This window comes from Engystomops pustulosus, chromosome 4 (assembly GCF_040894005.1).
Source record: "Engystomops pustulosus chromosome 4, aEngPut4.maternal, whole genome shotgun sequence".
Taxonomy (NCBI): domain Eukaryota; kingdom Metazoa; phylum Chordata; class Amphibia; order Anura; family Leptodactylidae; genus Engystomops; species Engystomops pustulosus.
Window position 1 is genome coordinate 21,140,764 of NC_092414.1, and position 144,179 is coordinate 21,284,942.

The window sequence follows — 144,179 nt, forward strand, 5'->3', positions numbered from 1 at the left end:
GCTGCAGGGCATTTCACCATTAGGGAGGCTGCAGGGCATTTCATCATTAGGGAGGCTGCAGGGCATTTCATCATTAGGGAGGCTGCAGGGCATTTCATCATTAGGGAGGCTGCAGGGCATTTCATCATTAGGGAGGCTGCAGGGCAATTCATCATTAGGGAGGCTGCAGGGCAATTCACCATCAGGGAGGCTGCAGGGCATTTCATCATTAGGGAGGCTGCAGGGCATTTCATCATTAGGGAGGCTGCAGGGCAATTCACCATCAGGGAGGCTGCAGGGCATTTCATCATTAGGGAGGCTGCAGGGCATTTCATCATTAGGGAGGCTGCAGGGCAATTCACCATCAGGGAGGCTGCAGGGCATTTCATCATTAGGGAGGCTGCATGGCATTTCATCATTAGGGAGGCTGCAGGGCATTTCATCATTAGGGAGGCTGCAGGGCATTTCATCATTAGGGAGGCTGCAGGGCATTTCATCATTAGGGAGGCTGCAGGGCAATTCACCATCAGGGAGGCTGCAGGGCATTTCATCATTAGGGAGGCTGCAGGGCATTTCATCATTAGGGAGGCTGCAGGGCAATTCACCATCAGGGAGGCTGCAGGGCATTTCATCATTAGGGAGGCTGCATGGCATTTCATCATTAGGGAGGCTGCAGGGCATTTCATCATTAGGGAGGCTGCAGGGCATTTCATCATTAGGGAGGCTGCAGGGCATTTCACCATTAGGGAGGCTGCAGGACATTTCATCATTAGGGAGGCTGCAGGGCATTTCATCATTAGGGAGGCTGCAGGGCATTTCACCATTAGGGAGGCTGCAGGACATTTCATCATTAGGGAGGCTGCAGGGCATTTCATCATTAGGGAGGCTGCAGGGCATTTCACCAGTGGGTGGGGTGGGGAGTTGGCTACAGGGCATTTCATCATTAGGGAGGCTGCAGGGCATTTCATCATTAGGGGGGCTGCAGGGCATTTCATCATTAGGGGGGCTGCAGGGCATTTCACCAGTGGGTGGGGAGTTGGCTACAGGGCATTTCATAAGGAGGGGAGCTGCAGAGCATTTCACCAGTGAGGGGGGGTGACTTCAGGGCATTCCGTCATTATGGGGGCTGCAGGGCATTTCATCAGTTGGGGGGCTGGCTGCAGGACATTTCATCAGTAATAGCATTGCATTAATAGGGAGGCTGCAGGACATTTCATAATTAGGGGGCTGCAGGGCATTTCACCAGTGAGGGGGGGGGGGGAGACTTCAGGGCATTTCATTACTAGGAGGGCTGCTGCTGGGCATTGTATTTCGGGTGGGGGCTGCATGAGGCATTTCTTTACAAGGGGGGAGGCATTTGGGCATTTCATTAACCAGAGAGGCTGTGACCAATGCATTTCCCACCATAGACTTATATGCCAGTCAATAAGTTTTCACAGTTATTTGTGGCAAAATTAGGGACCACAGCTTATACTAAAGATTTTCCATCAGGTCTCTGAAAACTCATTTCTGTAATTTCCTACGCTGAGGCGTTCTTGGACTGTATTGGCGCTGGCTTCTCCCACATTTATCGTCCGTAGAGCCATAAGGACAAGGTACTCATAGCATCAACATCTCATAAGCTAGAGCCGCTAGAGAGAAACGGAAGGTATTTCCGGAACCGGGAGCTCAAAAATATTCCGAATCAGGTGAAAAAAATGTTCATGTGTTCTCCAGTGTTATCATCCTTCTATACGCTTCTGTATGTGTCATCATGGCAATGGCTGCACTTCGGGGACATCGTGAATAGATCTTCGGCAGGATTACTTCTATTGTTCCTTGATTTACATTGAGCTGCTAAATAAAAAGACATTTTTTTTCCTGTATCCTTCAAAACGGTAACTGGTATAGATTTACAATGGATGGGATGAGATGTGACTTGCCCTTCAGTCGTCCATTGAATTACATCAGAAATCGCCTCCTACTCACTGTACGTGCGGCGGAGGGGGACAAGTTCTCACTTCTTGCCTCCTTTTCTTCCAACCATTTGTAAGGGAGAACAGAGAGAAATCACATCTAGGTTTTACTATTGTAGTACTGTGGACACATCGGGGGCTGTTAATGCTGATTCTAGCCAACAATTGGCCGTATTTTGTATGGTCTAGGTAGCCAAATCTTACCTACCGGCAGCCTGTGCAATGGTGACAGTGACACGACAACCCTTGCATGTGCACACTATATTATACCAGGACTATATTGTGTATGTATGAGTAGTTACTGATCTGCACAGGTAGATTCTCTATATACGGGGGCAATAGGTAGTTATTTCTGGGGGCCCCAAGAAAAGTTCTGCCTGAGGCTGCCTAATGTATGGCTGTACTCTGAATGGCATAACAAGGCGTCTACGGCTCCTTACTCTGCCATTGAGGTACCCAGGATATCAGTGTGGGGTACCCCTAATTACCAGGGTCAAACCAATTTTGACCACAGTGACGGGACTAAGGGGTGCAAGATGACGACGTCACCTCGTCCCACATAGCAAGAAGAAGAGGAAAAGCAGGAAGAAAAACAGGTGAGTAAAAGGGTTTATTATTTTTAATTATTTTATTTTAATTATACATTAAAGCAGTTTTCCCACGAAGAAAGTTAGGACCTTGCTTTGTGGAGGTAGGGCCTAACTTGGTGATCGTGGGGGTCTCAGTGATGAGAACTAAAGAGAATAGGGGTCCGATGTACCCCTGTCACACCCCTCATCAGCTTCCCGAGATGAGCGGAGCAGCTGGTCATGCATTCATGGCCCCGTCTATCTTATGCAGCTGACGGAGATAGCAGAACGCCGTACTTGGCAATCTGCTCATCTCGGGGAGCTGACAATAGGTGCAATGGGGGTACATCGGACACCAGTAGGGTTCCCATTACTAACACCCACACCAATTAGTAAATTCGCCCAATCCTGTGGATTAGACCTAATTTTCTTTGTGGGAAAACCAGTAAAGGGGATTTTTAGACACAGCCTCTACAAGATGTACAGAGATCTGATGGGTAAACAATGATTAAAAGGATCCAACAACCATGAGCGGACCCATTGAAATTCGGGTTTGGATGAGTTAGCTTGAACCTGAATTTAAAAATCCTACTAGAACCGCTTCAACCGATTGCGGGCATTAACTCTTTAAATGCCACTGGCAAAGTCAGAGGTAACTGTGTCGGGAAGTTGAGGTCATGAAGTTAGCGGTTGTGTTCAGGGGACCCAAAACCTGCAAAAGTTTGATATAAACCAGGTTCGGATTCGCTCAACAATACTCAACACTTCACCAACTGAGCAGTGGGGTTTCTGAGGATTGCCCCAATCTCATATTAATACCCATCAATACCAATTTATTTGACCATAATGAAGGGGCAGACATCAAGGGGCCTAATGTAAGGTTTGTGCCAAAAGATGATGTGATACTCTCTACACATTGACTTTCTTGACAGCAAAAATATTACAGACTATGGGAACAAAACAAATTGCTAATGTGATATTGATCTAGGAAATTACTATGAAGACCATTTTTGGTGACAGGAAGGTTTATCCCTACCATGGACCAATTGGCCGTTCCTTGGATCCTCCCTGTTGGATTGTATGTTGGACTTGAGTCTTTTTTTTTTACCTTATCTACCATGATACTATGATAAATGTCCCCCATTAGCTACTTCACATCCTTCCTAGAAAGTCTCCTCCGCACCTCTGATAGTCCCTCGTATGTGCGCTACTTGTACAACATCTGCCCATGTTGACATACGCCATAAGCTATAAGTGTTGTAGTCACATGACTGATGTAATCGGCGTTGGCGCCTATGTACAATGACCTGTTTTTTATTGCTGACCTGCTCTCACGGACAAGTGCCTGTCCCACATTTATCACCAAACTGCTGTTCACGGAATAATCTGCTTTAGAAAAAGAAACAACATCCATTAACGGCCCATCTAACAGGTCGGCCATAACTAATGGGAAGAAAGTCAATTCCGTGTATGAAAACAGACTTGTTTTGTTCCACCCTCTGTGCTTGTCCATCTGTTATCTCCATGGATATTTATCAGATCTAGACCTCTAGATGACAGCAGAAGAACCAACTCTCCAACCATCTGCCTGTACCCAGCTCTCCTGGGCTGCAGACAAAGGTGTAACTACAGGGGTAGCACCCATAGCAGCTGATATGGGGCCCACAATATCAGGGGGGCCCAGCATCTGTGCTATTGGGTTTGAATATGATGTATGCTGTGTATACGTTGCATGGGTGTATACAGTACTGTATGTATATATTTTTTAAAAGAGGTGAGTGGGGCCCCATTTATAAGTCTGCTATGGGGCCCTGCCTCTCCTAGTTATGCCCCTGGCTGCAGACATGGTGCTCCAGGCCTTACCTGCATCATGTACTGAACCTTTAAGAAGTTGTAAACCTTGGAGTCTGTCACCAACCAATTCTTAGCATCTATGTATTTGAGATAATTGCTTCCACTAGAAGATCCCTGAGAAATAGTTTTTTTCCCGTTTCATTTTCGGGTTACCTGTGTTTGACCTTAGCTCATTGCTTGACTCTGATCATGTTCTGCCCACTATGTCTTTCATCTTGATTACCTGTATGAATCAAATTTTGCTGCCCTGACCTCATCTGGATCCTGACCACTTCTTTGTCAGTCCCTTTGGTGCCACATGCCAACATCTCACCTGTCAGCTGAACAGGGACTTCTTCCACAGTAAGCCACCTAATGGTTTTCCTGCAGAGAAGTAAAAACTATGGGGGGAAGGGTAAATGAGAAGGGACCTCTTAGACAATAACCTTAGGAGTAGGCCCAAGTCAATCCTGTGCATTATCACAGTGGGTCCACTATGTTTTATCACATTGGGGCAGATTTACTTACCCGGTCCATTCGCGATCCAGCGCCGGGTTCTCCGACGCTGATTCGTGTCTTCCAGCGATTCACTAAGGTAGTGCGCCCGATGTCCACCAGGTGTCGCTGCTGCGCTGAAGTCTGCCGAGGTTTTTACGAATCCGCCGGGTTTTCCGACAGCCACGCCCCAATTTTCACCACGTGCATGCCGGCGCCGATGCGCCACAATCCAATCTCGTGCGCCAAAAACCCGGGGCAATTCGGCGCAAAACGGTAATTTTCAGCCAACCCGACGTAAAAACGCAATTCGTGCCCTTAGTAAATGACCCCCATTATATTATTGTTGCAACAACCCTTAGATTTTCGTGGGACTTACCAACCATTTCTCTATTAATGGCAGATCAAGATGGATATATGGATGGAACTTAAGTATTTTAACATGCCTCACCTTTTTTTGTTCTTAAGGGAGTTATGATCCTGTGAATGGTCTCTGGTAGCAGCCATGGTCATCATGAGATGGTCATCAGCAAATCAAGTTCTTGTTTAGAACAGATTTTGGCTTGCATGAAGCCTTAGCTAAGCTTGTACTCCAGAGTCAAGCCTGTACAGTGGTTGGTGATTGGATTGATACGTGGCTGTAAAAGGAAGATATTTTACAAGGAAGGTGAATTATCAACTACTCCACCAACTCAACTTCTTGGCATCCACTCGTAGCCTCCATTGATTCCAGGTCGTTGTTCTGTCTACCCCAACCTTTCTTGGGGCATTATTTTCATTATTTAGGTCAGATAGGTGGAGCCAGCCCAGGACCACCCACCTGGCAGAAAATAGTCTAAATAACATCCAGATGATTACTTAGGAATGATGGGAGCTAATTATTATTCCAGCCTCACCAGCATCAGGGGATGAAAGGTCCTCCTAAAACATGGCGTTGGCTCATGTAAGCCTTGATGCAAATGTGCACAAAGCTTTGAAATTCTGATTTCTATGTTCCTGATCTTACTGTTTTCTAGGTTAAACTGACTCATGTTATGCTAACCAGTCAATAGATGAGTGGCTTGTGAAGGAGGCCAATCAATGAACCTGTACTACTACCTAACCAACTACATCATCTAGGCCAAACACCGTAGCTACACTTTGCCTATTAGCACTCAAATCAGGTCAACGGCTTCTCTCTCTGAACTAGTCCAAGTGCAAAATGACCTACCCTTCATTTCGTAACCAAATTGAACGGGTAACTCATTGGTGACTCATTTAAGACGTTGACCACTTACAGTTACGACATGGGGGGTCCTGACTCTTAACCTAACAAAGTGATTCTAGGTTTCACCACACTGTCGTAGAAACACTTTGGAGGGACCAACTAGAAGATACCCCACCAATGGATCCTAAGCTTTGGCACCATAATGACCAACTAATAGCTAGCAGAAATGGACAACCCCATTGGATGATGACTTAGAAGCCAATCAATTTATGGACATGAACTTTTTGATGAATACAAGGTGGACCTATAAACTGGTTAATCTGGTGGACCCAGTGGCTCTGGCTAATGCTGGACATCCAAATTCTACTTGTCTCAAGAGTTTTTCCATGGTAATGGTCCATCCACTCTAACCTCCAACAAATCTCCTGATACCTTGCACCATCACTATAATCCTTTACACTGCTCCCATTCCGATTTAACTACTCTAACCCCAACTACTCTTCCAGGGCACTAACTTTCTCGTTGAATGGTCTCATCCAAAAAGGGGAGACCTACATTGACCTTCAGATCTGGTGTGGAGACCTACAAAACTCTCCTTTGTTTTGAGGATGAATCTGTTGAACTTCAAAAGGTCACACCCACCCCTTCTTACAAAAGTTGTAAGGGTGGCGAAACCCCCCCCCCCCAAAAGTAGCATTTTTTCTTCACGTGTCTGTGTCTATACAGAGGAATTGGAGCTGTTTATCCGGAGGAAAAGTGCTCTCTAAAAAACTCTATTACCAATTAGTACATATTTTTTTAATGGAATTTAGATCAAATAGATCGTACTATGATTAAATGTGGTTCTTAGTCTCGGTACACACTCTCCAGGACATCATTCATGTTTCCTGTCCCCCAAAAAAAAGCCTTGGACTATTTATGGGCTGCCTTTAATAAAATGTAATGATGGTCATAGAAATATCCCTGGCAATAGCCCATCATGGCAGCACTCTCGCTTATTTATCTCTACAAAAAGCAGTCATTTTGGTCAATTAAGTTCCGGATAACATCACATTATTGTAGGAATGAGTGCTACACAGTGCCGCTCCGTATCAGTCATTTCATGTACCCGGTATATGGGTTTCATTCATGTACAACTGATAAACAGGTAAAATTCAGTTTTTATTTTTTACAAGGATGATGCATTTTACCTACAGTGCCATATATTTATATATATATATATATATATATATATATATATCCAAAATCTTGGAGATCATCATTTAGGGCTCACGTACCAACTATACAGATTCCATCAGGGAAGTAACTAGAAATGATTGGCCACCACTCACTTTTGGCTATCCCAGCCCCCCCCCCATTACTTTACATATCATAGTATCATAGTATATAAGGCTGGAAAAAGATGCAAGTCCATCAAGTCCAACCTTTAAGAATTAAATAAATGTTTTATCTCTCCAGAAAGTCATCCAGGCCTCTCTTGAACATGTACATAGAGTCCACCATAACAACCTCCTGCGGCAGAGAGTTCCATAGTCTCACTGCTCTTACAGTAAAGAACCTTTGTCTATGGTGATGGTAGAATCGCCTCTCCTCTAGGCGTAAAGGATGCCCCCTTGTCCTGGTCACAGGCCTAGGTATAAAAAGATCTTTGGAGAGATCCTTGTACTGTCCGTTCAGGTATTTGTACATTGTAATGAGGTCTCCCCTCAGTCGTCTTTTTTCTAAACTGAATAATCCCAAATTTTGTAATCTGTCAGTGTATTCTAATCCCCCCATTCCCCTAATAATCCTGGTTGCTCTCCTCTGCACCCGTTCCAGCTCTACTATATCCTTTTTATACACTGGTGCCCAAAACTGTACACAATATTCTGTGTGGTCTGACCAGGGATTTGTATAAGGGCAAAACTATGTCTTTATCATGAGAATCTATTCCTCTCTTGATACATCCCATTATTTTATTTGCTTTAGCAGCAGCCGCCTGGCTCTGGTCCCTAAAATTAAGTTTACTATCCACCAATACCCACAAGTCCTTTTCAGCTCCAGTTTTACCAAGTAATTGACCGTTTAGAACATAATTATACTTTTTGTTTCCATGGCCCAAGTGCATAACTTTACATTTATCTACATTAAACCTCATCAACCATTTCTCTGCCCACTCCTCAAACTTCCACAAATCCCTCTGTAATGCTAAACTATCGACCTCAGTATTTATTACTTTACACAGCTTAGTATCATCTGCAAATATTGAAACTTGACTGTGTAAACCCACTACAAGGTCATTAATAAAAATATTAAAAAGTGGCCCCAATACTAACATCAACCCAATCTGAGAATGTGCCATTAATGACCACCCTCTGTTTTCACTAAACCAATTACTTACCCAAATACACAGATTTTCTCCTATTCCCAGCAGTCTCATTTTATATACCAACCTTTTATGCGGCACGGTGTCAAATGCCTTTGAAAAGTCCAGATATACAACATCCACAGCGTCCCCCAGATCCAGTCTTGAACTTACCTCCTCATAGAAACCAATCAGATTAGTCTGACAGGACCGATCTCTCATAAACCCATGCTGACGCTGGGTTATAAGGTTGTGCACAGTGAGATACTCCAGGATAGCATCTCTAACAAACCCCTCAAATATTTTCCCCACCACAGCAGTTAGACTCACGGGTCTGTAGTTTCCAGGATCGCTATTTGATCCTTTTTTGTGTATTGGTACCACATTTGCTATGAGCCAGTCCTGTGGAACATAACCAGTCCTCAGTGAATCTTCAAATATTAAAAATAACGGTTTGTCTATCACCGTACATAATTCATGCAGAACCCGGGGGTGTATGCCATCTGGCCCGGGTGATTTATCTATCTTAGTGGTTGCGAGGCGGCGCCGTACCTCTTCCTGGGTTAAACTGTTGAGATTCCAAAAAAAATTTACATTATTCCTCATTGTGTCTTCCACCAGGGGATTTTCCTGGGTAAAGACAGTTGAGAAGACGACATTCAGTAGATTGGCCTTTTCCTCATCTCCTTCCACCATGACCCCCATGTTATTTCTAAGGGGACCCACACGCTCTGATTTTAGTTTCTTGTCATTTATATACTTGAAAAATAATTTGGGATTATTTTTGCTCTCCCTGGCAATATTTTTCTCAGTCTCTATTTTTGCGGCCTTTATCTGCTTTTTACAGGATTTATTTTTCTCTCTATAATCCTGTAATGCCTCATCGCTACCTTCACGTTTTAAACGCTTTATATATCTCGCTTATTGCTTTCCTTACAAGACTAGTTGGCCACATTGGCTTTTTCTTGTTCCTCTTATGCTTTTTCCCATAAGGTATGTGTTTCTCACAGGACTTTTTCAGAATATATGAGAAAAAGTCCCATTTTTGGGGCGGGGCCTTTTGTCTTTGAGAACATTATCCCAGTCTATGCCTTTAAGGTCTTCCCTTAGATGCTGAAAATTTCCCTCCTGAAGTTTAGAGTGTTGGTTGCCCCTTCCCTAACGTTCTTAGTAAAGCGTAATACAAAATCAATGATATTATGATCACTATTCCCCAGGTTCCCCCCTTTATACCCCAACATAAAGTTACCCCTTTATTAACATTTATTTTGTTGCCTTAAACAAACCAAAATATAATGCCCTTGTCTCTGTTATGGGGGTCCGGTCAGTATCCTGCTGCCTAGCCCATGTCTCTGACTGTCTCTGTTATGGAGGTCCTGTCAGTATCCTGCTTCCTACCCCTTATCTCTGTTTATGTTATGGGGGTCCTGTCAGCACATCTGTGGCCACAGGACATCACTAGTCTCTCACACGATCTGCTGGGATCTGCTCCACTTCTCTTTCAGTTTCTTCCTCAGTTCTGTGACTGTTGTGGGTTTCTTGGCCATAACTTTGTCACCAAAGATTTTCCAGAAGTTTTCTATTGGGTTCAGATCAGGATTCAGGGCTATGGCCATTTCATTGTTTCTGTGTTTTATTATTAAAAGAATTGTTTTACCCATCTTGCTGTGTGACAGGGGGCATTGTCAGGCATGAAAATTTCAGGTTTAATGAGTGAAAAATCCAATTAAGGAACCACGTGTTGTTGAAGAAGGTTCTGATACTTTCATCCACCTTGTAGTTGTAAGAGACGTCCAACTCCTGCTGCACAAAACATTCCCCAAACCATGACACCTTCTCCACCACCTTTCACTGACTTCTTTCCACACTTTGGTATCAGTCTTTCCCTAGTTTGTTGATGAACATAATGGGGCTTTTTGGTTTTGCACGGCTGTGACAGGTATATAACAGGGGTCTGTGCTGGGATTGTGTCGCACACGCTCGGATTTCGGTGCAGCTGCACTGGTTTACAAGGTGAACTCCGTCGGACCTGAGCGGGGAAGCGACACATGCAGGATGTTGGGTGCACGATCTTACTGAATCTCATTGGACAATGCACTTTTGGGGAACTCCGTCAGACAGGTAAGTAAATGTGCCCCATAGTTTCCCATCAGATCAAAGTAACGAAACTTACTTTCATCACTAAAATTAACTGTGGGGCACTTGTTTGTCCACACAACATCCTAGATTCTTTTTGCTAATAAGAGCTTTGGTCACTGCAGAGTGGGCTTTCAGTCCAAATGCTCTTAAATCCTGAGACACTAGGGCTTATTTAGTAAGGGTCGGGGATCGCACTTTGGTCAGACTTTGCACCGTTTTCGGGATTTGCGAGGCTTTGACAGGTATTTAACAGGTGTCTGTGCAGTGTCACACGCAATTGCTTTTTGGCGCAATTGTGCTGGCTTCCATGTGACAGAAATCGGGGGACAGGCTGTCGGATGATCCGAGTGATTCAGACTTCACGCAGGATTTAATTAATTGTGTCGCAAGACAATGCACTTACATGCACCACGAAGAAGAAGGTGAACTCTTTCGGACGTGAGTAGGGAAGCGACACATGCAGGATATCGGGCACATGATCTAAGTGAATCGCGGCACAGTGCATGATCGTCGGACAATTCACTTTTGGTGAACTCCTCGGAGCGGGTAAGTAAATGTGCCCCACTGTATAATGCAACAGATCCTTACCCTGTTTAGTGCTGAACTGTCAAGCAATTCCAGCTGCAGTGTTGAAGCAATTACCCATGGAGATTCTCCACATTATCCTGACCTTTGTGAGTTAGGTTCCCAGACCGGTGAACAAACTTCAGTCTATAAATTGATGTGGGATGTGTGCGCCAGCTCTTACCAGCCGTGGCGCATGTACACCATGTCAGCTTTGCCAGCAGCATTTAAATAGATAAGACCCACAATTGGTGGGAGCACCGAATGCGGGTGTTAATGTTTGGGCTTTCGGGTCCGGTACCTGGACTCAAACAGGATTTTAAATTCGGGGTGCTGCCAAACTCGGCTGGACCCGAATTTAATAGGGTCTGTGCATCCAAAGATGGCATATTCTAGAAATAACATGTTTGGAACAACCAACTTCTCTTGCTATGGCTAATAGGGTCCCCCTTAGGCCTTCATTTAAACAACCTGCTGCCGGAGGGTTTCGGCCACTTTGGAACATTGCAAAGTCAGCGAAAGCTGGAAATTTAGACGCCAGTTACTGTACATGGGGTTTGTAAGATAATAAATAGAAATAAACACCAGGTGCCAGACTCACACCAATAACTTCCAGGTTCTGAAGGTGTTCTCGAATTTTGATCAGTGTCTTTTACAATTATGTCATTGGGCCGCACGCCCGGATATGGCGGGCATATGTCAGTTGCGATAGACAGGAGAAGGGGTGACCCCTCCCTTCTCCATAGCTATCCACGGAGCACAGCCCATAACACGCGGAAAGATAGGACATGTCCTATCTTTTCCCCGTATACGGAGCGGTACGGTGCTGTGTTGCTCCGTGCGCCCATTGTCCGTCTATGGTGGACGTATGTACTGCCGCAAGCTTGCGGCCCTACAAACGTCCCCCTGCGGTCATGTGAATGTGGCCTTATTCTTTGCTTTAGAATACAAAAGTTAGGAAAAAAGCTGTTACTGTATATTCCTCATATTAGGATATATTCACATATGACCTTCACATTTAGGAAATCGTGTGTTGATCTCTAACTTTGATCTCCAGTGCAAATGCTCAGGGTGGTAAAAAAATTGCCTTATTATAGTCTTCCAATATTTCTAACCTCCTCCTCGTCCTGCTCTGCTGTTGAGGCGCCCCCTCTCTTTTTCATCTCCCTGACTCACCGGTGTCTGGTAGGGGGCTGCTTTAGTTTGGGGGTGTAGGATTATGTTCCCACGTACACCAGCAGAAGCTCCTGCCCCCGGAGCTGTTGTCTGATGCACGTCTCTGTCACTTGGATACTGTAGATGAAAGTATATGCTTGGATGACTCTATAAATGTCTCTTACTGTCACCTGCCACATGTGTGTTTATCTAAGCTGTGACTCAGTTCAGCGCGGTAGGAGAACCCCCCTACGAATCGCTATAGTAGAGGTGGCATTTACCCGCGAGCTGCAAACTCCTTACATCCAAAGGTTACAAGGTATTGGTTATGTCACTACCATCCGCCCACACCACGTAAAACAAATGTCACCGACGTTAAATATTTATATCAGAAAAGAAAAATCTAAGCGTTCGAGTCGCTTTGTGTCATGAGTTTGCATAAAGGTGTCAGAGGCGACTTCTGCTGAAAGGTTAATCTATACGAAGAGTAGAAAGCCATAATCAAGGTAAAACTGATTACGCGGAAGAGGAACTAAACTAAACCTGGAAGTCAGTAAAATTTTTTCTCCTTGTCTGTACTGACTGTTATCAATCCCATGGTCCCTCAGCTCAGCATCACCTAGCTAGGAACTGTACCATCTCTACCTAATAGAGCCACAGTGTGATTATCCATATCCAGGGCCACCATCAGGGGGGGTTTAGTGTAACTGTGTTCAGGGGGCCCCAAGTCACGGGGAACCCTTCTCCCTTTCCAGGTGCAGGGAACTTACTGTGCCCACAGGGCCAGATTATCATTCTGGGGGGGGGCACAAAATTTGCCAGTTAGGGGCCCCAGACTTCCCAGTGGTGGCCCTGTCCTTGTTCATAGACTCTATTATAACTGTGTGACAGGAGTGTGCCTAATAATCAGCCGTAAATGAGAATAGCATTTAGTCTAAATGGAGCCCATGTAACGTATCTGTCAGACACTTTATACTATACTCCTTTCCATCTAAATACACATAAGTTTTTGGTGCACTGGGGGCGTGGCCAAACCTGCAGGTGCTCCCATTTTACCCTTAGCACAGCCCAGCACCACCCGTTTATACAGTATTTGTTATTCTCTATAAAGAGTAGGTGTAGATAGAAGAATACGGGTGCATTGGCCGGCATCAAAAAGCTTATTTGCATAAGAGATAAAAACTGAATTTGATCAAAAATGACAGATCCGTGAGAAGTAGGAGTGGTGTGTCTGGAGAGCTTATAATGCTTGGATTAGTTTTGGGGTGATTTGAGACATGGCAACCCTATACACATTAGAAGTTGTTGCTAAGTTTATAGGAAAAGTTTGCTTAAAGGGGATGTTCTCTTTCCGCAAATATAGGATATTGGGGCAGATTTACTTACCCGGCCCATTCGCGGTCCAGCGTCGCGTTCTCTGCGGATTCGGGTCCGGACGGGATTTATTAAGGCTGTACTGAAGTTCCCTGGAACGCACTGGAATACACCGAGCCGGGCTGAGTGAAGGTAAGTGCATTTTTCGCGACACATTTTTTTTAAAAAATACGGCGGTTTTTCCGAATCCGTCGGGTTTTCGTTCGGCCACGCCCCACGATTTCCGTCGCGTGCATGCCAGCGGCGATGCGCCACAATCCGATCGCGTGCGCAAAAATCCCAGGGAAATTGAGGGGAAATCGGCGCAAATCAGAAATATTCAGGTAACACGTCGGGAAAACACGTTAGTAAATGACCCCCATTGTTTGTGTATTAATTCCTTGTGCTGTTCTAGGTCTCTACTTACGGTCATTCTACAGGAAGCTTCATTGTTTACTTCCTGTGGATAAAAAACAGACCCTGGTCATATGATGTCACACAGGTCCACGGCTTATTATAATTCACAGTTTTTAATAACTCTCTGAGCCATGCACCTGTCTGACATCACATGTCATCAGGGATATAACGACCCGTGCACCTGTGTGACACTACATCACCAGAGATATAACGAGCCGTGCACCTGTGTGACATCACATGATGCCAGAAATATATAACGAGCCGTGCACCTGTTTTACATCACATGACCAGGGATATAACGAGCCGTGCACCTGTTTTACATCACATGACCAAGGATATAACGAGCCATGCAACTGTGTTACATCACATGACCAGGGATATAACGAGCTGTGCACCTGTGTGACATTACATGACCAAGGATATAACGAGCCGTGCACCTGTGTGACATCACATGACCAAGGATATAACGAGCCGTGCACCTGTGTGACATCACATGACCAAGGATATAACGAGCCATGCAACTGTGTGACATCACATGACCAGGAATATAACGAGCTGTGCACCTGTGTGACATCACATGACCAAGGATATAAGAGCCGTGCACCTGTGTGACATCACATGACCAGGGATATAACGAGTTGTGCACCTGTGTGACATCACATGACCAGGGATATAACGAGCCGTGCACCTGTTTTACATCACATGACCAAGGATATAACGAGCCATGCAACTGTGTGACATCACATGACCAGGGATATAACGAGCCGTACACCTGCGTGACATCACATGACCAGGGATATAACGAGCCGTACACCTGTGTGACATCACATGACCAGGGATATAACGAGCCGTGCTGCTGTGTGACATCACATGACCAGGGATATAACGAGCCGTGCTGCTGTGTGACATCACATGACCAGGGATATAACGAGCCGTGCACCTGTGTGACATCACATGACCAGGGATATAATGAGACATGCTGCTGTGTGACATCATTTGACTAGGGACCGGTTTATATCCATAGCAAGCAAACAATGAAGCTACCGGTTAAATGACAGCAAGCAGAGATCTAGAGAATCAAGAATTAGTACAGAAAGTATATTGAAAAATTGTGAAACTTATTTGCTGAAAGTGGACAAACCCTTTAACTCTTCTATAATCCATTCTCTTCCCTACCTAAAAAGGACAGCGTCCTCTCGACAGATTCAGTTTCCTCCTGGCACGTGTTTCCCATGTGCCAACACAAAGACTGAGAAACGTGGCTGCTAATGCGCTCACCATCGCTAGGAGACGCCGCTGTCAGACTTTACGCTACGCTGCTGTTTTATACTTTCGGGATCCGATTACCCTAAACGTTAGCAGATCAGATGTTACGCTGACAACAACAAAGCTGCCAGTGAGTCACCGTGCGGAGAAGTCACAGCGTAAGGGGGTCTAACCTATAAACAAACAAGCAAGTAGGCACCCGCGACGCCTGCCCGTATGAGGTGGCATTGTGCTCAACGCTGCTGCTGGTGATGTCACTAAGTCACACAGTGTGGGCACCCCGGGCATTATTTATAATGTCATTAGTGGGCGCCGCAAAAGCAAATATAGAATTAGCCGCAATTAACTAATCATCCAAAAAACACATGGGGCACCAGGTGCCTCGTAAATCTCCCCAAATCTTGCCTAGTACCTCCATTCTCCTGATCGTTCCAGTTCCTAGGAGTTGGACGGTTGAATAGGATAGGAGATAACGGGGCTTATTTACTAAGGGTCCGCCTGCCGCACTTTCATCGGATTTTCCAAAGTTTTCGGGATTTGCGCCGCTGGGACAGGTATTTAACAGGGGATTGTGTCACACACAATGGGATTGTGGTTTTCATGTGACACAAATCGGGGGGCGTGCCAACGGACGATCCGACTGATTCGGACTGAGCGCAGGATTTAATTTTCAAATTGTGTCGCAAGATCGAGCACTTACATGCACAAGGAAGAAGAAGGTGAACTCCGGCGGACCTGAGCGGGGAAGTGACACATGCAGGATATCAGGAGCACAATCTTAGTGAATTCTGGTCAGACAATGCAGCACAATTTTGGGGAACGCGTCAGGTCGGGTAAGTAAATGTGCCCCAACATGTACTAGAATACCTCCGCTGTCCTATAAAGACTCTCAGAGGCTATGTTTGGGTGATGTACCTCTAAATAAGAGATTGATAACTACTATAAATGCCTCTATGACGCACATGAAGACGGAGAGAAGCAGGTGGATTATTGATTATTTTAAAAAATGGCTTTGTCAGCATTCTGAATCATTTCAGTACTTTATAACAATTTATTTCACATCACCAGGGCTCCCTACCAGCAGCTTGTGGTGAGTCTCAGTGGGCAGGGAGTGGGCTTCAGCAACCAATGTGTGCCTGGGTCTCATGCATTCTTCCCCTGTTCCTCATCCTCCTCCTCCAGCAGGATGACTGCGGAGGAGATAAAAAATGCATGAGGAGATTGAGTTACAGGCACAAATTGGTAGCTGCAGCTCCTCCCCCTTACCTCGCCACACAGTCATGTAACGTGAAATAACATTTTGTAAAGTACTGAAATGATTCAGCATGCTGACAAAGGCATTTTTAAAATCAGCATAGCAGAGGTTATTGGAACCTGTCACCTGCTAAAAATGATATTCCTGGTAACAGGTACGCTTTAAAAACCACTGCTAAAATTATGGGGTGGGGCTTGGTAAATGGGTGGAGCTTACAGATTAATTTGTTTTGAAGGGAGAGGCAAATACAATTTCATATACTTCTATGTCTGAGAAGTCTGTATTATGACATAAATAGGACCAAGGGGAAAAAAATAATGGCTTCCGGCTGGAGACCAGTGCGGATGCGCAAGGAAACTCGACTGGTTTTCGTCTTTTACTGTATGTTCCAAATAAGTCTTCTATTTTATTCTCACATTTATATAGGTTTTTCTAAGGTTTTAATGCAATCTAAATATTTAAAACCTTTTGTATGAAAAAATAAATCTTTATTTCGACCTATTCTGATGGCGATAACTTTTTCACACTTCGTTGTATGGACCTATGTTAGAATTTTCTTTTTGTGGGACGAGCTGATGTTTTTATTTCTACCATTTTCGGTAGCGTATGTCCATTTGACTACTTTTTATTAAAAATTATAACATTATAAAAAAATGTCGATCCGGACATTTACGTTATGTTTGTTTATTTTTATTTGTGTTTTTTTTTTACATTGTTTTATATAGAATACAGTTTTACACTGTATTTATAGACCCCTTGGGGTACTTGAACCCCTGGGGGGTCTGATTACCTATACAATATACTGCTTCTTCCCGGTGCATGTAAGTGCTGATCTTGCGACACAATTTGAATTATAAATCCTGCGCTTACTCCAAATCAGTCGGGTTGTCCGATGGCCACGACCCGCGATTTGTGTTGCATGAAATTGCGCCTAAATCCGATCTGTGCCAAAAAAACCCTGTTAAATGCAGCGCAAATCGGAAATGGGAAACCCTACAGAAATGCGGTGTGCGGACCCTTGGTAAATGTGCCCCATATTCTTCTCTTTAATATGACATCAGAACTGTGTTTCTTGGTTTCACAGTTCAGAAGATGAAGCCCTTTGTAGCTGAAGCTATACACGTGTTATATGCACATGGTATGTGCAGTTAGGACGTATGTAAATCATATGGTTAAGGGGGTTAAAACAATGGAGGTTTCCATTCACTGACTATTGGCAGAGATCTTATTACTGAATACACTACCGATATCAGAAGGCTCTGGATACTGTAAGGAGGTTCCGTATTTAGAAGTCTATAAATCACAATAGACCCAGTGTACGTGAATGGTAAGTGAGAAGAGGTGGGCGTCAGCTTCCTGGAGGGGCGCACATCGCACTCCTGGAGACAAAACCTTGTTCTGTAACACATCCTCAGCCTCGACATGTGTGTGTGTTACATGGGGAGCGGGCGGCCGATGACACATCGGAGGACAATGAAGTATGAAGACGGCTGCAGAACATAAAGAAAGATCATACAGGGGTCACGTAGAAGCCACTCGAGATGACACCGAGACAAAAGTCAAGATCCTACAGCACATAGTGTGGGACGATCAAAGGGACACTACACCTTCTCATCTAATTGACTGCCCATAGAGTATATTACTAATTGTGGTGGAGGACCCGGGGCTTATACCCGGTGGGGGTGCTCCAACCACTTCCCGAAAACTGATACCGAATACATAATAAATAAATAATAAAATCTTTGTTTCTATAGTGACATCAAAACACAACTTATCGGGAAACTCCCACCTCAGCTGCTGCCGCACCTAACATAAATCTCAGCCGCTCCATTCCTAAATTTCACATAGAAAATTCCCTTCATTTGACTTATTCCTGGATCCAAGATGTTTACAGCCCTCATCCCTATGGATAAATAATAAGAGCTGCACAGAGTTTGCCAAAGCGGTCCCTGCCCCCAATGGGGCTCACAATCTAATCACATACCAGTATGTTTTGGAGTGTGGGAGGAAACCGGAGGACCCGGAGGAAATCTATGCAAACACAGAGAGAACATACAAACTCTTTGCAGATATTGAACCTGGGACTTGAACCCAGGTCCCCAGCACTACAAGGCTGTAATGCTAACCACTGAGCCACTGTGCTGCCCATAGATCAAAGTAAATAGGTCACTTTTTGTAGCAATTTCATAAATCTAGTAAAATAATCTATAGAATAAATTTAGGGAGTGGGATGTACCACCCACCAGGTGGGGTTGGGGGGGGGACACAGCGCACACGTATTAGACACCAGACATTAATAATTGGATGAATAAATATTTGGTGATCTATCCGCCTCCTTCTATCTGATGAGGGTAAGACATCCATGAATGTAATCTTCTCGTACACAGAGTTTCCTAGTAACAGGGGATGAGCCGGCTGAGTCACACCGCCATCATATAGTGGGAATACTGGAGAGCGCTGCGGACTTAACCCTTTCAATGGCTGCAGCTATGCCAATCTGATGTTACAGCCAGATGTTATGTGTTTTCCTTCTCAATGCCCCTATGTGCCCGATCCTCCTGATCCTCCTTAGGGTATGTTCACACTGCACAGCTTAAAAATCTGCATATTACCATCGTGCACCACAATTCTGCAGCATGAAACAAGTGCACCGAAAAAAAATTGTTCCCACTACCAGAGCAGTGCAGGGGGCACCAAAATACTGAAGAACGTGCACCACAATTCGTGAATCTGGCGCCCCCTGCACACTACACAAGCAAACTGCACATAGTACAGACTGTACTAGTTTTTGATAAATGTGGGCCATTATCTCAGAAAATTAAAATAATTAAGCCAAGGTTTCCTAAGCGTTAAGGTTCCTTAGTTCAGTAGGTGACACAGTCTTAGGGAAGATTGCTGACTTGACAGGTGTCCTGAAGGCACACTCCACAAGGAGGATAAAAGAGTAAAAAGAACTGGAAACTGATCCAGAAAGTAAATTTTGCATTTTATCTGGAAATCAAAGTCCCAGAGTCTGGAAGGAAGAGAAGAGGTACAGGAGAACCTGGCACCTGTTCACACTGCCAAACGTATCAATGCCTGTTGTAATAACATCAGTTTCTCTGTGCAGTGCAGTTGATCCCTCCAGGCCATAACACCTCTGCAGCACCATCAGCTGATCCCTCCGTGCCATAACACCTCTGCAGCGCCATCAGCTGATCCCTTCATGCCATAATACCTCTGCAGCACCATGAGCTGATCCCTCCATGCCATAACACCTCCGCAGCGCCATCAGCTGATCCCTCCATGCCATAACACCTTTGCAGCGTCATCAGCTGATCCTTCCAGGCAATAACATCTCTGCAGTACCAGCAGTTGATCCCTCCAGGCAATAACACCTCTGCAGCGCCATCAGCTAATCCCTCCATGCCATAACACCTCTGCAGTGCCATCAGCTGATCCCTCTAGGCCATAACACCTCTGCAGCACCATCAGCTAATCACTCTAGGCCATAACACCTTTGCAGTGCCATCAGCTGATCCCTCCATGCCATAACACATCTGCAGTGCCATCAGCTGTGCCCTCCATGCCATAACACCTCTGCAGCGCCATCAGCTGATCCCTCTATGCCATAACACCTCTGCAGCGCCATCAGCTGATCCCTCCAGGCCATAACATCTCTGCAGCTCCATCAGCTGATCACTCTATGCCATAAGACCATTGCCGGGTCATCAGCTGATCGATCCATGCTATAACACCTCTGCGGCGCCATCAGATGATCCATCCATGCCATAACCCCTCTGCAGCGCCATCAGCTGATCCTTCTAGGCCAGTGGTGGCGAACCTATGGCATGGGTGCCAGAGGCGGCACTCAGAGCCCTTTTTGTTGGCACCCGGGCCATCGCCCCAGCACACCAGAAAAGACTCAAAGAATCATAGTGCAGTTCCAAGAAACATAAAAGATGCTGCTTTTTACTCATGTTTTGATACTGACTCCGCTAATTGGGACTGTAGGAAGAGGGAGAATTAGACAGGGTCGAATTATTTTTGGAGGACCTCTTGCTGGCCCCACGATTCTCTGTGTACAGAGGGAAACTGGAAACATTTTCCACCTTTCTACCATGTTGCTGTCCTCAGGAGGCCAATATAATTGAAAGTTGTTGAACAGGAAACAATAAGTTACTGCTTTAATTTTTGGTTGGCACCTCGTGATAAATAAGCATGGTTTTGGGTTGCAGCTTGGGCACTCGGCCTCTAAAAGGTTCGCCATCACTGTTCTAGGCCATAACAACTCTGCAGGACCAACAGCTGTTCACTCCATGCCATAACACCTCTGTAGCACCATCAGCTGATCCTTCCAGGCCATAACACCTCTGCAGCACCAACAGCTGATCCCTCCAGGCCATAACACCTCTGCAGCGCCATCAGCTGATCCCTCCATGCCATAACACCTTTGCAGCACCATCAGCTGATCCCCCCTCACCATAACACCTTTGCAGCACTATCAGCTGATCCCTACATGCCATAACTCACCTGCAGCGCCATCAGCTGATCCCCCCTCACCGTAACACTTTGCAGCGCCATCAGCTGATCCCTACATGACATAACTCATCTGCAGCGCCATCAGCTGATCCCTCCATACCATAACACCTCTGCAGCACCATCAGCTGATATATCCATGCCATAACACCTCTGCAGCACCATCAGCTGATCACTACACACCATAGCACCTCTGCAGCGCCATCAGCTGATCCCTCTATGCCATAACACCTCTGCAGCGCCATCAGCTGATCCCTCCACACCATAACACCTCTGCAGCGCCATCAGCTGATCCCTCCACACCATAACACCTCTGCAGTGCCATCAGCAGATCCCTCCACACCATAACACCTCTGCAGTGCCATTAGCTGATCCCTCAAGGACATAACACCTCTGTAGCGCCATCAGCTGATCTATCCATGCCATAACACCTCTGCAGCGCCATTAGCTTATCCCTCCACACCATAACACCTCTGCAGAGCCATCAGCTGATCCCTCCATGCCATAACACCTTTGCAGCGCCATCAGCTGATCCCTCCACACCATAACAACTCTGCAGCGCCACGAGCTGATCCCTCCACACCATAACACCTCTGCAGCTCCATAAGTTGATCCCTCCACGCCATAACACCTCTGCAGCGCCATCAGCTGAACCCTCTAACCCGTGCCACACTGAAGCAGCCATTCATGCAAAAGAAGCCCAAACTAGATTATTGGACACTGCTAATGTGATCCTGGGGGTACATGATTATGGCACACATTTTCCAGTTGACTATAGGTGGAGCTAGAGATGCATTTTTTTTTTTTGCATTTGCAGGAAATGCAAACCTTCCAACAAGAGGATAAGGCATCAGGTAAATTAAGGACAGAGAGGGATATGCATCTTAGAGGGAGGGGGAGGACAGGCAATGTTCCAGAGGCTTACCCGCAGCTCAGCAGAGTAGCCAAGGCCAACAAATTACCTTTCCTGAATAGGAAGCCTCTAAGTGAAACTGATCTATTGTGAGGCTGTAATATCTCCTATAAATACCAGGAGACACCAGTGAGAAATAACAAGTCCATGTGGAAGAGATCATCTGCCGCTCTGGTGGATACAGGCTGTATTACACGGACGGACCTTTACCTGATTTTTTATGCAATTGAGAGTTATCACTTATTCCATAGGTTGGGTGATCAATATCCATCACCTATACAGATTTATAGCCTCTTCCCTGCTCCGTGAACATTGTCCCATACCTTGATTAATGGCAGTGCTCATGACCATATTTAGAGGTGATGTTGCCCCAGGTACTTACAGTGCGTACACCTCCTACTGGTGCCATCAAGTTACTACCGCTGACCATGTTTTTTAGTAAAGTTGTCGGACATATGCCTATTAGCACATATACAGTAGCAGGCTTACTGTAAAAATACGATAACAGAACCAGGCTTACTGTATAGATACGGTAACAGAACCAGGCTTACTGTAAAAATACGATAACAGAACCAGGCTTACTGTATAGTTACAACCATAGAACCAAGCTTACTTTGTAGATATGGTAAGAAAAACAAGCAAACTTACTGTATAGATACAGTAATAGAACCAGGTTCTATGGTAAGAGAACCATGATACCTGTATATATGCAGTAACAGAACCAAGCTTTCTGTATAGATATAGTTACAGAACCAAGCTTACTGTATAGATATAATAAGAGAACCAAGCTTACTATTTGGTACACAAACCAAGCTCACTGTATAGATATAGATGCAGTAACAGAACCAAACTTATTGTATAGATACAGTAACAAAACAGAGCTTACTGAATAGATATGGTAACCGAACCAAGCTTACAGTATATATACAATACCAAGCTTATTGTATACATAGTGTAACAAAACCAGACTTGCTGTATAGATATGGTAAGAGAACCAAGCTTATTGAATAGATACAGTATTAGAACCAAACTTACTGTATATATACAGTAACAGAACCAGGTTTACTGTAAAAGAACCAAGCTTACAGTATAGATACATAAGCACGTTAACTAGCTGGGTGCAAAATGCTAAAGAAAACGCAGTGTGAACACAGGCCTATTGTTCTTTATGGGAAAGCTGGGTGATTTCAAATATTTAAAGATTTTTTAGATTTTAGGTCAATTTCTGGGCAAGGCTTTGCTTCCTTATGAGACACAGGTTGTTGTTTATGTGGCGGCTGATCTGTAAGCAAAAATAGGGCAGGTGTGTCCTGAATGCGGGTTACGTAACCGGCCGCCTGGCAGCTACTTATAGTAACAAGCAGGGATTATACTGCGTGTCTGAACGAGGATTAATACGGACAGACACATGCGGGAAGATCTGCGCCTCATTCTGACAGACTGCGCCAAGAACAAGAAGAAGAGGGGGAAAAAAACGCAACTCTTTCTCTAAAAAAAAAAAAGCAGCGCTTTGCACTTCTGCGCATGCGCCGCCGGCCAGCAGCGCGCCTCCAGTCAACGTGCTCATCCGGGAACTTTCCAACGCGGCCAATCCTATCCCCGAAGCACCGCCCATCAGTGACGTCAGAGAACAACATAAATTGACAAAAAATAGAGATTAGTCGCTATTACTCGATACCGGTGATAATATATCATATATTGGGATACCGGTAGATCGGTATTGAATAACGTAACGGCGTCGACGGGTGAAGGTAAGCGTCGCTTGGCCAAGAGGGGAGGGCGGTGTGGCGAACACACTAGAGAAACGTGAGCAGAGCTGGGCACGTGAGCGGCGCCGGGCCAATCGGTAAGCGGTGGCGGGGCTTAGGTGACGTGTTGTGTAGTGTGCTGAGAGAACGGTGCGCACTTGGCTGAGGGCAGCCCGCGGTGGTGGTCGTGCTGTGTGTGTGTCACTGTCTCTGGCACCTAATTTGGGGGTCCACTCAGCCCTGGAGCTACCTGTCCTCTGTGCACACAATGTTAGGGAGAGCACTGCTACATTCTAATATCCAAGCACAGCCTCCATTGTGTCTCTTAGCTACAGAGGAAGGTCGCAGAGGCTAAGAACCCCCCCCAAAAATATTTGTGCACCCCCTTTTCCATCTTTTATTCTATCACCCCACACCATGAGCCTGCTCTGGACTTGAATTATCCCAACATTGAAGAAATCGGTTTTGGAACAAGTGGAGCTAAAGTCTTACGAAAAAAAGTAACCCAAGCCCCCCGAAAAAATGGGGGTGAATGCAGTGCATTGGTTCAGGAAGGGGCTCCGGCTCCATGACAACCCTGCGCTGATGGAGTGTATCCAGGGAGCGGACACCGTTCGTTGCGTCTACATCCTGGACCCCTGGTTCGCTGGATCGTCAAATGTGGGGATCAACCGGTGGAGGTAAGATCTGCTTAAAGGAATTTTCCTTTTTTGTCATCCAGTGATGGAGGGTGCTGAATTTGGACCAGCCGCCCATCCCTGTAACTTAGTTTTTCATCCCAGTCCTAAAGTTATTGCCCTTTTTCAAATTGATGTAGTCATTTTTGATATAGAAAGTTGAAGGAAATGGGACCCCCCCCCCCTGCACCATCGCCCCCTATCTATGAGAGGGCACCCCTGCATGGTCACCCGTCTCCAAAAGGGGTCCCTGCAGCATTTCCCCCTCTCTGTGTGGGGGTGCCCCCTCAATCACACTTCTCCAAAAGGGGATCCTGTACCATTGCCCCCTCTCTCTATGTGTGGGTGCCCTCTCAATCACCCTTTTACAAAAGGGGACACTGTGCCATTGCCCCCTCTTTCTGTACGTGGGTGCCCTCTCAATCGCTCCTCTCCAAAAAGGGGACTCTGCACCATCTCCCCTCTTTTACCAATTCTATGTATGTATCTTATGTAAATGTACGTAGGTGGCAGTGGTATTTATATAACATACGGGTTACTAGATGGCTTAAAAAGTTCTTATATGACCTATATAGGTCAGCTAAACCACAGCACGGAACAATGCGTACGCAATCCAACCTGGCATTGTGCTGTGCCAACTCCTAGCAAACTGAGCCTGGCATTGTACCATAATGGAGGCAAAACCTTTCCTACCTTATCAGACACTTGATTGGGGCTTTACCACCACCTACCTGGCACGGTAGTACTACACACGTTAACCATTGTCTATGCTCTTTATCTTTACCTGCCTGGCAGCTAACCCTGGCTTTACTGTTTACTGTGGCTTGCCTGGCATCTTACCATAACACTTATTGGCTTATTGGTCTCTGCCTGGCACTAGACCATGACTGACATGAAACCCTGCTTCAGCACCTTGACCCTGTATTATCGAAGTATGCATGGGTTCCCATGAGCCTTACCCCTTGTGCTATGGTTGATCCTGGCTCTGCCTGACCCTACAAGACCCGGTGCAGGCTGTATAACACTTCAGTAACTGCAGGTTGTGATTTACTTGGAGTAGATGTGCTTGGTAGGACTGTAGATACTCCCTCTGCTTGCAAGTCAGCGGAGGGTCTGACATGCAGAGTCAGAGTTATGTAAAAGGGTGTAACAAGGACGCGCAGTGTAGAACTTTCGTAGGACTTGTAGAGCAACTCTACTGCCGCCTTATGTGCAGCTACTAGATACGGCGTGAGCTGTATAGATCTCCATGTAAAGAGAGCTATCCACTCTCTAATAGTGGTCTCAAGTCTTTGATCCCAACTGCTCCGGAGCTATGAATCTGTGCATGCTGAGAGTTGTAGTTTTTCAGTGGCTGATCAGAGTGTGAATGTTGGACTCCAAGAACATGGTGGGGTCCATACAAGAATTTAATGGCTTCTTTCAAAAGTTTACCTTGATGTTATTTTATAGTTTGGAGTTTATTTTAACCAGCCCAAAAGTGATATTAGATATACAAGCAGTCCCCCGGGTTCCGTACAAGATGGGTTCTTAAGTTGAATTTGTATGTAAGTCGAAACTGTATATTTTATAATTGTAGATCCAGACACAAAATTTTTTTGCCGCAGTGGCAATTGGAGTTTCAAAATTTTTTGCTGTAATTGGACCAAGGATTATCAAAAAAGCTTCATTAGACTCCCCACAGCTGATCGGAAAAGCATCCAGAGGTCACGTTGGGCAGAGGGGTCAGTCTTTAGGTGTTGGGTGTCCTTAAGTAGGGGACCGCCATCACTGCCCTTCAATGGTTTTCCATTGCCAGGGTTTAGACTACCTCCTTGTAGGATTAAGTGCTCAGTCAATGTCCTGTATAGAGATGGAGGATCGTTTGAGGGGTCAATATAGAAGAAAATAGTCACTGACAATGTCACCTATGGATGGATATGAAGTCTTATCTGTTCTTTATTGGTTTGCACAGTGACGCTACAACTCTGCGAAAGCCAGTGGCTGTCAGGGCATGCATGGAGCCATAGTTTCACAAAAGCCTGGGTGATTGGGGGGAGGGGGGGGTAGAGATCTGGTGGCCATCGCACTCTTCTGTGTATGTATTGTCTGGCTATTGTATTCTGTCCTGGCCATGGGTGACCTCCCGTGTTACGCACCTCCGCGCTGGGGCGACAATGACATTACTGCACACAGGGACAGGATTATTGATCCTGAGCTTTTCTCGTCATAATGCAATGAAGCCAAAATCGATATAAGAGCTGCAAATTTGTGGATGATTTTTGCTTTTGAATGCAATTTTCAGCTGGAAGTAAAGAAAACAGGAGGCCTGGGGTCACAAAAAAAGCAACGTCAAAGCTGTAAAAATTGAGGATGTGATGGTATGCTTTACTTGAAATGCTGCTAAAATCCATTGACAAAGCAAACTTTTCGACCATGATCCTTATACTTGTCCATAGACGTCAGTGTTATGGTGGCTGGACCGGTCCCACGTGGCCAATGCAGTCCATGGAATCCTAACTTTCAGGACTGCTTGCTTTGGTGTCTACCAAATGTCAGGAAAATTTTCTTGGTAAAACAGTCTGCACTCCAGGCTGATACATTGTAGAAGACGTGCGGAACAGAGACTCTGTATCCTGGTCAATTTCCTTGGATACATTTGATCTTGGAAGAGTATTGATTGGATACAATTGTAGCTAAAACTTGGTTGTGAGGATTCTGTGGCCTGCAGAGGTATTCACCCTCTCGATGGCTGTTTCCATTCATTGTGAGAAAACAGAAATATTAGAATTGACAAGGCAAGTTGCATAAATACGGGATTGCGTTTTCAGGAGTAGATCAATGACCCTGGCATGCAGTAGGTACTTGTGTGGGTGCTGTGGTTGGTTATGACCCCAAACCGGAAATTAACAGCATTGATGCCGTTGCCACGTGGCGTAGCAATGCGTTTCTCTCCTGGTGACCTAGTGGCTTGTTGTGGAACTGCAGGAGACCAGTACAGGAATAGATTTTATTTTTGGCTGGATATATTTAGGAAGTAAATCATCATGTAAGTGGATCACTCCAGCCCGATGACGGCATGCACGGGTTACTGTACCACATTCATCCATGGGTGACTGGTCTCTTCCATAGAGAGACGATGGTATCTTAACGAATGAAATAACTGGAGTAGTAACTTTTTGAGAGAAGCTTGACATGTATGGGATGTCAGAGAAGACGACTCCTTAGACTTCTTCCACCGGTTTAAATGCAGCTCCTGCAGACATAGGATTGTACTTTGGTTGCCTGATACTTGGGTTATAGGACTTGTTGGCTGCAGAAGGGAACCACGGAGACTGCATTGTAGGCATCTGTGTGAATTTAGGGTGTTGTGATGCTGTGGCACCTCGCCTATCAATATTAAGCTACTTGTATTCTCCCACATGAATCATATCTGACTTTTCTGCGGAAACCGCAACATATGGAATGCATCATGTAGCAACAGAGTGAGATGGAGCAGTGACGTAGTATATGCAAGGGGGAGAGTGACTTGCTTTCTACTTATGATGGGCATTACAGAACAATACATTGCCCCTTTATCAGCCATTAATGTCCCAGAATTATTTGTTCTATTGTGTCTGATAGGCACTACCAGCGCCTTCACAAATATATCCAAATCTACCCATGTGATTACCAAACCCAGGCACCGCAGGGGTTCCACTTCTTTTCAGAGGAGTATCTGTTCTGGATTGTATGGCTTTATTTTCTCATGAAGGGCAGCTCACTTGCATGTTTTACCATGGAGCATACCCTGAAAATACCAGAAGTCTCTTTTCAAAAGCTGTCACCTTAATACGATTCAGTATTTGGGCACCAACAATATGTTGTCTTATGTATGCCCTGGGGTTCTGGGTTCCATGCACTAGGGTCAGTGGTCCCATAAACGACCTGAGTAGTGGACTGCAGCTAGATAGTTCTACTTACCAGCTTGTGTGGGCTGGCAAGGTGGTATATATACATTGGTGAACAGCTGCACTAGAAAAATTCACCTTCTGAGCCATATTTGTAGAAGGTGGACTTGTAAAGTGATGTGTCCCATGAGATGGGAGAATCCTCCTAGACCTGCCAAGCCATTTATTAGGGAAAACTTGGATCCTCTTCTTGTGATCGGGACGGGAACTGATTGCTGGGACAGAAGTCATACAGGGGAGATGTATAGGTCTTAGAAGGGAGGGTTGCTAATTAATATTGTGAAGTTAGTCCAAGATGCATGTATGTCCTTTGACTGTTCCTGCATGCTGTGCGTTGTAGTGTTTTCAGTACACGCAGGCCAATTAATAGACATGAGATATCACTGTAAATACAGTGTAATGTTCTTGTTTTGGTGTTGGATGGTGCTGAATATTCAGGCCCCGAGCAGCTGTTTTGCCTCTCGGGTTTATTTATTCCCCATCTCCTCTGTTGGGACCAGCACAATGGGAAACATCTATTAATGTTATACGGGAACAACACGCCACCGCCGCGCCTGATGTGATGAGTTGTTTTATGGATGATGTGTTGTGCTGAGCCTCCTATGAATTTGGGGTATTTTCATTACTGTAAGCGAAAGACGCCGCTAACCCCTGATTATAATAAACTCCAGAGTATTAAAGGGATAGAGCTTTAAGTACAGTCTAGTCCATATGGATCTTCACAGAAGGTGGTTACTCTTGTCAAAGGGACACAAGTGGTCTGTTTACCCCCATGTGTCAGCCTGCCCCTAGCGGTGAGGCATCAAATTGTCAAGGAGTTTGGAGACCCCCCCCCCCCCCCTCTCTCTCCATTTGGGTGCAAAGGGGGGATGGGAGGACCCTCATCTATCAGACACTTAAGGCATATTCTGTGGATGGCACATGTATGTCCAGGGTGGGAGTAACCTTTAAAGGTTTGTATAAAAGCTAAAAAAAACCTCTGTATCCCATCTGAACCTAAAGTTACCCCTTTCTAAGGTGAATGGTGGCGGGGTATGCCAGAATCCGCCCGTAGGCTCTACAGCACTGACACTTTCCATGTCCCCTCTGTTTGTACAAACTTGTGGTCCTTCCGCAGTCGGCACTATACTGACGTGGGATGGCATGGCCGACCTGCGGAACTTGTGCTTCTTCCTGGTGGCTCGGAGTAACAGCCGTCTAGTTAAAGATGGGAGCGGAGTGACACGTAACAGTGGGCGAGCTCTTCAGGTTAATGTCTCGTCTCAGATTTCATGCACTGACCCATTTTTCTCACTGCGAGTAGAGAATGAGAGGAATTCACTTAAAGGGATATTACCATCTGCACGCTCTGGTCTGCCACTGGATTTGTTCTCTAGTGTCTGACATTTATCTAGTGGAAGAAATTTACCTCCCAATGTCTCTGCTCTTATTACATCTTATTCTGCTCTTATTACATCTTATTCTGCTTCAACTTGCTTCCCACATGCTCCATTTTTAGCAGCATTGTATAGCAAAACGCCCCTTTTTATATGAACAATAGCCCTCACTGACTGGGAGCGTCTACAAATGGCTAATGATGGGAGGTAGGGATATACCGGACCCATCAGAGATCACTTGGCTTTGTTTCTATGAGGATTTGAGAGGTGGACAGGCTCCTGCTGCTGCTGCCAGTTGTCTTTCTCATGGACCCAGGTCAAAGGGGGAACGTCTGATTTCCTGGAAGATGTAATTCTTCCCTTTTAGTGTTGGGATAGGTGTATGTATAAATAAAATTATAATACATGTGTATCTATTACACTTATTTTTGTGCATTGTCTCTTCCATTGAAGATGCTGCAGACTTTCCACCGCCATAAACGTTACATAATAATGACTAATGGCGAACGCGCAGCTGCTTAACCCGGGATTATTCACCTGGTAATTATATGTTGTGTGTGGAGCAGCAGCAGTTTCTTTTATATCTAATGGACTTAATGATCTTTTAAACCTGTGTAGGTGGAGTGGCCCTTTAAATAGATGCTTTACCTGGTTATGTGTGTATCTATATAATGCAAGTGCGACAACAGATGTACAGGTTTCCACAGTAACCTCGGCTGGCAAACACACGAGCGATCGGGGTGCGTGGTTGTGAATGAAATGTGGGTTTTATGTATTATATGGGGATCCAGGTGGTGCCAATATTTTATATAACATTACTGTGTCCCTCTACAGCTGTTCTCTGCAGTGTTCATCCTGAGGGTGCAGTCACACGTTGCAGTTAAAACTGCATCGCAATTAGTTTTGAGGTGGTTTTAGGTGGAGTTTTGTCAATTTCACAGGTGAAAGAGATGAACTGAATGGGTGAATTTGATTTTGAAAGAGAAAGCTGTTCCACAAATTTCATTCACCTGCTGATTTGATGTCCTTCACTCGTTAATATAAGTAATACCACCTAAATCCACCCCAATACTAGTTGGGATGCAGTTTTAACTGCAACGTGTGACCGCACCCTGAGCCCCCTGGTGCAGACATGGAAGTACTGCAGTTTTGGACATGTGTATAACTATGTAGTGGGTATATAGCAGTATATAAAATAAGACTCCAAAAGCCCCCATGACCTTCCCTTAAGTAGAGAAGAAAGCGCAGATGTGTAAAATACGTAATCACTGGCGTCACAAGGGCAGAAAGTGACCTCTGGTCTCCTACATCATCAGGAGGACACAAGCTACGACAAAGAGGTCTTCCCCAAGGCCCTCGGTGTCTTGAAATTTTAAGTTATATACTGTAGCTCTCCAATAATCCTGAATGTTTGGTTGTACAGCACATCCATTCACATTAACCCTGTGTTATCTTTTCCAATACACATAAGATCCTCTGACCTTAATTGTTGCATGTAGTCAATATTTAAATGAACTGCTCTGTCCTAATCAAAAATACTTGAGCAGCCAAATCTATCTGACAGAATAGATCACTTAATTGCGGGTGTCATGTATCGCACCTTCATCAGACAGGTGGGCGCTATGGTTGAAGTCAGGAGCATATTGCTCCATCTGTATTGTTGTGGCGGTCTTGGCTCGCTTCTGTTTCCTCCGGGAGCCCCTCCCATTGCCTCTAGCAATGTGTGATGTGATGCGTCTTCGAGAACTTGGGTCAGTAATCCAGTCTTCCAAATGACTCTTGTTGGTTCTTCCAATAAGTCCTATAGAAGTGGGTTATATGTGGAAAGCCAATAGAAGTGAATGGGGGATGCGATCACACATGTGTGCACCCACTGATGTTCCCCTTCTGATTGGACTGGAGACTGAGTTTGGAGAACCATAAGTATGCAAAGTCTTTAGAATATCTGGGTCAGTAAATGATAGTCCCATTCAGTCCACATACAAAAATAAACTCTCTATAGTGTTATGAATCCGATAACTACTTGTAGGATGTTTAGTCATCGGCCGCAGCTGAAGCTTGAGATTCGAGTGGCCGGCGCCATCCTCCACTACCAAACCTATGTCTTATTATAGACCTGAGCGCATCTGCCGGGCGTAGACGCCGAAAGGTGTATAGATGACGTTCTCCGCAGCAAAAAATGGTTTTTGAAAACTTGAATAAATCTTGTTTGTATTACTTGCAGCATGCTGGGAGTTGTAGTTTCACAACAGGAAAGTTTGCTGCGCGGTCAATAAGGAGTTTAGGAGATTTTATTTTGGACTATAGGCAAATAGAGAAGTAAGAAGATGCCCTGCTCCTAATTGGTCATTGATGTCCTGAATATTGGGAACGCTATGGCGTGATAAGTGTTAATGGAGCATTGATGACCTCCTCGCACTCTGTAGGATTTCCTCCTGATATTGGATTGTTCGGGTCTTTCTAGAACTCCTCTCTAAGCACTTCCTGCTCCGCCGTCATCATCATGTAACTGTGCAGCGGGTAGTCGCATAACTAGAAATGGTATCCAGTATATACAGCTGACCCAAACGGACTTTCCTGACTAGTTCTGTTTTCAGTATTGACTCTCATTAGGGGCCATAGGGGGTTGTCATCCGGTTGCTGCTCAGTGTTCACTTCTTGAATTGTGATAATGACTATAAAAAAAGTGATCGAATTTTATGTTCTACACGGTCTGAGAATACAAACTGTAGTCCTCTGTTGTATTGGATAATTTTCTTATCGAGCCTCAGCAGCCAATCCATGGTAATGCCCGGGCCTTGCCCGTATACAAACTACTGCTCATCCCGACACATCCTCCCTTCCTTATGATTGCCTTTTACATTGAAATATCTGCTGAATTCCTTTCTAACAAGACGGACTATAAAGCGGATTACATAGTAGTCTATGGCGGGGTCGAGGAGTGAGTCTCAGCAGCTAGGTCTCCACCTTCCAGACCAGAGAGGACTAATTCACAAGGATAGAGATGACGGCTGCTGCAGAAATGAAAGCAATATAGGTCACATAATGACCAGAAAAGGGATTCATTCTCATGTACAGTTCATTAAATCGTAAAGAAGTCTTTAAGATTTGTTTGTCTCCTTGGAAGTGCGTAAAGCTGTGTAGTCAGTCTATGCCCTCGAGATGGGAACATCCTGTACGTTATACATTAATTTGTTTTTCAGTGTAATCCGGTCGTCCTATGTATTATACATGGTCACGTACCCCCCCCCCCCCCCGCACCTCTGCCGCTGAATAAACATCATGGAAATGTATCTGGCGCACCCAGGGGGACAGCAACGCTGGATTGGTTCGAGACCCCCCGCCGATTATTAAGATTGCAGACACTACATTGAAAGTCTTACTGAATGATGAACGCAATAGCGAGGAGATCCAGATTTCGGAATAGATCTCGATGCACTGATAATGTACATAGGTGGTGTTGACTCATGCCGCTATTGCTCCGCAGTGTTCAGCCACTCTTGCATAACCCGCACTCTACGTGAATCAATGCCACACATTCCCAGCCGCTCAGATCTGCGCTAATGGGCAGAAGTACAATCACCGCTCCAACCCTTGTCTCAACTACTCCATTTAATGGAATCGCTTTACATCACAGACACGATCGTAGTGCTACTGCCAGGACTCCCCAGTTACACATCAGTGGAGGAAATAACTGTGTGTCAGTCTTCACCGCCGTACTGGGATGTTACTATCATGTACCTATGCGTATAATACCAGTATAAGCATATGTGAGAGCTATGTCTTCTATAAGTGGATTAGGAGAAGGTGAGGATGTAGAATTCGACTTTCAACCCACCGCAGGAATGTCTCTTCCAGAAAGGTCGGCGTCTGAGTCCGGATTAGTCCTCCGATTCAGTCTGGACACATTCGCATGTCTCGGGAGAGCCTGAACTGGCAGGCGATTATCTGATGTGTATGAGGAGGGGGGGGGGTGTCTCCAATATCGTCCGTCCGGATCGGCTGTGTAGAATCCGACACTTCTCCCAGGTGTCTGGCAACCTTCCCGCTATCCACTGAGAACAGGTGCAGGCATAGCTGAGCATGCATGTCTGAGGGAGGAAGAGGAGCATAGCACTTATTGGCTCTTGTCCCTCCCCTCACCGGTGGTATGTATGGATGAAGCTAGTCTTACTACATGTACCTTGTGACTCTGTGCTGCTTATGTCCCCTCTGGACAAGTGACATCTGTAGTGGCTGAAGCCATTATAATGGTGACCTCACTGGTAGCTGCATCCAGGTTGTCTCCACACTGGTAGGTGGCCCCTCTGCAACTGGGGAAGGGTTCCCCCTACTGTTAGGTGGTCCCTCTGCAACTGCGCAAGGGCCCCCCCCCCCACTGTTGGCCCCTTTGCAACTTTGCAAGGGTGCCCCCCCTCCCCCCGTTCTAGAGGGTGCCACCTAACAGTAGGGGGGGCACCCTTGCCAAGTTGCAGAGGGGCCACCTAACAGTAGGGGGACCAGTAGGTGTTGCCGATGTCATCTCTATACATTACAGCTGCAGAAGTGAAGTTCTCCCTCCTCTGCAGACCTTCACAGTTCTGTGTATAATCCTTCCTGTGCGCTGGTTGCCAGTGTCCAGCTGCTAAGTCTCCTGACCTCTATTGTCCTGATACAGTTATGCAAACAGAGCCCCCCCCCCTCCAGATGACCAGACTCTTCCCCTCCTGCTCTATAACCTTATTTGACATCTTTTTCTCCTTCTGGATCTTGGAAGTCACAATCTTTTTGGGAACATTTTGTCTACTTTTTGCCTTCTGCATATAGCAAAGAAAGCAAAACAATTAAAAGCGTTACGCAGCCGCTGGTAAAGTAGGTCACTGTGCGAGAGGCCACCGACTCCCCCTGCTGGTTGCTACCAGCGATGACCTACTTCTTGGGAATTGTTATAACATGTGGACCACGGGTAAAAGGGAAAACTACACAAAGAAAAGAAGCAAGACGAGAGTTTCTGGAGGATATATATATATATATATATATATATATATATATATATATATATATATATATATATATATATAATTTTATTACCTTGTCTTCTAAGTCTGGGCCTTTACACAAGTTATTTTTGTGCTTTAGAGGTGCCTGAAAATAACTGCGTCCATACAAATGATCTCTATACATAGTGGACACGGGTTTTCTTGCAGACAAGTGGGGCAAGGTCCATTTTGTGATCTATAAAAAAAAAAAAAATTTCCCTTAGACATTTTTATGTAAGGTTACTGCGGCAACTACTAGGGGCGGATAAGATGTCAAAACTTTATCACTTAGTTCTGGGAAGTTGGTGCAGCTTATATAGATATGGCATGTAGTGCCTACAGCTACCTCTGCGCCCCCCCCCCCACTTCTTTTGGCATTAAAATTGTGGAAAGGAAATTTTCCAGGAAAGCAAAATAAAACCAGGGACATTTACTCTTAGATCCAGGCACTGTGACTGTAGTAATCTTCTATTTTTTTTGTCCATGGCCTCCTTCCTTCTAATATCAACTTTTAAGATTTGTTATGGTTCCAGAAGGGCTGTTGAGGGGTGTTGCTAGAGCCCTTCCGTGCTACAGCTTGGCAGAGGGAGGGCGAATGGCTTAAAGAGGACCTGTCGCCTAGAAATTTGGCTCTAGGAGCTGCTTACTAAATAGTGCTAAAACAAACGCAGCGATGTTACAATGTTGGCGTTATTGGAAACCTCCGAGAGCGGTATCTTACACCGTTGCGGAGTACAGTAGAAACACCGGACCGCTTTGGGACGGTCATGAGGGGGCGGCCCGAGGCACTGCCTCTGCCCCCGGACCGCCTCCATTGCTCAGTGGTGACTGCGGTGCGTTATGCGGCTGTCCCCGCCCACAATCCTACCCCCTCATGAATACGCCTAACCGTTCTATTGTACTCCGCAGCGATGTTAGTTAGCGTTGTCCTGAGGTTTCCTAGTTCCAAATTTCTAATTCTTATTAGCGGACACCATTGCACAGACCGCATTAGTCCGTGGCGTTACGGCTTCTATTAAAATTTCCTTTAAAACGATACATTTCAAAGACTCTTTGTTACCATGCAGGTTAAGTGACTACTGCGTGTCTTTCTACCATTTTTACAAGTTTTGCAATTCTTGGCACGGTGCTGTAATTTTGCACATCTCTGAATACCACGAACTCAATTAATTATAGCTATAGGACAACACCAGGAACAGGTTTGGCTGGTAACATTTTCTATGGACCAATGGTTGTAGGGAAGTGCCAACGCCTGTCTGTGTACTGTACCCACATGTCGGCCATGTGCAGCAGTGTACACAGCGGAGACTTGTGCCCATGGCCTCCCTGTGATGTGCAGAGTCCTGCCTGTCCTGGCATAATGTGGTCTTGCCCCTTGGCAGATCGTTCTTTCATCCCTGTCTAAGCTGCCAAGGATACGTAACTCCTGCTGGCACATGGGGTGCTGCACAAGCTGTGGCGCTTGGGTTTTGTTTCCTTTCTCGGTTATCTAAACCTAACAGCATAATTACTCCTCATTCACATAGTAATTCTGTAATTGTGTCCCATCCGAAGCCAGGGGCGAGTTGTTCCGAGACTCAATTCAATCAGTAAACGAGATACAAGTGGTTGGTACATAGTGTCCTCTCTGCCTGCCGATTGTACATCGTGTCCTGAGCGGGAGGAGACTTGGACACTATGTACAATCTGCAGGCAGCATGTTATAGAACAGGAGGAGCTGAGCAGATTGTACATAGTGTCCTATCTACAGGCAGCATGTTATAGAGCAGGGCATAATGCACAGTGTCCTATGTGCAGGCGCATGTTATAGAGCAGGGGGAGCTGAGCCAATTGTACATTGTGTCATATCTCTAGGCAGCATGTTATAGAGCAGGGCAGATTGTACAGTGTCCTATTTGCAAGCAGCAGTTTATAGAGCAGAAGGAGCTAAGTTGAGTGTACATGGTGTCCTAGGCAGCATGTACTAATGTGCTCAGCTCCTCCTGCTCTATAATATGCCTGCAGATTAGATGCCATGTTGATGGCCAGATTCCTTTTGATGGTCCGGTTCAGGTGTGATCCATTATTGTATATTGACTTCTGTCTGGCCTGACAATTGTCACATGGAGCAAGAAGACCTCACGTGAGGATTTCCTAAAATGTATCGGACCTAGTGTTCTTTCTTTTTATAGATAAACGGCTCAGGAGTGGACGGATAAGTCTATAGCGATGGGATGTACAGGATCCCCGTGTATTCTTCACCTTCTGTCCCCTCTCAAATTAGAAAGGGATTATCTGGGGGGTGAGCACCATGTTCTAGGTCAGCAGGGAACCTGTACATAATGTCTAAACCTGTCGCCACAATCCCGTCTCTAATCTACTGTGCTGTTTTCAGTTGTCCTGGAATTAGCCCTGGCAGACTATACATAGCCTCCATCACTCCGGCGTCCACCTATCCAGGTGGTGAGTCAGCTGGAGAGATGTAATGGCTGTGCCCCATGTCTGCCGCACCGTATACACATGTGTCCTGATCCGGGAGCACCTAATAACACTCCCCTTTATGTATAAAGTATTGGGGATACCCCTCCTTCACAACACTTCTGTAGTTTGTCCGTCCTGTGCTTCTTAAAGGGGTTATCAGTCCAGGAGACTGTGTAATGCCAGTGTGTACCATAAGCCTGGCATATGTACAATGGCAGCACTGGAGACCTCCGTGAGACCGCTGACCCATCCAGCACCTGAAGAAGGATGAGCACATCACAACCTGTCCTAGACATACGTCTCCGACACGCGGCAACCGAGTCCTACATGTGCCCTGCAACGTGCCCAAATATCGCCCGCTGTGTACATGCCCAGAGGAAGTAATTACATTACATTGCTTCATTACATCATATTAAGGTGCGGTGTCCTGGCAGTGGCTCTATATTTGTTTTTCTTACATATTACCCTACATACTCACAGTAGATGAGGTGGAACAAAGACATAAAGTCCAACCGATCTAGAGAATTCTAAAATCTAGTTCTATAACAAATGATACTATTTGTTACAGTGTATCAGTGGGTTCTGTATTGTTGCCGCTCAATGAATCAGTTCAATGATGGTCCTAAGTTTAGGCCTATGCAATCCTAACCCTTAATGCTATAGTCAAATCTTTATTTGTTACATATAGAAGGGGGTTCCCTGTAATGAACATCTATTTGGACCCCCACTTAAGCCTCAAAATCATCAGATGTTGTACAGGGTTAGAATAACATGGCACCGGAGTCATCCTTGGCCGATGTCTATTATTGGAACACTACTAGGGGACTATCAGTGGGTTGCAATACCACATACAGCCTGAAGTCAGATGGGGGGCGCCTAATAGTCTTTTTGCCTATAGCAGCCGCAGCGGGGTTGTCTGTCTTCAGTCATCACATTGATTACCAAGGGACTTCTGACATGGCCAAGAGGATCATGTAGTCCCCCATTTTGCAAATCACTAGGGGGTTGCAACAGTCTGACCCCCTGTGAAGGACAATTTTATAAAAAAAAAATATATTCCTTAAAAAATTAATTTCCGGTTCAAATTATTGAGTTTCGTTTCCTAACCCAGAATGCTTTGCTCTTTTAGCTTTTTGTAGTTATAGTATATACTGTATAGGTTTGAGGGGGAGACGACATGCCGGCTCAGGATAACATCCACACACAAGACACGACTAATCCACGTATCAGACTGTGCCCGCGCGACTCTAATCAGCCGGACGCTCCGCTGATCTCCGTCCCACAGACTCTGGCACTAAACGGGTTTGTAGGTCAGACCGTCTGTACTTGCCGAGTTCCAGGGAGGGATAATTTTGGATCGCCGTGTCTGCACCCGATAACCTTGTCGCTGCTTCTAGACCTCCTTCATTATTCACTGTCTCGTGTGTAAGACGGAGGGGGGCACATACTTGTGTCCAGTCTAAGGGATCTAGTGTCTGCACTGATACATTGTATTGTTTATAATGGGTATGAGAGCTTGATACATTTGTAGCTGAATCTCCGCTGTAAAAGGGAATGGCTCAGGCCAAAACAGGATAACTTCACCATATGATTCTAGCACTGTCCTTCCACAGTCTGTTTAACCCTGTGTTATTAGGCTTGCATGACGGCAGCTCTTTAAACCTTCATATATTTGTGCAGTCTGTCCCCACCCCAATTCACTGGTACCGACGCTGGAATCTCTGTATTGACGTAGGTTCTGTATCCAGACAGCTGTTACCTAGGAGATTTATTCATCTCCAGTGCAAAAATATCAATTCTATCATCATACTCCAGTAAACAAAAATGGAGAAATGAACATTTGTGGGAAAGCCGGACACCCAGGGGCTCCCTGCATAGGGAGGGCACTTTAGGGTTAATTACATAAATGATCAGAATTGGGGTCCTTGATCTTCCTGAGGGGAGCCCCCTCGACATAGCTCCCCGAATAATCGCTCTTCTGTAGGAATCATTGAAAGGGGGTTTTCTACAAAAGCGGGAAAACAAATTTAAAACTAAAAATTACTCTCCCCGCTCCAGCTCCTGGTGTCCATGTAGCGTCTGCACCTATGAGGATGTGTTTTCCTGGGGACTTCACTTCCCTTTGTTTGTCCCCTGCTTCTAGGAGACCCTTTATTGGATGAAGTAGGTTCCCTGACACTTCAGGACTTTTAGTCAAGTGCAGGGTCAGAAACCGGAAGTACCGGAGGACTAGCGGCTACTCTCGAAACTTGCATATATCAGGAGTTTACAGTGCACCCGATCTGAGATGGTAACACCCTGATGCCCCATATCGCCCGACCCTAACAATCACCTGCTTTCTCTCCCAGGCATGTCCATCATTCAGTGTGGATGTAGCTCCATCCCGCTCAGTGACTAGTCGCTATACAATGTATGGCGCTGTGCTTGGCCAGCTCAAATTGTTTAGGTTTTGGAAGTCCTACAGTCTGTAAAGAACTGACAAGTCTGTGTGCTCGGTCTTGGACCCTTTCAATATGCAAAAGATAAATCTTATTTCTACCCCCGAAATCTCCTGTTTGTAACTCCTTATTCTATGTAGAATCTTGTTTGTTGCTCTGTGTGTTTATTGTAGATTCTAATGACTTTGTTTTCTCGCTCTCATTAGATTCCTGCTGCAGTGCCTGGAAGACCTCGATGCTAATCTGCGCAAATTGAACTCCCGCTTGTTTGTGATCCGTGGACAACCCGCCGATGTGTTTCCTCGTCTCTTCAAAGTACGTTCCCCCATCCTTGTAGTTATTGACGTCGTCTGCTCAAATGTCGTACAGATAAACAGGATGCGTTGTGTTAGCTTGTTGCTGTTTTCACATTCTATCTTTTCATTGTACACTTTTTTTTATCTCCCCCAGGAATGGAAGATCAGCAGGTTGTCTATCGAGTACGACTCCGAGCCATTCGGGAAGGAGCGAGATGCCGCCATCAAGAAACTGGCGAGCGAGGCGGGCGTGGAGGTCATCGTACGCATTTCACACACGCTCTACGATCTGGACAAGTGAGTGGTTTCGGAAAATTGCTGAGGAGACGGGACACTGATTGGCTCTAATTGATTGACCAGATGCTGGCACTGCCATATAGGGTGATGGACGCCTCCGTATTGTAACTGTCCCCTGTCCACATAGCAACTCATGGTAGATCCTTTGGTTTTAGAGAAACTAATATGTTTATATTGGTGCACTGGGGGTGTGGCTTCTCCTGTCAATACAGCTTTGTCTTTTATACTGCCATTGTCTCTTACAAGTCTCCTTGTTCACTAGGATCATCGAGCTGAATGGCGGGCAGCCGCCCCTGACCTACAAAAGGTTTCAGACCTTGATCAGCAAAATGGAGCCGCTGGAGACCCCGGTAGAAACCATCACAGGCGAGGTCATGGAAAAGTGCACGACTCCCGTGTTGGATGACCATGACGAGAAATACGGGGTTCCTTCTCTGGAAGAATTAGGTATATGATTGTATACTTATCGGTAATACATTGTTGGTAGCAGGGGTTGAAAGGGGATTATGTAGGGAAGGTGGGGGGGGGGGGGCTCTCTCCGTGATTCTCAAAGATCATGGGCCTGATTCTTCTAGATCTCAATCTCTTCTTTGCATGACTGGGGCTATAGAATGATTCTTCTCCCTGGGCTTCCTCACTGGTGTCATGATTGAAACCCAATCTCCCAATTCTGTACATTAGTTGTATGTGTGGGATAAAGTCCAACTTGGGAAGGGTAAGGTATGTCTGAATCCAACATGCCCGACCGTTTTCTCAAGTATTCTTCATGGGTCAGGACACCCCATACACTTCAGATAGTTGGTAGGTTTGGCCAACTTTAAGCTAATTGGTATGGGCGCCTCTCCTCTGATGGGTGGTGGACCAGTCCTATCAGGAATGTTCTTCTCCATGTATCTTCTGTGAACCCGTATGATTTAGTGTTATCTGCCGTAGTGCAACGTAGAGCAATGACTGTTGTCTCATTTTTATGGTCTTTCTGTCCTAAAATTATGAAGCACTGCAAAATATCCTATGTCGCCCACTTCACATCTCGCTTGGCCAATAAAGACACCGTAGCTACACATCGAGGCGGGTATCAGATTTTTAAAAAAATTTTTTTTACTACTTTTATATCTACATTTAACCAGTATCAGTCCCATGTGTGTATAACTCGTTGGGTTTTCTTTTTTTTTCATTTGTATAGTCCAGTGTATAAAAGTTCAGGTCCAGTGTGGGGGATTTTTTTTTTTAATTGCTGTGCTGCTGGTAACCCTGGCACAGCGTATTTTACCTGGCACTTAAGCATTTTAATACATAATTAGCGCAGGGCACAGGATTTTAGTTGCACACAAAAAAAAAAACTTGACGCCCAGGAATGTGAATTGGAAACATATTTACTTTTATACTTGAGGGAAGTCTTGCAGATGTCTCTAATTTTGAAGAAAACTTTTTTTCTTTTTGCTAAGATAAAAAAACAACTGTTTAACTCTTTGGTGCCACATTTACCAGCAAATGGGATGCATGTCCGAAAGAAAAAAAAAAATCTCACTCCCGTATTAAAAATAGTAAAAATTAAACATGTTAATTTGTTAAATAAATAAATCCTGCATATTTGGAGTGATGCTAAAAAAATTTTTACCAAAATTTGTGGAGGCATTTTTCATTGACTCCATATTAAGGACATGGCTAGAGAATTTCACTTCTATTGGTTTCAGCTCCCGGAGCTTTCTATTTCCACACTACACTAAAACAAAACATACACTTATTTTTATTTAATCCAAAGGCAAATTCCCAGAACACTGTAAACTATTTTCAGAAATTTTTTCTTTCATTCTCACCAAGCTTTTTTTGCCAGGATATAGACAGGATGGCTCCTGGTGCCCGTAGGCTGCAGTGTGACAACTAGTTGGGTAACTTTTACTTTGGCTCCACAAGACGTCACAAAACTTGGCGGTTGCATCACTTCCCCGCTGATCTTCAGCGATCTGGTGATGCCAACCGCTCGCAACGCAACGGCCGGAAAACAGAGGTTCACGCTTTCGGAAAAAAACTCGACAAGAAGGCGGCACAGGTGGGGGTCGTTCATGTTTTCTTAAGCCCATCCGTCTACACCGCAGCAGCGTGGAGCTATGGGGTAAGCCCATAGAACAGTGAAGACATCTCAAGCTTTTGTTTGTTATATAACTTGTCTTGTGTTCTCTACCAAACAAAGCAAAATACCAGATCTCCTGGACTCCTACTATGACCCAAGATGTGACTATCCAATCTCATCTTAACCCTATTCAGGACTGCTGGGACTGGGACAGAGGGGCAACTGGAGGTAATAGGAGCAAAGACTTTGATGAAATACATGTGTAGCAAGGCTGAACCCCATAAGGGCACAATATAAGTGCATGAACCTCTTGTGTTCAATCACACAGGCCGTGCACTGCTACATCTGTATGGCTACGATGAGCTTTCTTAGACAAGTTTGAAGGCCGAAATTATGTGAAAGCGCACTAAATATACGGTGGATGCTGGTCTTGTCCCTGGGACCTGTATCCTGTGTCCCAGGGAAATTGCTGCATGCGCACCCTCCATTTTCAGATCTCCTTTCACCTAAGAAGCTGGTTGGTGGACCCCCATTCCTAAAGGGGTTTTCCCTAAAAGCAAGTTGGCCACTATCCACAGGATAGGGGCAGACTTGCTGATCGGTGGGGGTCTCATTGATGGGGAAACCCACGGATCTCGAACGGGATTCTGATGGTACCCCCGTCACACTCCAAGATGACTGGAGCAGACTGTTGCGCTTGTCCGGGCTGCCCCGCTCATCTCTATGGAAATTACTGAGTACGATACTGTGGATGGAGTCCAACGTGGTTCGTGGGAAAGCCCCTTTAAGCTATGTGGGAGCTCCTCCTCTTCTTGGACCTGCTTTGAGAATGGAGAATGCACTGACCCGCTTCTCAGAACTGGGTAAAAGGCGAGTTTGCATTGCATGTGCGGGCACTTTATAATCTGGTCCATAGGAGCGCAGAAAATGGACCTGAATGGAGATGGTCGTGCATGCACAGCAAAGTATCTATTCAGCCCGGCTGCAGGAGGACAGGTCATTGGACCCTCGTTCCTGACATAGGTGCATATCCCATCCCTAGAGGCGGCATCTATCATGTATTTATGACAAATGCACAAGCTGTGGGGCTACATTTTAACTATTGAAAGTTAGTTGTAGAAATATTACGGAACATCCCGTTAATCGGTTAAAATTTTAGAAATCCCTTACATGACTTGTGGTTTTTACGATGGGTAACCAGGCCCCCGATATAAATGGTAATGGGTGGGGAGGGCAGTAAAGACGATGGAAAGTCCTGAATAGAGTTAAATCTTGATGTTTTAGTTATGTGCTGTGTCTGTCCTGTTCTTGCACTTTTTAGTTTCCATTTTAGTTTTGTTCTTTGGTATTTAAATTTTTTTTTTAAGACCATATTATTTACATATAAATCTTTATAACCACAAAGACCAATTCACACCAACCTGCTCTAAATTCTAATCCTTTCATACCAGGAGTCAGATTTTGTCGGCGCGTGTCCCTTTGCCGGAAATGGAATTGCCTCGACTGCTAGCTCCAAGGAGTTAAAGTATTGTCAAATGATCCAGAATCCATAGCAGTTTTTACCGACTTTTATTTATTTTTTTTCTTGTGGTTTACAAAAAAAAAATCTATAAATTAAATGTATATCTTGCTAAGAATGCACAATGTTGTATGTTGTGTGTGTGATGTTGGCGGCTTCACCGAGAGGAGGGGCTGACGTCCTGTGTTGTGGTCGTCTGTTTAGGTTTCGACACGGAGGGGTTACCATCGGCCGTGTGGCCCGGAGGAGAGACCGAGGCGCTGACACGTCTGGAAAGGCATTTGGAAAGAAAGGTAAATAAAACTTGATGTATTCACAAAGAGCCGCCGTGTTCACACGTGCCGCTTGTGTTACGCTTTGAAACGCAATACAAAGGCTCCTCCTACGAAAACTTGTTGATGTAACCATGCGTTTACTAAATGCCATAGAAACGCAATGTTACCTCAACGTTTGATCGCGGATGCTGCACGTGAACGCGCCCTTAGGGTGATGGCACACATGGCGTTTTTAGTCCGCTTTAAGCATGTGATTTCAGTCCGTTTAAAAACGCATCTGTTTTTGTCCTTTTTTCCTAATTATCTTAATAGATTGGGCTGTAAGCAGCCAAACGCATGGTAAACGGTCAAAAACGGATGCGTTTTCAAGTGGACCAAAAACGCGGTGTGGCATCACCCTGAGGGTGCGTTCACACGTTGCAGTTAAAACTTCATCGCAATCAGCTTTAAGGTGGTTTTAGGTGCAGTTTTGTCAATTGAACAGGTGAGACATGAACTGAACGGGTGAATGACATTTGTGGAGCAGGTTTCTCCTTCAAAATAAAATTCACCTGTTCAGTTCATGTCTTTCACCTGTTCAATTGACAAAACTGCACCTAAATCCACCTCAAAGCTGATTGCGATGCAGTTTTAACTGCAACGTGTGACCGCACCCTCACATCAACCAATGTTTTCAATCTTAATGAACAGGCTATTTTTCAGGTGTTGTCGCGCCCCCCCCCCCACCCCCTCCTCAGATTTCTTCTATAGACTGTAACTTTCACATTTTACTGACAATTTGGGGTTTCATATCTCCTACTGATGAACTTTTATTAACCCTTTCTGTACAGTATAGTTAAAACACACACCCTCCCGAGGTTGCTTTTGGACAATGAGGAACTGAGGATCATCGTTGCCTTCTATGAGCCATAACTTTTGCAATTTTTTTTTTTTTTTTAATCAACATAACTGTGCATGAGCTAAGAAGGCCTCAGGCTGGCACTTGCCGTCATGGGCACCCTGCAATTGCATTTTCAGGTCTCCAAAATGTGACCATTTGCAGAAACTTGGCCGTGTTTGATCTCAGCGTCTAAGAGGTTAAATACTTGGGATTGGAGCTGTTCTAATCCTGGGTGTTGGCGCCTGGGCAGGGCTGTGATAACGGGGTCAGGTCCAGGCTCCTACAGGACACAATGTCCCGCAAAGCTGTTGCGATGCTCCGGTGTAGAAAACCGGTGCTAGAACTATCCCGACCAGTCGCATTAAAAGCCTGATAGGGCAGTCATTAAAGAGATGTCTGGTAATAATGGGTTGTAAAAAGTAACAGGTTGTACTCTCTTCTCTCCGCAGCTCCAAAAACTCTAGTGTAGTCGCCACCAGTTTCACCTATGTAAAGGACACTGCAGTACCCCTCCCGGATGTTTGTGTGGATTCACAGTAGATTGGCCTGGCCTGGCCACTTTTTTTGGCAGCCACTCAAACATTTTGGGAATCTCTGCAGATACACCATATAGTAAGATGTGGATAGTGGGGATGGTAGTGTAAGTTATTCAGCAGGATAGAGAACAAGCTAATGGTTGGGGGTGGATGTAGTGCACCTTGACACCAATACTTCCTCATTAAGGCGAGCGCATGCTGGGGTGGGGATTATTTAATGCTAATCTCTTCTCATTTTTGACAGTGATCAGATAAAAGATTATATGTAGGCTATTGATTTGTATACAGCGCACACTGGAGGCTCAGCAAGACACTATGGGAAACGGGACATGTTCTAGGTTACTGTGCAGTGTCGGTTCTCATGTCTTCCCCATCAGCATCTTCTACATTGTCACCTTTTGGCATTAAAGGGGTCGTCTAGGGGTTTATTTTGGACTCGTGTATGCGGCTTTGTAGTGAAAATTTTGGTCTTTTTCTTAGGCATGGGTGGCAAACTTCGAAAGGCCTCGTATGAACGCCAATTCCCTCCTGGCAAGTACCACAGGACTCAGCCCTTACCTCCGATTCGGATGTCTCTCCTGTCGTCTCTTCTACTTCAAATTAACAGATCTGTACAAAAAGGTAAGTCCTATATGAGGTGGCGATGGTAGAGGTAAGAGTTCGGCCAACGTGGCCGCACTTCTCCTGCCTCATTTGTCTGTTTTTCTAGAGTGTAAATTTAGGATATTTAATGTTATTATTGTAGCTTCAGTTTACCTTTTCAACACCCCTTTATTAGGTAAAGAAGAACAGTTCGCCCCCTCTTTCCCTCTACGGGCAGCTCCTGTGGCGAGAGTTCTTCTACACCGCGGCCACAAATAATCCTCGCTTCGACAAGATGGAAGGCAATCCCATATGTGTCCAGATTCCCTGGGATCGGAACCCAGAGGCGCTGGCGAAATGGGCCGAGGGACGGACTGGCTTTCCTTGGATCGACGCCATCATGACCCAACTACGACAGGAAGGTTGGATCCATCACCTGGCCCGACACGCTGTGGCCTGCTTCCTCACTAGAGGAGATCTGTGGATAAGCTGGGAGGAAGGAATGAAGGTAGGTCCTTGCTGATGGCTAGCCCTTGCGGGTTTTGCAGAAAATATTTTGGTTATTCCTTTTGCTGATTTTACTTGTTGATTTTACTTGTCGATGAGTGATCGACCATTGATCACGAGGTCCAGGGTCTCTATTCCTACCATGCAGCTCCACTCTATACGACTGTTGTAGATGGCCAAGTGATGTCCTATAGAGTAGTAATGAATAGAGGTGGCTCGTTATGGGGAATGGGCCTCCAATTGTTCTGTGGACAGGATATGACCTAGAATCTTGTAGCCCCCAATAGTGAGCCACCAATTCTGACTGCCTGCAGCCACCACAAGGGGGGGCTTAAGAGTTTCTCGAGTTATAGCATGTAGTAGCAATGCTGTCGTTGTAGGCGGTGTAAATGACGACATTTACGCCCCCGTTTCATCCGGACCGACGCAATGTACTGAAAGGTCAGCGCTTACATTGGATCCCAGACTTTCCATAAATATGTGCAGAGGCTGGGGCTGTGTACTGATAAGGATGCGTCTCTTAAGTATGCCGTGACCTGGATACCTCCCTCTATTGAGCGTAGCCGCCCGGGAGTAACCTAGAAACCCGGAGATCATGTCCGCTCAGAGGAAAAACATGATTACGTTTTGCTTACGAAGAAGCCAACTGGGTCTCGGCATCGTTGCGGCCGACTTCTGTCACGCAGGGCGCAGGGTGTATTTATAGGTTGTTTGTGACTGGACGGGTGGATTTCATCTTTTTTTTTTCAAAGATCGTCACATGTAATGGACCCGTCCAAAGATAAAGATTTATTTGTGGTTGGTTTTAAATTAGAAACCTCAGGTCGTCACGGAATTCAATATTCTTTACAGGATTAGCAGCTTCCCACGTATTTCTATACTTACAAGGTGTCAAACCTAAGCACCCGGATGGTTCGTGACGTATAGAGCGACCTACATGCTGATGATACGCCATACGTATCCATACTAGGGACACTCGACCACTTGTGATGCTTATGTACCAAATCTAGCCAATAGTCCAGTGTTCCTGGAATAGCGGATCTCGTGTTTGCCTGTGGCCTCTTTTATACAATGGGTATAGCGCCATCATGGTATCTAGTATTGCAGCTTAGTCCTATGTAAGCGAATGCGATTCAGCGACATGCAGTACCGGGCACCGCCACTATATGCGACACCGCGTTATTCCTACTAATAAAGGGGCCACACAAATATTCCTCATTATTGCCTGTGGTTTGTCAATTGGCGAAAGGTGACATCCTGTGGTCCAATGTTGGAGACCCCCCAAAAACCATGATTATCAAGAGGGTTTGCAAGTCCTGCAGTGCAGGTTGAGGATGCGCTGTAGTGCACTATTCCCTCCTTCCAAAGGGGTAAGATTGTTATCTACAGGAGGGCTATGGTAATGCAGTGGAATAAATTTCATCGGGGCTGAGCTACAACGCCAGGCACAACCCATAGGTGGACATAGTGTGTACGACGATTAAAGTTCTCCCCTATGTACAGGATAGTAGATGACAAGCTGATCAGTGAGGGTCCGGCTGCTGGGAACACCATGATCACCAGAATGGACCACTGCCAATCATTAATTGAAGGAAGAAGCGGCTCAAGCCTGCGTCCTGATGTTCCTTTTATTACTATAGGATAGTCTGAGATACTAAAGCACTTTGCTCTTCCGACATTCCCATAGTATTGGAGCAGCAGGTCACATGTGCGACCTCCTGGTCCCACTCATTGGAGGAGTAGGACCCCCGTTCTCATGATGGTGGGGTCCTAAGTTGCAAGACCTATATTTTCTGTAATTTGGCACAAGACTGTCATCTTGACACAATGTACCCCCACCCATGATCATTGTGCCCCCGCACAGTAAGTAATGGGGACACGGTGCCCACGTACATTGTACAACAGTAAAGTAACAACACTGGACTATTGTTAATAGGATTGTGTCGGTCTGTGCCATGTAGGCCAACCTGCAGAACCGGCCTCTTATGTAATCCTGGCAGACAATGTTTGCTCGGTTATTACAGTCTCTCGGCACCGATGACTCACGTTGTGTGTTTTTCCGCTCAGGTCTTCGAGGAGCTGCTGCTGGACGCAGACTGGAGCGTCAACGCCGGGAGTTGGATGTGGCTGTCGTGCAGCTCCTTTTTCCAGCAATTTTTCCACTGTTACTGCCCCGTCGGATTCGGAAGGAGAACAGACCCCAACGGGGATTACATCCGGTAAATTTAGTGTTATGTTGGTGCCTGCAGGGATCGGGAGCTGGCGGACCAGTACAGACCGTGGTAACATGTATGTGTTCTTCTCTCTTAAAGGCGCTATTTACCAATCCTGAAGGGTTTCCCACCAAAGTACATTTACGACCCTTGGAACGCTCCGGAGGGGGTGCAGAAGGTGGCAAAGTGTATTATCGGGGTGAATTACCCCAAACCCATGGTGAATCATGCAGAGGCCAGTCGCCTGAACATTGAGCGGATGAAACAGATTTACCAGCAGCTTTCCCGATACAGAGGACTTGGTAAGGAGGATATAGGTGGTACCTACCACATCCGGTGCACGTCCGACATGCTGCCTTTTGTTGCTGTAGTTTTCTACTTATTGTTCCAATATTGTGAACTTTTTTTTCCCTTCCTAGGGCTTCTTGCATCCGTGCCTTCAAATCCAAATGGGAATGGAAACGGCGGGCTAATGAGTTATTCTCCGGGCGACAGCATGCCGGGCTGCAGCAACAACGGAGGTAAAGGGCCATGTAATTGGACACGGTGGACATGCTATGGTGTACACCAGTGAGTTGTGTTCTAACCCCATTCTCTCTCACAGGACCTCAGATTGGGGGCGGCGAAGGCAACTCTGCCAGCAATTCTAATAACCAGGGGGAGAGTCATTCGGGTGCTGGCGGCATTCAAGGTAATGAGAACTATCTGCTGCTTTTTTTGGTAGTCATGACAGAATAAAGCGGTGTTGAGGGTTGGCTGTTTTGAAGTTGCATCGTCTTCATCTGCTCTCTTATAACAAGTGGAGATGAGTAAGGGCTTAAGCACACGAACATATGCCCAGTGGGGATACGTCGGCACGGAGGAGCTGGTGAGCACCCACTCCTCTCCATAGAAAATGGTAGCAGCATGGCCGTTGATACGGTCAAAGATAGAGCAGGCCCTATCTTTTTGCGGCTACGGCTCGGAACGGTGAGCGGTTGTTGCGCTCACCGTACCAAGCCCATGTGCCATAGCTGTCTACGGGGGACGGTCGTGTGCATGAGCCCTAAGATGCTGTTCAGACAAGCGGAGGACGCTGCGGCTTCAGAACCAGCCCAATCAAGCACTTAAAAGATAGCACAAAGTTATTCTTAAAATATCTGTCGACAGAAGAATGATCGGGGACCAGTTTGATACAGGGTTGTGTTTAGGTGTCCACTGTGAATGCTTTGGGGACATTGGACCCTCTGGCTCCAGCTTTGACCGACCCACTCCCCGATTGTCAGACTTATAACAGCAGGTGGTGGAAAAAAAATGTTACCTAAATCCATGTATATTTTAGATTTATTGTATTATGTGGTATTTATGTAACTAGACCCACAAGGTGGTGACTTGGGGATCGGCTGGGACTCTCTGTGATTATGGAGCTCTCGGCTTTCATCTGATATTAGATCTGCACTTATAGCACCACTTCAACAGCAGCCGAAACAAAGCGCTGCTCCATTTATACACAGGAGTAGTCCCCCACCCTGGGTATTACTGGGGTTTGTTGTATTGTGAGGAGGCCGATGATAGTCACGTGATGGCACCGTTTTGAAATTGACCAATTTTGGCTCTTTTATGGAGAAGAACTGACGGGCACAAAGTGTTTTTAATTAGCAATTAATTGGATTTTGTCTTTTGTAGGTTACTGGCAGGGGAGCAGCATCCTACATTACAACCACGGGGACAGCCAGCAGTCCTACCTAATACAAGGTAATTACAGCTACACACAGGCCTCTCATGGCTCCTGACAAAATGGGTTACTCTTCTGGCTATTTAAAGAGAGAGGCCCAAGTTTCAAAAGTATTCCCTAGGGATTTGACCACTGGGACCCCCCTATTATTCCATAAACAGGGTCACTTCCTCCTAAGCAGCGTGCACCAGGCTGCTCCATCCATTCTCTATAGGACTGACTGAGATACCCGGGCACTGAAAGTATTTAGAAGATCCCTTTTAAATGGTCAATGTAACAGCAGTGTACACACCGTGCCCAGCGGACAAGACCCCTGCTGATCAGCAAGTTACCCCCCCCTCCCAATTCTGTGGATAAGGTATAGTCAATTTGGTTTGCTAGCGCATGTCTAGTCTGGCTTGTATGCTTTTCCCACTGATTGGGAATGTCTGAGGCTCAGGACCCCTAGTAATTAGGGGTCCCTGTGTCTCCTTTGAACTTAACAGCTACCACCTTATTCCGTCTCCTATAAGTGACCGGGGACCTCAGGAATCCACAAGTGTCCAAAGTCTACAGTGAGCAGACCCCTTCCCCCATCCTTTTGAGGAATGTTGAGGTTTTGGCAATTTCCCATAATGCGCACAAGCCCTGCACTACAGAGGGGCATCACAGGTTTTGTATCTGTAATGTGCCTAATCCAAGGCTTGTCCGTCTTCTGTTACCATAGTTAGATATTCTCTGGCCAGTCATCGCTGCTCGGTCACATTCACACCTTGTCCAATTTCAAGCGTTTGTTTTCCCCACTCGACAAGAGGACACTCAAAGATATTGTCAGAGGAGGGATCTATATTCTCTCGTGCGGATATTAAGAGACTTCCCAACTTGTAAAGTCACTTTATACTGAACCAGATTTTACCCCGTTAAACTAGCAGCTCCATCAGGTAGGGAATGAAATGTCCTCTTTTTAGAATTCCCTCTTGTGAAATCTCCTGTTTTACCCATTTTTAAAAAATAAAAAATTCCCCCACAGTCTTGTGAAAATGAGCCAAGTAGACTATAGGCTGGAGGGGGGAGCTTCATTTCAGGCATTCCTTTCTTCAGCTCTTAGAAACATGGTGTCATGTTAAAGATAAGAATGGCCTCTTTTAGACTGCACCAGGCTTTGTTCTATGGTCTACAGAACCGGAGATACAGGCAGGTCAAGGCACTGTTGGAAATGTGAGCTGAAGATAAAAATCCTTGCATCTCTGGTTCTGTAGACCGCAGCACCACAACCTGAGGTGATCTGAGTGATGAGTTTCTAGGTGGTAAAGATAAGAGCGTCTGATATGACCCCCCCCCCCCCTGTAGCCTCTAAACTTGACTCATCTCAGGCAAATCCCACTTCTAATCCACTTTTACCTATTTAAGAATAAATGCACTTTATGAACAGGTCAGATTTGACCTGAAAGGGAATTCTAGAAAGGGCATCCCCCAACTTGAGGGGGGTGGGGGTTTAATGGGGTAAAATCTTGTACCCTTTAAAGTTGACCACCCCCATCGCTGCATAGCTTGTAGGGGAACATCCAATTTAGTTTTCCCTCCTAGTCTCCATACAGGGCAGCTGCTCCCAGTTATTGACTGGACCCCCCACCAGTTCCTATACTAGGAAGGGAGTGTCCTGCCATCGCTGCCCCATCTCCTAGTGCTCCTTGGTCTGAGTAAGTGATTCCCATGGGTTAAGGGCAGAGATGGCGTCAGTTGTCAGCATGTAGGATGTGACTAGTGCACAAGATGAGGCCCCCTTTTTCCTGGAAGTGCTTGGCCGATCCTGTCTTATCCTGAGGACAGTGTATAGATGTGTAATAGACCTAGGTGTAGGGGGGGGGTCTCTAGTTTGTGCCCATGTGTTTTTAGCATTGTCCTATCTACCCTTTGCCCACAGCAAGGAACAGTATGAACTCAGTGGTGTCTTCTGGCAAACGCCCCAACCCAGAAGAGGAGACCCAAAGTGTTGGACCTAAGGTCCAGCGGCAAAGCAGCCATTAACTTGGTGAGTGTCCGCACCGGTTTAACCCCAATATTCCCTCCTGCGTTGCATGGAAAGCCTTTGTGTAATGTCTAGGGCTACACAGAGATTTTGGCTGGGACAGTCCAAGGGTCCGGCAAGGTCAGTACTCTTACATATATAGGGTCAGTGTAGACAAGCAAACATGCGATTACTGTGTAGCCCTTGTCGTACTGTGGTGACATTGAAGCGGCCATAGTCTAGGGGGATCACCGACATGGATACTGCTAGGAGAGGGGTGATCCATAAATCTTACCGGAGCCAGATAGCCAATTGTGCAGGGGGAGATTAAAGGGATTTTGTTACCAGATTTTACTCCATTAAACTACCAGTGGGATGAATTGTCCTTGCTAGAATTCCTTCATCAGACTTCGGAGGAGTGTTTTTTTTTTTTTTTTTTTTTTTTTTTAGTAAACGAAGGACAAGTGATGTGCAGACGAGTCATATTTTGCCTGAAATAAGTTTAGAGGCTGCAAGGGGAGGGTGAATTAAGTCACGCCTATCTTCAGTTCTGTAGCAACTAAAAACTTACTGCTGGTGCCTAATTAAAGATAAAAATCTCATCTTTCAGTCTACACTAAATGGAGATTCACCCCCAGAGTTAACCCTCCCCCTCCTTTTGCACCTTTGTGTCTTGTTATCTATTGCCTCTTCCTTTTAAAAATAAACTTTAAAAATGAAGCTAATTACTATAAGATTCTCATAGCCTCATATCAAGGCACAGTGACTCTGCTTTCTCAAACAAATGCATTTGATTCCTTCATAAAAGGAAATCTACCATCATGATAAATCAGGGGCACTTTACCAGAGACCATCATATAAATGACTGAAATACAAGCGTAGTGCTCCATAAAACAAGACTGATGTTTAACAAAACAGCGCACCGTATCTAACGAGAGAAGTGGAAGTCATTGTGGTTTCTTTCCAAGCATCCGGAGTAGTGAAAAATGACCCGTCTTCCTGGTGGATGTACAGATGAGAGAAAAGTTGCTTGAGAGGCCCAAGAAAGGGAATGCATCATAACAAAAATGGGACACATACATACAGTATAGACCAAAAGTTTGGACGCACCTTCTCATTCAAAGAGATATCCCCGATTATAAAAATTGTAGATTCTCACTAAAGGCATCAAAACTATGAATTATCACATTTGGAATTATGTACGGTACTTAGCAAAATGTGTGAACCGACTGAAAATGTGTCTTACATTCTCGGTTCCTTTTGCTTTGATTACTGCTTTGCACACTCTTGGCTTCTATTGCTAAGTACGTAATTCCGCATGTGATAATTTATAGTTTTGATGCCTTCAGTGTGACTCCACAATTTGTATAGTCAGGGGGAAAATACAGAACATTTGAATGAGAAGGTGTCCAAACCTTTGGTCTGTACTGTAATTAAAAATGCATACATACATACATACATGCATGCATGCATACATACATACATACATACTCGACAGAATAATCTCATCAATGGGAAGGATATTGACTTCTCTAAGTTTATTGATGCACTACTGTGCCATTCCTCCTTATCTTGTTTCCATGTGTAAGACAACTGGCTGCAGCAGGAGCACCCCCTCCTTCTTTCCCTGTCAGATGGTTTAACCCAACCCCCCTCTGATACAACCTGTGTTCTCTTCTGCAGTATTTTCTGTGGGTTTGTAAAGACAGACCATAATAGTGGTATTGAGGGGGGGGGGGGTCCCCTTTTAAATTTGGATTTATTTGATGAACTTGTATTAGAATAGATGGGTGTCCATTGTTTTGTGTTGATGGCTCCTGAAGCAAATAATTTTTTATAAAACAAAAAAAAAAAAGTTTTGACTTGAGTTGTTGCCCTTGTCACCCCCAAGGTGCGCGAGTACATGTAACCTACCTATGAACAGTCAAAGGCTAAAATGTCCATGAATGTTGCTCTCACAGGGTCGTGTGATCCCTCCTGTAACTGTCTCTTCTCTCCCCACTACAGATGTTGGGAATCGCAGAGTGACCTGAGCCCTCGGCCCCGTGTACATAGAAGACAACGCCGGGAGCGCAGGCTCCTCCCTCCTGACACCCGTTCTATCCTCGTAGCTCCGTGGAAAGCTTCATTTATCGCTGCATTTCTTTAAAAAAATGTACATTTTTAAAAAAAAAATCTTTTACGATATTTCAGTCCTATTTGTGGGGTAATTATTCTTTTGTACATATTTCTGTAAGTATTTTGGTGACGCTTGCTTTACCACCGTGTAAATATGAATCTCGGATCTAGCGATTTAGACTTGCGCAATATATTTTTGATAACAAAAGAGAAAAAAAAAATCTTAGAAATTGTGTCATCTTGTAAGAAGTCGTGTCTTCTGTTTTTTATTTTCCAATTTGAAGAGGCCTCTGTTTTTGTTTTTTTGGTGATGTCATCGTTCTGTGGGCGGAGCTGACATCCTGGACGCTGTGATGTTACTGGCTAGAGGTGGGGAGGTAGATTAGATGGAAGCAATACTCAGGGTTATGGGCACAGTCCCTGTAATGTGGGGATTGAGCGGACCTCCCTATGGCGCTATGTATATAATACCGCTATAATGCTGCATCCATCGCAGCACGCCACAACACTTTACCCAAAATTTATCTTGCTCTGTGGCCGCTTATGAGGCTATTGTGAACACTGGACAGGGGTTGTATCAAGTTTGCAAGTTGATCCGTATGGGTCTGACTACTGTTCACGCCAATGGGTAGAGCAGGAGGTTGAGCTTACCTACTGCCACACCCTTTACCACTATGGGGGTGATGGAAACTACAGCACACACAGCGCTCCGGTATCTCCAGAGTGCCAGATATGGCAGAGTATTGTTCTCATAGTATCCCATACTATTGAATGGAGCGGCATTATGTTCGTTTATTCACCATACAGGAACAACCATCCATATGTGAATAGAGTATTGTTTCAGCGTTCTAATCCTACCCACATACCTTGGAGTTCTCTCTGTTCTTCAAGAATTGCTCCATTTATCTAATCAATCAGATTACAGCTTCCCTTATCACTTACCCTGACTGGAAGCTGTAATCTGATAGTTCTGTAGAGCCAGATTATAATACATTATCTAACACAAATCACTGCCGAGGACCCCTTTAAGGGCCCGGCAGATGATATTACACAGTCCAGCGTCCAGGAGTCTGGAGACTGCCATTTTTTTTTTTTTTCTATATTCTGTCATACGTCATTGAAAAGAAGAGAAAAAAAAAAAAAATATCTGCTTGTTTTATAAACTGAATGTATAATTTAATGAAATGTCCTGTGTCCCGCCCATTGTTTATTCAATAGGTAAAGCGGGGGGGTGTAATTTATATCTGGGGGCCCGGTTAGCCACGCCACACAAAACGCAAGTGCAGAGCTCCCCCTTCAATATGTAATAAACATGAAATATTTCATTTATTCCTTATATTTTGAGCAAAAGTGGGCGGAAACTGTGGGGGAAAAAAGGATGAATGTATCTAAGGTTAGCCATAACCTGTAACGGCTACTAAGAAAGACCTGTCGCCTATAAAAACTGCACTAGTGTATACACCGGACATCACAGCTACAAATGTTTAGGATACGGTGTAGAATTTGGGGCCTGGTGTTACAGTAAATTCTCAGTGTTCCAGTTCTATCTCCTCTATAGCTTTGGGAACACAGCAGGAACCTGCTGACACTTGTAGTTCATCCAGAGCTTCCCGTGGTGTTAGAAGCCGATGATCCCGTGTCTTATAATATAAAATCCCTCTGTATATTTTTTTGCTCTTGTGTGTTCTGAGCTTCTGCCGCTGTGTATACCGCTCGCACGCCCACTACCCGTCTCCTGTCGCCGTTCTTGTTCGTCTTCTCTTTGTACGACCATTTGCCTTTTTTTTTTTCATTTTTGAAGAAAACTTCCTTCTAATAAAAAGTAAAAAAAAAAATTGTTTTCGCAATTTTGTTTGTCCGGCTGCATCTTATTTACGGCGATTTACATAGAGCTGAGCTGCTGTATCCAAGCTGCCATTATATAGACATCCACCTTACATAGAACTGAGCTGCTGTATCTAAGCTGCCATTATATAAACATCCACCTTACATAGAGCTGAGCTGCTGTATCTAAGCTGCCATTATATAGACATCCACCTTACATAGAACTGAGCTGCCGTATCTAAGCTGCCATTATATAGACATCCACCTTACATAGAGCTGAGCTGCTGTATCTAAGCTGCCATTATATAGACATCCACCTTACATAGAACTGAGCTGCTGTATCTAAGCTGCCATTATATAAACATCCACCTTACATAGAGGTGCGCTGCTGTATCTAAGCTGCCATTATATAGTCATCCACCTTACATAGAACTGAGCTGCTGTATCTAAGCTGCCATTATATAGACATCCACCTTACATAGAACTGAGCTGCTGTATCTAAGCTGCCATTATATAAACATCCACCTTACATAGAGCTGAGCTGCTGTATCTAAGCTGCCATTATATAGACATCCACCTTACATAGAGCTGAGCTGCTGTATCTAAGCTGCCATTATATAGACATCCACCTTACATAGAACTGAGCTGCCGTATCTAAGCTGCCATTATATAGACATCCACCTTACATAGAGCTGAGCTGCTGTATCTAAGCTGCCATTATATAGACATCCACCTTACATAGAACTGAGCTGCTGTATCTAAGCTGCCATTATATAAACATCCACCTTACATAGAGCTGAGCTGCTGTATCTAAGCTGCCATTATATAGACATCCACCTTACATAGAGCTGAGCTGCTGTATCTAAGCTGCCATTATATAGACATCCACCTTACATAGAGCTGAGCTGCTGTATCTAAGCTGCCATTATATAGACATCCACCTTACATAGAACTGAGCTGCCGTATCTAAGCTGCCATTATATAGACATCCACCTTACATAGAGCTGAGCTGCTGTATCTAAGCTGCCATTATATAGACATCCACCTTACATAGAACTGAGCTGCTGTATCTAAGCTGCCATTATATAAACATCCACCTTACATAGAGGTGCGCTGCTGTATCTAAGCTGCCATTATATAGTCATCCACCTTACATAGAACTGAGCTGCTGTATCTAAGCTGCCATTATATAGACATCCACCTTACATAGAACTGAGCTGCTGTATCTAAGCTGCCATTATATAAACATCCACCTTACATAGAGCTGAGCTGCTGTATCTAAGCTGCCATTATATAGACATCCACCTTACATAGAGCTGAGCTGCTGTATCTAAGCTGCCATTATATAGACATCCACCTTACATAGAACTGAGCTGCCGTATCTAAGCTGCCATTATATAGACATCCACCTTACATAGAGCTGAGCTGCTGTATCTAAGCTGCCATTATATAGACATCCACCTTACATAGAACTGAGCTGCTGTATCTAAGCTGCCATTATATAAACATCCACCTTACATAGAGCTGAGCTGCTGTATCTAAGCTGCCATTATATAGACATCCACCTTACATAGAGCTGAGCTGCTGTATCTAAGCTGCCATTATATAGACATCCACCTTACATAGAGCTGAGCTGCTGTATCTAAGCTGCCATTATATAGACATCCACCTTACATAGAGCTGAGCTGCTGTATCTAAGCTGCCATTATATAGACATCCACCATACATAGAGCTGAGCTGCTGTATGTAAGCTGCCGTTATATAGGCATCCACCTTACATAGAGCTGAGCTGCTGTATCTAAGCTGCCATTATATAGGCATCACCCTTACATAGAACTGAGCTGCTGTATGTAAGCTGCCATTATAGACATTCACTATACATAGAACTGAGCTGCTGTATCTAAGCTGCCATTATATAGGTATCCACCTTACATAGAGCTGAGCTGCTGTATCTAAGCTGCAATTATATACATTCACTATACATAGAGCTGAGCTGCTGTATCTAAGCTGCAATTATATACATTCACTATACATAGAGCCGAGCTGCTGTATCTAAGCTGCCATTATATAAACATCCACCTTACATAGAGCTGAGCTGCTGTATCTAAGCTGCCATTATATAGACATCCACCTTACATAGAACTGAGCTGCCGTATCTAAGCTGCCATTATATAGACATCCACCATACATAGAGCTGAGCTGCTGTATGTAAGCTGCCGTTATATAGGCATCCACCTTACATAGAGCTGAGCTGCTGTATCTAAGCTGCCATTATATAGGCATCACCCTTACATAGAACTGAGCTGCTGTATGTAAGCTGCCATTATAGACATTCACTATACATAGAACTGAGCTGCTGTATCTAAGCTGCCATTATATAGGTATCCACCTTACATAGAGCTGAGCTGCTGTATCTAAGCTGCAATTATATACATTCACTATACATAGAGCTGAGCTGCTGTATCTAAGCTGCAATTATATACATTCACTATACATAGAGCCGAGCTGCTGTATCTAAGCTGCCATTATATAAACATCCACCTTACATAGAGCTGAGCTGCTGTATCTAAGCTGCCATTATATAGACATCCACCTTACATAGAGCTGAGCTGCTGTATCTAAGCTGCCATTATATAGACATCCACCTTACATAGAGCTGAGCTGCTGTATCTAAGCTGCCATTATATAGACATCCACCTTACATAGAACTGAGCTGCCGTATCTAAGCTGCCATTATATAGACATCCACCTTACATAGAGCTGAGCTGCTGTATCTAAGCTGCCATTATATAGACATCCACCTTACATAGAACTGAGCTGCTGTATCTAAGCTGCCATTATATAAACATCCACCTTACATAGAGCTGAGCTGCTGTATCTAAGCTGCCATTATATAGACATCCACCTTACATAGAGCTGAGCTGCTGTATCTAAGCTGTCATTATATAGACATCCACCTTACATAGAGCTGAGCTGCTGTATCTAAGCTGCCATTATATAGACATCCACCTTACATAGAGCTGAGCTGCTGTATCTAAGCTGCCATTATATAGACATCCACCTTACATAGAACTGAGCTGCCGTATCTAAGCTGCCATTATATAGACATCCACCTTACATAGAGCTGAGCTGCTGTATCTAAGCTGCCATTATATAGACATCCACCTTACATAGAACTGAGCTGCTGTATCTAAGCTGCCATTATATAGACATCCACCATACATAGAGCTGAGCTGCTGTATGTAAGCTGCCGTTATATAGGCATCCACCTTACATAGAGCTGAGCTGCTGTATCTAAGCTGCCATTATATAGGCATCACCCTTACATAGAACTGAGCTGCTGTATGTAAGCTGCCATTATAGACATTCACTATACATAGAACTGAGCTGCTGTATCTAAGCTGCCATTATATAGGTATCCACCTTACATAGAGCTGAGCTGCTGTATCTAAGCTGCAATTATATACATTCACTATACATAGAGCTGAGCTGCTGTATCTAAGCTGCAATTATATACATTCACTATACATAGAGCCGAGCTGCTGTATCTAAGCTGCCATTATATAGTCATCCACCTTACATAGAGCTGAGCTGATGTAACTAAGCATCAATAACCTGATGCTGCAACCCCCCCCCCCCCCCCCCGGTGTCGATGTTGGGATTGTATATTTGGCAGGTGATCAGCAGCGCCTAGGTTTTCTTCACGTATGCCGCTTAGAAGTTCAACCTTCATCTCACCAGACCATAGAATCTTATTTCTCATAGTCTGAGAAGCTTCCAGACTCTGCCATAAAGCCCCGACTGCTGGAGGCTGCAGTGATGGGCGACTCCCATCTCCCTACTGCATCTCTGGTGCTCGGCCACAGAGGTCTAGGTGTTTTTTTTTTTTTTTTTTTTTTTACCTCTCATGCCAAGGCTCTTCTCCCACAATTGCTTAGTTTGGCTGGACCTCCAGTTCTAGGAAGAGTTGGGGGACCTCCCAAATATTCCATTTAAAAATGATGGAGGCCACTGTGCTCTTAGTGCTGCAGAAAATATTTTGTAACCTTGGACAGATCTTGCCACAATTCTGTCTCTGAGCTCCTTGGGCAGTTCCTTAGATCTCATGATTCTCATGTGCTCTGGAATGCACTGTGATGTCGTTTATAGACAAGTGTGTGCCTTTTGTAATTAATACTGAATACTTATGGCTATGTGAGATTTAAATGTATCTTAATTGACAGATAAAAACCCCCCACAAATGTAGATATTTCTCCTACGATTGGGCAAAAGTGTACAATAATGAGCAATACAGAACTTTTTTTTTAATCTTACCAATTGGCTGCAATAAAACAATTTTTTTTTTAAAGGGGACTGAATACCATCTTACCCACTGTAAGCTGCCATTATATAGGCATCTGCCTTACATAGAGCTGAGCTGCTGTATCTAAGCTGCCATTATAGAAGCCTCCACCTTACATAGAGCTGAGCTGCTGTATCTAAGCTGCCATTGTCTAGGCATCCGCCTAACATAGAGCTGAGCGGCTGTATCTAAGCTGCCATTATAGAAGCCTCCACCTTAAATAGAGCTGAGCTGCTGTATCTAAACTGCCATTGTCTAGGCATCCGCCTAACATAGAGCTGAGCTGCTGTATCTAAGCCGCCTTCTCAGTAGTAATAAACTTTATTTATATTCATATTCTATAGCACTTAACAAGTCATAGGGGACATATACAAATATAATATTACATTACAGAATAATAACAGTCATATGGAACAATAGGAGTGAGAGCCCTGATCACAAGAGCTTACAGTCTATGAGGATGAGGGGCTGACACAAGAGCTTACAGTCTATGCGGATGAGGGGGGCGACACAAGAGCTTACAGTCTATGAGGATGAGGGGGTGACACAAGAGCTTACAGTCTATGCGGATGAGGGGGGCGACACAAGAGCTTACAGTCTATGAGGATGAGGGGGTGACACAAGAGCTTACACATACCTCCCAACATTTGGGAAAAGGAAAGAGGGACAAAATGGCGGCACGCGTAGCGTGCCGCGGCGAACCCCCTAAGCCACACCCCCAATCACTCCCTGGCCACGCCCCAAATTTTAGCCATATTAAAAATAATAAAAATCATAATTTAAAAAAAAAAAAAAATATTATCCTCATTGGGATTTGAACCCAGAACCTGCAGTGTCCATGTACAATAATAACACAGCGCCTCAACCCACTGAGCTATAACCTCTGTGATTAACAAGTGGAGAATTTTGGTAACTAAGAACTATATACTGCCTTGGTATATAGGGAGGGATCTTCTCAGATTATTGTAATTATTGAGACTATTATTATTATTATTATTATTATTATTATTATTATTATTGAGATGATTATTATTATTTTTACCATTATTAATAATCATCTCCATAATAATAAAATTTATAATAATAATAATAATAATAATAGTCTCAATAATTACAATAATAATCTCTGAGAAGATCCCTCTCTATATATCAGTGCATTAGTCTGTGTCACAATGTAACACTGGCTGATAACATGTCTTACTTACCAGAAATCCTCAGCTCTCTATCACTGGGCTTATAGCTCAGTTAGTTAAGCTCCTGTCTATGGTGCAGAGGGTCCCAGGTTCGAATCTCAGCCTGGCCAAAACTTTATGTAATTTAATTATATAAAGAGCTTGTGTCTGGGGAAGACCTGGAGACCATATATGGACAGATAGAGATCTGAGCTGATGACGTGGTCCCTGCTCTCTCCACTAAGCCGACACTTCTCTGAAAAGGATTCCCTGCCCGATGTCTGCTCTGGGGAACCCTAGGAGATGCAGTGACCATATATGGACAGATAGAGATCTGAGCTGATGACGTGGTCCCTGCTCTCTCCACTAAGCCGACACTTCTCTGAAAAGGATTCCCTCCCGATGTCTGTAGAAGCCATTCTGTACTGTGAGTTCAGACTTTCAAAGTATTTACTATGCGGACACAGCAGCGGGACACAGCGGGACCTGGGGGGAGAATCCGTGACAATATCATAGCTGCCCGTGACGCGGGGCAGAGGTACGAAAAACGGGAAAGTCCCGTCAAAATCGGGACGGTTGGGAGCTATGGCTTACAGTCTATGAGGATGAGGGGGTGACACAAGAGCTTACAGTCTATGAGGATAAGGGGGTGACACAAGCGCTTACAGTCTATGAGGATGTGGGGGTGACACAAGAGCTTACAGTCTATTAGGATGAGGGGGTGACACAAGAGCTTACAGTCTATGAGGATGAGGGGGTGACACAAGAGCTTACAGTCTATGAGGATGAGCGGGTGACACAAGAGCTTACAGTCTATGAGGATGAGGGGTGACACAAGAGCTTAGTCTATGAGGATGAGGGGGTGACACAAGAGCTTACAGTCTATGAGGATGAGGGGGTGACACAAGCGCTTACAGTCTATGAGGATGAGGGGGTGACACAAGAGCTTACAGTCTATGAGGATGAGGGGGTGACACAAGAGCTTACAGTCTATGAGGATGAGGAGGTGACACGAGAGCTTACAGTCTATGAGGATGAGGGGTGACACAAGAGCTTACAGTCTATGAGGAAGAGGGTGACACATGAGCTTACAGTCTATGAGGATGAGGGGGGACACAAGAGCTTACAGTCTATGAGGATGAGGGGAGACACAAGAGCTTACAGTCTATGAGGATGAGGGGGTGACACAAGAGCTTACAGTCCATGAGGATGAGGGGGGACACAAGAGCTTACAGTCTATGCGGATGAGGGAGTGACACAAGAGCTTACAGTCTATGAGGATGAGGGGTGACACAAGAGCTTACAGTCTATGAGGATGAGGGGTGACACAAGAGCTTACAGTCTATGAGGAAGAGGGTGATACAAGAGCTTACAGTCTATGCGGATGAGGGAGTGACACAAGAGCTTACAGTCTATGAGGATGAGGGGTGACACAAGAGCTTACAGTCTATGAGGATGAGGGGGTGACACAAGAGCTTACAGTCTATGAGGATGAGGGGGTGACACAAGCGCTTACAGTCTATGAGGATGAGGGGGTGACACAAGAGCTTACAGTCTATGCGGATGAGGGGGGGACACAAGAGCTTACAGTCTATGAGGATTATAGAGCTTGTATAATGCTCCAGCTAGTATAACATATCTTTGACCCTGGCTCCTAGTGCTACTTGAATGGACCCCATTACAGTCAGTCTGCTAATACACAGCCTATTTTATTGAGTTATTTCAGAGTTGGGCTTCAATTCCGAGCCATGACCAGCAGAGGGCAGCACTTCATTACACATAGTCCCAAGCTCGACTGCTGACTGCAGTGTACAGTACTGAATACCAGTAGGGGGCAGCACTGTACAGTCATACTCTGTCCTGGTACCTCCATAATTTAAAGGGATATTTCCATATAAGAATTTTATCAAATATTTTCACACTATGGTTCATGATTGTCTTATATAGGTAGAGATTCTTATCTAAAACTATAGATTCGTAAGGTCCTATATGGGGTGATCCTATGAGATGCTGGAGCTGTGTTACTCCCATGATGCTCCAGGATCTCTGTCTCTGATGACGATGATGCAGTCGGTGACGTCCACGCTCCACAACCATCCTAATCCGATTTTTCGTGCGTTGTCAGCCGTCCTGTCACACCGCCAACACGATGGAGGACAGATTTCATACATGATACCCCATGAGCACCAGCCACTCTCTCCTGGACCCCCTGACACCAGAACACTGGACCCCATTGTGTGGTCCCATGCAGGAGCCGATCAGGAATGTGTGGAGGATGGATGATCCGTCACATGAGGAGGAGGCATCCAGGTCATCCTGTAACTTCTCCTTGTCACCAAAATACCAGATTCTACAGAAAGAGGCGAAAAACTTCTAACTTAACGTATGGTAGAAGCATTGCTGTATAGAGTATCAGAGGAAATAGCTTCCTCCTCCTCTTACCAGGCTCTTTTATTCCCCTTATTATTTACTATAACACCTCTGCGGGTGCCAATATAATGGCAGCTTGGGTACAGCAGCTCAGCTCTATGTAAGGTGGAGGCCAATATAATGGCAGCTTAGATACAGCAGCTCAGCTCTATGTAAGGTGGATGTCTATATAATGGCAGCTTAGATACAGCAGCTCAGCTCTATGTAAGGTGGATGTCTATATAATGGCAGCTTAGATACAGCAGCTCAGCTCTATGTAAGGTGGATGACTATATAATGGCAGCTTAGATACAGCAGCTCAGCTTTATGTAAGGTGGATGTTTATAAAATGTCAGCTTAGATACAGCAGCTCAGCTCCATGTAAGGTGGATGCCTATATAATGGCAGCTTAGATACAGCTGCTCAGCACTATGTAAGGTTGATGTCTATATAATGGCAGCTTAGATACAGCAGCTCAGCTCTATGTAAGGTGGATGACTATATAATTGCAGCTTAGATACAGCAGCTCAGCTCTATGTAAGGTGGATGCCTATATAATGGCAGCTTAGATACAGCAGCTCAGCTCTATGTAAGGTGGATGCCTCTATAATGGCAGCTTAGATACAGCAGCTCAGCTCTATGTAAGGTGGATGCCTATATAATGGCAGCTTAGATACAGCAGCTCAGCTCTATGGAAGGTGGATGTCTATATAATGGCAGCTTAGATACAGCAGCTCAGCTCTATGTAAGGTGGATGCCTATATAATGGCAGCTTAGATACAGCAGCTCAGCTCTATGTAAGGAGGATGCCTATATAATGGCAGCTTAGATACAGCAGCTCAGCTCTATGTAAGGTGGATGCCTATATAATGGCAGCTTAGATACAGCACTTCAGCTCTTTGTAAGGTGGATGTCTATATTATGGCAGCTTAGATACAGCAGCTCAGCTCTATGTAAGGTGGATGCCTATATAATGGCAGCTTAGATACAGCAGCTCAGCTCTATGTAAGGTGGATGCCTATATAATGGCAGCTTAGATACAGGAGCTCAGCTCTATGTAAGGTGGATGTCTATATAATGGCAGCTTAGATACAGCAGCTCAGCTCTATGTAAGGTGGATGCCTATATAACGTCAGCTTAGATACAGGAGCTCAGCTCTATGTAAGTTGAATTTCTATATACTTAGATATTATAAATCTCTGTGTGGAGAGCAGTTTGGGCGATTTATGATACTTAGAATTCCAGATCATTGTGTTGTGTTGAGGTCACTGTGACCACCGCTAATATAGGCGACACCAGTGTCTGGCATGTTGACTACCTAGTCAGGGGAGAATGGAGGCTTCCAAAGATTGTACTAGGCCCCAACCATCCAATCTTCTCTAATGAGAATCATATGGAGTGAAGACGCCCACCGAGGATCCAGTGTCTACTCCTCCTGCAGTCCTGTTAATCATTATAGGAATAGAACATATTGTATTACGTAACTTTATCAGAATGAATGTTGACAATGTTGTAGTTCTAGAATAGAGAAGAGACAAGAAGGGAATGTGCTCCAGGTCAAAGGGCGCACACTCAGAACCGGCACTACTCACCTGTAATCGGGGTGAGTATCACATTAGTTTGGGTCATGACAGCTGGACATAATGCAGGGACATGTTCTATGGATGATAAATGCTGTTTCTATAGGAGAGGGGGATAAGTGGCATCTATGGTGCCATCCAGAACAGGTTAAAATCCAACATATTCTAAGAAGGACATCAGGGAACAGTCAGTCCGTTATATACACATTGCCCATCTGTTCCAGAACTCCAAAAGGGTATTCCCATCTGAGACATGTAGTACTGATCCACTCATCTTTCCTATCCTGTATATATGGGCACAGCGCAGTACTACTACTCCTATCCTGTATATAAGGGCACAGCACAGTACTACTACTCCTATCCTGTATATATGGGCACAGCACAGTACTACTACTCCTATCCTGTATATATGGGCACAACACAGTACTACTACTGCTATCCTCTATATATGGGCACAGCACAGTACTACTACTCCTATCCTGTATATATGGGAACAGCACAGTACTACTACTCCTATCCTGTATATATGGGCACAGCACAGTACTACTACTCCTATCCTGTATATATGGGCACAGCACAGTACTACTACTCCTATCCTGTATATATGGGCACAGCACAGTACTACTACTCCTATCCTGTATATATGGGCACAGCACAGTACTACTACTCCTATCCTGTATATATGGGCACAGCACAGTACTACTACTCCTATCCTGTATATATAGGCACAGCACAGTACTACTACTCCTATCCTGTATATATATGGGCACAGCACAGTACTACTACTCCTATCCTGTATATATGGGCACAGCACAGTACTACTACTCCTATCCTGTATATATGGGCATAGCACAGCACTACTACTCCTATCCTGTATATATGGGTACAGCACAGTACTACTGCTCCTATCCTGTATATATGGACACAGCACAGCACTACTACTCCTATCCTGTATATATGGGCACAGCATAGTACTACTACTCCTATCCTGTATATATGGGCACAGTACTAATACTCCTATCCTGTATATATGGGCACCGCACAGCACTACTACTCCTATCCTGTATATATGGGCACAGCACAGCACTACTACTCCTATCCTGTATATATGGGCAGAGCACAGTACTACTACTCCTATCCTGTATATATGGGCACGGCACAGTACTACTACTCCTACCGGGTATATATGGGCACAGCACAGTACTACTACTCCTATCCTGTATATATGGGCACAGCACAGCACTACTACTCCTATCCTGTATATATGGGCACAGCACAGTACTACTACTCCTATCCTGTATATATGAGCACAGCACAGTACTACTACTCCTATCCTGTATATATGGGCACAGCACAGTAATACTACTCCTATCCTTTATAAAGTGTCACAGCACAGTACTACTACTCCTATTATGTATATATGGGCACAGCACAGCGACTCCCCTATAGATAGCACATTATAGCTTCCATATGATGCTCTGACCATGTGACACCTTTCTTCTGTGGGTTCTATCCGGCTGATCCAGTACAGTGTGAAGAATAAGTGCAAAACCTGCAATTTAGGGACTGGCTTTTCCCTATAATCCGGTTTTCCGGTTTTTCATGCATGACACAGCGTCCTGCCCCCACCCTTTATATCCTCCCCCGGGTCCTGTGCTGCTGCTCACTCTCCATCCCTGGTCTCACACACAGCATCACATCCAGGTTCGTATTCTTACAGCTCCTTGGGGTAGGTAAGATCCTTTAAGGACGTGTCCCTTTAAGGGTGACATCTAGTGATTACATAACTGTATAGGATAATACTTTCTGTGCCGCCATCCATTGCTCGATAGATGAATGTTACCTGTAGGAGGTGTATACAGATCCATAGAAACAGGAGGTAAGTATCAATGCCATATTAATATAGGACTATATGGACTATTGTTCTTTCTTCTTACATGGGACTGCAGGAGGTATGTCAATTGGGCCGTATCAATACTATATTAATATGGGACTATATGGACTATTGTTCTTTCCTCTTACATAGGACTGCAGGAGGTAAGTATCAATACCATATTAATATAGGACTATATGGACTCTTGTTCTTTCTTCTTACATGGGACTGCAGGAGGTAAGTCTATTGGACCGTATCAATACTATATTAATATGGGACTGTATGGACTATTGTTCTTTCCTCTGACGTGGGACTGCAGGAGGTAAGTCTATTGGTCCATATCAATACTATTTAATATAAGACTATATGGACTATTGTTCTTTCCTCTTACATAGGACTGCTGGAAGTTATTCTTGTGTATTGTAGAAACTAAGATGCATTCAATGTCCAGAAATTCAGAGAACAAGTTCAGCTCTGCTACATCTACAAGTTACATCAGTCTTCATACCGCAAAGTATTATCTATGCATTACATGGGACTGCAAAAAAAAGGGAGCTGCTGTATATTCAGTGGTTTGGGATATCCCCTGGATATAACTAATAATTGTTAGCAGTCCCATGTACAAGTCTGATGTAACTTGTAGATGTAGCAGTGCTGAACGTGTTGTCTAACTTTTCAGCGATTCTGTTGTATGTATCTTAGATTGTGCAATGAGTGACAATCGCTTCCAGCAGTCCTATGTAAAACAGAACAATAGTAAGATTTTAGTTGCTATTGGAAGAAAAAAAACCACACGTTACAGGTGTATTGTCTGTATCTGGTTTTATAATAACTTTATTTGTTTTCCAAACTCTGCACATTTCTAGCTCTCTGCTGCCCCCTCCTGTCCGCATTCTGATAGTACATTGGTCAAACAATACAAATTGGATTGAGTTGAGCCAAACAACAAACTTCTACTATGTAATAATAATAATTCTTTGTTTATATAGCGCACACAGATTGCACAGAACTATTTCTTTATTTCTTCATCTTTCAGTCTCTTCCCCCCTATTCAGCTGTCACAATGTCCGAAGGAAATCCCCAGGTTATCCCCAAACCCATAAAGCTGATTGCCGCTGCCTGTAACAATATGGGGATCGGATGGAAAGGCAACTTACCCTGGGATCTACCGTAAGTACTGCCCTATGATACTAGAGATATAGCACAGCGGCTATCCTGGAGGGAAAACTACAACCCCCAGCATGCACTGAGCCCCATGAGAACCAGTATAGACATCATAGTATTGTTATAGTATCTTCATAGTATCATTGTGTTACTATAGTATTATTATACCATCATCATAATATTATACTGTATTATCATAGTATCATTATAGTATTATCATAGTATTATCATATTATTCTTGTACAGTAGTATCTTCATAATACCCTCATAGTATCATTATGTGTTATTATAGTATTATTATGGTATCATCATCATATTATAGTATTATCATAGTGATATCATCATAGTAGTATAATAGTATCATTATAGTTCCAACATAGTGTAATAGTAACATTACAGCATTTTCATAGTATCATCATAGTATTCTTATGATTCCATAATAATACTATAGTATTATTATACTACTGTATAACACCCCCTTAGTATCATTACACTAACATAGTATCATTGTAGTTAAAACATAGTGTAATAGTAACATTACTGCATTACCATAGTATCATCATAGTATTCTTGTACAGTAGTATCTTCATAATACCCTCATAGTATCATTATAGTATCTTCATAGTACCAACATAGTACCCTCATAGTATCATTATGTGTTATTATAGTATTATTATGGTATCATCATCATATAGTATTATCATAGTGATATCATAATAGCAGTATAATAGTATCATTATAGTTCCAACATAGCGTAATTGTACCATTACAGCATTGTCATAGTATCATCATAGTGTTATAGTATTATCATAGTATTCTTGTACAGTAGTATCGTCATACTGTTACTATAGTATTATCATAGTATCATTATAACATGATCGCAGTGATATCATCAGAGTCGTATGACAGTATCATTATAGTATCAACATAGTACCCTCGTAGTATGATTACAGCATTATCATAGTGTTATAGTATTATAGTATCATCATAGTACAATTATAGTAGCACCATCGTGTCAAAATCGTATCATCATATTATTGTTATAGTATGATCATAGTATCCTCATAGTATCATCGTAGTAGCTTCATAGCATCCTCATAGTAACATCATAGTATAAGTACAGCATCATCATATTATCAAGTGCTCAGGAGGCGGACCCTTCATGTGAAATGCACTTTCCCAGCCCATTGGCTCTGAGCAGTCAGCTGATTGGATCATATAAGGACCGCCTCCTGGGCACGTGCCAACATACTGCCTGAGACATATAAACTCAATTATTCAGCTATAAAACCTGCAGACCCTGGATGTTCACTCCCAAAATCATCTTTTATCTTTGTGTCTTCATGCAGAAAAGAATTCCAGTATCTCCTAGACTCCATAACTACAGTAAAACAGCCGGGTAAGATGCACTGTGCTAGATAATACTGCCATATAGTGCACAGTAATAACAGTAACGTGATATCTACAGCACTGTGCTAGATAATACTGCCATATAGTGCACAGTAATAACAGTAATGTGATATCTACAGCGCTGTGCTAGATAATACTGCCATATAGTGCACAGTAATAATAGTAATGTTATATCTACAGCATTGTGCTAGGTAATACTGCCATATAGTGCACAGTAATAACAGTAATGTGATATCTATAGCGCTGTGCTAGATAATACTGCCATATAGTGCACAGTAATAACAGTAGTGTGATATCTATAGCGCTGTGCTAGATAATACTGCCATATAGTGCACAGTAATAACAGTGATGTGATATCTACAGCACTGAGCTAGATAATACTGCCATATAGTGCACAGTAATAACAGTAATGTGATATATGCAGGACTTTGCTAGATAATACTGCCATATAGTGCACAGTAATAACAGTAATGTGATATCTACAGCACTGTGCTAGATAATACTGCCATATAGTGCACAGTAATAACAGTAATGTGATATCTATAGCGCTGTGCTAGATAATACTGCCATATAGTGCACAGTAATAACAGTAATGTGATATCTACAGCATTGTGCTGGATAATACTGCCGTATAGTGCACAGTAATAATAGTAATGTTATATCTACAGCATTGTGCCAGGTAATACTGCCATATAGTGCACAGTAATAACAGTAATGTGATATCTGCAGCACTGTGCTAGATAATACTACCATATAGTGCACAGTAATAACAGTAATGTGATATCTGCAGCACTGTGCTAGATAATACTGTCATATAGTGCACAATAATTACAGTAATGTATCATCTGCAGGACTGTGATAGATGATACTGCCATATAGTACACAGTAACTAACATAAATGTGATATCTACAGCACTGTGCTAGATAATACTGCCATATAGTGCACAGTAATAACAGTAATGTGATATCTGCAGGACTGTGCTAGATAATACTGCCATATAGTGCACAGTAATAAAATTAATATAACATTTACAGCACAGTGCAAGATTTTACTGTTATATAGGGCACGGTAATAACGGTATTATAAAATATACAGCACTGTGCTATATAATACTGCCCCATAGTGCACAATCATAACTGTAATGTAATATCTACAGCATTGTGCTATATAATACTGCCATATAGTGCACAATAACAGTAATGTAAGAAATACAGGATTGTGCTAAATTATACCGCCACATAGTGCACAATAATAAAAGTAACTTAAAACATAATGGGGCAAATTTACTTACCCGGTCCATTCGCGTTCCAGCGGCGGCTTCTCCGCTCTGGATTCGGGTCCGGCCGGGATTTAATAAGGTAGTTCTTCCGCCGTCCACCAGGTGGCGCGGCTGCGCTGAAAGTAAACTCATCGCGCCGGAATGCACCGAGCTGGACCAGGTGAAGGTAAGCGGTCCTTATGCGACACATTTTCGGTTTTTAAATGCGGCGGTTTTTCCGAATACGTCGGGTTTTCGTTCGGCCACGCCCCCCGATTTCCGTCGCGCGCATGCCAGCGCCGATGCGCCACAATCCGATCGCGTGCGCCAAAATCCCGGGGCAATTTAAGTACAAGCGGCGCAAAACGGAAATATTCGGGTAACACGTCGGGAAAACGCGAATCGGGCCCTTAATAAATGACCCCCAATGCTTTATAACCGCACCTACAGGGCCTAATGTTAAAATCTAGGCCTGGCTCCATTGACTGACTATGGATACATATAATTTCCCTCCTATATGGAATGTGCCAGATCCATATAATACAATATATTTATTTGATTAAAATTTTTATATTTTAAAGGAAAGAAAAATCTTCTTATTTGGGGCCGAAAGTCATTTGAGGCGTTTGATGAGAAGCTTTTACCTCTGGCGAACTGCATCATTGTGCTACTTACCAGACAGCTCAGGTAGGTGGCGCTCTAGGATTATGGATAATATATTCTCTCTTGTCTAGTTTTTTTTTCATGTTTTTTTTTTTAATGTTTTATATCTAGTGACTTACCCAAATACGCCCATTATATTTGCCGTGATGAAGAAGAGGTGGTGAAACTTGTGTCAAGTTCAACTCTGTATGACGAAATAGAAACGATGTGGGTGCTAGGAGGAGTGGAGTGTTATGTGGTAAGTGTAGGGGAGCACTGACTGGAGACAGTCACTAGGTGGAGCCACTAACCAGCACTAATAGGAAAATCAAAAACATCAACTTACAGAGTGAAATAGGAAAAATGTAAACCCCGCCCCCATGGAACTTCAATTGACCCTCCCACGCAGAGCCAGTAAAACAGTTATTTGTAAACTCTGCCCAGAGCATGCCCAATTTCATCCAAAATGTAAAAAATTTTAATAATTTTTTACTTCTTTTAACTTTATTGACCATGTTTCTTAATATCATAGGGACATATTTCTTACAGACAGTTTCTTATGACAGTTTTTCGCTTTATACTTATGTATTACTGCTTCTCCCTGCAGAACATGATGAGGCACCCGTGGTGTAACCACATCTACTTCACAAAAATTATGGCGGACTTCCAGTGTGACACTTTCTTCCCAGAATTTGATAAGAACGTCTTCAAACTCAAAGAAGGGTAAGTAAAGGGCATAGTATGTAAGATAGGATTTACAACCCGCCACCAAATCCTCATGGGGTTACATGATAAATTCCTGCTTACCTTTAGCCGCCACTAGAGGGAGCTTCAAGCTTACGGTTTATACATTGAAATAAAAAACAAGCTCAAGAGCTCCCCCTATTGGTGAATAGAAATAGATTTAAATTTCTGTTTTAACGCAAGATGTGCGACAGAGCGGTGTCCAATCAGTTTTTTTTTTGGCACAGGTTAGTTTTAAAATTTTTGGAACAGCCCTGAGAGGCTGCTGAAATAGCTTAACAATGGAGATCCGGGTGTCAGACCCCAACTATCACCTATCTGGAGGTTCAAAATTCTGTTTGTGGGTAAAGTGTTTCCAAATTTTTGAATGTATTTCACTTTCATTTTAGATATCCCGGCATCCCATCTGGAATTCAGGAAGAGAACGGAGTGAAATACATATTTCAAGTCTATGAAAAGGATCAAACCCCAAATAATTGACATTTGGAGTGAAACTGTAAGGTCTTCGTCCATCCCAGTAATCACCATCGTCTATAGGAGCCACGTATAGGAGCTGCAGCCAGTTGCCTTACAGCCAGGAAGAGGCTGCGCCTTTTATGATTGGTCAGGAGGGATTGTAAGACCGCCCACCTCCAAAACCGAAGATTTAAGATCTGGATATTTTTTTTTATATTCCATTTTTTCCTGAAATTTTCAAACAGTACTGAGCAGGCTTGGTGTTTTCAATCCATATAAAAAGTGTGGAAGTTTTGTCGGTGTTTCTGAAAGAAATAGAACTGGTTTTTGTTTATTATAAATCAATAAAATGATCTGTAAAAAAACAAACGTGTAGTAAGAAAATTCCTTTTGTACTAAAATTTGGAAAATTAAAAGGGGTGGTCAAGTATTTTCTTTTGGAATATACAGTAAAACCTTAAGTTTCCATACACTATATAAAAAGAGACGTATGTTTTTCTCACTATCTAACATGAAATCAGAATAAAACTTTCCTCGTTTTAGGTCAATTAGAATTACCAGGATTATTTAGAGTGAGCAAATGCCGGAATAATGAGAGAGAGAAATTTTAAGGCATTTTTAATACTTTCTGCAAAGTCAAAAGTTTCCATACATGTAAATAGTATTTGGTGAATCTGTAAATTGCACCCAAGGATGAAACAGACTTGTGCCAGTAGTTCACAATTCTCTTCCTGGTATCTTGGCAGATTTCTTTACACTTTCCCATGATGTTAGACAAAGAAGCAGTGTGTTTCAGTGTGTTTCAGGTACATCCACGATGGTCTCCAATTAACTCAGATTTTGCCAATAAACGTATCATATAGGCTGTCATAAATAGTTTACAGGAATAGTAATCTTAGTGTATGGAAACTTAGTGTATGGAAGTAATAAAAATGCTTATTCTGTTTTCATATCAGGGAGAAAAACCTGCATATAGATTCTTTCTATATAGTGTATGGAAACTTCTGGATTCATCTGTACTAAGCAAAGGGGGAATTCGAGTCTAAAACGTATCCAGCAGCGTTGTATCAAGAGTATTAGGCCCCATTGTAGATACCTACAACCACAGCAGACAACATACAGGCTAATAATACAACAGATTTATCATCTGGCCAATCTGACACATTGAAGCCCCCCCCCCCCCATTGTAGGGCCAAACCCCCATTTATGTCACATCCATAGCGGATACAAAGAGACAATCCATGGAGAAATCTCTATTGGGGCTCATGCACACAAACTAATCCTCGCCAGGGTGCAGGAGGGGTGAGTGCTCCTCACCCCTCCACTCTCTCTTCAAACCGAGAGGCTGCGCCATAATACAGCAAAATACATGTCGTGTATTTTTCCCTTCAGCCACCCCTGACCGGGCGCCATAGATGTCTATGCGAGTGCTCCGTGCGGCCATTGCCGTCTATGGGGTTCCTATGTACGACTGCAAGGTAGTGTGAATGGGGTCTTAGGGTTAGGGGATGTGTGTCCTTCCTCTATCATATCACCGGAGCAGTAGCTGGTGGATTTTAGGGGTGGAATAAGATTTCCCAAATATTAAAAAAAAAATTTCAGAAATTCCATTAAATATCAGATACATCCACCTTCTCCATGCCAGACTGTGATCTCCTGTGTGTCTTCATCTCCTTCTACTAAAGCCCTGTCCCCACAATCATCAGCAGACGGGCAACTATCTCCAAGGACTTGGATATGAGAAACTCAAAAATTTTTTCTGCAGAAGACGCATCAATTCTACTAATATTTACTCATTTACAGGGAGCCCATCAATGTTCATTGTGCTATTTAACCCCTTTAAGTAGTAAGAACGGCCTCCTATCTTCTCCTATCAAAAATATTTCAAGGACATTTCCAGGATAGGATAGTGCATAGCTGAGAGATCAATGTGGGTTCAACATATAAGAAGTACAGACGGTCCCCTACTTAAGGACACCCAACATACAGACGAACCCTAGTTACAGGCCCCTCTGCCCACTGTGACCTCTGGTGACCTCTCTGGATGTTAGTATAGTCCCAGACTGCAATGATCAGCTGTAAAGTGTCTGTAATGAAGCTTTATTGATAATCTTTGGTCCCATAACAGCAAAAAAATTTGAAACTCCAACAAAAATTAGTTAGTTTGGATCCACAATTATAAAATATTCAGTTCTGACTTACATACAAATTCAACTTAAGAACAAACCTAAAGAACCTATCCTGTACATAACCTGTACAGGCAGTCCCCGGGTTACATACAAGATAGGGTCTGTAGATTTGTTCTTAAGTTGAATTTGTATGTAAGTCGGAACCATATACTTTATAATTGTAACCCCAGACAAAATTTTTTTGGTCTCTGTGACAATTGGATTTAAAAAAATGTTGTATTTTCATAAGAACCAGGATTAACAATAAAGCTTAATTGTAGACACTAGAGATGAGCGAGCACTAAAATGCTCGGGTACTCGTTATTCGAGACGAACTTTTCCCGATGCTCGAGTGCTCGTCTCGAATAACGAACCCCATTGAAGTCAATGGGAGACTCGAGCATTTTTCAAGGGGACCAAGGCTCTGCACAGGGAAGCTTGGCCAAACACCTGGGAACCTCAGAAAAGGATGGAAACACCACGGAAATGGACAGGAAACAGCAGGGGCAGCATGCATGGATGCCTCTGAGGCTGCTTAATCGCACCATTATGCCAAAATTATGGGCAACAGCATGGCCATGACAGAGTGACAGAATGAAGCTAGATAGCATCTAAAACATCCAATAATTGACCCTGACACTATAGGGGACGGCATGCAGAGGCAGCGGCAGCAGCGGAAGGCTAGAGAGTGGCATGGCGACATACCCTAAATGGACTCAGGCTTCAAACCAATGGGTAGCAGAGAGGAACCAAAGGAGGTGAGCAAGAAGCGCTCAAATAATATTGGTACATGATAAAAGTTTGCCAGTATATTTTGTGGATTACACAGCAGGGTGGCGACAAAGTTAACATGGAAGCCATGAAAACAACCCAAAATTCTGCCTGACACAGCTCGTTTGATAAGGGGACGATGTATGGAGGCAGTGAACTAGTAGTAGATTAAAGGTGCTGCAGTTAAAACTATGTTAGTTGGTTCTTGGCATGGAGCTGGCGCTCCGCTGCCAGGCGAGCTTTCGCCAATCCAAGCCCCTGTCTTTAGGCTACTCCCCAAACAGCACTTCTAAGAACCTTTCGGATAAGATCAAGTGTAGTAGCGTTCTTATAAGTTTGGGATATGGCGGGTGAGGGGAATGTAAACATCTGCGCAAGAAGCGCTGAAATAATATCCGTAAATGAAAAAAGTTTTCCAGTATATTTTGTGGCTTACACAGCAGGGTGGCGACAAAGTTAACAAGTTTGATGTGGAATGCCCTGCAATAGCTCTTGGGCGGTGTGCCTTTTATCACCTAGGCTCAGCAGTTTGAGCACCGCCTGCTGTCGCTTAGCAACGGCACTGCTGCTGTGCCTAGAGCTACCGAATGATGGCGCCATGCCCACGGATGGTAATTCGGAGGAGGAGGTGGAGGAGGGGTGGGAGGATTTGGAGGTATAGTAGGCCTTTGAGACCTGGACCGAGGTAGGCCCCGCAATCCTCTGCGTCGGCAGTATATGACCAGCCCCAGGGTCAGACTCGGTCCCAGCCTGCACCAAGTTAAGTGTAGTAGCGTTCTTATAAGTTTGGGATATGGCGGGTGAGGGGAATGTAAACAGATGCGCAAGAAGCGCATGATGCGCATGGAGCTGGCGCTCCGCTGCTAGGCGAGCTTTCGCCAATCCAAGCCCCTGTCTCTAGGCTACTCCCCAAACAGCACTTCTAAGAACCTTTTGTATAAGATCAAGTGTAGTAGCGTTCTTATAAGTTTAGGATATGGCGGGTGAGGGGAATGTAAACAGATGCGCAAGAAGCGCTGAAATAATATCCGTAAATGGTAAAAGTTTGCCAGTGTATTTTGTGGATAACACAGCAGGGTGGCGACAAAGTTAACAACTTTGATGTGGAATCCATGAAAACAACCCAAATTTCGGCCTGACAAACCTCGTTTGATAAAGGGACGATGTATGGAGGCAGCTATATGGACGACTTTTGGAGGTAGCAATGGAGACAACGTGTGGAGGCTGCTATGGAGACAATTCAATTTGGATAGTGCCTGTATGTGGCAGTCCAAAAAATTTTTCAAACCAGAGGAGCAGGTAGGTGGCCCTCCAGAAAAATGGAATAGATTGAGTGCCTGTATGTGGCAGTCCAAAAAATTTTTCAAACCAGAGGAGCAGGTAGGTGGCCCTCCAGAAAAATGGAATAGATTGAGTGCCTGTATGTGGCAGTCCAAAAAATTTTTCAAACCAGAGGAGCAGGTAGGTGGCCCTCCAGAAAAATGGAATAGATTGAGTGCCTGTATGTGGCAGTCCAAAAAAGTTTTTAAACCAGAGGAGCAGGTAGGTGGCCCTCCAGAAAAATGGAATAGATTGAGTGCCTGTATGTGGCAGTCCAAAAAAGTTTTTAAACCAGAGGAGCAGGTAGGTGGCCCTCCAGAAAAATGGAATAGATTGAGTGCCTGTATGTGGCAGTCCCAAAAAATTGTTTAAAACAGAGGACCGGAAAGGTGGCCCTCCAGAAAAATTGAATAGATTGAGTGCCTGTATGTGGCACTCCCAAAAATTGTTTAAAACAGAGGACCGTGTCGGTGGCCCTCCAGAAAAATTAAATGCATAAAGTACTATACCTAGAGCCAGTGGGCCCTGTCAAAAAACAGCCAGTTTCCTCTGCTTTACTGTAGAAAGAGGAGGAGAAGGAGGAAAATGAGGAGGAGGAGGAGTGGATAAATTATTCAGGTTGAGCTTCCTTCACCTGCTGGAGATTTGAAATTAGGAGAAATCCATGCTTTATTCATCTTGATAAGCGTCAGCCTGTCAGCGCTGTCAGTCGACAGGCGTGTACGCTTATCGGTGATGATGCCACCAGCTGCACTGAAAACCCGCTCTGACAAGACGCTAGCGGCAGGGCAGGCAAGAACCTCCAAGGCGTAGAGCGCCAGTTCGTGCCACATGTCCAGCTTTGAAACCCAGTAGTTGTAGGGAGCTGTGTGATCATTTAGGACGATGGTATGGTCAGCTACGTACTCCCTCACCATCTTTCTGTAAAGATCAGCCCTACTCTGCCGAGACTGGGGACAGGTGACAGTGTCTTGCTGGGGTGACATAAAGCTGGCAAAAGCCTTGTAAAGCGTACCCCTGCCAGTGCTGGACAAGCTGCCTGCTCGCCTACTCTCCCTCACTACTTGTCCCGCAGAACTACGCACTCTGCCGCTAGCGCTGTCAGAAGGGAAATACTGTTTCAGCTTGTGCACCAGGGCCTGCTGGTATTCATGCATTCTCACACTCCTTTCCTCTCCAGGGATGAGAGTGGAAAGATTTTGCTTGTACCGTGGGTCCAGGAGAGTGAACACCCAGTAATCGGTGCTGGAATAAATTCTTTGAACGCGAGGGTCACGGGATAGGCAGTCTAGCATGAAATCTGCCATATGCGCCAGAGTACCAACGCGTAAGAATTCACTCCCCTCACTGGCCTGACTGTCCATTTCCTCCTCCTCCAACTCCTCCAACTCCTCTTCTTCTGCCCATACACGCTGAACAGTGTAGGACTCAACAATGGTCCCCTCTTGTGTCTCGCCAACATTCTCCTCCTCTTCCTCCTCATCCTCCTCCACCTCCACCTCCTCCGATATGCGCTGAGGGTGCTTTGGCTATCAACAAGGGAATCTTCTTCCCCTGTCTCTTGTGAGGAGCGCAAAGCTTCCGACTTCATGCTGACCAGAGAGTTTTTCAACAGGCCAAGCAGCGGGATGGTGAGGCTGATGATGGCGGCATCGCCACTGACCATCTGTGTTGACTCCTCAAAGTTACTCAGCACCTGACAGATATCAGACATCCACGTCCACTCCTCATTGTAGACTTGAGGAAGCTGACTGTCCTGACTACCAGTTCTGGTGGAAGTTGACATCTGGCAGTCTACAATCGCTCGGCGCTGCTGGTAAACTCTGGATAACATGGTCAGTGTTGAATTCCACCTCGTGGGCACGTCGCACAACAGTCGGTGAGCGGGCAGTTGGAGGCGGCGCTGCGCTGCCCTGAGAGTGGCAGCATCTGTGCTGGACTTCCTGAAATGCGCACAGATGCGGCGCACCTTCGTGAGCAAATCAGACAGATTGGGGTATGTCTTGAGGAAACGCTGAACTATCAGATTTAACACATGGGCCAGGCATGGCACATGTGTCAGTCTGCCGAGTTGCAGAGCCGCCACCAGGTTACGGCCGTTGTCACACACAACCATGCCTGGCTTCAGGTTCAGCGGTGCCAGCCACAGATCAGTCTGCGCCGTGATGCCCTGTAATAGTTCTTGGGCGGTGTGCCTTTTATCGCCTAGGCTCAGCAGTTTGAGCACCGCCTGCTGTCGCTTAGCGACGGCACTGCTGCTGTGCCTAGAGCTACCGACTGATGGCGACATGCCCACGGATGGTCGTTCGGAGGAGGAGGTGGAGGAGGGGTGGGAGGAGGAGGAGGCATAGTAGGCCTCAAACACCTGGACCGAGGTAGGCCCTGCAATCCTCGGCGTCGGCAGTATATGACCAGCCGCAGGGTCACACTCGGTCCCAGCCTCCACCAAGTTAACCCAATGTGCCGTCAGAGATATATAGTGGCCCTGCCCGGCAGCACTCGTCCACGTGTCCGTGGTCAGGTGGACCTTGTCAGAAACGGCGTTGGTCAGGGCACGGATTATGTTGTCTGACACGTGCTGGTGCAGGGCTGGGACGGCACATCGGGAAAAGTAGTGGCGGCTGGGGACCGAATACCGAGGGGCGGCCGCCGCCATGAGGCTGCGAAAGGCCTCGGTCTCTACTAGCCTATAGGGCAGCATCTCCAGGCTTAGCAATCTAGAGATGTGCACATTAAGGGCTTGGGCGTGCGGGTGGGTTGCACTATATTTGCGTTTCCGCTCCAGCGTCTGGGGTATGGAGAGCTGAACGCTGGTGGATGCTGTGGAGGATCGTGGAGGTGACGATGGGGTTTTTGTGGCAGGGTCCTGGGCAGGGGGCTGACTATCAGCTGACACAGGGGAAGGAGCAGTGGTGTGCACGGCCGGAGGTGAACGCGCTTGTTGCCACTGAGTGGGGTGTTTAGCATTCATATGCCTGCGCATACTGGTGGTAGTTAAGCTAGTAGTGGTGGAACCCCTGCTGATCCTGGTTTGGCAAATGTGGCACACCACAGTCCGTCGGTCATCCGGTGTTTCCTTAAAGAACCTCCAGACTTCTGAAAATCTAGCCCTCGCCGCAGGAGCCCTCGCCACGGGAGCTTCACTAGTTGACACATTTGGCGCTGATGCACCAGCTCTGGCCCTGCCTCTCCGTCTGGCCCCACCACTGCCTCTTCCAACCTGTTCTGGTCGAGGACTCTCCTCCGTCTCAGAAGCACTGTGTTCACCCGGCCTCTCAACCCAGCTTGGGTCTGTCACCTCATCATCCTCCGATCCCTCAGTCTGCTCCCCCCTCGGACTTCCTGCCCTGACAACAACTTCCCCACTGTCTGACAACCGTGTCTCCTCATCGTCGGACACCTCTTTACACACTTCTTCCACTACGTCAACAAGGTCATCATCACCCACAGACTGCGACTGGTGGAAAACCTGGGCATCGGAAAATTGCTCATCAGCAACCGGACAAGTGGTTTGTGACTGTGGGAATGGTCCAGAAAACAGTTCCTCAGAGTATGCCGGTTCAAATGGCAAATTTTGCTGGGAGGGGGCAGACTGGGGGGGAGGAGGCTGAGGTGCAGGAGCTGGAGGAGTGCCGATTTCGGTGACATGGGTGGACTGCGTGGAAGACTGACTGGTGGACAAATTGCTCGAAGCATTGTCGGCAATCCACGACATCACCTGTTCGCACTGTTCTGGCCTCAACAGTGCTCTACCACGATTCCCAGTAACTTCAGACATGAACCTAGGGAGTGTAGCTCTGCGGCGTTCCCCTGCTCCCTCATAAGCAGGTGGTGTCTCACCCCGCCCAGGACCACGGCCTCTGACCCCTGCAGTAGTTGGACGCCCACGTCCCCGCCCTCGTCCTCTACCCCTAGCCCTCGGGTTAAACATTTTGAAAATGAGAGTTATAACTTGTATTTTTTTTTTAACTTTTTTTTTTTTTTTTGTTTTTTTTTTGTGTTTTTTAGTTTTTAAAACCAAACGATGCTATCCTATTGCTATGGCTATTTTCTAGCCAAGTATTACAGCACACTACTATGCCAGATGAGATGACGCTGAGTTATGAAAAAAAATAAACGTAAAATAAAAAAGGAAATGGCAGACTGTGCCTAGTTGAAATACAACCCCGGGCCCTAATAAATTTTCCCACTTCGGTCTTTGCGATGGATATGTACGTCACTAAAACACAGTGGTCGCAAGTCTGACTCCAAATTGCTCCCAATTTGATAGTAGATGCACTGCAGCAACTACAGCCACCAGCAGATCAACCAGAAATCAAATATATATAACGCTACTGTAGGCGTAATTAAGACGTTTGTATTCTCCTATGGCTATTTTCTAGCCAAGTATTTTAGCACACTACTATGCCAGATGAGATGACGCTGAGTTATGAAAAAAATAAATGTAAAATAAAAAGAAACTGGCAGACTGTGCCTAATTGAAATACAACCCCGGGCCCTAATAAATTTTCCCACTTCGGTCTTTGCGATGGATATGTGCGTCACTAAAACACAGTGGTCGCAAGTCTGACTCCAAATTGCTCCCAATTTGATAGTAGATGCACTGCAACAACTACAGCCACCAGCAGATCAACCAGAAATCAAATATATATAACGCTACTGTAGGCGTAATTAAGCCGTTTGTATTCTCCTATGGCTATTTTCTAGCCAAGTATTATAGCACACTGCTATGCCAGATGAGATGACGCTGAGTTATGAAAAAAATAAACGTAAAATAAAAAGAAACTGGCAGACTGTGCCTAATTCTACTCAAACCCCTAATAAATTTTCCCACTTTGGTGTTTGAGGTGGATATGTGTGTCACTAAGAGCTAAACACAACGGTAGCAAGTCCCCCTGCTAATTCCTCACAATATGGTACTAGCTGCAAATAAAAAAAAAAAAAATTATAACGTTATTGTAGCCCTAAGAAGGGCTGTTGGGTTCTTTTAGAATCACTCCTGCCTAACAGTAAGCTAATAGAACACCCTAACGCTTTCCCTGAGCAGCAGCAGCTCTCTCCCTAGCGGCATCCAGACAGAGAATGATCCGAGCAGCGCGGGCAGCGGCTAGTCTATCCCAGGGTCACCTGATCTGGCCAGCCAACCACTGCTATCTACGTGTAAGGGTACCACGTCATGCTGGGTGGAGTGCAGAGTCTCCTGGCTTGTGATTGGCTCTGTTTCTGGCCGCCAAAAAGCAAAACGGCGGGAGCTGCCATTTTCTCGAGCGGGCGAAATACTCGTCCGAGCAACGAGCAGTTACGAGTACGCTAATGCTCGATCGAGCATCAAGCTCGGACGAGTATGTTCGCTCATCTCTAGTAGACACCTTTGATAACTGTTACCAGGGGTGTAACATCAGGGGAAGCAGCAATAGCAGTTGCTATGGGGCACACAGTGTCAGGGGGCCCCGGAATCTGGGTTATTGGGTGTGAACATGCTGTATTTGTGATATATATATGCTCTAAATGTGTATGCATATGTGATGTGTATATGCTGTATGTCTATTTATATGATGCATGGGTGTATATGGTGCTGTATGTATGTATGTATGTATAAGCTGTATGTATGTATATATGTTGTGTATATACTGTATGTATATTTTATATATTTTACCCCTAATATATTGTATATTAGGGGTAAGTGAAGCCCAATTCGGAAGTGCGCTATGGGGCCCTTCCTCTCCAAGTTACCCCACAGATGATTATTGTAGCCCAGGGCTAAAGTACAGTAAATTACCAATAAACAGAGGTCTGTTTGTAACTAGGGGTTGTCTGTAAGTCGGGGGTTCTTAAGTAGGGGACCGCCTGTATATATATATAAACATTGTGTACCTCCCCCATTCTATGCAAATACCTTTCACTAATACAAATCAATAAACATTCCAAAATTTGTAAAAGTTACATCCCTATAGTATATTACACATAAAAAAATGCTTCACCTTGAGTTTTCCGTAGTTTTGTTTCTCATCAGCAGATTTTCGTTTTTCTAATGAAACATCATCCTCAATTGCTCTCACGCCCCTTAATGGTTATATTTAGCCCCGATGCCTAATTGTAATAGATTACACCAAATTACATTTACATTTCATGTGAAATTCCCCATCAGACCTCTTGGATGGTCCAGTGCATTTCATGAGATTTATTTAGCCTTCATTTAACTACCCAGCATTTTTAATTTTCTGCACCCCCTGACATGGAAGAGCGCCTCAATCCCCTCTATAGAGCATTTCACCGAGGTCCTAATTACACAATTAATTTTGAGAGCGAAGCATCTTGAGGCCTGCGGAGTCCTCATTATACTGCCCCCTTACCGGGCCATTGGTGTCACCGTATCTCCAGAAGTCTCACCTACCAATCTTATTTCATTATAGTTCACTTAGAAGAAGGTTGGTTTGATTCCTTGGATCATATGGAATCTAAGTGCCCCTCATAAAGTGTAACTCCGATTTTATAATCGTTTTCACCAAATAAGTGATTCCCCCTTTCAAAACAAACAAAACGATGCCCATGTTGTGTTGGCTGCTGTTTTCTTTCCAAACTTATGACATTTTCTGTTCTGGATCTACTTGTCAGAAATCCTCCTCAGCAGCGGTGAAGTGGGAGGAGACTAACCTCTTCTTGTTTTTGCCCTAAGGCTGAGTCAGTTATAAGTTGCCCTTACTTCCCATGATGCTTTATGTTATTTCATATATTAACTCCAGGAGGAAAAACTCAGACGTAACTGAAATAACTCAGCAAATGTAGTAGGATTCCTACATCTGAATGCACTTATATCTTCATAGTGTGTACACACAGGACTATATACTGACTAACCTGGTAGCGTCCTAACATGGACTAGCATGGAGTAAGTAGTAGAAACCATCTATGAAACGTTACATGTAGTGTACAGCCTGTGCTGTGTGGTCACTAAGGGATTACAGCTTCCCTGCTGTGTAGATAGTGTCTAGAGAGCAGATGGTGGAGGAGGGGGCTGCAGAGGAGTCTATGACACATCTTGAAGTTCAGTGAGAAAGTTCTGCAGAATTACTGACTGGGATAGATTGATAATAAAGTGGTGAGATCTTCTACATCACTATGCTTTGTCAGACACTTCTGCATCACAAGTTCTGCACAGACACGTGGCTCTCCTGCTAGCTACACACAAAGAGCATCTAATGACCACGAGTGAGCAGGGAGCAGCAGTCCCTCCTTTCTGAAACAGTCTATGACTAGACAACCCCTTTCAGTAAAATAGACGTCCCCCACTAACGACACCTCAATACTAGGCCATGTTTATGATGTCCATCTGTCATATAACTCCAGAGCTAATCCTGACATACACACTAGGCTTGTTCAGGTGGTCTATAACCCCTAGATTTTTATTTTTAACAGTATAGTAGTGAATACAATTGCATAGTAATCAGAAAACTGTACAAAAAAAAAGTAAATGGAATGATCTGCAATACTAGTCCTTACCACTAACTGATGGGTGTCGCTGTTTATGTAAGAAAAGTAAAAGAAATCTGTCACCTTGTCACAGAATGATCAAGGGTTTAGTATTATTTGCTTATTTCTAAGGAACGCTATTGATATCATTGTTGTGGAACCCCTTTAAATGGGAAACATAAATTATAACAATATACTGTATGTTTATCGCTAACAGAATACAAAAAAGTAGTGTAAATGTAGTCACAATGTATAAATTACCGCATTATGCGTCAGAATATTGTTATGCTTTAATATCACCTCTAGGGGGAGTCATAATACTACAACTTTATTGCATATGTTTTTCTTCTAACTTTGTAAATTATCTTATAGAAACCTAAATTAGAATACAGGCAGTCCCCTACTTAAGAACACCTGACTTACAAACGACCCCTAGTTACAAACGGACCTATGGATTTTGGTAATTTACTGTACTTTAGTCCTAGGCTACAATAAACAGTTATAACAGTTATCACAGGTGCCTGTAATTAACATTTTTAAAAATCCAATTGTCACAGAGACCAAAAAAATTTTGACTGGGGTTACAATAATAAAGTATATGGTTCTGACTTACATACAAACTCAACTTAAGAACAAACCTACAGAACCTATCTTGTATGTAACCCGGGGACTGCCTGTACATAGAATACAGACACTGACTTATCCGATATTCAGACTACAAGATGGGGCATTTTGAAGTGCAGGGGCTACAGGAGGCAGCAGTACCCGGTGGAAACGGGCCTAGAAGAGATTCCAGATTTTACTACACTAAACTATGAACCCCTTCATGTAAGTGATGAAATGTCCTTTATAAAATTCCCTCTTTAATGTGAAATCTTGCCGTTCCCCTACAAAACAAATCTCCTCCAAAATCAGATACAAATGATCAGAGAAGAGTCATATTTACCTAGCTATATCCAGTGATGTACTGAGAATGGTTAAAGAGGCGAAAACTGTAACCCCTGTAGCTGCATATTTCTCTGTAGCCACTGTTACCTGACTATATATACTGAACTACTGCTACTTGTGGCAGCTTGTGTCATAAATCTTAGTGTGTAGAGTAAGGTTGAAGGATTTATGATGCTTAGATTGCTGGGAGTGAAAAGAAAACGAAGTGTTGTACAACGGCCTATGGGCTGAGTCACTATTGAGATCCCTGGGGTGAGGAGACCTCTATGCTACTCTCAGCTGTGGCTTGTATTTTTGAAGAGTATAATTTCATATCTCTTTAAGATGTGTTCCATCCATGTAATTGAGGTAAGGAATTTTGCTTTTAAGGTGATTATCTACGATGGCCACTATCTACAGCTTATATAAAGTTGCGATACCAAGCTACGCAGTTTGCCTTTAAATTTTGCAAGGTGTTTCCTGGTGTCTTCATGATGCCTCGTGTCACCTTGTCTCAAGGAAGCGGAGACGAACGCTAATTAGAATTCATTGTTAATCATTCCTCTATTTACATTACTTCTCATCGGCCTAACAAGGGTGAGAACGCCCGGATTCTGATTGCTTCATTCACGAATGTTTGTCACTATTGTCCTCGGCTTTGTGTTGCGGAGACAGGTATTTGTCAGCTATCTCAATGGTGCCAATCTAGTGTCATATCCCAGAATCCAAAGCTACGGAGCCCAAGTTGTAGAGAAGCACTTAAAGAAGATGTTCTACCACCTCCATCAACTCCAAATCTTCAGATAGTTTTAACGACACACAATGGGGCTTATTTACTAAAGGTCCGCAGCCGCATTTTTGTCTGGTTTTGAAATTTTTCAGGGGTCATGCCGGGAAATGTGTCGCACACGATCGGATTTTGGCGCATCGGCGCCGGCTTTCATGCTACACAAATCGGGGGCAGGCCGTCGGACTATCTGATGGATTCGGACTAAGCGTGGGATTTAACGTTTAAATTTGTGTTGCAAGCCATGCACTTACATGCACCAGGAAGAAAAAGGTGAACTTGGGGGACCTGATCAGGGAAGCAGGAAATCGGGCGCACAATCTTCTTGAATCGCGGCAGATGTTCATTCCGGTGGACATTCCGGATCGGGTATCGCGCAGGACCTTGTAAGTAAATGTGCCCCACTGTTTTTAACTCTATGAACCTGTGAGTCCATACAAGGCGGGTGTCTGCTGTTTCATACTGCTCATACATTCACCAAAAACACCCATAAGATGATGGGTGTTAACCTTCTATGTGCGAAAACTCTTGCATTTTTCAACAATCACTATCAGAGCCTGCTGTGGTGGTGAAGAAGTATATGAGCAATATACAGGCAGTCCCCAGGTTACGTACAGGATTGGTTCTTTAGGTTTGTTCTTTAGTTAAATTTGTATGTAAGTCGGAACTGTATATTTTATAATTGTAACCACAGCCAAATTCTTTTTGGTCTCTGTGACAATTGGATTTTAAAAATTTTGGACAGTCATAAGAATCAGGATTAACAAAAAAGATTAATTGCAGAAACCTTTCATAACTGTTACAGCTGATTATTGTTGTACAGGGCTAAAGTGCAGTAAATTACCAATTACCAGAGGTCCGTTTGTAACTAGGAGTCGTCTGTAAGTCGGGTGTTCTTAAGAAGGGGACCATCTGTACTGCAATACTTTTGTACTGCAGTAATTTGTTTGGGCAATCGGATTCAAGCTCTGCCTGATCTCTCAATATTCAAAAATTAATATCTCATTTGGGAACTATCTGAATCCCAGCTTTTTTTGGCACTGCTTCACCCATAAAAAATTAAATAAAAAATGATCAAAGGTCACACATTTCCCAAACTGGTCTCGATGAAAACACAGTTCGCCCTGCAAAAAGTGACACCTTATAGAGCACTGTACACCGAAATATAAAAGAAAAAGTTACAGGTGTTAGAACCTGTGAACTTTCACTTTTGAATGCCCCACGCCGGCCCACTTCACCGCCAGCCTTGTCCCCTTCACGCCACTCCTACTTGGTGTGAATCTCAGACGTGGATTGAAAATGGCGTCAATTGTCAATTTGTCAACTTTTTTCCGCAGCTTCCCAACACATTGCATGAAATAGGGCAGCACGGTGGCTTAGTGTTTAGCACTACAGCCTTGCAGCGCCGGGGATCTTGGTTCAAGTCCCAGGGTCAACATCTGCAAAGAGTTCTTATGTTCTCTTTGTGCTTGCGTGGGTTTCCTCCAGTTTCCTCCCCCACTGCAAATCATACTGGCTGGTAGGTTGATTAGATTGTGAGCCCCATTTAGGATAGGGACTGATTTGGCAAACCTCCGATTACGCTATCTAACACTGCAGTAGAGTAGAAGCGGTCCGATATATTCATGAGGGGTCAGGTTTGTGGGCGTTTTTTGATTGCGGTGACGCACGGCAGTCACCGCCGGCCTTTGGAGCAAGTGGGGCGGTCCGGGGAAGAGGCAGCGCCTCAGACCGCCCCTCATGAATACACCGGACAGCTTTGCGAGTGTTCCAACGTTAACATTGTATTCCGCCGCAGTATTAGATTGCGTTATCGGAGGTTTCCGGTAACGCTTCCATTCTAACTCTGTGGTGTTTGTTTAAGCATTAGGACCTCCTTAGTAAGCAGCTCCTAGTGCCGAATTTATGGGTGACAGGTCCTCTTTAAATACTAAATAGTCCATTTAGGAACTCCAATTTTTCCTGGAATAAACAAGCCCTAATTCATTCCTGTAAATAGAAAAAAAAAATTTTTCTAGATTTTGGAGTCAGAAGGATGGGGGGTAAAGAATGGAAAAGCAAAAACAGAAAAGAGGTAAGGGGTTTGGGGTAAGTGGTTACTGTAGATTACTCTGTATTGGGTCTAGTTGCGATATTGTGAATCTACTTGGAGAGGACCCTCTGATCTTGTTTCGTGGTGAATACACATTTAACAGAATACCACAGTTCCATACCACAGTTTTTGTAATTTTTAAAAAATAATAATTTACATCTACAAAAATTCAAGTCTTCAGCCTAACGTCTTTTAGGGTTAATATCGGAAGAAAACACTTGAAGGCCGATACTGAGTGTCTTGTTTAGGAGCTTGTTCATGACACGATGTGACACGGTGAAGGACTCTCCTTTCGGTTTATGATGCCGCTAGGACACTAATTATAAGCTCTCATTAATCAATGCTATATTTGCATTTGTACTCGCAGTGTAAGGTGACCGGGGTGAGGGCATCTTTCCTGATGTTTGTGTAGTAGTTGATTAATGCATTCTTCTTTCCTGTGTTGCTTCGCTGCACCTTTTCCAATATTTTGTTTTGTCTTGTATTTTCTATGTAGATTTTAATTGCTGCAGGATGGGTGACCTGTGTGGGCCACCATAGTGGGGGTAGTGACCCCTATGACATTTGGAGGAGCAGAGTTGCTAAAAACAAGCACAAGAAAAACAAGTAGGAAAAACATATTGAATATGAATAAGCTGCTTCTGTAACTTTTAAGGCTGGTAGGGGATGAGCGTTTGTCTTGGTCAAGGCATCTACCACCCAACCCTCAGGGCACACACCAAAAAGAAAATACCTCCGAATGAAGCTCCACAACAATAATTTCTTTTAAAGGTCCCAGTAAGGATTTGTTGTTTCGAGAACAAACCACCACCCACTCGCTGCTCCTCTCCAGATCTTGAGAGGATGTTCACGGAAACCATCTACACCCTATACATCTAATCTAATAATTATCAGAACCGTCACAGATTTGGGGGTCCTTCTCACTGGCTCCGGTTCTGGGAGAGTGTAATGGTAAAAAATTGAGTGTAATGGTGGGTACGCAAGGCCACAAAATAATTTCATGGTCTATGCCTCTTCCCTTACTCCGCACCCAATAAAATCCTATAGTGTGCCAACACAACCCTTAGAGGCCCCCACAGTGTATAGTGTTTCCCTTTAAAGTCCCCTAATATACTGCCCCATTCGTGTTGCCTCCATACTATATATTGCCCCAATGTGTCCCCCATACTGTATAATTCCCCCCTTTTCTGCGCTACCTCAGCTTCTCTGTTGGGCCAGTCCAATTGTGGAAAGGAGGTTGCATATAATCCATGAGGGAGAGGGGGCTGCAAATAATGCATGGGGGGAACGGGGGCTGCATATAATCTACAGAAGGAGGGGGGCTGCATATAATGTATGGGGGTGAGGCTACATATAAAGCATCTGGGGTGAGGGCTATAGATTTATGCATGGAGGGGAGGGGGATACATATAATAGATGGGGTGGGGTGTAGGAGATGCATATAATCCTATGGGGGCTGCATATAATGTATCCATGCTGCTACGTGAGTTTACTGCAAAGGGGCCCATTGAGGCCATGGGACAGTGCTCTCTGAGCGGGGCTTGTGCCAGCACTGGGCATGCCTGGGCAAGTGTGGGGCCCAGAGCTGCTGGAAGGGATGGGACTATTTGGGATGATAAACTAGGAAATATGTAATATAGGGAACAGGAGACTGTTTTAGTTTTTGAATTTTTAATGACGCCACGTGACTTCACTGCAAAGGGGACCAAGAAGGCTCTGTCACCCAGGGGCCTACTGAAACCTAGAGCTGACCCTGTCTCTGAGTGTAGCAGAGCTGAGTGTGTTCAGTGATGTGTATACAGATGTCTTCTACATGGATTAGTGAGGTACAAGATCTCCCCTGTTTCCTATTAGTCGCTACATCTCAGTCAGTGATTCTACAGAACTTTCTCTGTCTCACTCCTCTCCTCATGCTTCTCCCCTACCTTATATTGTACATGGCACCATGTTTCTTGCTCCTCCATGTGTTGAAAGCTGTCAGGCTAGGTAAATACAAGGTATCATGGGATCTGTGGGTAAAGTAAATTGTACTCATCTTCAGGGAAGATACAGAAAGAGATTAGTTAGTAAGTTAGTTCAGAGATAAAAGGGGGAGCAGTACAATATGGGCATTGTTCTGTTTGATTTTAAAGGGGTAAGTACATTAGAGAATATGGTTAAATCATTTTAACGTCAAAGTTATGCCTTAAAGTACAATTAGGATTGGGATTGAAAAAGAATAATAACACACTTGCCAGTGGCGTGAACATCATTCTCTGCGTTTAGACTCCTAGCATTTCCGAAAGTTCAGTTGATCATGTGACCTTTGCAGTTGCACAAGGAAGTACTTTAGTTTCTCCACCTTTGTAATTGTTGGGGCATTTGGGCTCTAAATCCCTACCATGTGGTTAAAGGATAAGTGTATATTACTCTGTAAAGTTATTTTATGTTCTGTTAAAAAATATATATGACCCACTGCCTGGTAATGCTGTTGGAGTAGACACCACAGGCCTGATCAACCTGCTGTGATCTGTAACTTAGGTAACCCAGTTTTATTAAGATCCAGCTTTCCCAAGAGATCTCTAGATATCCTTCTGTATAGGCTGCACATGAATGTAACTTCAGCGCCAACTGGTGCTGATCGTTTATGTATTTTGTGCAGTGTATCTCATGTAAATATGTTATATTCCTATTGCAACCTCTGCTTCGTTCCCTGATCTAGATTCTTTGCCGTCTGTATTGGCCGGTTTTTAAATTTCCGACTCCGCTCCTGTGCCCCCTGTCCTGACCTCCTGCCTGACTACGACTCTAACTCTGTCTGCCGTTTCTGTACCTTGCCTTGGCCACTTCCGCGAGCAAGTCACGCCTTTGGAGCTACCTGGTGGAATCCCTCTGGTGAATACCGGGTGCCACTTAGACTGCGCTCCAAGGTGCTGGCTTACGTCATTGCTCTGAGCGGCTCAGTGGGTCCACCACCACCGATTCTGACTGGCTGTTTGGTTGGGTTGCTTCTCTGGAACATTTCAAAAGTCTATCAATTGAGGCTAAGCTCTAGATTTGTTGGGTCTTTCCAGATTTAGTCTTTTCTGACAAGGATTTCTGTTGTAAGATTACCGGGTTGATTTGTGCTGGTGGTGCAGCAAAGCTGAAAAAGCCCTACCCAGCACTGAAAACCACATCTGCAGTTCTGAATGCGGTTCTAACCCCACCATTTAAGGTAAAGATCTTGTTCTTATAAACAAACTTTCACGACAGGGTTGCATGCCACCAGCATAGGATATTGCTCAGCCTGTTCTGCAATAAAGAAACTGTAAGTTTATTCATCGGCTCTGTTCTACATGTAGGTCCATGCCCAAAACTGTTGTCATTATGGGCATCCCCGTACCATCAGGACCTAGGACCTACTACATACACCTAGAGTTCTGCTATTCTTGCTTGCCAATAACTGTTTTATTTTATAGTATTGCCGACCAGTTAGTGTGGCTAATACTCAATGACACAGATAAACATGAGGGGTCATCAACCAACCCAGCTTATAGTACTTGTATATGGCTTATATGATCCAAGTTTGAAACATTTTGAAGTTGTAAACCTAGGAAGTTCCCAATAATTCATATTCTGGCCACACAGAACCTTTTTTTTGTAGATAAAACATTCCGGTTCAGTGTCATTGATGTCCCAACCTCTGACTATGACACCGGTAATGGAGATTAAAAGAACTCACATGGTAATCTTGGCCAAAGTCAATATTTCTGCATATCTCTCCCCTTATGTCCACAGCAACATCTCATTCTACTTGTGATTTTCCTGTCCACACAATGTTAGGCAAACTGAAGGTTTGGAACAAAAATAAATGAAATTGCAATTCTGTCTTGGGAATATCAGCGGAGGGAACGGAATGATCCGGAGCTGGTGGAATCAGTAGAACTGAACGGAGATTAGCGAGCAGTGGGGACATCAGTGGAGCAGATAATAGCTTGCGAGCTTTGTTTTATTTTTACAGCCGGCCTTCTTAAGACGTGCACACCAAGTCTTATAATCTCAAGGCAATCAACAGTAAATTTTTTTAAAGGCAAGAAAATATCAAAAGAACGTGCACGCAAAAGTCATCCACCAGACGTCAATGTAACTATGAAGACTGGGCAACCAGGTAGTGAGCAATGCCCAAAAAAGTGAAGAGCATCAGATACTTTACTAGCATATGCACATGACCTTACAAGTCTAGCACCTGTGTTTTTGGGTATTTTTCAAATTATTTTTAAAGGTGAAGTTTGTAACTTTTTTCATTGAACTTAAAAAGTCCTCCTGGCTACTCCAAAAGGGGCACGAGTATGAGGTCTACATAAAAGCATCTCCAAATTCAAGCTTGGTTAGGGTTAGGGATCAATTGTCAAAGCTTGGAAAGGACACATCTAGATCTTGGCTTCCAGCTGGGCAGCCACCCCACTGTCCACTGAGGTCTAGCTAAAGCCATCTCCAAAAGAAAGCTCAGCTATGGTCAGGGATCAATATATAGAGCATAGGAAGTGTAGAGCATAGGAAGGCCACATTTATTTACCCGGTCCGGAGGATTTCCCGAAAGTGCATTGTGCTACGACAATGCACTCTGCCGCGATTCAATAAGATTGTGCGTCCGATTTCCTGAATGTGTCGCTTCCCCGATCAGGTTTGCTGGAGTTCACCATCTTCCTCCCGATGCATGTAAGTGCTTGTCTTGCGACACAAGTAGCGCTCCGGACATTTGGGCACTATTTTCCGTTATGGGGTTCACCACCGTCTATTTTTTTGCTTTTTACATTTTTGTAAACTTTTTTTTTAACTATTTTTTAGACCCTCTAGGGTACTTTAACCCTAGATGGCTTGATCATTCCTACCATATACTGCAATACTACTGTATTGCAGTAAATGGCATTTTTTCACAGCATTCATTACAATATACTGCAGACACCAGACAGCCTCGGGTCTTCCTCAGACCCGAGGCTGTCATTGCAACCAATCGCCACTCCCCCATGACGTCCAGGGGAGTGACGATCGGGAGAAAGATGCCTGCGGCCACGCACCGCCATCTGTTAAATGCCGTCTCTGATGGATTACCACTCCGATGTAACACCGATTGCGGCTATTAGTGGTGGGTGTTTGCTGCAATATGCAGCAAACCCCACCTCTGCAGGAAGAGGGCTCATCCCGTGAGCCCTCTTCATACAGTCCTTGCACCTCTGTGCAGAGCTTGAAGGGGTTAGGTGAATTTATTGGTTTCTTCCCTACGACCTACATACAAAGATCCGGACTTCACAGCTACAGTTTCACTACCTCTTGATGTAGTTCCGATGTAGATGGCAGCTTACTAAGGCTGATCAAGATACCGGTGTGTGAGTCAAGGCTGTTGGGAGTCAAGGTAAAGGATAAAACAAGTACAAGGGACTGATTCAGTAGCAGGTCAAGTCTTGGTCTCCATGGAAGGTCAGCAGGACTGAAACTTGAGTCTTTGAACAAGGTTATACCCATTAATAGCAAACTAACAACAACCCCTTTAAATTGAGTATTTTTTTTTTCTTCCAGGCATTATTACAATGCTCACTGATGGGTGTTCTCCGTCTGGTAAATTGTATGATTATTTATCATCTTGTAATGGCAGGACATCTCGTGCTTGGCGCTCCACGCAGGGAAAACAGTAGATAATACACAATTAAAGTTGCATCAACTCTTCTCAGCTTCTTTCATTTTCAATCGACGTAATTGAGTTTTCAAAGATTTAACAGATAAATAATGCAGAAGGTAAATATAAAGCTGCGGCGCATTACCCATTATGTACATGAAGGCCTCTCAAGCCTCCGAGACGCTGACACCTTACTGCGGAAATTTATTACGTTTCATAAAACGTGCCGCAGTGTCACAGGAATCATTACTAGACTGAGAGGTTCTAAATAAATAATTGTCAAAAAATCTTGTAAATATAAGGAATAAATCAATGTTGTGTTACTATGTTGGTGACATGGGCCTATGGGCCTAAACAAGGGAGTTGAAGGCCGAGTTACAATGTGGATTACAAAGGAGGCAATCGCGTAAACGGATTAAACAACCCTACTGTAATTTTTTTATTAACTTAAAACATAACTTAAATTATCTGAAACTCCACCCACCTGCCTAATTATTATAATTATTTTTCATGATACATATTTTTCAATAAAATGATAACTTTCTATAAAACATGCAAGGAAGCAGAACTCCTGACGAATTGTGAAGATTTATCACAGATTTTTTTTTTTTCACCCAAGGGCAAAGTGCGACGTTTTAGCTGAAACATTGCGCTTTGCCCTTGGGTGAATAAATCTTCACAATTCGCCAGAATTGCTGTTTCCTGGCATGTTTTGTGGATATCATTTTTATCACCCCTTGGGTGTGTTGAAGTCTGCACCCTGGTTGGGACCCTGATCCTGCTACTTGCTGTGCTGCTTTATGACGTATCTTGACAACTCTCCTATAGGTAGCATCAAGTGATAAAACTAATCATTTAAACCCACCACTAGGGGGAGCTTTACATATCACAATTAATACAGCTTCCACTGTACCACAGCCTACAGATAGGTATGCCTCTGTGCCAAGGCCAACATTACAGAGGCAAAGACACAGATGACTTTTACATGATGATGTCATAATTGGGGAGGGTTGAGTGTCCTGCTCTTGCTCTCTTGAAAGCAGGAGGACAAATTTTTAAAAACATAGGGCCACATGTATCACTCGTTTTTTCTGTTGTTTTTGCGTCTTTTCATTCAGGCGCACCGTTTTTGCGCCATTTTTGCGATTAAACACCAAACTAGCCGCGCAGCAAAAATAAGCAGCTTTCCCTCATCTATCTTACCAATCCAGATGTTTTGCTGCGCCTAATGATATTCATCACTTGCAACGTTTTCATTTAGGCGCAAAAACGGGCGCAAAAACACTCCAGCCCGGAGGTGGCGTTATCTGAGAAGAAAGCACTGAGCCCCTTTGCAGAACAGCTCATTTCTACCAGCAGAGCTCAGCCAGAGACTGGAACATATAATAGATACATTAGATACATTGCAGACAGGAGCTGCAGACTCTATTTACAGTTCATCACCTTCTATTTACAAAACATTCTGCAAAACGCTGAGCTCACAGCAAGAGAGAAGAGAACTTTGCACAAGTTTGCAGAAGCGTGCAGAAGTTTGCAGATACTACATACAAGTGTCCCCCATGTAATTCTGCACAGTGTCTGAGGGGGATACTGTGCAGAATTACAGGGCTGCAGCAGGAGACCAGCACTGGGGGATCCCCTCCAGTAGAAGCCACTGCTGAGGAGGTCACTGGGTGCTGGGTGTCACACACCTGGGTGCTGCTGTGAGTGTTATCTTCATTCTGGGCTGTGGGAGAAGCAGAGAGGAGCTTGTAGCAGGATCACATGTAAGTGCCCGAATCTAACATTGCACCTAAACTGCGCCAAAATTGCGCCTAAACTGTGTTAAAGTAAAGTGATTAATAAGAGGCAGAAAATATGCTTATCACAGATGGTTGTAGCTTGTGATAATTCGGGCAAAACAGTGCGCCAGAATTTAGGCGCAACTACTACACTTAGGCGCACAAAAGTGATAAATGTGGCCCATAGTATTGTACCCTGGAGATCAGTTCAGGGCAGAAAATGCTACAGTATGTATGACACTGCATAAGACAGGAGCAGGATTGTGGCTCCTTTACCATCATGATCTTGTTCACGTCTTCCGTATAGAAGAAAAGGTCAGTACCCATGTCCTCTACTGTAGACTCAGTGCATGACTAAAGCTTCACCTGGTGGCCAACAGTGGGAAATATTTAAAAAGATGGTATCATAATTTATATTATTATTAATTTTAAAAAATTCTACTACGGTGATGTAGGCCCTTTGTGTGCTGACATACAGCACTGGACCCCTTTAAAGGGAACCTGTCACCAGGGACCTCATTTTCACAAAAGACAGATTGTAAAAGCCCATGACACCTGCAGTGCAAAAATGCCTCTCTGCCTTTTCTAAGCATTTGCATTAAATATAATTGTACAATAAAATCCTGGGGTAGTCCCAGGGGTTGGGCTTTGCTTAAGATGCATTCAAAAAACAACATGTGACTTGTCTGAGCTGCAGGCTGTGCTCCTGTACAGCTTGGCCCTCCCCTACTGATGTCAGGATGACCAGGCTGTCACCCCTGAGAAGGAGCAGGAGGAGGAGCTGTACAGGAGCACAAAGGTGGGGGCTAAGATCTGAGGAGTGAGTAACACAGACAAGGCACATGTTGTGTTTTGAAATGCATCCAAACCAAAGTCCAGCCCCTTGGACTACCCCAGGATTTTGTCAGGATACAGGGTAAGTTATAACACACAATTATATTGTAATGCAAATGCTTAGAAAAGGCAGAAAGGCAGATGTGTACTGCAGGTGTAATGGGCTTCTGCAACCTGTCTTTAGTGAAAATGAGGTCCCTGGTGACAGGTTCCCTTTAAGTTTAATGGGTGACCTTAACCTTTCCATACCTTTCTATAGCTCCGTATAGAGCTGTATAGTAGACGTCTGTGTGAGGCACATACTCTGCTTTTCCCTAAGTCTGCTGTAGTCGTAGTCTTGTCAGGTGAAATAAATGAACTACAATTTTTTTTCCATCCCCTGAGTTTCCTCTCAGTTTGCTAAACTTTACCTTATATTTTTGAATTATTTTTTTTTTTTACTTTTTATTTTTTGCACTTTGCACTCTGTCTCTTCTGGGGTTTCCAAATGCCATTATTTTTTCTAGAGGAAGAAGCGGGACACCTCAAGCAGATGATTAATGCAGACGCAGTTCAGGTTTCTGCCGTCTGCAGTCTCTCCGTGAGGATGTCATCCGGCCAACGCAAGCGGCAAAAAAAAAAAACTATTACCAGGAAATAGTTGGAACATTCAGGCAACTCACAGCTACAAGTCAATTACACGTTTTTTTTTACAAAGTTCAGAGTTTATTTGCTCTCGCAGCTTGATACGCGCTAATTAGCAAAGTGGCAGCGGAAGAATGGCAATTATACAAGATGAATTGTTTAATCTTAATATGTTTTATTTTTAATGGACTTAATAACACAGCATCGTTATACATCTTGTGATTCTAGCAGAATATTTAAAATGTCGGGAGAATGTATTTGATTGTATATTAATGTTAAGGAAAAAAAACGGCCAATTTCACATCTAGGTCGCTTTCGCACTTAGCCCGCTTACACATTCAGGCCGCTTTCACGTACAGGCCGCTTTCACGTACAGGTTCCTGTCACATTCAGGCTGCTTTCACATGTCCTGGATTCAGTATGACAGTCCCATTTATTGAGCACTGCTCCGCCATCCCGGATGGTTAGGAAAATGGCCCTGCATGTCCCGGTTTCTTCTAACTCCTGGTCCACACCCAGTCAGAGACATCAGGACCAGGAAATGGGCTCAGCTCCTGCTGCCTCCACACTTCTGCTTCTACTTTCTAGCAGATGTATCGGCTCGGCTGGCCCGGTCCCTACCTCCAAGTGAGCTCAGAGCCCAGACAGAAGGAGAAGAAGCAGAACTACTGCAGGGGAATGATGGAAAAGTAAGTAGCAAAGTTACTTTGATACCCAGGAGGGGAGTGCGGCCACAATATAAGGGAGAATGGAGGACAGGGGGCCACAATATGAAGAGGATGTAGGCCACAATATGAAGAGGATGGAGGCCACAATATGAAGAGGATGGGGGAGGGAGGCCACAATATGAAGAGGATGGAAGACAGGAAGCCACAATATGAGGGATGATGGAGGACAGAGGCTATAATATAAGGTAGAATGGAGGACAGAGGCTACAATATGAAGAGGATGTAGAAGAGAGGCCACAATATGAAGAGGATGGAGGACAGGAGACCACAATATGAGGGAAGATGGACGACAGAGGCTACAATATGAGGTGGATGGAGGACGGGTGGCCACAATATAAGGAAGATGTAGAACAGGAGTTCACAATATGAGGGAGAATGGAGCACAGGTGGCCACAATATGGAGAGGATGGAGGACAGGAAGCCACAATATGGAGAGGATGGAGGACAAGAAGTCACAATATGAGGATGGAGGACAGGAGGCCACAATATGAGGAGGATGGAGGGCACAAGGACACAATATGAGGAGGATGGAGTACAGAAGGACACAATATGAGGAGGATGGAGGGCACAAGGACAAAATATGAGGAGGATGGAGAGCATGGGGCCACAAAGGGAAGGGGAGAAAGAGAGGGGCCACAATATGAGGAGGGGTAGGAGTACAGAAAGTATTATATATGAGTGAAGGGGAGATAAATAAAACTGGGGTAACAAAAGTAAAGGGAGGATAAAATTAAAGGAGCATTATATTGGTCCATAGGGGGTTGGCCAATTTAGAAGACATTATATAATTTTGGAGCCACTAAGGTCAATATTACATTGTGTTTGAGGGTGGGACAATGGGTGTGGTTTACTCTTTCTTCCGCTATCCCTAAGGTTGGGAGGCATGCATAAAGGCCACTATAATATTAAGGTCGCTTTCACATTCCTATAATATGGGAAATATGGCATGACTTGGTCAAATCGTACATTTTTTTGGCTGCCCCTCCTAAATGTACATTCTTGCCATCAGGATGTACAATTACTGCTCTATTAAAATTAATTTAGTGCCCAACCCCTTGTATACCCACAAAATATAATACCCATCTTAGCGGTCCTCACATAGCATGACACCCACTTATATTGTCCTAGTACATGGGCCCTGTTAAGGCGGTAATTGCAGCAGTGCCTGTGTTACACCCACATGGGGAATGAATTAACATACACCCAATGACAAGAATACAGAATGAATACAATCATTTACTTTTTAGGGGCTTGTGGAGCCCCTGCCCTCTCCTTCTTGATCCCAACTCTCGTTATTTGTGTAAAATGGCAAGGAAAATGGAGATTCTTTACAGAGTTGAGCACAAATTCTTGTTTAGATGTTTAGGCACACTCTGATTAGTGTAGAAGATGACAGTGTAGCCTTCTGAAGGCATTAAGACAATATAAAGATATCACAGTCAATATCGATATAAAGAGAAGGATAATCACAATGTTCACCCAGCAAGCAGTGATGGAACAGTCTCAAGCTGCCCATGTGATGCAATGCTAAAAAGTCATGAACAAAATAAGTCTGGGGTAGGGGGGAGTGTGTGCCTGGGCAAACTGGAGTAAGCAACAGGGGAGGGGGGTCCCTTAGGAGGTCAGGATGAGAGAAGCAGTGAACAGGGTGTGGAATACAGGAAATACTTGCATTCTCTCTCTGTTCTGTCCTTTACTCTTTCTTGTGTCCCTCTGCTGTTCCCCTCTCCCTTCCTGTGATTGCTGACTACATGACAACATTAGCAGAGCGGTGTAGGAGGGAGGGCAAGTCTCTTCCAGTGGTGCAGTACAGCAGGACACACACAGCTCTTGCTGTAATCCAGTACATCCTGCACCCGCTCTATACAAGCTCCGAGCTGGTGGTCGGGGTCCTCTGGTGTGCCAGTCCATTTTTCCCGAACTGCTGTTAACAGCACTTAGAGATATGCTTTACAGCATTCCTCCTTACCATCCCAGATTCAGGAGGAGAGTCTTGGATTTCGAACTCTGCCCCACTCGGTGATGGTGTTTCTTGGATGTATCACTGTGTATCGGCTGCTGTGTGCAGGGAGCCGGAGGGCGCGAGATATGATGTTGTCCAGTCTGCCTGCTTTAGTAATGCACACAGCAGGAGAAGAGGAAAGGTAAGTATCTGGTGCTTATTTTTTTTACTAAGCAGAAACAAGGAGGTGAGGGGGGCACAGTATGAAGGTGGGCAACTGGGGTACAGAGGATGTCATGGAGATCTTAAAGGTTTTCTCAGAAACTTTTCAAAATAGCCCCCAATCAATGATACATATGCAGCGTGAATATGGACTAAGATTTAGAGTTCATTCAAACGGGTATTTTTGAGGTCCGTTTTTTTGCAGATGGCATATTGACCCATTGATTCCTATGGATCTGTTCACATATCCGTTTTTTTTTTCTGAAATTTCTAATTTTTTTTCTCACATGAAGACCACGGACCTCCATAGAAGTCAATGGATCTGTAAAGAAAACGGATGGCACATGGATGACATCCCTCTGGTCCATTTTTTCTCAATTATTTTTAGTCAACCAACTGGGAAGGGCAGATGTGAATACGGACTTTAAAAAAACAGATGCAAATACAATACAGACTGAACATGGCCATCGCACGTCCACATTTTTTGCAAATGCACAGTGGACACGCAAGTCTGAATAGGCCCTTATCCACGGCAAAATTTCGGGTCCCATTCCTCATTCTGTCAGGAAAACAATTAAAAACTATATTTTGTGAGGGAGAAGTCTGTAATTGGTAAGTAATGCTAAATTCTCTCTTATTTACAAGCGTTTAAATAAATACATGAAGAGGCCACTGAGGTCACTGCCGGAAAATCCGGGATGGAGAAATTATCAGTAATGAGGAAACACAGAGGTTAACAGCAAAACCTACTTCATAAAGTTGTTCCAGGAGACCAAATGTAAGTCACTTGGGAGGATTTGATTCCGTAGTGTTAAACAGAATTAAACCTATTCTCATAATGGTCAATATAATCTTGTATGGACTATGGCTATGACAAGCCCCAGTGGCCCTATGTGTCCGGAGCCCCGCCTACCCAATGGTCGCACAATTTATAGGTAGATTTACCATTAGAGTCATCTCATCATCTAGATGCAGTACCTAGGCATAGGTCACAGGCAACTGATCTATGGGAGTGATAAGTATTGATCACCCCATTCTGATAGATAGGGATAGATCATAAATATCAAAATCTAACTAAACTAACCAGATTCAGAGTGACCCCTACACCACCCAAGACCCCCCACGGATATCAAGGGGAATATAAGTACTTCCCTAACAGGAAAACAGAACCCAAAAGTAAACCTGTGCCCATGTAGCTTACCTTATCTTGAAGTGGTTTACCGGTTTACCAGTTTGCCTTCCCTAATGCAGAGCACCCAGGGTGTTGTCAAGCGCACCAGGGAACCATGCCCCTAAATCCATCACAGTCTTTCTCCTCAGATTTCACATATACTGGGGCTCATTTACTAAGGGTCTGCACGCTGCACTTTGCCGGGTTTCCCAAATATTTCCAATTTGCGCTGAATTGCCCCGGGATTTTGGCGCACGCGGTCGGATTAAGGCGCATCGGTGCCGGCTTTCACTCGGAAGAAATCGGGGGGGGGGGGACGACGACGACATGGCCGTCGGACAACTCGGCGGATTTGGAAAAAACACAGAATTTAAAAATAAAATTGGGTCGCAAGATCAGCACTTACATACACCGGGAAGAAGAAGGTGAACTCCGGCAGACCTCAGCGCAGCAGTGACACCTGCTGGATATCAGGTGCACAATCTTAGTGAATCCCGGCAGACCCGAATCCTCGTCGGAAAAAACACCCCACGGAATCGCGACTGGAGCGGGTAAGTAAATGAGCCCCACTGTTTCTCTCATCTCCCAATACTATCATATCCTCGACACCTTCAAATAACAGCTTGTGCACATTCACTTAGGCATCTTGCCTCCAAAACTCCAGAGCTTTTAGCTTGGTGCATGCGCACTATGGTAGAGTCACAAGTCTGTTGTCTTTATACTGCGAACAATGCTTGTGCCATTGGCTAATCTGAGTTTAGTGCATTCGCAGTATAATCACAGCAGACTCGCAGCCTTGACATACTGCGCATCTCTAAAGCTCTGCTCCTCATATATCACATGTACTGTTCCTCCCAATACTATGTCATAAATCCGCTGTCTGTTTTAAATGATAGCTCATGCTGTGTAAACTCACCTTGCAGTTTGGCGCGTTCCCGTTGTGTAAAAGCTGCAAGCCTATTGTGTTTATACTATGCATATACCGAACAGTGCTTGTCCAATTACACACTCTGGAGCGCCTATATCACATATACTGTTCCTTCCATTTCCCAAAAGTGTTTCATATCTGTACCCACTGTTTTAGCTGCTGTACACATTATCCCAAGGCATCATGCATCCAGAACTCCAGAGTTCATGTTCAGCGCACACGCGTTATGCAACAGCCACGAGTCTGTTGTGCTTTTACTGTGCATACCCCAAATAGTGCTTGCATGCTAAAACTTATCTAAGTTCAGCGCATGCGCATTATGTCACAGCCACGAGTCTGTTGTGTGTTCACGCCATATACCTCACATAGTGCTTACGCGCTAAGACTAATCTAAGTTCATGGCATGCACATTATTCCACAGCCACGAATATGTTGTGGGTTGTGTATACCCCAATTAGTGCTTGTGTACATAGACCAATCTAAGTTCAGCGCATGTACCTTGATGCTCTGATATAAAGTGCATGCGCTGAACTACAAGCTGTGGAATTCATTGTGGTGAGAGTAGATAAGAGGACTTAGGTAGACATGCACAACAGGAAATATTATGGGGAGGAACAGTACATGTAAAAAAGGAGAAGCAGGACTGTGATGGAAGAAGGAGTGTTGGGGCACCCGGACGCTGGGTGGTGACCACAACGCTGGGTGTTACCCATTGGGGCACATTTACTAAGGGTCCACGGACCGCGATTCCGTCAGATTTTCCCGAATATTTGTGTTTTCCGCCGTTTTGCACCGAATTGCCCCGGATTTTTGGCGCACGCAATCGGATTGTGGCGCATCGGCGCCGGCTTGCACATAACAGAAATCAGGGGCGTGGCCATCGGACAACCTGACGGATTAGGAAGAACCGTGGCAAATTGTGTCGCAAGATCACGCACTTACATGCATCGGGAAGAAGAAGGTGAACTCCAGCGGACCTCGGCGCAGCAGCAACACCTGCTGGATATTGGGCACACGACCTTAGTGAATCCCGGCAGACCCAAATCCTCGTCGGACAACGCACCGCGGGACCGCGACAGGACCGGGTAAATAAATGTGCCCCATTGTCTTCTGAAACCCTCATTTATATTTTAAGTAATAGAGAAAGTAACCTACTAAATCATCAATTTACTTGCACGATACGTTAAGCTTTATGGACATTAGATTAGTTTTGGGTGCTTTTTCCTGCTCTCAGATTACTTTAAAAAAAAATTCTACATTTGCCTAAAAGGTTTGATTCTATCGCCGAAAGCGAAAAACTTTTTTCTCTCCTGAAATCCATTGATTGATCTATTTTCCTAGCTCCTACCAACGTCCTCAGAAACCAGGGACATCTGTCTAATGGAATCAGAAAGGAAAGGATGCGGATAGTTTCCTATTTTAGAATTCATTTGAAAATTTAGGACAAAGTCATCAAAAAAGTTGCAAAGTCACCGACAGGAAAACACGGAGTGATGGATTTGGTTAGCACCATTTATAGCCCGGCGCTGAGAGCTTTGGAACATAGAAATTAATTTAGCAGTGATGGGTGAGAACAACAAGGTGAAGAGAGGAATATCATTTTCTGAAGAAATACATGTTCTTAAGTGATGCCTGTTCGGGATGACAGGACGTGTACGCGGGAAAGTGAAATAGAGGTTATTGTAGAGAGAGTAACTTCAGAGCTTCCAGCGGGAGATATGCAGAATAACGCTAACTGCTGGGTGGCTCGGCCAAGAACAACAGTCTTCAAGGACAAAATTACAAGTAGGAAATAAGAAAAGATATTTTATTGCTGAAGCTTCTATACAAGAATGAATTACGGAGCCAATCATTCAAGATCGTTAAAATTTTTTAGCAAAACATGAATCTATTCGGTCCATACCGACATTGCTTTAATTTTCCTGGAAATGGGTATATTTAATTAGTGATTTGCACTAATTATCAAACGAACCAAACTATGAACAAAAGTTTGATTCGTAAATGTTATCATATATTGTTCTCTCGTTGAGTCTCATGGGTACAGCAAACACCCACCGGTAACAATGAGAATAAACAAAGTTCAAGGATGGTGCGTGCACCAGTCCTAAGAAAATGTCGGCTACCCGACTTATATATGATAGATGATAGATGACAGCAAGGGCACTTATACCCACCGGTAACACCCACAGTTGGTGCTGGCACCGATAGTGGGTGTTAAACTTTTCAATTCTGCCCGCTGCATTTAAATGGTTAACACCTGTGAACAATGGCAGCACCAATAGTGGCTCATACTGGTGGGCTCTGTCTGTACATTACGGACCCGAATATTGTATTTCGTGTGTGCTTAACCCTTTATAGAACCCCCTTAGTCTTTCAAAAAGGGGAAAAAAGAAAAAATGTCTTAATTTTCAGCTTTTAGTAAATTGATAATAACAAAAATCTAACAGACGTGTTACAAAGGGACAATAAATATCTGTAAATGGGTACTGTGCAAATATCTGTGCGAATATTTCAGTTCAGTGCCCCGGGATTGTGCTGCATCGGCGCCGGCTTACACAAGAAATGGGGGGGGGCGTGGCGTCGGATTAGGAGAAACCGCTGAATTTAAAAAATGATTTGTGTCGCAAGATCAAGCACTTACATGCCCCGGGAAGAAGAAGATGAACTCCGACAGACCTCGGCGCAGCAGCGACACCTGCTGGATATGGGGTACACAATCTTAGGGAATCCCGGCAGATCCAAATCCTCGTTGGACAATGCAACGCGGGATCTCGACGGGACCGGGTAAGTAAATGAGCCCCTATGTGTCTATATATTTGCCAATGCGCCACAATCCGATCGCGTGCACCAAAATCCCTGGGCAATTCAGGGAAAATCGGTGCAAATCGGAAATATTCGTATAATCCGTTGGAAAAAAGGCGATTCGGGCCCTTAGTAAATGAACCCCTGTAGTATAGAGTGAGTATAGAAATAAGTATATTTTTTAAAGTGGGAAGGGGGGCCCCATTCAGAAGTCTTTTATGGGGCCCTGCCTCTCCTAGTTATGCCGCTGGCAAAGTATATACCATTTGATGTATAATTGATAAATGTATAATTGATGTATAATTGATAATGAATTGATGTATATTGATAAATAGAATGCATTTAATAATTCATGGCAGGAACTATATTTTGTTCTGAAAAACACTGTGGCCCACATTTATCAAAAACTGTGCTATGTGTACTATGTGCAGTTTGTCTGTGCACTGTGCAGGCGGTACAAGATTCAGGATTTCTGCCGCCCGTTGTTCATGAATCTGGTGCCCCCTGCACTGCCCCAACAGAGTGCACCAACTTTTTTTTGGTGCACCTTTAACATGGGCCGTGAGACACTATTCTGTCAAACTCTGCATGATAAATGTGGCGCATGGTCCGTCTAAGCGTCTAAGAACGCTGCTTTATGTGCAGAATTATTAAATATGTGCACACTTCTAACTACATGTGCAAGCACTAGAAAGAACGTTCAACAGAAAACTGGCGCAAGGGCCTTAGTAAATGTGGACATGTATATGTTTTCATTAAAAGGGGGTCACTGTATGAACCCTTGTTTCAACATACACAGTTGGGCTTATTTACTAAGGGTCCGCGGCTGCACATTCGTTGGATTTTCCAACTTTATTGGGTTTTGCACCGCAGTGACAGTTATAGAACTGGGGATTGTGATCAGATTGTGGCGCGGCTGCGCTGGCTGCACAGATATCAGTGGGCATGCCGTCGGATGATCCGACTGAGCGCGGGATTTGACTTTCAAATTTTGTTGCAAGACAATGCACTTACCTGCACCAGGAAGAAGATGGTGAACTCTGGAAGACCTGAGCGGTAGGGGACACATGCAGGATATCGGGTGCACGATCGTAGTGAATCGCGGCAGAGTGCATTTCGGACGGACAATGCACTTTTGGGGAATACGTCAGTACAGGTAAGTAAATGTGCCCCTATATACTAATATTGTATTTGGTTCATGGTCTCCCTGACAAGGGTTATATGAGGGGAATCGGGGGGTGTAGTGCAGTCCTCCTCCCACATTGGACTATATCATGGCCAAAACTCAGCCTCCGGTTTAACTACTGATCATATTCTGCTTCATTTGGATTGTCCATTAAAGTGTCATGAGAATTTTTATACTCTTTGCCCCCAAACAAATTAATGTCTGACCCTTGCAAAAGTTTCATCTCTCTCCCTCCCTTCGTAGCTGTATTGCATAGCGCTGCTCAGCGTGTTACATTCTCCCCTTGTATATCTTGATTTAGTTGCAGAAGGGATATGTGCCAAGACAGTAATTCATTTTACTTAGGCTGCTCATTAGCCATCATGCCATAATAATGACTGAATGCATTCACTTGTCTGCTCACAAATGTAAACTAATTTATAAACTGAACCAATTAGCATGTAAATGATACCTAAAATGTATGTGTTCTGCAAGACTAGAACTGGAGTACAATACTGTATGTATCTGAAGAGAAAACCGTTGTATTTCGTATCTGGTGCTTAAAAAGCAGTTCAGCCTCAGATTCTATTATGACATTTAAGGAAATCTACCATGAAAATCTGTCATGATAAACCAGGAACACTAACTCATAGATCCATGCACCGTTACTGCAGTATTATCAATGGCTGCCTATCTTCTAAAATCAACAATGGAGGGCTACAGGCATATTCCTAACAGTCCCAGATTCGGCAGGACAGTACTAATTTTTCTGGGCTTTCCCGCTCTCCCAGAAGGTTGAATGTTTATGCCGGTTTACCCCACTTTGTCCTACACATCTCCTCTGCCTCCTGGTCCTGACAAGAATCTCTCATTGGGAACAGGAGGTGGAACACAGATAAAATGTATGGCACAAAGCTGTTACCTCCCCCCCCCCATGAAGATCTGTTTCGTAGAGTCCCACATCCTGGTCCTGACGCAACAGCTGCAGATTCACACTGCAGGATTTGGGACTAGGAGTTTGGACAAGCTTACTACCAGCTTCCTACCACCCGGCAATCCAGCACCTCCTACTGTCACATGTAAGTCCCACACAGTGCAACAGTGTCCTCCGGAAGCTGCTGAAGGGGCGCAGTACGAAGTGGAGCTACGAGTTGGGCCAATGTATGAAGGGGAGCTGCTAGTTGGGTCAATGTATGAAGGTGAAATGCTGGGGGGGGGGCTAGTATGGAAGGTAGCTGCTACGGGGGGACACAATATGATAGGGATCTGCTAAGGGGTCACAATATAAGGGAGCAACAATCTGATAGGTAGTTGGGACGACACACTATGTGAGGGGAAAATGGGGGGGGACTAAAAGTATGGTTTAGGGGAAAAAATCTATATGTGCCACAACTTATGTCCCTCTTTTGCCTCTTGGAAAGTTGGGAGATATGCCTTGCCCTGAAATGCCTGAAAACTGGGAGGAGGGAAGTGCCCTTTCAGAAGGTAACAGCCTGTAACAACTATGGGGAACATCATCTACAGCAACTCACAGCACAGCTATGGGGGAAGATCAACTACAACAGCTCACAACAAAGCTATGGGTGAAACATCTACAGCAGCTCTTACCAAGCTAAGGTGGAACCATCTACAACAGCTCACAGCAAATATATGGGGATAGGTTATTTACAGCATCTTAAAGCTATGGGGGTAAATCATCTACAACAGCTCACATCAAAGATTAGGGAGAAGATCATCTACAGCACCTCAAAGCACAGTTATGGGGGAATTATCCCAGCTTCAAACTGGGGGATGCATTTTAAGTGCCAGTGTCCCATGTTTACAGCTATGAATATATATTCCTGTCCGATCCATTTAATACAGGACCTCTCAGTGGAGTCCATTCTACTCACTGTGGGGCCCTAGGATTGCTCTGTAGGTCCTCATACAAAATATTATGCTCAGTGGGGTAACCATTGAAAAAGTACGATACTGGTTAAAACAAACAACAAAACAAAAGCTTTACTATTAATAGTGTGTCAATATTTTGTATGTTTTCATTACCCCAGTAACTTTTTGAGCTTTAATAATGTCTCTCCACTATCTATTAATGACGCAGTACATGACGGAGCGTCTTATTAGAAGCAGGCCCCACTCATGCATCCCCACTCCATCCCGTTATTTATCTTCATTTTTGTCATCTCATCTGGGAGAGGAGTAATTTAATTATAGAAGCCGGAGAGCATAAAACAAGTAAAGCTCCAATATGTTTAGTTTATTGCAGTGTATTACGTTACCCGCTGCTATCCACAGACTCGAGGAAAGTAAATGCCCCCTTCCATGACAATAGCTACAAAATATAATTAGATTCATGGGGATATATATGATTTTTTTTTTTTTGTTAGCGGGTTTCTCGAGTTAAAAATTGTCCCATTTAAATCCTCACTCCGACTGTAAAAGCGTTTATGTAAAAGTACGAGTCAGCAGTTATCTCAGCATCGTCTTCGGGAGAGGCGGTGACACTTCATTTGTTATAATGAGTTTTGTCCAAAATCTTGGTAAATGGTCTCCGTAGATATATATTACATGTCATGATAATAAAATACAAATAGTAAACTACGGCAAGAAATTGTGTTGTGATAAAATATGTAATATGGAAGTCAGCAGTTCTTCCGCAGGCACAGCGGTAAAATTTACATGGCACATGTAATATTAATAGGTGAGTAGTAGAGATAGGAAAAAACAGAGGAAAGAATAAAACAATACTCACAGATATTGTTTCCTCAAAAAGAAATTTGTAGAGTAATTAGAAGTCTCTACAACAAAATAAAACTTCCCCCCTTTGGAGGCCATGTTCAACTGGACATCCAGGGGCTCCTCTGGTGGTCCCAGGCTCTGCTCTGGTCTACACCTCTCAACCAGGTCCAATAGAGCGGGACACTGGTCCAGGAATTTCAGATTCATCTCACCATTCGGCAGTGCTCCAGGAGAAAATCGTGCACATCTGAAGACTTTCTTTAATTCAAATTTATGCTCTCTCTTTGATACTCTTGACTCCTTACTTTAGTATTTTTCGGACTATAAGGTGCACCGGATTATAAGGCGCACCATCAATAAATGGCTGCTAAAACGTCTAGGTTCATATAAAAGCACACCAGATTATAAGGCGCACCTGATTATAAGGATGAATGACCAGCAGGTGCCAGACCTGTTCACAGTTCTAGGCAGCTGTTGTCTGTAAGTACGGTTCATATATAAGGTGCATTTGACTATAAGGCGCACCTTTGATTTCTGAGAAAATCAAAGGATTTTTTGTGCGCCTTATAGTCTGAAAAATACGGTAACTCTCAAACAGCAGGCACCTGTCATAGACCTCTGGGCTGAAGATCTGGCCACCCACATTAAAGACAAAATTGACTGTATCTGATAGGATATTTGTCAGTCCACTAACTCCTTGGATCCCATTCCCTTGTGTAGCTCACCCTGTTCACTCTATCCCTGAAGAAGGAGAGTCCAGGCTCCTTTCCTCGTCTCGTTTCGCCCCGCTACCATCTATTTAAATTTTGTACAGTCCCTCTCCCCAGCAGTCGCTTCTCACCTCACTAAAATTTTTAACCTCTATCTTTTTGCTGGTGTCTTACCCTCTTCTTTCAAACATTCATTACTAAGGAAACCCTCCCAGAACCCGTCCACTGATAACTATAGAACAGTCTCTAATCTTTCTTTCATCTCCAAACTCTTGTAAGGCCTGGTCTATTTTTGACTTATCTCTCAGCTAATTCCCTTCCCAATCTGGCTTTTCCACTATGCACTCCCCTGAAACTGCTCTTTCTAAAGTCTCAAATGATCTCCACACCACAAAATCCAAAGGTGACTATTCTCTACTCATTGCTCTGGATCTGCAGACATTGGGGTTCATTTACTAAGGGTCCGAACGCCGCACTTTTGTCGGGTTTCCCGAATGTTTCGTTTTGTGCTGAATTGCCCCGGGATTTTGGTGCATGCGATTGGATTTTGGCGCCGGCTTGCATGCGACAAAAATTGGGGCCGTGGCCATTGGACAACCCGACGGATTCGGACAAACCGCAAAATTTAAAAAAGGTTTTGTGTCACAAGATCAAGCACTCACATGCACCAGGAAGAGGATGGGGAACTCCGGCGGGCCTCAGCGCAGAATCGTGCCGGACCTGAATCCTCGTCGGAAAACGCACCACGGGATCGCGACAGCCGGGTAAGTAAATCTGCCCCAATGTTCCATACTGTGGACCACCTGCTTCTCCTCAGGATGCTTCGCTCTATTGGCCTGAAGGACACTGCACTCTCTTAGTATTCTTCCAATCTCTCTACTGTCTCCTTCCCTGGATCTCTCTCATCTCCTCTTCCTCTCAGGGTTGGGGTTCCTCAGGGTTCAGTCCTAGAACATCTTCTCTTCCCCCTCTGTACTGACCCCATTGGACAAACTATTAGCAGATTTGGTTTTCAGTATCATCTTTATGCTGATGATACTCAACTTTTCTGCCTTTTCTAACATCAAGATTACTTTTTCTGAAACTGAACTTCTTGTTTTCCCACCATCTATTAATCAGCCATTTCCATTACCATCGGGGGTATCATTATAACTCTGAGGCAGCCAGCCTGCTGTTTTGAGGTTGTGCTGGACTCCGACCTTCCTTACATACAATGACTTGCACACTTCTGCCACATATACCTCAAATATATTTCCAGAATCTGACCTTTCCTGACCATGGAAACCTCTAAAACTGTAATTGTCACTCTTATTCACTCTCGTCTTGACTACTCCAACTCACGACTAATTGGTCTTCCTCTTACTAAACTCTATCCTCTACAATTTATTTTTAATGCAGCAGCCAGACTTGTCTATGAATCCTGAAACTACACGGATGCCTCCACTCTGTGTCAGTCACTGCATTGGCCATCCATCAACTTTCATAATCAATTCAAATTAATCACCCTAATCCACAAAGCTCTGCACTGTGCTGCACCTTTCTACCTTTCTGCCCTCATCGAAGTCTATCAGCCAGTCTCTGCTCAGTGATCTAAGATTACTTTCTTTGTTGATTCTAAGCTACCATTCACATTTCTAGGACTTCTCCCAAGCTGCACCTATTCTCTGGAATGCACTACCTTGATCAGACTTATTTAGAACAACCATGCTTTCAAATATGCCCTAACTAATAAAAACATTTTTTCAGGCAGGCCTATCACATCCCTAATTGCATGTAACATTCAAATTTTTTTGTCTAAACCTGCACTGATTTCTCCTCTATGTAATTCCTCATCACTTAATACCAACACTTAAGTTTCTCTGCAGACCGTAACACCCTGGTTTCTGTAATTATCGATAGCAGCTGGTGATCAGTTCATTCAGCATTATCTACTACGTAAAGGCAGTCCCTGAGTTACGTACAAGAAGTTGAATTTGTATCTAAGTCGAAACTGTATATTTTATAATTGTAGATCCAGACAAAACATTTTTTGCCCCAGTGACAATTGGAGTTTCAAACTTTTTTGCTGTAATTGGACCAAGGATATTTTATAGGCACATTAGAAGATGGGGAAATGATATGGTGAAAATTCATGAAAGACAACTCACTCTCTGAGAGTGTGACCTAGGAGTCTGACAGCTTGCTCTGGGGGGGATCTACAAGTCTGTCAACCCATTCTTGCTGTTGGCTCCGAAGTCTGATAACCCATTATGGGAAAGGATAAGCTGGACACGAAACAGAGTGGAGGGGTACATTGGCATGACGGGGCATGGAGGGTGGATTCAGTTGCCAAGGTGCCAGCATAGGTGACTAGGGGGGGGGGGGCACGCCCCCAGTGAAGAGATCCTACCCGCCCTAAGTTTGGTGGGGGGTCAACAGTAAGGGAGAATTTATATTATTAAAAAAAAAGGGGGATGTGCAAGGTTGGGGGGAGTGCGGGGGAGAATAGGAAGGCCTAGTTAGGACAAGGCATCATAGCAGCAGAGGTGGGTCATGGGGTCCTTGGAATTGGTGGTGTGGGGATAAAAGGGGGGCCAATGTTTATGATAACCAATTAAAAAGATTACATTTCACCTATTAAATAACGGACATACTAAATATCCCCAAAAAAGGTGAATATTGTACCATTTTAGAAAATCTAATCAATTTACCAAAAACATGGGCAAAGTGAAAGGATTCTATTCCATAGAAATCTTCCAAATCAACTTTCAAAAACTAAAATCTAATTTACATTATTACAATTAACTTACTCAGTCTGTGCTTTGCTTAACCTGTTATTTCTTCATTATGGGTGGCCAAGGAGTTCTATAGCCATGAACTGGGGATGCCACAGAAACTCCACAGCTTGCTCTGAGGGTGACCCCAGAGTATTGCAACTTGCAAATGGTGGTGATCTAGAAGTCTTCCAGACTCCTCTGTAAGTGAACCAGGAGTCTCACAGCTTCCTTTGGGGGTGACTACTGAGTCATACAACAAGCATTGTTGGTGACCATAAATCTGATGTAAATACTTTTGTGTAAAAACTAATGATACCTTTATTGGCTAACCAGAAAAATTGATTGAATGAGGTGTGGCACTCCCTGACTTCTATAATTATTACTTAGCAGGACAGCTCAGATATTTAAATTGCTGGCCGGGAGGACAGAACCTACCTAATTCAGAGCACCACCTGCAACAATATCTGGGCCTCAAAACTTTATGGCCGGTCCTAGAGCAGGCCTCGAGAGGCGAATCTGACACTACTACGCCTGCACAGCCTGGCTAGACAGGTATGAAAAGCGGCCAAGCAACTAGCGGACTTCAATGATATAATGGCTGAGACCCTACTATGGTACAATCCTACACTCTCACAGGTACAAACACTGAAGGATCAGGTACATTGGGAACAGAAAGGCATAAATAAGTTAGGGACATACACAAGGCAAACGTCCTATGCTCCTTTCAAGAACTACAAGCTGGACAGATCCTTTTTCTACAGGTATCTACAACTCAGGCACGCACTGGAAGCTCAGTTCCCATCCCAGCCTATCCATTAATTGGCATTTATAGGATTTAGAGGATTGGTATCAGCACTCTACACTCACTTAATCCGAAAAAGATCCTAAAATCTCCACTTCCAGATATAGATAGATGGAAAACACTTATCCCCTGGCTAGATGAGGAATCTATTCCCGGACATTCTATTGTCTCATCTTAAAGTCTCTCCCTCAGTAAACAATAGGCTTATCCAGCTGTACTTCACACACCAAGCATACTTAACTCCAGTCCGAATGAGGCATAGGGGTAGGATACCTACCACAGCGTGCCCCAGGTGTGGACGCAGATAGAGATGAGCGAACATACTCGTCCGAGCTTGATGCTCGATCGAGCATTAGCGTACTCGTAACTGCTCGTTGCTCGGACGAGTATTTCGCCCGCTCGAGAAAATGGCAGCTCCCGCCGTTTTGCTTTTTGGCGGCCAGAAACAGAGCCAATCACAAGCCAGGAGACTCTGCACTCCACCCAGCATGACGTGGTACCCTTACACGTAGATAGCAGTGGTTGGCTGGCCAGATCAGGTGACCCTGGGATAGACTAGCCGCTGCCCGCGCTGCTCGGATCATTCTCTGTCTGGATGCCGCTAGGGAGAGAGCTGCTGCTGCTCAGGGAAAGCGTTAGGGTGTTCTATTAGCTTACTGTTAGGCAGGAGTGATTCTAAAAGAACCCAACAGCCCTTCTTAGGGCTACAATAACGTTATAATTTTTTTTTTTTTTTATTTGCAGCTAGTACCATATTGTGAGGAATTAGCAGGGGGACTTGCTACCGTTGTGTTTAGCTCTTAGTGACGCACATATCCACCTCAAACACCAAAGTGGGAAAATTTATTAGGGGTTTGAGTAGAATTAGGCACAGTCTGCCAGTTTCTTTTTATTTTACGTTTATTTTTTTCATAACTCAGCGTCATCTCATCTGGCATAGTAGTGTGCTGTAATACTTGGCTAGAAAATAGCCATAGGAGAATACAAACGTCTTAATTACGCCTACAGTAGCGTTATATATATTTGATTTCTGGTTGATCTGCTGGTGGCTGTACTTGCTGCAGTGCATCTACTGTCAAATTGGGAGCAATTTGGAGTCAGACTTGCGACCACTGTGTTTTAGTGACGCACATATCCATCGCAAAGACCGAAGTGGGAAAATTTATTAGGGCCCGGGGTTGTATTTCAATTAGGCACAGTCTGCCAGTTTCTTTTTATTTTACGTTTATTTTTTTCATAACTCAGCGTCATCTCATCTGGCATAGTAGTGTGCTGTAATACTTGGCTAGAAAATAGCCATAGGAGAATACAAACGTCTTAATTACGCCTACAGTAGCGTTATATATATTTGATTTCTGGTTGATCTGCTGGTGGCTGTACTTGCTGCAGTGCATCTACTGTCAAATTGGGAGCAATTTGGAGTCAGACTTGCGACCACTGTGTTTTAGTGACGCACATATCCATCGCAAAGACCGAAGTGGGAAAATTTATTAGGGCCCGGGGTTGTATTTCAATTAGGCACAGTCTGCCAGTTTCTTTTTATTTTACGTTTATTTTTTTCATAACTCAGCGTCATCTCATCTGGCATAGTAGTGTGCTGTAATACTTGGCTAGAAAATAGCCATAGGAGAATACAAACGTCTTAATTACGCCTACAGTAGCGTTATATATATTTGATTTCTGGTTGATCTGCTGGTGGCTGTACTTGCTGCAGTGCATCTACTATCAAATTGGGAGCAATTTGGAGTCAGACTTGCGACCACTGTGTTTTAGTGACGCACATATCCATCGCAAAGACCGAAGTGGGAAAATTTATTAGGGCCCGGGGTTGTATTTCAACTAGGCACAGTCTGCCATTTCCTTTTTTATTTTACGTTTATTTTTTTCATAACTCAGCGTCATCTCATCTGGCATAGTAGTGTGCTGTAATACTTGGCTAGAAAATAGCCATAGCAATAGGATAGCATCGTTTGGTTTTAAAAACTAAAAAACACAAAAAAAAAACAAAAAAAAAAAAAAAAGGTAAAAAAAAAATACAAGTTATAACTCTCATTTTCAAAATGTTTAACCCGAGGGCTAGGGGTAGAGGACGAGGGCGGGGACGTGGGCGTCCAACTACTGCAGGGGTCAGAGGCCGTGGTCCTGGGCGGGGTGAGACACCACCTGCTTATGAGGGAGCAGGGGAACGCCGCAGAGCTACACTCCCTAGGTTCATGTCTGAAGTTACTGGGAATCGTGGTAGAGCACTGTTGAGGCCAGAACAGTGCGAACAGGTGATGTCGTGGATTGCCGACAATGCTTCGAGCAATTTGTCCACCAGTCAGTCTTCCACGCAGTCCACCCATGTCACCGAAATCGGCACTCCTCCAGCTCCTGCACCTCAGCCTCCTCCCCCCCAGTCTGCCCCCTCCCAGGAAAATTTGCCATTTGAACCGGCATACTCTGAGGAACTGTTTTCTGGACCCTTCCCACAGTCACAAACCACTTGTCCGGTTGCTGATGAGCAATTTTCCGATGCCCAGGTTTTCCACCAGTCGCAGTCTGTGGGTGATGATGACCTTGTTGACGTAGTGGAAGAAGTGTGTAAAGAGGTGTCCGACGATGAGGAGACACGGTTGTCAGACAGTGGGGAAGTTGTTGTCAGGGCAGGAAGTCCGAGGGGGGAGCAGACTGAGGGATCGGAGGATGATGAGGTGACAGACCCAAGCTGGGTTGAGAGGCCGGGTGAACACAGTGCTTCTGAGACGGAGGAGAGTCCTCGACCAGAACAGGTTGGAAGAGGCAGTGGTGGGGCCAGACGGAGAGGCAGGGCCAGAGCTGGTGCATCAGCGCCAAATGTGTCAACTAGTGAAGCTCCCGTGGCGAGGGCTCCTGCGGCGAGGGCTAGATTTTCAGAAGTCTGGAGGTTCTTTAAGGAAACACCGGATGACCGACGGACTGTGGTGTGCCACATTTGCCAAACCAGGATCAGCAGGGGTTCCACCACTACTAGCTTAACTACCACCAGTATGCGCAGGCATATGAATGCTAAACACCCCACTCAGTGGCAACAAGCGCGTTCACCTCTGGCCGTGCACACCACTGCTCCTTCCCCTGTGTCAGCTGATAGTCAGCCCCCTGCCCAGGACCCTGCCACAAAAACGCCATCGTCACCTCCACGATCCTCCACAGCATCCACCAGCGTTCAGCTCTCCATACCCCAGACGCTGGAGCGGAAACGCTAATATAGTGCAACCCACCCGCACGCCCAAGCCCTTAATGTGCACATCTCCAGATTGCTAAGCCTGGAGATGCTGCCCTATAGGCTAGTAGAGACTGAGGCCTTTCGCAGCCTCATGGCGGCGGCCGCCCCTCGGTATTCGGTCCCCAGCCGCCACTACTTTTCCCGATGTGCCGTCCCAGCCCTGCACCAGCACGTGTCAGACAACATAATCCGTGCCCTGACCAACGCCGTTTCTGACAAAGTCCACCTGACCACGGACACGTGGACGAGTGCTGCCGGGCAGGGCCACTATATATCTCTGACGGCACATTGGGTTAACTTGGTGGAGGCTGGGACCGAGTGTGACCCTGCGGCTGGTCATATACTGCCGACGCCGAGGATTGCGGGGCCTACCTCGGTCCAGGTGTTTGAGGCCTACTATGCCTCCTCCTCCTCCCACCCCTCCTCCACCTCCTCCTCCGAACGACCATCCGTGGGCATGGCGCCATCAGTCGGTAGCTCTAGGCACAGAAGCAGTGCCGTCGCTAAGCGACAGCAGGCGGTGCTCAAACTGCTGAGCCTAGGCGATAAAAGGCACACCGCCCAAGAACTATTACAGGGCATCACGGCGCAGACTGATCTGTGGCTGGCACCGCTGAACCTGAAGCCAAGCATGGTTGTGTGTGACAACGGCCGTAACCTGGTGGCGGCTCTGCAACTCGGCAGACTGACACATGTGCCATGCCTGGCCCATGTGTTAAATCTGATAGTTCAGCGTTTCCTCAAGACATACCCCAATCTGTCTGATTTGCTCACGAAGGTGCGCCGCATCTGTGCGCATTTCAGGAAGTCCAGCACAGATGCTGCCACTCTCAGGGCAGCGCAGCGCCGCCTCCAACTGCCCGCTCACCGACTGTTGTGCGACGTGCCCACGAGGTGGAATTCAACACTGACCATGTTATCCAGAGTTTACCAGCAGCGCCGAGCGATTGTAGACTGCCAGATGTCAACTTCCACCAGAACTGGTAGTCAGGTCAGTCAGCTTCCTCAAGTCTACAATGAGGAGTGGACGTGGATGTCTGATATCTGTCAGGTGCTGAGTAACTTTGAGGAGTCAACACAGATGGTCAGTGGCGATGCCGCCATCATCAGCCTCACCATCCCGCTGCTTGGCCTGTTGAAAAACTCTCTGGTCAGCATGAAGTCGGAAGCTTTGCGCTCCTCACAAGAGACAGGGGAAGAAGATTCCCTTGTTGATAGCCAAAGCACCCTTAGGTCTGTTTCTCAGCGCATATCGGAGGAGGTGGAGGTGGAGGAGGATGAGGAGAAAGAGGAGGAGAATGTTGGCGAGACACAAGAGGGGACCATTGTTGAGTCCTACACTGTTGAGCGTGTATGGGCAGAAGAAGAGGAGTTGGAGGAGTTGGAGGAGGAGGAAATGGACAGTCAGGCCAGTGAGGGGAGTGAATTCTTACGCGTTGGTACTCTGGCGCATATGGCAGATTTCATGCTAGGCTGCCTATCCCGTGACCCTCGCGTTCAAAGAATTTATTCCAGCACCGATTACTGGGTGTTCACTCTCCTGGACCCACGGTACAAGCAAAATCTTTCCACTCTCATCCCTGGAGAGGAAAGGAGTGTGAGAATGCATGAATACCAGCAGGCCCTGGTGCACAAGCTGAAACAGTATTTCCCTTCTGACAGCGCTAGCGGCAGAGTGCGTAGTTCTGCGGGACAAGTAGCGAGGGAGAGTAGGCGAGCAGGCAGTTTGTCCAGCACTGGCAAGGGTACGCTTTACAAGGCTTTTGCCAGCTTTATGTCACCCCAGCAAGACACTGTCACCTGTCCCCAGTCTCGGCAGAGTAGGGCTGATCTTTACAGAAAGATGGTGAGGGAGTACGTAGCTGACCATACCATCGTCCTAAATGATCACACAGCTCCCTACAACTACTGGGTTTCAAAGCTGGACATGTGGCACGAACTGGCGCTCTACGCCTTGGAGGTTCTTGCCTGCCCTGCCGCTAGCGTCTTGTCAGAGCGGGTTTTCAGTGCAGCTGGTGGCATCATCACCGATAAGCGTACACGCCTGTCGACTGACAGCGCTGACAGGCTGACGCTTATCAAGATGAATAAAGCATGGATTTCTCCTAATTTCAAATCTCCAGCAGGTGAAGGAAGCTCAACCTGAATAATTTATCCACTCCTCCTCCTCCTCATTTTCCTCCTTCTCCTCCTCTTTCTACAGTAAAGCAGAGGAAACTGGCTGTTTTTTGACAGGGCCCACTGGCTCTAGGTATAGTACTTTATGCATTTAATTTTTCTGGAGGGCCACCGACACGGTCCTCTGTTTTAAACAATTTTTGGGAGTGCCACATACAGGCACTCAATCTATTCAATTTTTCTGGAGGGCCACCTTTCCGGTCCTCTGTTTTAAACAATTTTTTGGGACTGCCACATACAGGCACTCAATCTATTCCATTTTTCTGGAGGGCCACCTACCTGCTCCTCTGGTTTAAAAACTTTTTTGGACTGCCACATACAGGCACTCAATCTATTCCATTTTTCTGGAGGGCCACCTACCTGCTCCTCTGGTTTAAAAACTTTTTTGGACTGCCACATACAGGCACTCAATCTATTCCATTTTTCTGGAGGGCCACCTACCTGCTCCTCTGGTTTGAAAACTTTTTTGGACTGCCACATACAGGCACTCAATCTATTCCATTTTTCTGGAGGGCCACCTACCTGCTCCTCTGGTTTGAAAAATTTTTTGGACTGCCACATACAGGCACTCAATCTATTCCATTTTTCTGGAGGGCCACCTACCTGCTCCTCTGGTTTGAAACATTTTTTGGACTGCCACATACAGGCACTATCCAAATTGAATTGTCTCCATAGCAGCCTCCACACGTTGTCTCCATTGCTACCTCCAAAAGTCGTCCATATAGCTGCCTCCATACATCGTCCCTTTATCAAACGAGGTTTGTCAGGCCGAAATTTGGGTTGTTTTCATGGATTCCACATCAAAGTTGTTAACTTTGTCGCCACCCTGCTGTGTTATCCACAAAATACACTGGCAAACTTTTACCATTTACGGATATTATTTCAGCGCTTCTTGCGCATCTGTTTACATTCCCCTCACCCGCCATATCCTAAACTTATAAGAACGCTACTACACTTGATCTTATACAAAAGGTTCTTAGAAGTGCTGTTTGGGGAGTAGCCTAGAGACAGGGGCTTGGATTGGCGAAAGCTCGCCTAGCAGCGGAGCGCCAGCTCCATGCGCATCATGCGCTTCTTGCGCATCTGTTTACATTCTCCTCATCCGCCATATCCCAAACTTATAAGAACGCTACTACACTTAACTTGGTGCAGGCTGGGACCGAGTCTGACCCTGGGGCTGGTCATATACTGCCGACGCAGAGGATTGCGGGGCCTACCTCGGTCCAGGTCTCAAAGGCCTACTATACCTCCAAATCCTCCCACCCCTCCTCCACCTCCTCCTCCTCCGAATTACCATCCGTGGGCATGGCGCCATCAGTCGGTAGCTCTAGGCACAGCAGCAGTGCCGTTGCTTAGCGACAGCAGGCGGTGCTCAAACTGCTGAGCCTAGGTGATAAAAGGCACACCGCCCAAGAGCTATTGCAGGGCATTCCACATCAAACTTGTTAACTTTGTCGCCACCCTGCTGTGTAAGCCACAAAATATACTGGAAAACTTTTTTCATTTACGGATATTATTTCAGCGCTTCTTGCGCAGATGTTTACATTCCCCTCACCCGCCATATCCCAAACTTATAAGAACGCTACTACACTTGATCTTATCCGAAAGGTTCTTAGAAGTGCTGTTTGGGGAGTAGCCTAGAGACAGGGGCTTGGATTGGCGAAAGCTCGCCTGGCAGCGGAGCGCCAGCTCCATGCCAAGAACCAACTAACATAGTTTTAACTGCAGCACCTTTAATCTACTACTAGTTCACTGCCTCCATACATCGTCCCCTTATCAAACGAGCTGTGTCAGGCAGAATTTTGGATTGTTTTCATGGCTTCCATGTTAACTTTGTCGCCACCCTGCTGTGTAATCCACAAAATATACTGGCAAACTTTTATCATGTACCAATATTATTTGAGCGCTTCTTGCTCACCTCCTTTGGTTCCTCTCTGCTACCCATTGGTTTGAAGCCTGAGTCCATTTAGGGTATGTCGCCATGACACTCTCTAGCCTTCCGCTGCTGCCGCTGCCTCTGCATGCCGTCCCCTATAGTGTCAGGGTCAATTATTGGATGTTTTAGATGCTATCTAGCTTCATTCTGTCACTCTGTCATGGCCATGCTGTTGGCCATAATTTTGGCATAATGGTGCATTTAAGCAGCCTCAGAGGCATCCATGCATGCTGCCCCTGCTGTTTCCTGTCCATTTCCGTGGTGTTTCCATCCTTTTCTGAGGTTCCCAGGTGTTTGGCCAAGCTTCCCTGTGCAGAGCCTTGGTCCCCTTGAAAAATGCTCGAGTCTCCCATTGACTTCAATGGGGCTCGTTACTCGAAACGAGCACTCGAGCATCGGGAAAAGTTCGTCTCGAATAACGAGTACCCGAGCATTTTAGTGCTCGCTCATCTCTAGACGCAGACTTTTGGCACATGAGCTGGAGCTGCGCTCCGATACAAAAATTTTAGAAAGACATAACAAACTTCCTCATAACTATCCTACCAGTTCCAGTACCGCACTCCCCTGAGATATGTTTATTGGGCCTAATTCCTGAAGTAGATTGGACTCATTACCAAATAATATCTCTACTCAAAACATTGTTTATGGCCCGAAAATGCATAGCACGGAGGTAGTACTCTCCCAATACTCCTACCCTCAGCATGTTGAAGTTACAAGTGAACCAAATAAGCATAGACAAAAGCCAGACAAATTTGACCGTATCTGGAGTGACTGGTGTGACTCACCAAGGAAAAACTACTCACCCCCCCAAACTTAGAATAGCTATGAGGGACTTATAGGCTTTATAAGGTGCTTAAACAAACTGGAGACATTTACAAAGAGAATGTAATAACATAAGTCATTGAAATGAACGCTGAAATACCAACATGTAGAGAGCCAAACAATAATACCGCCCCTGTGAACTTCGGGAACGTGACCCCCAGACGCAGAGATTCTGGAAATGTAAGAGTATCTATTTCCTAAGACAATTGTTAAGGATATTGTGTAACTGCACAAAACCACAAGCCCTCTAATAGTAATAGAAAGCAAAAATGTAAATCAAAAACCAATTCACTCAAACTGGTAGATGGTATAAACTCGATGTTTATAGTTGTTTATGTTAATGTATAAGTTCAGACAATACGGATAGCATGTAATGCTGTACAATATCGTAAAACATGATATGTACTAATATCTGCTAATTTGATTTTGCAATAAAAAAGTTAAAGAAAAAAACCATCGAACTTACATTGTAAAAATTATTACAGTTAACATACTGGGGCACATTTAATTACCCGGTCCTGTCGCCATCCAGCGGCGCGTTCTCCGTTGAGGATTCGGGTCTTCTGGCGATTCACTAAGGTAGTGCACCCGATGTCCACCAGGTGTCGCTGCTGCGCTTAAGTCCGCCGGAGTTCGCCGGCGTTCACTGTCCTATCTTGGGTGCAGGTAAGCGCGTGTCAAGCGACACATTTTTTTAAAAAATTCAGCGTTTTTTCCAAATCTATCGGGTTTTCCGACGGCCACGCCCCTGATTTCCATTGCATGCATGCCAGAGCCGATGTGCCACAATCCGATCACGTGCACCAAAAACCCAGGGGAATTAGGGGAAAACGCCGCAAATCGGTAAGATTCGGGAAACCCGAAGAAAAGTAGCGATTCGGGCACTTAATAAATGACGCCAACTGAGTCTTTGCTTTGCTTTACCTGTTATTTCTTCATTATGGGTGGCCACTGAGTCCCATTGCCATGAGCTGGTGAAGCCCCAGCATTTTGACAGCTTGCTCTGAGGGTGACTTTGGAGTATTGCAACTTGTAAATGGTGGTGATCTAGAAGTCTTTCAGACCAGGTCTCTTACAGCCTCCTTTGGGGGTGACTACTGAGTCATACATGAAGCACTGTTGGTGACCAAGGAGTCTGACAGCCTGCTCTAGGGGTAGCGTGGAGTTTGACAGGCCCCTCAAGGGGTGGCTCAGCAGTCTGACGGTCTGCTGTAGGGGAAGCTAAGGAATCTAACAGCCCACTCTTGGGTTTACCCAAGAGTCTCACAGTCCACTCAGGGGATGAACCAAGAGTCTGACAGCACATTCTGGGTATGAACCAGAAGTCTGAAAGCATGATCTAAGAGCCCACTTTAGGGGTGGCCCAAGAGTTTTAAAGTCCACTCTGGGGGTGGCCCAAGAAACTGAAAGCATGCTCTGGGGCTGGGCCAAAAGTCTGACTGCACATTCTGGGAATGACACAGAGGTCAGACAGTGTGTGCTGGAGGGTGGCAAAGGAGTCTTACTGCCACATCTAGGTGGGGCCCAAAAGTCTCACAGTCCACCCTGGGGGTGGACCAAGAGATGGTCAGTTAGCTCTGGGGGTAATACCAATGTCTGAATGCACATTCTAGGGAATAACCAGGAGTGTGACACCATGATCTGAGAGTTGAACCAGAGGTCTGACAGCATGATCTGAAGGTAGCCCAGGCAAATGATAGCTTGAACTGAGAGTTGGCCAAAGAGCCCACTCTAGGGGTTGACCAAGAATATGACAGCCTGCTCTGAGATTGGGCCAAAAGTCTGAATGCACATTCTGGGGTTGAAACAGAGCTCAGACAGCACAATCTCAGGGTGACACAGGAGTCAGACAGCATGCTCTAGAGGGCAGCCAAGGAGTCTGACAGCCATTGGGCCCAAAAGTCTCACAGTTTACCCTGAGGGTGGACAAGGAAACTGACAGCCTGCTCTAGGGGTGCCAATAAAGTCTGGCAGCACATTCTGGGGATGAAACAGAGGTCAGACAGCTCGATCTCAGGATCGCCCCGGGAGTCAGACAGCCTGCTCTGGAGGGCGGACAAGGAGTCCAACAGTCTGACAAAATTCAGACTGGGGCGGACAAGGAGTCTGACAGTCTGACAAAATTCTTTTAGTCCACCCTGGGGGTGGAACAAGAAATGGACAGCCAGCTCCGGGAGTGGCACAAAAGTATGACTGCACATTGTGGGGAAGACCAAGAAGACTGACAGCACACTCTGAGGGTGTGGCCCAGAAGTCAGACAACCTTCTCTTGGAGGGGATCCAGGAGTCTGTCAACCAACTCTTGGGTTTGACTCAGAAGTCTGACAGCCCACTATGGGAATGGCCCAGAAGTCTGACAGCTGGCTCTGGGGAGGGCAAAGTATTTTACCAGTGCTAAACACGTATTTCAGGGCAAAACCAAATACAAGGTGGTTGATTTTAATCCTGCCAATTTTTATGAAAACCAATTAAATTGATTAAAGTTCACCTATTAAAAAACGGCCTCCTCCATAAACCCCTACAGCCGTCCTAACCATCACCAGAATAGGTGAATATTCCACCATTATAGATAGAAAAACCTTTAATCAATTTACTAAAAATATGGACAAAGTGAAAAGATTATATACCATAGAAATCTGCTAAATAAACTGTTAAAAACTATCTAACTTACATTGTAAAAATTATTACAGATAACATACTCAGTCTTTGCTTTACTTGCTATTTCTTCATTATGGGTGGCCACGGAGTTCCATTGCCATGAGCTAGGGATGCCCCAGAAGTTTGACAGCTTGCTCCGAGGGTGACTTTGGAGTATTGCAACTTGTAAATGGTGGTGATCTAGAAGTCTTTCAGACCAGGTCTCTTACAGCCTCCTTTGGGGGTGACTACTGAGTCATACATGAAGCACTGTTGGTGACCAAGGAGTCTGACAGCCTGCTCTAGGGGTAGCGTGGAGTTTGACAGGCCCCTCAAGGGGTGGCTCAGCAGTCTGACGGTCTGCTGTAGGGGAAGCTAAGGAATCTAACAGCCCACTCTTGGGTTTACCCAAGAGTCTCACAGTCCACTCAGGGGATGAACCAAGAGTCTGACAGCACATTCTGGGTATGAACCAGAAGTCTGAAAGCATGATCTAAGAGCCCACTTTAGGGGTGGCCCAAGAGTTTTAAAGTCCACTCTGGGGGTGGCCCAAGAAACTGAAAGCATGCTCTGGGGCTGGGCCAAAAGTCTGACTGCACATTCTGGGAATGACACAGAGGTCAGACAGTGTGTGCTGGAGGGTGGCAAAGGAGTCTTACTGCCACATCTAGGTGGGGCCCAAAAGTCTCACAGTCCACCCTGGGGGTGGACCAAGAGATGGTCAGTTAGCTCTGGGGGTAATACCAATGTCTGAATGCACATTCTAGGGAATAACCAGGAGTGTGACACCATGATCTGAGAGTTGAACCAGAGGTCTGACAGCATGATCTGAAGGTAGCCCAGGCAAATGATAGCTTGAACTGAGAGTTGGCCAAAGAGCCCACTCTAGGGGTTGACCAAGAATATGACAGCCTGCTCTGAGATTGGGCCAAAAGTCTGAATGCACATTCTGGGGTTGAAACAGAGCTCAGACAGCACAATCTCAGGGTGACACAGGAGTCAGACAGCATGCTCTAGAGGGCAGCCAAGGAGTCTGACAGCCATTGGGCCCAAAAGTCTCACAGTTTACCCTGAGGGTGGACAAGGAAACTGACAGCCTGCTCTAGGGGTGCCAATAAAGTCTGGCAGCACATTCTGGGGATGAAACAGAGGTCAGACAGCTCGATCTCAGGATCGCCCCGGGAGTCAGACAGCCTGCTCTGGAGGGCGGACAAGGAGTCCAACAGTCTGACAAAATTCAGACTGGGGCGGACAAGGAGTCTGACAGTCTGACAAAATTCTTTTAGTCCACCCTGGGGGTGGAACAAGAAATGGACAGCCAGCTCCGGGAGTGGCACAAAAGTATGACTGCACATTGTGGGGAAGACCAAGAAGACTGACAGCACACTCTGAGGGTGTGGCCCAGAAGTCAGACAACCTTCTCTTGGAGGGGATCCAGGAGTCTGTCAACCAACTCTTGGGTTTGACTCAGAAGTCTGACAGCCCACTATGGGAATGGCCCAGAAGTCTGACAGCTGGCTCTGGGGAGGGCAAAGTATTTTACCAGTGCTAAACACGTATTTCAGGGCAAAACCAAATACAAGATGGTTGATTTTAATCCTGCCAATTTTATGAAAACCAATTAAATTGATTAAAGTTCACCTATTAAAAAACGGCCTCCTCCATAAACCCCTACAGCAGTCCTAACCATCACCAGAATAGGTGAATATTCCACCATTATAGATAGAAAAACCTTTAATCAATTTACTAAAAATATGGACAAAGTGAAAAGATTATATACCATAGAAATATGCTAAATAAACTGTTAAAAACTATCTAACTTACATTGTAAAAATTATTACAGATAACATACTCAGTCTTTGCTTTACTTGTTATTTCTTCATTATGGGTGGCCACAGAGTTCCATTGCCATGAGCTAGGGATGCCCCAGAAGTTTGACAGCTTGCTCCGAGGGTGACTTTGGAGTATTGCAACTTGTAAATGGTGGTGATCTAGAAGTCTTCCAGACTCTTCTGTAAGTGAATCAGGTCTCTTACAGCCTCCTTTGGGGGTGACTACTGAGTCATAGATGAAGCACTGTTGGTGACCAAGGAGTCTGACAGCCTGCTCTAGGGGTGGCTTGGAGTTTGACAGGCCTATCTAGGGGTGGCTCAGCAGTCTGACAGTCTGCTCTAGGGGAAGCTAAGGGATCTAACAGCCCACTCTTGGGTTTACCCAAGAGCCTCACAGTCCACTCAGGGGATGAACCAAAAGTCTGACAGCACATTCTGGGTATGACCCAGAAGTCTGAAAGCATGATCAGAGGGTGGCCCAGGCAGAGGACAGCCTGCCCTGGGAAGTGACCAATGAGTCTAAGAGCCCACTTTAGGGGTGGCCCAAGAGTTTTAAAGTCCACTCTGGGGGTGGCCCAAGAAACTGAAAGCATGCTCTGGGGCTGGGCCAAAAGTCTGACTGCACATTCTGGGAATGACACAGAGGTCAGACAGTGTGTGCTGGAGGGTGGCGAAGAAGTCTTACTGCCACATCTAGGTGGGGCCCAAAAGTCTCACAGTCCACCCTGGGGGTGGACCAAGAGATGGTCAGCTAGCTCTAGGGGTGATACCAATGTCTGAATGCACATTCTGGGGAATAACCAGGAGTGTGACACCATGCTCTGAGAGTTGAACCAGAAGTCTGACAGCATGATCTGAAGGTGGCCCAGGCAAAGGATAGCTTGAACTGAGAGTTGGCCAAGGATCCAAGGAAAACACGAAACTCCGCAACAGTGCTTGGTAAAAATATTCGTCTTCCACTGAAGAACTCTTTATTTTCGGCAAATCCAATAAAACGTGGCAAGCATAATCCCCGCAAGTGCATATGAGGTCATAAAAGCCTACATGTTTCTGGTGCACAATGCACCCTTAGTCATGGCTAACTTTCCATTGAATGTGTCGGAATAAGAGCCGCTCCCCTGCCCCACCTCCGTCACATGACTAGGTTGTTGCAGAAGAACGGACCGGACTCCGGCACTAGATACCAGTGTATTAAAGGTACAACATATTACCATAGTTAAAGGATATAATGGAATTGTTAAAAACAGAAATTCCAGAAAAAACATATATATATTTTTCATCTACATGTACACAAGTGGGTATTTTTGATAATTATGTATCCAATAATGATGGTTGACATATCCTGATATAAAAGATATTCCGGTCCAGAGTTTGGTATATCGCATCGTAATTGTGCTCCAGTAATACTCATATTATGACTTTAGACATGACAAAATATCAGCGTTCTCAAGACAATCTAATAATGAAACATAATTTTGTGCTTATGATTTAGACCTTTAGGGAACCTTGTATCGAGGCAAAAAATCCAATAGGCCTCTCTATCCCGTAGGACCCTAGCTCTGTCTCCTCCCCTCACCAGGGGTTTTACCTGTTCAATTACAGCCCCATATAGAGATGCTACCTTGCCTTTATGTACATCAATAAAATGTCGTGCTACTCCCGATAAACTCTTCTTTTTTTCACTCTGTTCCAGCGTGTTTAGTTTGTACCAGTTGTTAATATCTCTAAGGTGTTCTAGGAATCTTTGTTTAAATTTACGAGTCGTGCACCCCACATATATCTTACGGCATAAGGTGCAGCCCACCAGATATATTACATGATCGCTATTACAGCTTACATAGCTATTAATGATGAACCTGTGATCTCCATCCGAATTGAAAAAATACTTCCACAAACGCCGGTACGGCAGACACACCGGCGTCCGTATTTATGCTCCTGCTAATCCTTTTCTCTCTTCCATGCGCTGGTACGGCAGATACATCGACGATCTCTTGATTATATGGGACGCCGCTGTGTCTGCCGTACCGGCGTTTGTGGACTATATCAATAACAATGTTTTCAATTTGAGGTTCACGCATCATGTGGACCCAAAACACATAGTCTTTCTAGATTTGTCCCTGAATATTTCTAGTGAGAATAAAATTATTTCCTCTACCCATCGGAAGGAGACAGCGGGAAATACTATCCTGCACGCGAATAGCTCACATCCCAGACACACGATTAGGGCTATCCCAGTCGGGGAGATGACTAGGGCCAAAAGAAATTGTACAGAGCAAGAAAACTACAACCATGAAACCTCCCAAATACAACGCAGATTGATGGACAGAAAATATCCACAGTGGATGATGAGAAGAGCAGGGGCTATAGTTGATAATAAGGAACGGGAATACATGCTCACAAGAAAGGAGAAACCCTTAAAAAAGAACATACCTAGGAATGCCCCTGTTTTAAGCTTACAATTTTCAGACCAGTTCCACGAAATAAAACAAATTATACATAGACACATACCAATTTTGTTTGAAGATAGGATCTTGTCTGAAATCTTGAAAAAAGGTTGCCAAGTGGTCGCTAGGAAAACAAAAACTATAGGCAACCATGTTTCTTCTAGCCTGTTTAGATCTAAGGAGCGTAGTAATCGTACCTGGTTGGCACAGAAGGGTTTTTACAAGTGTGGAACTTACCCATGTAAGACGTGCAATTTTGTGTCACCTACTAAGTATTTTTTCAATTCGGATGGAGATCACAGGTTCATCATTAATAGCTATGTAAGCTGTAATAGCGATCATGTAATATATCTGGTGGGCTGCACCTTATGCCGTAAGATATATGTGGGGTGCACGACTCGTAAATTTAAACAAAGATTCCTAGAACACCTTAGAGATATTAACAACTGGTACAAACTAAACACGCTGGAACAGAGTGAAAAAAAGAAGAGTTTATTGGGAGTAGCACGACATTTTATTGATGTACATAAAGGCAAGGTAGCATCTCTATATGGGGCTGTAATTGAACAGGTAAAACCCCTGGTGAGGGGAGGAGACAGAGTTAGGGTCCTACGGGATAGAGAGGCCTATTGGATTTTTTGCCTCGATACAAGGTTCCCTAAAGGTCTAAATCATAAGCACGAAATTATGTTTCATTATTAGATTGTCTTGAGAACGCTGATATTTTGTCATGTCTAAAGTCATAATATGAGTGTTACTGGAGCACAATTACGATGCGATATACCAAACTCTGGACCGGAATATCTTTTATATCAGGATATGTCAACCATCATTATTGGATACATAATTATCAAAAATACCCACTTGTGTACATGTAGATGAAAAATATATATATGTTTTTTCTGGAATTTCTGTTTTTAACAATTCCATTATATCCTTTAATTATGGTAATATGTTGTACCTTTAATACACTGGTATCTAGTGCCGGAGTCCGGTCCGTTCTTCTGCAACAACCTAGTCATGTGACGGAGGTGGGGCAGGGGATTGGCTCTTATTCCGACACATTCAATGGAAAGTTAGCCATGACTAAGGGTGCATTGTGCACCAGAAACATGTAGGCTTTTATGACCTCATATGCACTTGCGGGGATTATGCTTGCCACGTTTTATTGGATTTGCCGAAAAAAAATAGTTCTTCAGTGGAAGAAGAATATTTTTACCAAGCACTGTTGCAGAGTTTCGTGTTTTCCTTGGATTTATGTGTAGCACCAACACAGGTGTGGATCTCCAGCACGTGCGCAACCAAAGAGTCACGGTGAGCTGTATTTTTTCCTTTCTCTGTTGAGTTGGCCAAGGAGCCCACTCTAGGGGTGGACCAAGAAAATGACAGCCTGCTCTGGGATTGGGCCAAAAGTCTGAATGCACATTCTGGGGTTGAAACAGTGCTCAGCCAGCACAATCTCAGGGTGACCCAGGAGTCAGACAGCCTGCTCTGGAGGGCAGCCAAGGAGTCTGACAGCCATTGGGCCCAAAAGTCTCACAGTTTACCCTGAGGGTGGACAAGGAAACTGACAGCCTGCTCTAGGGGTGCCAATAAAGTCTGGCAGCACATTCTGGGGATGAAACAGAGGTCAGACAGCTCGATCTCAGGATCGCCCCGGGAGTCAGACAGCCTGCTCTGGAGGGCGGACAAGGAGTCTAACAGTCTGACAAAATTCAGACTGGGGAGGACAAGGAGTCTGACAAAATTCTTTTAGTCCACCCTGGGGGTGGACCAAGAAATGGACAGCCAGCTCCGGGAGTGGCACAAAAGTATGACTGCACATTCTGGGGAAGACCAAGAAGACTGACAGCACACTCTGAGGGTGTGGCCCAGGAGTTAGACAACCTTCTCTTGGAGGGGATCCAGGAGTCTGTCAACCAACTCTTGGGTTTGACTCAGAAGTCTGACAGCCCACTATGGGAATGGCCCAGAAGTCTGACAGCTGGCTCTGGGGAGGGCAAAGTATTTTACCAGTGCTAAACACGTATGTCAGGGCAAAACCAAATACAAGGTGGTTGATTTTAATCCTGCCAATTTTTATGAAAACCAATTAAATTGATTAAAGTTCACCTATTAAAAAACGGCCTCCTCCATAAACCCCTACAGCCGTAATAACCATCACCAGAATAGGTGAATATTCCACCATTATAGATAGAAAAACCTTTAATCAATTTACTAAAAATATGGACAAAGTGAAAAGATTATATACCATAGAAATCTGCTAAATAAACTGTTAAAAACTATCTAACTTACATTGTAAAAATTATTACAGATAACATACTCAGTCTTTGCTTTACTTGCTATTTCTTCATTATGGGTGGCCACGGAGTTCCATTGCCATGAGCTAGGGATGCCCCAGAAGTTTGACAGCTTGCTCCGAGGGTGACTTTGGAGTATTGCAACTTGTAAATGGTGGTGATCTAGAAGTCTTCCAGACTCTTCTGTAAGTGAACCAGGTCTCTTACAGCCTCCTTTGGGGTGACTACTGAGTCATACATGAAGCACTGTTGGTGACCAAGGAGTCTGACAGCCTGCTCTAGGGGTGGCTTGGAGTTTAACAGGCCTATCTAGGGGTGGCTCAGCAGTCTTACAGTCTGCTCTAGGGGAAGCTAAGGAATCTAACAGCCCACTCTTGGGTTTACCCAAGAGTCTCACAGTCCACTCAGGGATGAACCAAAAGTCTGACAGCACATTCTGGGTATGACCCAGAAGTCTGAAAGCATGATCAGAGGGTGGCCCAGGCAGAGGACAGCCTGCCCTGGGAAGTGACCAATGAGTCTAAGAGCCCACTTTAGGGGTGGCCCAAGAGTTTTAAAGTCCACTCTGGGGGTGGCCCAAGAAACTGAAAGCATGCTCTGGGGCTGGGCCAAAAGTCTGACTGCACATTCTGGGAATGACACAGAGGTCAAACAGTGTGTGCTGGAGGGTGGCGAAGAAGTCTTACTGCCACATCTAGGTGGGGCCAAAAAGTCTCACAGTCCACCCTGGGGGTGGACCAAGAGATGGTCAGCTAGCTCTAGGGGTGATACCAATGTCTGAATGCACATTCTGGGGAATAACCAGGAGTGTGACACCATGCTCTGAGAGTTGAACCAGAAGTCTGACAGCATGATCTGAAGGTGGCCCAGGCAAAGGATAGCTTGAACTGAGAGTTGGCCAAGGAGCCCACTCTAGGGGTGGACCAAGAAAATGACAGCCTGCTCTGGGATTGGGCCAAAAGTCTGAATGCACATTCTGGGGTTGAAACAGTGCTCAGCCAGCACAATCTCAGGGTGACCCAGGAGTCAGACAGCCTGCTCTGGAGGGCAGCCAAGGAGTCTGACAGCCATTGGGCCCAAAAGTCTCACAGTTTACCCTGAGGGTGGACAAGGAAACTGACAGCCTGCTCTAGGGGTGCCAATAAAGTCTGACTGCACATTCTGGGAATGACACAGAGGTCAGACAGTGTGTGCTGGAGGGTGGCGAAGAAGTCTTACTGCCACATCTAGGTGGGGCCCAAAAGTCTCACAGTCCACCCTGGGGGTGGACCAAGACATGGTCAGCTAACTCTAGGGGTGATACCAAGGTCTGAATGCACATTCTGGGGAATAACCAGGAGTGTGACACCATGCTCTGAGAGTTGAACCAGAAGTCTGACAGCATGATCTGAAGGTGGCCCAGGCAAAGGATAGCTTGAACTGAGAGTTGGCCAAGGAGCCCACTCTAGGGGTGGACCAAGAAAATGACAGCCTGCTCTGGGATTGGGCCAAAAGTCTGAATGCACATTCTGGGGTTGAAACAGTGCTCAGCCAGCACAATCTCAGGGTGACCCAGGAGTCAGACAGCCTGCTCCGGAGGGCAGCCAAGGAGTCTGACAGCCATTGGGCCCAAAAGTCTCACAGTTTACCCCGAGGGTGGACAAGGAAACTGACAGCCTGCTCTAGGGGTGCCAATAAAGTCTGGCAGCACATTCTGGGGATGAAACAGAGGTCAGACAGCTCGATCTCAGGATCGCCCCGGGAGTCAGACAGCCTGCTCTGGAGGGCGGACAAGGAGTCTAACAGTCTGACAAAATTCAGACTGGGGAGGACAAGGAGTCTGACAAAATTCTTTTAGTCCACCCTGGGGGTGGACCAAGAAATGGACAGCCAGCTCCGGGAGTGGCACAAAAGTATGACTGCACATTCTGGGGAAGACCAAGAAGACTGACAGCACACTCTGAGGGTGTGGCCCAGGAGTTAGACAACCTTCTCTTGGAGGGGATCCAGGAGTCTGTCAACCAACTCTTGGGTTTGACTCAGAAGTCTGACAGCCCACTATGGGAATGGCCCAGAAGTCTGACAGCTGGCTCTGGGGAGGGCAAAGTATTTTACCAGTGCTAAACACGTATTTCAGGGCAAAACCAAATACAAGGTGGTTGATTTTAATCCTGCCAATTTTTATGAAAACCAATTAAATTGATTAAAGTTCACCTATTAAAAAACGGCCTCCTCCATAAACCCCTACAGCCGTCCTAACCATCACCAGAATAGGTGAATATTCCACCATTATAGATAGAAAAACCTTTAATCAATTTACTAAAAATATGGACAAAGTGAAAAGATTATATACCATAGAAATCTGCTAAATAAACTGTTAAAAACTATCTAACTTACATTGTAAAAATTATTACAGATAACATACTCAGTCTTTGCTTTACTTGCTATTTCTTCATTATGGGTGGCCACGGAGTTCCATTGCCATGAGCTAGGGATGCCCCAGAAGTTTGACAGCTTGCTCCGAGGGTGACTTTGGAGTATTGCAACTTGTAAATGGTGGTGATCTAGAAGTCTTCCAGACTCTTCTGTAAGTGAACCAGGTCTCTTACAGCCTCCTTTGGGGGTGACTACTGAGTCATACATGAAGCACTCTTGGTGACCAAGGAGTCTGACAGCCTGCTCTAGGGGTGGCTTGGAGTTTGACAGGCCTATCTAGGGGTGGCTCAGCAGTTTGACAGTCTGCTCTAGGGGAAGCTAAGGAATCTAACAGCCCACTCTTGGGTTTACCCAAGAGTCTCACAGTCCACTCAGGGGATGAACCAAAAGTCTGACAGCACATTCTGGGTATGACCCAGAAGTCTGAAAGCATGATCAGAGGGTGGCCCAGGCAGAGGACAGCCTGCCCTGGGAAGTGACCAATGAGTCTAAGAGCCCACTTTAGGGGTGGCCCAAGAGTTTTAAAGTCCACTCTGGGGGTGGCCCAAGAAACTGAAAGCATGCTCTGGGGCTGGGCCAAAAGTCTGACTGCACATTCTGGGAATGACACAGAGGTCAGACAGTGTGTGCTGGAGGGTGGCGAATAAGTCTTACTGCCACATCTAGGTGGGGCCCAAAAGTCTCACAGTCCACCCTGGGGGTGGACCAAGAGATGGTCAGCTAGCTCTAGGGGTGATACCAATGTCTGAATGCACATTCTGGGGAATAACCAGGAGTGTGACACCATGCTCTGAGAGTTGAACCAGAAGTCTGACAGCATGATCTGAAGGTGGCCCAGGCAAAGGATAGCTTGAACTGAGAGTTGGCCAAGGAGCCCACTCTAGGGGTGGACCAAGAAAATGACAGCCTGCTCTGGGATTGGGCCAAAAGTCTGAATGCACATTCTGGGGTTGAAACAGTGCTCAGCCAGAACAATCTCAGGGTGACCCAGGAGTCAGACAGCCTGCTCTGGAGGGCAGCCAAGGAGTCTGACAGCCATTGGGCCCAAAAGTCTCACAGTTTACCCTGAGGGTGGACAAGGAAACTGACAGCCTGCTCTAGGGGTGCCAATAAAGTCTGGCAGCACATTCTGGGGATGAAACAGAGGTCAGACAGCTCGATCTCAGGATCGCCCCGGGAGTCAGACAGCCTGCTCTGGAGTGCGGACAAGGAGTCTAACAGTCTGACAAAATTCAGACTGGGGAGGACAAGGAGTCTGACAAAATTCTTTTAGTCCACCCTGGGGGTGGACCAAGAAATGGACAGCCAGCTCCGGGAGTGGCACAAAAGTATGACTGCACATTCTGGGGAAGACCAAGAAGACTGACAGCACACTCTGAGGGTGTGGCCCAGGAGTTAGACAACCTTCTCTTGGAGGGGATCCCGGAGTCTGTCAACCAACTCTTGGGTTTGACTCAGAAGTCTGACAGCCCACTATGGGAATGGCCCAGAAGTCTGACAGCTGGCTCTGGGGAGGGCAAAGTATTTTACCAGTGCTAAACACGTATTTCAGGGCAAAACCAAATACAAGGTGGTTGATTTTAATCCTGCCAATTTTTATGAAAACCAATTAAATTGATTAAAGTTCACCTATTAAAAAGCGGCCTCCTCCATAAACCCCTACAGCCGTCCTAACCATCACCAGAATAGGTGAATATTCCACCATTATAGATAGAAAAACCTTTAATCAATTTACTAAAAATATGGACAAAGTGAAAAGATTATATACCATAGAAATCTGCTAAATAAACTGTTAAAAACTATCTAACTTACATTGTAAAAATTATTACAGATCACATACTCAGTCTTTGCTTTACTTGCTATTTCTTCATTATGGGTGGCCACGGAGTTCCATTGCCATGAGCTAGGGATGCCCCAGAAGTTTGACAGCTTGCTCCGAGGGTGACTTTGGAGTATTGCAACTTGTAAATGGTGGTGATCTAGAAGTCTTCCAGACTCTTCTGTAAGTGAATCAGGTCTCTTACAGCCTCCTTTGGGGGTGACTACTGAGTCATACATGAAGCACTGTTGGTGACCAAGGAGTCTGACAGCCTGCTCTAGGGGTGGCTTGGAGTTTGACAGGCCTATCTAGGGGTGGCTCAGCAGTCTGACAGTCTGCTCTAGGGGAAGCTAAGGAATCTAACAGCCCACTCTTGGGTTTACCCAAGAGTCTCACAGTCCACTCAGGGGATGAACCAAAAGTCTGACAGCACATTCTGGGTATGACCCAGAAGTCTGAAAGCATGATCAGAGGGTGGCCCAGGCAGAGGACAGCCTGCCCTGGGAAGTGACCAATGAGTCTAAGAGCCCACTTTAGGGGTGGCCCAAGAGTTTTAAAGTCCACTCTGGGGGTGGCCCAAGAAACTGAAAGCATGCTCTGGGGCTGGGCCAAAAGTCTGACTGCACATTCTGGGAATGACACAGAGGTCAGACAGTGTGTGCTGGAGGGTGGCGAAAAAGTCTTACTGCCACATCTAGGTGGGGCCCAAAAGTCTCACAGTCCACCCTGGGGGTGGACCAAGAGATGGTCAGCTAGCTCTAGGGGTGATACCAAGGTCTGAATGCACATTCTGGGGAATAACCAGGAGTGTGACACCATGCTCTGAGAGTTGAACCAGAAGTCTGACAGCATGATCTGAAGGTGGCCCAGGCAAAGGATAGCTTGAACTGAGAGTTGGCCAAGGAGCCCACTCTAGGGGTGGACCAAGAAAATGACAGCCTGCTCTGGGATTGGGCCAAAAGTCTGAATGCACATTCTGGGGTTGAAACAGTGCTCAGCCAGCACAATCTCAGGGTGACCCAGGTGTCAGACAGCCTGCTCTGGAGGGCAGCCAAGGAGTCTGACAGCCATTGGGCCCAAAAGTCTCACAGTTTACCCTGAGGGTGGACAAGGAAACTGACAGCCTGCTCTAGGGGTGCCAATAAAGTCTGGCAGCACATTCTGGGGATGAAACAGAGGTCAGACAGCTCGATCTCAGGATCGCCCCGGGAGTCAGACAGCCTGCTCTGGAGGGCGGACAAGGAGTTTAACAGTCTGACAAAATTCAGACTGGGGAGGGCAAGGAGTCTGACAAAATTCTTTTAGTCCACCCTGGGGGTGGACCAAGAAATGGACAGCCAGCTCCGGGAGTGGCACAAAAGTATGACTGCACATTCTGGGGAAGACCAAGAAGACTGACAGCACACTCTGAGGGTGTGGCCCAGGAGTTAGACAACCTTCTCTTGGAGGGGATCCAGGAGTCTGTCAACCAACTCTTGGGTTTGACTCAGAAGTCTGACAGCCCACTATGGGAATGGCCCAGAAGTCTGACAGCTGGCTCTGGGAAGGGCAAAGTATTTTACCAGTGCTAAACACGTATTTCAGGGCAAAACGAAATACAAGGTGGTTGATTTTAATCCTGCCAATTTTTATGAAAACCAATTAAATTGATTAAAGTTCACCTATTAAAAAACGGCCTCCTCCATAAACCCCTACAGCCGTCCTAACCATCACCAGAATAGGTGAATATTCCACCATTATAGATAGAAAAACCTTTAATCAATTTACTAAAAATATGGACAAAGTGAAAAGATTATATACCATAGAAATCTGCTAAATAAACTGTTAAAAACTATCTAACTTACATTGTAAAAATTATTACAGATAACATACTCAGTCTTTGCTTTACTTGCTATTTCTTCATTATGGGTGGCCACGGAGTTCCATTGCCATGAGCTAGGGATGCCCCAGAAGTTTGACAGCTTGCTCCGAGGGTGACTTTGGAGTATTGCAACTTGTAAATGGTGGTGATCTAGAAGTCTTCCAGACTCTTCTGTAAGTGAATCAGGTCTCTTACAGCCTCCTTTGGGGGTGACTACTGAGTCATACATGAAGCACTGTTGGTGACCAAGGAGTCTGACAGCCTGCTCTAGGGGTGGCTTGGAGTTTGACAGGCCTATCTAGGGGTGGCTCAGCAGTCTGACAGTCTGCTCTAGGGGAAGCTAAGGAATCTAACAGCCCACTCTTGGGTTTACCCAAGAGTCTCACAGTCCACTCAGGGGATGAACCAAAAGTCTGACAGCACATTCTGGGTATGACCCAGAAGTCTGAAAGCATGATGAGAGGGTGGCCCAGGCAGAGGACAGCCTGCCCTGGGAAGTGACCAATGAGTCTAAGAGCCCACTTTAGGGGTGGCCCAAGAGTTTTAAAGTCCACTCTGGGGGTGGCCCAAGAGACTGAAAGCATGCTCTGGGGCTGGGCCAAAAGTCTGACTGCACATTCTGGGAATGACACAGAGGTCAGACAGTGTGTGCTGGAGGGTGGCGAAAAAGTCTTACTGCCACATCTAGGTGGGGCCCAAAAGTCTCACAGTCCACCCTGGGGGTGGACCAAGAGATGGTCAGCTAGCTCTAGGGGTGATACCAAGGTCTGAATGCACATTCTGGGGAATAACCAGGAGTGTGACACCATGCTCTGAGAGTTGAACCAGAAGTCTGACAGCATGATCTGAAGGTGGCCCAGGCAAAGGATAGCTTGAACTGAGAGTTGGCCAAGGAGCCCACTCTAGGGGTGGACCAAGAAAATGACAGCCTGCTCTGGGATTGGGCCAAAAGTCTGAATGCACATTCTGGGGTTGAAACAGTGCTCAGCCAGCACAATCTCAGGGTGACCCAGGAGTCAGACAGCCTGCTCCGGAGGGCAGCCAAGGAGTCTGACAGCCATTGGGCCCAAAAGTCTCACAGTTTACCCTGAGGGTGGACAAGGAAACTGACAGCCTGCTCTAGGGGTGCCAATAAAGTCTGGCAGCACATTCTGGGGATGAAACAGAGGTCAGACAGCTCGATCTCAGGATCGCCCCGGGAGTCAGACAGCCTGCTCTGGAGGGCGGACAAGGAGTCTAACAGTCTGACAAAATTCAGACTGGGGAGGACAAGGAGTCTGACAAAATTCTTTTAGTCCACCCTGGGGGTGGACCAAGAAATGGACAGCCAGCTCCGGGAGTGGCACAAAAGTATGACTGCACATTCTGGGGAAGACCAAGAAGACTGACAGCACACTCTGAGGGTGTGGCCCAGGAGTTAGACAACCTTCTCTTGGAGGGGATCCAGGAGTCTGTCAACCAACTCTTGGGTTTGACTCAGAAGTCTGACAGCCCACTATGGGAATGGCCCAGAAGTCGGACAGCTGGCTCTGGGGAGGGCAAAGTATTTTACCAGTGCTAAACACGTATTTCAGGGCAAAAACAAATACAAGGTGGTTGATTTTAATCCTGCCAATTTTTATGAAAACCAATTAAATTGATTAAAGTTCACCTATTAAAAAACGGCCTCCTCCATAAACCCCTACAGCCGTCCTAACCATCACCAGAATAGGTGAATATTCCACCATTATAGATAGAAAAACCTTTAATCAATTTACTAAAAATATGGACAAAGTGAAAAGATTATATACCATAGAAATCTGCTAAATAAACTGTTAAAAACTATCTAACTTACATTGTAAAAATTATTACAGATAACATACTCAGTCTTTGCTTTACTTGCTATTTCTTCATTATGGGTGGCCACGGAGTTCCATTGCCATGAGCTAGGGATGCCCCAGAAGTTTGACAGCTTGCTCCGAGGGTGACTTTGGAGTATTGCAACTTGTAAATGGTGGTGATCTAGAAGTCTTCCAGACTCTTCTGTAAGTGAATCAGGTCTCTTACAGCCTCCTTTGGGGGTGACTACTGAGTCATACATGAAGCACTGTTGGTGACCAAGGAGTCTGACAGCCTGCTCTAGGGGTGGCTTGGAGTTTGACAGGCCTATCTAGGGGTGGCTCAGCAGTCTGACAGTCTGCTCTAGGGGAAGCTAAGGAATCTAACAGCCCACTCTTGGGTTTACCCAAGAGTCTCACAGTCCACTCAGGGGATGAACCAAAAGTCTGACAGCACATTCTGGGTATGACCCAGAAGTCTGAAAGCATGATGAGAGGGTGGCCCAGGCAGAGGACAGCCTGCCCTGGGAAGTGATCAATGAGTCTAAGAGCCCACTTTAGGGGTGGCCCAAGAGTTTTAAAGTCCACTCTGGGGGTGGCCCAAGAGACTGAAAGCATGCTCTGGGGCTGGGCCAAAAGTCTGACTGCACATTCTGGGAATGACACAGAGGTCAGACAGTGTGTGCTGGAGGGTGGCGAAAAAGTCTTACTGCCACATCTAGGTGGGGCCCAAAAGTCTCACAGTCCACCCTGGGGGTGGACCAAGAGATGGTCAGCTAGCTCTAGGGGTGATACCAAGGTCTGAATGCACATTCTGGGGAATAACCAGGAGTGTGACACCATGCTCTGAGAGTTGAACCAGAAGTCTGACAGCATGATCTGAAGGTGGCCCAGGCAAAGGATAGCTTGAACTGAGAGTTGGCCAAGGAGCCCACTCTAGGGGTGGACCAAGAAAATGACAGCCTGCTCTGGGATTGGGCCAAAAGTCTGAATGCACATTCTGGGGTTGAAACAGTGCTCAGCCAGCACAATCTCAGGGTGACCCAGGAGTCAGACAGCCTGCTCCGGAGGGCAGCCAAGGAGTCTGACAGCCATTGGGCCCAAAAGTCTCACAGTTTACCCTGAGGGTGGACAAGGAAACTGACAGCCTGCTCTAGGGGTGCCAATAAAGTCTGGCAGCACATTCTGGGGATGAAACAGAGGTCAGACAGCTCGATCTCAGGATCGCCCCGGGAGTCAGACAGCCTGCTCTGGAGGGCGGACAAGGAGTCTAACAGTCTGACAAAATTCAGACTGGGGAGGACAAGGAGTCTGACAAAATTCTTTTAGTCCACCCTGGGGGTGGACCAAGAAATGGACAGCCAGCTCCGGGAGTGGCACAAAAGTATGACTGCACATTCTGGGGAAGACCAAGAAGACTGACAGCACACTCTGAGGGTGTGGCCCAGGAGTTAGACAACCTTCTCTTGGAGGGGATCCAGGAGTCTGTCAACCAACTCTTGGGTTTGACTCAGAAGTCTGACAGCCCACTATGGGAATGGCCCAGAAGTCGGACAGCTGGCTCTGGGGAGGGCAAAGTATTTTACCAGTGCTAAACACGTATTTCAGGGCAAAACCAAATACAAGGTGGTTGATTTTAATCCTGCCAATTTTTATGAAAACCAATTAAATTGATTAAAGTTCACCTATTAAAAAACGGCCTCCTCCATAAACCCCTACAGCCGTCCTAACCATCACCAGAATAGGTGAATATTCCACCATTATAGATAGAAAAACCTTTAATCAATTTACTAAAAATATGGACAAAGTGAAAAGATTATATACCATAGAAATCTGCTAAATAAACTGTTAAAAACTATCTAACTTACATTGTAAAAATTATTACAGATAACATACTCAGTCTTTGCTTTACTTGCTATTTCTTCATTATGGGTGGCCACGGAGTTCCATTGCCATGAGCTAGGGATGCCCCAGAAGTTTGACAGCTTGCTCCGAGGGTGACTTTGGAGTATTGCAACTTGTAAATGGTGGTGATCTAGAAGTCTTCCAGACTCTTCTGTAAGTGAATCAGGTCTCTTACAGCCTCCTTTGGGGGTGACTACTGAGTCATACATGAAGCACTGTTGGTGACCAAGGAGTCTGACAGCCTGCTCTAGGGGTGGCTTGGAGTTTGACAGGCCTATCTAGGGGTGGCTCAGCAGTCTGACAGTCTGCTCTAGGGGAAGCTAAGGAATCTAACAGCCCACTCTTGGGTTTACCCAAGAGTCTCACAGTCCACTCAGGGGATGAACCAAAAGTCTGACAGCACATTCTGGGTATGACCCAGAAGTCTGAAAGCATGATCAGAGGGTGGCCCAGGCAGAGGACAGCCTGCCCTGGGAAGTGACCAATGAGTCTAAGAGCCCACTTTAGGGGTGGCCCAAGAGTTTTAAAGTCCACTCTGGGGGTGGCCCAAGAAACTGAAAGCATGCTCTGGGGCTGGGCCAAAAGTCTGACTGCACATTCTGGGAATGACACAGAGGTCAGACAGTGTGTGCTGGAGGGTGGCGAATAAGTCTTACTGCCACATCTAGGTGGGGCCCAAAAGTCTCACAGTCCACCCTGGGGGTGGACCAAGAGATGGTCAGCTAGCTCTAGGGGTGATACCAATGTCTGAATGCACATTCTGGGGAATAACCAGGAGTGTGACACCATGCTCTGAGAGTTGAACCAGAAGTCTGACAGCATGATCTGAAGGTGGCCCAAGCAAAGGATAGCTTGAACTGAGAGTTGGCCAAGGAGCCCACTCTAGGGGTGGACCAAGAAAATGACAGCCTGCTCTGGGATTGGGCCAAAAGTCTGAATGCACATTCTGGGGTTGAAACAGTGCTCAGCCAGAACAATCTCAGGGTGACCCAGGAGTCAGACAGCCTGCTCTGGAGGGCAGCCAAGGAGTCTGACAGCCATTGGGCCCAAAAGTCTCACAGTTTACCCCGAGGGTGGACAAGGAAACTGACAGCCTGCTCTAGGGGTGCCAATAAAGTCTGGCAGCACATTCTGGGGATGAAACAGAGGTCAGACAGCTCGATCTCAGGATCGCCCCGGGAGTCAGACAGCCTGCTCTGGAGTGCGGACAAGGAGTCTAACAGTCTGACAAAATTCAGACTGGGGAGGACAAGGAGTCTGACAAAATTCTTTTAGTCCACCCTGGGGGTGGACCAAGAAATGGACAGCCAGCTCCGGGAGTGGCACAAAAGTATGACTGCACATTCTGGGGAAGACCAAGAAGACTGACAGCACACTCTGAGGGTGTGGCCCAGGAGTTAGACAACCTTCTCTTGGAGGGGATCCCGGAGTCTGTCAACCAACTCTTGGGTTTGACTCAGAAGTCTGACAGCCCACTATGGGAATGGCCCAGAAGTCTGACAGCTGGCTCTGGGGAGGGCAAAGTATTTTACCAGTGCTAAACACGTATTTCAGGGCAAAACCAAATACAAGGTGGTTGATTTTAATCCTGCCAATTTTTATGAAAACCAATTAAATTGATTAAAGTTCACCTATTAAAAAGCGGCCTCCTCCATAAACCCCTACAGCCGTCCTAACCATCACCAGAATAGGTGAATATTCCACCATTATAGATAGAAAAACCTTTAATCAATTTACTAAAAATATGGACAAAGTGAAAAGATTATATACCATAGAAATCTGCTAAATAAACTGTTAAAAACTATCTAACTTACATTGTAAAAATTATTACAGATAACATACTCAGTCTTTGCTTTACTTGCTATTTCTTCATTATGGGTGGCCACGGAGTTCCATTGCCATGAGCTAGGGATGCCCCAGAAGTTTGACAGCTTGCTCCGAGGGTGACTTTGGAGTATTGCAACTTGTAAATGGTGGTGATCTAGAAGTCTTCCAGACTCTTCTGTAAGTGAATCAGGTCTCTTACAGCCTCCTTTGGGGGTGACTACTGAGTCATACATGAAGCACTGTTGGTGACCAAGGAGTCTGACAGCCTGCTCTAGGGGTGGCTTGGAGTTTGACAGGCCTATCTAGGGGTGGCTCAGCAGTCTGACAGTCTGCTCTAGGGGAAGCTAAGGAATCTAACAGCCCACTCTTGGGTTTACCCAAGAGTCTCACAGTCCACTCAGGGGATGAACCAAAAGTTTGACAGCACATTCTGGGTATGACCCAGAAGTCTGAAAGCATGATCAGAGGGTGGCCCAGGCAGAGGACAGCCTGCCCTGGGAAGTGACCAATGAGTCTAAGAGCCCACTTTAGGGGTGGCCCAAGAGTTTTAAAGTCCACTCTGGGGGTGGCCCAAGAGACTGAAAGCATGCTCTGGGGCTGGGCCAAAAGTCTGACTGCACATTCTGGGAATGACACAGAGGTCAGACAGTGTGTGCTGGAGGGTGGCGAAGAAGTCTTACTGCCACATCTAGGTGGGGCCCAAAAGTCTCACAGTCCACCCTGGGGGTGGACCAAGAGATGGTCAGCTAGCTCTAGGGGTGATACCAATGTCTGAATGCACATTCTGGGGAATAACCAGGAGTGTGACACCATGCTCTGAGAGTTGAACCAGAAGTCTGACAGCATGATCTGAAGGTGGCCCAGGCAAAGGATAGCTTGAACTGAGAGTTGGCCAAGGAGCCCACTCTAGGGGTGGACCAAGAAAATGACAGCCTGCTCTGGGATTGGGCCAAAAGTCTGAATGCACATTCTGGGGTTGAAACAGTGCTCAGCCAGCACAATCTCAGGGTAACCCAGGAGTCAGACAGCCTGCTCTGGAGGGCAGCCAAGGATTCTGACAGCCATTGGGCCCAAAAGTCTCACAGTTTACCCTGAGGGTGGACAAGGAAACTGACAGCCTGCTCTAGGGGTGCCAATAAAGTCTGGCAGCACATTCTGGGGAGGAAACAGAGGTCAGACAGCTCGATCTCAGGATCGCCCCGGGAGTCAGACAGCCTGCTCTGGAGGGCGGACAAGGAGTCTAACAGTCTGACAAAATTCAGACTGGGGTGGACAAGGAGTCTGACAAAATTCTTT

At 45.1% G+C, this 144,179-nt stretch overlaps 2 protein-coding genes across 6 annotated transcripts; both read left to right on the forward strand.

The window, feature by feature from the left end:
* The first annotated feature begins 23,621 nt into the window (after positions 1 to 23,621).
* On the forward strand, positions 23,622 to 55,700 carry CRY1 (cryptochrome circadian regulator 1). Of its 2 annotated transcripts, XM_072145441.1 has the most exons (14): positions 23,623 to 24,390; positions 39,815 to 39,923; positions 40,059 to 40,201; positions 40,464 to 40,648; positions 43,996 to 44,084; positions 45,963 to 46,103; positions 46,261 to 46,572; positions 48,639 to 48,790; positions 48,884 to 49,086; positions 49,204 to 49,305; positions 49,389 to 49,475; positions 50,450 to 50,518; positions 52,402 to 52,509; positions 54,493 to 55,700. In XM_072145441.1, exons 1-13 carry the CDS (start codon positions 24,233 to 24,235, stop codon positions 52,503 to 52,505), a joined length of 1,854 nt encoding a protein of 617 aa, XP_072001542.1. In that variant the 5' UTR covers positions 23,623 to 24,232; the 3' UTR covers positions 52,506 to 52,509; positions 54,493 to 55,700. The 2 variants fall into 2 exon arrangements, with proteins under 2 accessions (XP_072001543.1, XP_072001542.1); XM_072145442.1 differs by lacking the exon at positions 52,402 to 52,509 and having other exon boundaries at positions 23,622 to 24,390.
* A 10,105-nt stretch (positions 55,701 to 65,805) lies between these two features.
* Positions 65,806 to 73,803, forward strand: LOC140128884 (dihydrofolate reductase-like). 4 transcript variants are annotated; one of them, XM_072150582.1, is made up of 7 exons: positions 65,806 to 65,953; positions 68,859 to 68,973; positions 70,317 to 70,366; positions 72,218 to 72,323; positions 72,411 to 72,537; positions 72,886 to 73,001; positions 73,412 to 73,803. In XM_072150582.1, the coding sequence occupies exons 1-7, from the start codon at positions 65,896 to 65,898 to the stop codon at positions 73,500 to 73,502; spliced, it is 663 nt and encodes a 220-aa protein (XP_072006683.1). In that variant the 5' UTR covers positions 65,806 to 65,895; the 3' UTR covers positions 73,503 to 73,803. The 4 variants fall into 4 exon arrangements, with proteins under 4 accessions (XP_072006683.1, XP_072006684.1, XP_072006682.1 ...); XM_072150583.1 differs by having other exon boundaries at positions 65,853 to 65,953; positions 68,840 to 68,973; XM_072150581.1 differs by lacking the exon at positions 65,806 to 65,953 and adding an exon at positions 67,518 to 67,634 and having other exon boundaries at positions 68,840 to 68,973.
* The last annotated feature ends 70,376 nt before the right edge of the window (positions 73,804 to 144,179 follow it).

Bases quoted from the DNA above. Each gene is read 5' to 3' on its own strand.
- CRY1 (XM_072145441.1), top strand. From the start codon at position 24,233: ATGGGGGTGAATGCAGTGCATTGGTTCAGGAAGGGGCTCCGGCTCCAT. The intron at 40,649-43,995 runs GTATATGATTGT...TCGTCTGTTTAG, and splicing joins TCCTTCTCTGGAAGAATTAG to GTTTCGACACGGAGGGGTTA. The intron at 46,104-46,260 runs GTAAGTCCTATA...CCCCTTTATTAG, and splicing joins TAACAGATCTGTACAAAAAG to GTAAAGAAGAACAGTTCGCC.
- LOC140128884 (XM_072150581.1), top strand. From the start codon at position 67,533: ATGCATGACACAGCGTCCTGCCCCCACCCTTTATATCCTCCCCCGGGT. The intron at 70,367-72,217 runs GTAAGATGCACT...TATATTTTAAAG, and splicing joins AACTACAGTAAAACAGCCGG to GAAAGAAAAATCTTCTTATT. The intron at 73,002-73,411 runs GTAAGTAAAGGG...CTTTCATTTTAG, and splicing joins GTCTTCAAACTCAAAGAAGG to ATATCCCGGCATCCCATCTG.